Below are 144,179 nucleotides of genomic sequence, written 5' to 3' on the forward strand. Positions count from 1 at the left end.
GTACATATTTGTTTCATAAATTAAGTCTCTGAGCTCCCCTTTGCCTGGAGCTTCACACTCCTGGAACATTCAGACTATAAATATCAGGATGGATGAAGGAGAGACTGAGGCCCAGAGAGGGAAAATGACTTTCCCAAAGCTGCACAACAAGCTTTCAGCCCATTCAATGACATGGAGCAAGACCCTATGGTCCTTGCCCCTCCCCCAACTCCCTCTGCCTGCCGTTTGCCCATGGAAAACTTTAGTCAAAGAATAAGTTTAATCAGAGAAATGAGAACATACAAAAACAAAGGAAAACAGTCAAAAGAGACCGAATAATAATCATGTAGTCATGAAGCATCATCGAGGACCTTTAGTTCCTTCTCAAGGGCTATAGATAGTGTTCTGAGCCATATCCGGTGAGCTGTCTTGTAGATACTGAAACCCCCGGTGGAAGAAGTTAACTACGTGATGACCAGACTGTACCCACACCATAAGCTGCCACAATTCCAAGAACTGGCCTCAAAGAAATGGGAAAAAATAAACCGACCCTGGAACTGAAGATTAACTGCAGCTAAAACAATCAAGAAGACATCAGTCAGACTACCAGTGACCAACTGCAGATGACTGTCAAAGATGACTGTCTTGTTTCTGCCTGTAGCCCCCACCCCCACCACTGTCTATAAAAACTTTTGCCCACTGACTGTCCGTGGGGGGAAAAGTCAGCCTATGGACAGATGTCTGCCCTCCCCCTACCCAGTTGCCACATCTGAAACAAAGCAAACTTTCCTTTCTCCCAACCTGTCCTATTTATTGGCTTTTGAGCGGCAAGCCGCTGGACTCCCCCACTCTTTCAGTAACACCAGAACTGGAACCCAGGAACTGCTGCCTCTCAGCACAGGGCTTCTTCCAGATCTTGTTCACTCACATCCGCTGGGCATGTCCAAGGCTGCGGCACAGTGATTTTACGAGAGTGTAAAGACAATTTATTTTCCCCTAAAAATAACTGAAAAAATAAATGATTGAAAAAGATACCCAAATGTTTATAAATGTGCTAAAACCATGCTATCTGCTCATAAACTACAGAAGCGTACAGGGGAAGAAGGCTCCTGCCTGAGAGGCAGTGACAGGCCCATCCCGTGTGCCCTTGATGGAACCAGCTCCATCGGCACCTGCTAAACCCAGTAGGAAATTCCGTGCACATAGGCAGCAGGACTCCCAGAAAGTGAGTTTCAGATGCCTTCACTCTTCCAACTTAACATCAGCAAGGGCAGAAGACAAAAATCTATATTGTCCTATAAAAGTACCAACCTAGCATCTTTCACAGAAAATCACAAACTACTTTCATTTATCTAAGGAGGAAAGCTGGCTATGGCTCATGTAGAATTTGATGGGTTCTGACAAAGGAAAGAAAATGTGATATAGAACAAGAAGGAGAAAAAGCACATCATTTCTTGCAATACTAGTGTGTGTGACACAGAGACGAGCACTCTTAACTCATTTTCTAAATTCACCCATGAACCATGTGGAACAGGTATATAAAGCCCAGCTCTATACCTGCTCCACACCTATCTGCCAAATCAAACCCCGCTGTTTAGCTGTGGTGGTGGTGGTGGTTTAGTTGCTGAGTCAGATCTGACTCTTTCAGACCCCATGGACACAAACTTTGCTCTGCATGGGATTATCCAGGCAAGAATACTGGAACAGCTTTCCATCTTCTTCTCCAGGGGATCTACCCAACCCAGGGATTGAACCCGAGTCTCCTGCTTGGCAGGCAGATTCTTTACCTCTAAGTAACTGTGTGTGTTAGTTGCTCAGTCATGTACAACTCTTTGCGACTCCACGGACTATAGCCCGCCAGTCTCCTCAGTCCATGGAATTCTCCAGGCAAGAATACTGGAGTGGGTTGCCATTTCCTCCTCCAGGAATGGAAGGGATTCCTTCCCAGCCCAGGGATCGAACCCAGGTCTTCTGCACTGCAGGCGGACTCTTTACCCCTTGATTAGCTGGCCCTGTTCAATTCACTTGATGGCAGAGCAGAGCTGCTCTGTCCAGTGGCATCCTTCAGCCAACCATGAGAGTGTCTGTTTCAGCAGCCACCTGCTTGCTCAGCTCTTCATCCCAGAATCTGGGGGCAAACACGGAGCTCTCTCTCTCTCTCTCACGTAGTCTGGACATCTCTTCTCTGCCTCTCATCCTGGCTCGCCTTCATCTCCGTGCCCTCCTTTCTCTCCCGCCTTCCTCCTTCCCTTCCCGATGTTTATTTTCAGAACCTCAAAATTCTTCCCAAGCCTCTGACATTTACTCTTCAGAATTAGCAACTTTTCCATTTCTCTTGCCCAGAGCAAAACTGGTGGAAAAGGTTTCCCCCAGCATCTTACCTGCCCTTCTGGAGGCAAAGCTGGCTTATGTCAGCCCAGCGCCGATTGTGTGAACCAGCAATTATTAGGTACCCACTGTGCACCAAGTCTTTCTAATGAACTATCACATTCAATCCATTTAGTAAGCCTGTGGGGTTGGTGTTACCATCTACAGGATGAATGAACCAAAGCTTAGAGCAGTTAAATAGCAAGTCTAAGGGGGAAGGAGAGGAGGGAGGAGGAAGAGGAAAAGAGAGGAAGGAGGAGGAGTGACAGATCACTAGAACGAGCTAGTGCTCAGAGCTTTCTGTGTATCCTGCACTGCTCTAAGCGGGCATCTTACACACACGAATTCATTTATCCTCATAACAATGGCATGAGATACATCTCCAGTTTATAAATGAAGAAACTGAGGTGCTGAGAAGTTAAGTAACTTATTCAGAGCCATGGTCAAGCAAGATTTTGACCCAAAATCTTGGGTCAAAATCAGTAGCTCAGTCGTGTCTGACTCTTTGCAACCCCATGGACTATAGCCCACCAGGCTCCTCTGTCCATGGGATTCTCCAAGCAAGAATACTGGAGTGGGTTGCCATTTCCTCATCCAGGGGATCTTCCCAACCCAGGGACTGAATCTGAGTCTCTTATGTCTCCTGTATTGCAGGTGGATTCTTTATCATTGAGCCATCCGGAAAGCCCCTTTCTTTTTAGACCTAGCCTCGACTCAAAACCCATCACCAAAGGAATGAGAAATGAACCCACCCTGGAACTCAAGATCTCCATTCCACCACCCCAGGAGTCCCGACCAGTTCTCCAGACTGCAGCCAAATCACAGCACTTTGTTGGTTTTTTTTTTTCATTCATTCATGACCATTAATTGAGTATCTGGTATGTGCCAGGCTAAGTCCATTGGAGTTAAGGGCGCAGAGGTGAGCAAGACAGGCATGACTGGCCATGCCTGTGGAAGAGACAGATGTTACACAAGTAAAACTGCCCCCCACTAAACTTCCCACCTCTGAGAATTTGCTCTTGCTGTGCCCCTTGTCTAATCCATCCAGCTATTGATCTATCACCTATATCTGCAATTCTGGACATAAGACTGCAACTGGGGAAACTGAGACCAGGGCCAGAACAGAGCCACTGTCCAAGCCCTGGGTCCCGGTATCTCAGCAATGGCCCCACCGTCCTCCAGCCTGAAACCTGCACTTCATCCTTTGTGCTGTGCTGTGCTCAGTCATGTCCCACTCCTTGCAACCCCAGGGACTGTAGCTCACCAGGCTCCTCTGTCCATGGGACTCTCTGGACAAGAGTACTGGATTGGGTTGCCATGCCCTCCTCCAGGGGATCTTTCCAACCCAGGGATCAAACCCAGGCCTTCCACATTGCAGGTGGATTCTTTACCAACTAAGCCACCAGGGAAGCCTGTGAATACAGGTGTGGGTAGTCTATCCCTTCTCCAAGGGATCTTCCTGACCCAGGAATTGAACCAGGGTCTCCTGCATTGCAGGCGGATTCTTTACCAGCTGAACTACTAGGGAAGCCCAACGTACCATTCTTTATCCCTCCCCTTTCCTCACCCTCCCTTGAAATCAATCACCAAGACCTGTTGACTCTAAAACCTGAATTATCCTAAAAGCCACCTCCATCCCCTCTGCCTCAGCCTGTCCCCCCAACCCTTTCTCCCAGTACTCTGGGCCAGCCTCCCTCCTGGTCTTGCTGCTTCTTATCTCTCCTCCTCCAACCCAGCCCCACACTGAGAGCCAGAGGTCCCTTTCAAATGCACAAGTCTGCATGGTCCTTCTGCTCAAAAGCTTTCACTGGCCACCCAGTGGACTCAGCACACTTCCCAAATTCTCCCACATGGCACCCAGCCTACCCAGGACCCAGCTCCCCTTCACCTCTCTCCCCGTCACAGGATACACCCTAACCACATAACCTACTGAAGGTCCCCAGGGCTCAGTACTGTCCCTTGGGCCTCTGCATATGCTGTCTCCCCTGCCTGATGCGCTTTGCCCCTTCCCACTGGTTACTTCTTACTTTTTCTAAACCATGCACATCATCGCCTCCTCTGCCACATGTTCTCAGAGCTCTGATACTGCCTTCAGCAGGCAACTTTCCTCCGCATGGTGATTCAGAGCCCCAGCTCCTTCCATCTCAAGGCTCTATCCCTCCTCCAAGGCCTCAGACTGCTCTTTTTCCAGCCGGCAGAGGGGAAAGAGAGAGTGGGGAGGATACACCTGCTTCTGAATCACTTCAACCAGAAGTAACGTTCGCATCACTTCTCCTAACCCACTGGTGAGAGCTGGTCATGTGGCCCCAGCCTACATGCAGAAGGCCTGGGAAATGCAGCCCCAGGCGGCCCCTTCCCAGCCTCAAGCCCTCACCCGTCTCACCACCTTGTCATCATCTCTGTATTAGTTCGCTAGGGCTGCTGTAACAAGATGCAACCAACTGGGTGGCTTAAAATAGGATCTACTGTCTCAGTTCTAGAAGCCAGACGTCCATATCAAGGTGTCAGCAGGGCCATGCTCCCTTGAAGACTCTAGAGAGGGATTTGTTCCTGAGGCCTCCAATAGCTTCAGGCATGCCTTGGCTTACCGCCGTCTTCTCCCTGTGTCTCATGACATCGTCTTCTCCTGTGTCTGTGTCCAAATTGCCCCTTTATGTAAGGGCACCAGTTATACTGGACTAGAGCTCACCCTAAGAATCTCATTTTAACTTTCCCTCTGGAAAGATCCAATTTTCAAGAAAGGTGACATTCTGAGGAACTAAGGGTGTGACCCACATGTATCTTTGTGGTGTTGTTCAGTCGCTCAGTCGTGTCTGACTCTTTGTGACCCCATGGACTGCAGCATGCCAAGCTTCCCTGTCCTTCACTATCTCCCAGAGTTTGCTCAAACTCATGTCCACTGCGTCAGTGATGCCATCCAACCATCTCATCCTCTCCTGCCACCTTCTCCTTTAGCCTTAAGTCTTTCCCAGCATCAGGGTCTTTGCCAATGAGTCTTCTCTTCACATCTGGTGGCCAAAGTGTTGGAGCTTCAGCTTCAGTATCAGTCCTTCCAATGAATATTCACGGTTAATTTCCTTTAGGATTGGCTAATTTGATCTCCTTGCTATCCAGGGGACTTTGAAGGGTCTTTTTCAGCCCCACAGTTCAAAAGCATCAATTCTTTAGCACTCAGCCTTCTTTATGGTCCAATGTTCACATCCACACATCTTTTTGGAGCAACACAATTCAACTTATACCAATCATACATTCCAGTTCATTGGCAACTCCTGGGCCACTTTTTACCACCATCTTCACCTGGGGGCCTGCAGGCAGTCGGAGTAGGTGGTTAAGAGGCTTCAAGGCAGACAGAAGTGGACTCAAGCCCTTCTTTTCAAGGGAGCAAAGGTCAGGAAGAGACCAGCCCACTGAGAGGTGGGGAGGGGGAGCAGGAAGGTTCTGGGAAAGGACAGCTCCAAACGGCATTTCCAGCTGGTCTTTAATGCTGAGGCTTCTGAAATGTGATGCTCAAAAAGAAAACAGTCTCGATTGAAATGGAAATGCGCTGTGGTGGGTAAGAGGGGGAGAAAATGGAAACTGCACTTCCTTTCAAACATGTTGTATGTCACTCCCGAAAGGAGATCTCCTGGTAAAAGCTGCCCTGATGCTAACTGAGACGGTGGAGATGAGAGAGCACAGAGCCCTCATGGAAAGATGCGAACAGAAGCTGTGGCCGCTATCAGTCTTGTCCCCTCAGGACGCAGCCCAGAAAGGAGGGTCTGGCACTGATGAGGAGCCTGGAAGAAGCCGGGAGCCCCACTGGCATCGACTTGCTGATTGACTCTGGGGAGGTCAGGGCCTCCTCCCTCCCCACCCACTCCAGCAGCCGCAATCACCCCCAAACTCCCTCCCAGGTGAGAAAGTCAAAGGCCGTGGGCAGGCCACGTGACTGTGCAGGGGAAAACGAGGTGCTGGGGGGTGGGGGGCACTCAGATGCTCCATCTGCACAGGCCTTAGTTTCAGGTTCCCCACGTTCCTGCAGGAGTGGGGCCAGCCAGAGGCCCCAGGGCCCAGTGCCCACCCGACATTGCCACCCAGCAGGTGGCTTTCCTCCCGCAGAGATTCAGGACCCAGGGGCGAGGGCAGTCCCTTTCCACCTCTCAGGAGGTGTGGGACAGACGCTGGCATGTCTATGAGGTCATTCAGAGGGGGTCCGAGAAGAGAAGGTGGGGACATGGCAAGTCTGTGGGGTCGTTCAGAGGGGGACTGGGGGGAGAAGGTAGGGACCGGAGACCTACTGTCCTACAAGAGTCACCCTGGGCCGATCCTTCGAGTGGGGTGGCCCCTCTTGCCCTAACAGCCAACTGCACTGACCCCATTTTGCAGAAGAGGAAACCAAGGCTGGGGGATGTGGCCAAGTCACCCAGCAGGAGAGTGGTGGGAGCTGGGACTCAAATGCAGGCCTCTTAGCTCCAGAGCTGGTGCCTCACTCAGCCTCACACTGGAGCTCCTCACAAGTGGGCATCTCCCCTCCAGCCCCTGTGCTCCATCAGGACAGCAGCTCTGCTTCATTCAGCTCTGCATCCCTGCTGTGCTGGTTCCCAAACCTCAGGCCAAAGAACCCCGGCGGCAGCCTCCCCTGGGAAGCTCATTAAAGACTCAGGTCCCTGGGCCCCACTCACAGCTGCTGCAACAGCATCTCCAGCGCTGGGGGGTCCTGAACCTGAAGTTTCTAAAAGAACTTCCCTGGGGAGTTATGTCCAAGGAGCATTGCCCCAAACCCTAAGTGCTACTCTCTCTGTGTCTTTGGGCCTGAGGGGCAGGCACCGTGCTAAATGCTTTACATCTAGTGATTCAGCCAAACCTCACTGCAACTCTACGAGGCCTGCACTGCTAGGTCCCTATTCTATGTCCCTATAGAGCTTCCCAGGTGGTTCAGTGGTAAAAATCCACCTGCCAATGCAGGAGATGCAGGCTTGATCCCTGGGTCGGGAAGATTCCCTGGAGAAGGAAATGGCAAACCACTTAAGTTTTCTTTCCTGGACAATTCCATGGACAGAGGAGCCTGGTGGGCTACAGTCATGGGGTCACAAAAGAGTTGGACACGACTTAGCAACTAAACTATCGAGCCTAACTCATGACTATAGTGCTGGCATATAGTCATCATTCAAAGCACACCTGTTGATGGACTTGCTTCGTATAAACTCATTCAAGGCCCAGCAGAAATACGAAGTGGATCTAGTTCCCCTTTTACAGAAAGGGGGACTGAGACTCAGATAGGTTAAGTGATTGGAAGAGGCAGGGTCAGGACTGGCTGGCTCACAGGGCATTGTCCAGGGGAGGGGGCTGGGCGCTCCCCGTCCCCCTGCACATGGAGTGACAGCAAGGCCTCTGTCAACAGAGAGAACTGATCCCGTGTCCAGTGGCTTTGCTGAGGCCTAATGCTAGGAGGCGCCGGCTACCAGCTGGGCAAGGAGTCCAGTTGTATCCAGAGAGGCTATTTTCATGCCCCCTGTGTGCTCAGAAGCTGTGACTGTGCTCTTTGCTTCCATCATTGGTTCATCCACCTGAATGTCCCTAACCCAGGCTGGAAGCCCTTCCACTGGGGCCTGGGTCTCTGCCACAGGGTCTTCCTCCAGGACCGGCCTGGCCGTGCCTCCCACATCTCTAGGGAGGGGCACTGCCCACTACCCTGTGCCAGACAGCTCTCCTGATCAGAAAGTCCCTTCTCCTGAACTCTGTCTCCCAGGGGTTCCTCTTGAAGATCCCAGCTCCGCATCCAGGGGCAACACAGAGCAAGCGGAATCACCCACATAACAACCGTCGCACATCTACCACAGCAACAGCACTGGCAATGAGCTATTTACCGAGTGCTCGCTGCCTGCCGGGCACCACACACCACACAAAAGGGTTCACTCGGATAATCTCATCAAGCCCCTGACAACCTGTGGGGGTCGGGGGTGTTATTGTCCAATTGTGCACATGGGGAAACTGAGGCTCACTGAGGGAGAAAGGTTTGCCTAAAGTCATGGAACACAAGTTTCGATAATGAGTACCTGGCATTACCCTCTCCCCTCTCCCCCTCCCTTGGATCCTGCTGACAGCTTGCTGGGATCCCTTTCTGAATTCTCCTAAAATCCTAAAATAGCCCTTGGGCTGTGGAATCAACCGCATCTGTAACCTCATTCACTCCTGGATTCTCATCACGTGCAGTAATGAATTCCATTAGGATCCAAGCCGTTTTGATTGGAGCTTTATTGATTTGGAGCCTGAGCAACATTATAAACACAAAGTTCACAGTAACACAAAGTACTGACATGACTGTTAAAAGACGTTATCAGTGAAACAGGCACAGAGCCAGGGGACACCAGGGTTATTCTGAACTCTCACACCATGCCCCCTGCAGTCCGCACCCCCCCTCACAGCTCTCAGCATATTTTGTTCTGGACAACCCCACCCACCCTTCACAGGAGAGGCTCAGAGAGGTGAAGTCACTTGACTAAGATGACTCAGCTAGTGAGGGGCAAAGCCCAGAAGTGGACCCACGTTGTCTGGTACCAAACAGAGAACATTTCCCTGCACCACGGTCCACGAGTCGGCCAGTATCGCTGGTCCAATTAGATGAATCCAATCTAATTGTGTGGATTACATAATGACAATGCCGATTAAACTTGCTCATCAGACAAGCCACTGCTTCTCCCTTAAATAAGAGAAGGTGGAGAGAGAGAAATGACAGCAAACGCTTCTGGACAATAGTCCCAATGGTGTGGTGGGTCCTACTGAAGAGCCAGTAGTAAAATGGGGAAGGGCAGAGGATGATGGCCCCATTACTCCAACTATTAGCATAGCATCATCCATGGTCATGGACTGCAGGTCATAATACAGGTGAGGTGGGCTGAACTCCTACCCAAACTCCTAGCCAGCTTCAAGCCCACCCCATCCTTCTGTTCAAGATAGCACAGAACACAAAGGGAGAGGCAAGGGAGACAGGGTGATTCCATCCATGCACATGGTCAGAGCAGCCGCCAAGAAAAGGACGTTAACAGCCAAGATGTGTCCAGGGCCTGGGCCTCAACCCCAGGGGTGTGAATTGGGGTCATCACAGCATCCAAGGCTTCACTCTGGACTCTTTCTTCCCCTACGTGCTGCAGTGAATCTGGCTATGTCATGTCTAAATTCAAATGTGTGGGATCCCAAGGAACACAGCTGGTCAAAGACAGCAAAGAACTGTGGTGGCCTTAGCTCTCTCTAGAAGTGGAGAAGGGTCCACGAGGCTGCCTGACTTTAGGACCCATACTTCCCTGTTCAAATGTCCTCTAAAGGCTTCCTGAAGCCCTAACTGGAGAGACAGAACTTCTCAACACGACCTATATGGCCCTCCCCAGACTGGGCCCAATGTTGTTCCAGGCTCACTTTACCCCAGCCCCCTCACTTTATCTGCTCCAGTCACACTTGCCTCCTGGTCATGCTAACCTGCCCGCCCCAGGACCTTTGCACATGCTGTTCTCTTTGCCTAGAATGCCTTTTTTCTTCCCTCTTACGTGAGAAACACCCATTCATTACTTCCTCAAGACAGTCTTCCCTGACCCCTTACTTGAGCTATAAAACATGCAATAGACGATTGACTTTATATACTGTCTGCTCTCACTGCAGTCTAAGCTCCAGCAGGGTGGGAACTCTATCTGATTCTTCTCTCTATGGTGTCCCTACCCTCATAGCACAGATTCTATCACAGAGTGAGAAGCCAGTAAATATTGAGTAAGTGAATAAACAAGGAGTTTCAGCAGTGGTTACCACAGATGCATAAGGTTCTGTCAATGTAAACATTACCTAATTATCTAAATGTTCAGAGAGTCCCCCTAGTATGAGGCATCCCAGAGTTAAGAGATGATCCAGAGGACACTTTGAGAGATCCAAATTAAGGCAACAAAAAAACCCACATATCAATGTCAAGGTTGAGAAGGATGGAGTTGGAAAGCAGGTCTTGGGGGCAGGAGAGAAGGTGGAGAGGATAGAATGGACTCTTTCCCCTCACATAGTCAGCACTACCCCCCAACTTCCAGAAACACCCTCATCTACACACCTGAGTTGGGCAGGTCTGCCAGTGTCCCCCCCCACCCCCCCACCCCTGGCAGCCTATTCTCCCATTTTCCTTTAGCAACTGAACCTCAAATTTCAGCTTTGTCTGTGGCTGCTCAGAGAAATTTCCCAAGGCTAAGAAAACCTTCATCTCAGCCCACTTCTGCTGCCTTGACTTGGGCACAGCCAGCCCACAGAGCAAGGGGAAGGGAAGGAAGGAAAATTTATGGCACCACTGATGGGGATGACGGTTATGAATGGGTGGATGTCCAGCCACCCACCCATCACACCCGCTTACGGAGGCCTCGGGCAGGCGGGGCTTAGGGGCCAAGTCCTCCTCCCTGCAGGGCTCGCTCTGGCCCCCTTGCTCCGGCTCCCGCCCACCAGGCCTGGTGGAATCATCAAATAAATCCAACATTTAGAAAAGGGGGGCAGGGAGGGGGATCCTGCAGACACTTTCCTGAAATTCAGTGGTAATAAAAGAGAAAAATGGGCCAGCTCACTCTCGACAACCAGTGCCAGAGAAGTAATTATCCCACTTTCTGGTCTTCAGCGAGGATGCCAGTGGCAGAGGCACCTGCCCAGGTAATTCATCAGTCTCAGATTTATGGACTCCCCGGAAACCCAATGTACAAAGACGCCTCTCCAGTTCACTTGAAACAACGCTATTTAGATTTTGTCAAGATTATTGCTCTTCTCTGCCATCCCTGAGCAGGGAGGCAGGCGCCACGATGTACGGCACAAGTAAATATTGATTTCTAAGCACCAACCCTGAAGAAAAATCTCTACCAATGAGCCAGTTGTTGCCAGCTGCCCAAGCCCACCCTAGGGCCATGGTTTCCCCTGTGAGGCACTGAGCTGCAATCTCACGCCAGGCAGACAGAGAGCCCAGCTGATTGACCACAGGGCAAGAAGGCTGTGTTGTATAGAAGGTACCACAAGCCTCAGTTTCCTCATCTGTGAATGGGAATCACAGCATGGAATGATGAGGATTCTCATTTTCTCTATTGTTTTTAAAAAAAAAATGAGATGAGCAGATATTTCTTTTGTATGGAGAAAACTAAGCCCAACAAAACCGAAATAAAAGTGAGGGTGGGCAGGGAAGCCCTGGCGGCACACTGGTCAAGAATTTGTCTGGGTTGGGAAGATCCCCTGGAGAAGGGAATGGCAACCCATTCCAGTATCCTTGCCTGGAATATCCCATGGACACAGGAGCCCAGCGGGCTACAGTCCATGGGGTCACAGGAGTTGGCCACAACTTTGCAGCTGAGCTTGAGCATGAGTACACACCCCACTGATTTGCAGAGAGAGTTGAGTGAGGTGATACGAACCCCACAGGACAGGGCCGGCAGGTAATGAGTGCACAGAGCCTGTGACCACCAGGCCACTCTGATGCCTCGCAGATGCTGGTTGTGGCTGTTGAAAATCAGGGTTTTTGGCAGGATGATGCCTTGTGACACTGGTCCGGGAGGATGACCTCTCTGATTCACCCATTCACTCTCTGATTATTAGTGAAATAATAAAGACACTACTTTCCAGCCTAGAGGCAGGGGCAGACCTTCTCCTGCCATCTCCAGCCCCTGAAAACCCCTGTTTGAGTCACTGAGGGGTTGGTGACCTTAGATGTTAACCCTTCAGGAGGATAAGACATGACAGCAAGCGTCTCTTCACTTCTCTATGGTCCAATGCCTTCATTCACCCTTCATTCATGCATCCTTTCAAAAGCCCAGGAGCCCTTATTTAGCACATTAGAAGCTGTGCCCTGGTACCCCTGGTACACCAGCTCTAAGCCTGGTGGGTGAGGAACACACAAGAGCAGGCAAGTCTGGTGCAATGAGAGGTGCCGGCTGCAGAGATGTGTGGAGTCTAGGGAGCTCCAAGCAGGGCTTGTCTGAACCTGCCTGCGGAGGTCGGGCAAGCTCCACAGAGTGGCACTGATCTGGGAAGGAAGAGGGGGCGTTGTTAGGATGTCATGGTGGGAAAAGCACACCAGACAGAGGGAACAGCGCCTGCAGAGGCTCAGAGACTGGGAAGCGTTTGGCCTGTTCAAGGAAGAGCACGTGATCTGGAGTGGCTGGAGGATGGGGCGTGTGTTAAGTGGTGGAGCTGAAGTGAGAGACAAGGCTGGAGAGGCTGGGGCCTGGCAGGCAATGACGTCGCCTTTCAGAGCCTGTTTATTGCTCCTGTTGAGGGGGAGCTCAATCCCTGTCAAACCAATGCGGGGACCATCTCTCGAGTGCTTACTGTGTGCTTTGTACAGCTCAGCCCCTTTCAGGTCCTTTCTTGGGAAGTGCCATCTCCCTACCCTGGGATCTGCCTCCACTTGTGCTCCAGGCCTGATGGCACCCTAAGGATCTGAGAGTCTCCAGCTCGGCTCCACGCTCGGCCCCAAGCTCAGTGCCAGGCATGGGGGGGCGAGCACATGTGTCCTTGGGTGAGCAGTCTTGTTGGAAGAGCATCCTCCCACCGACCTGTTCTGTGGTCAACCCCACCCTGCCATCCCCCACCTAGGGAACCATCCCCACCTCTAGCCCTGCTCCTGGTTCCATCCCTGAGCCTGGGCTCCACATTTGCAGTCTACTTGCATCCCAAAAACCCTGTGAATGCCACACCCGTGCAGTCCACTTCCTGTGGCCCCCACCTTTCTACATGCTCTTGTCCAACAGGACAGCCTTGTCATTTACCTGGGGCCTCCAGGGCTAACTGTACTCTGAGTTGCAACCAGCTGGTGTCTGGGCTTTGGGAAACCTGGGTCTTCCAAAGTCAGGCTGGGGGACAGAGCGTGAAGCCCTCTTGATTTTCCGATTCTGCCTGGTCTCAGAATGAGGTCATTTCCAGGAAAAAGAAATTGAGACAATTAACAGCCAGAGTGGTGAAAATAAAACATGAACATATGGCCATTCACAATAGCATCATAAATAAGAAAATACTTAGGAATAAATTTAACAAATGAAGGGCACGGCTTGTGTGCTGAACACTATGAAACATGGCTGAGATCAATTAAAGAAGATCTAAATAAATGGATAGATATTTCATGTCCCTGGGCTAAAAGACTCCATATTGTTAAGTTGGCAATTTTCCCCAAATTGATCTACATATTAAATGCAATCCCTATTAAAAAAAAAACTTAGCAATTTTTTTTATAGAAATTGACAAACTGACTCTGAAATTTATATGGAAATTTTAAGGATGAAGAATAGAGCAAATAATTTTGAAAAAAAAACAAAATTGGAGGACCAATACTGCCTGACTCTGAAACATACTATCAAGCCACAGTAATCAAGATAGTGTGGCACTGATGCAAGAGAGGCACATAGTTCAAAAAAAAGAAATTGAAAGTCATAAAGAGAGCCGTGAAATTCATGGTGAATTGATTTTTAACAGAAGTACAAAGACAATTCAGTGTCTTGTTGAATTCTCAGGGCACGTTTGACCATCGGTTCAATCTTGTCAAGAAATGATGTTGGGACAGTGGGCTACCGACATGAACTTAAACCCTCACCTCATTCCATACACAAAAATTAACCCTAAATGGATCAAAGACTTAAATATAAAAGCTAAAACCATAAAACTCCCAGAAGAAAACAAAGGAATAGATCTTTATGACGTTGTATTAGGCAAAGAATTCTTTGCCTTTTTGGAAGAGACCAAGAAGAAGATCAGTAAAAGAAAAAAAATCAGCAAATTTCCTTTGTCAAAATTTTTAAAACTATTTCAAAGGACATCATTAAGGATATTAAAAACAAGCCCACAGATTGGGAGGAAATAGTTGTAAACAGCATACTGATTAAGGTATTATGCCCAAAATATATCAAGAATACCTCTAATTTAATAATAAGAAGATAAACAATCCAATTTTAAAATAGGCTAAAGACGGGTAGACATTCATGAAAGAAAATACATGAAGGGCTAATTAGCTCATAAAACATGATTAACATATTCAACTAATGAAATTAGTCAGGAGGTAAATGCAAACTAAAACCAGCAGTGAGATACCAATTCACAGCCACTTGAATGAATATACTTTTTTTAAAGGACAATATCAAATGTTGTTAAAGACGTGGAGAAACAGAAACCTTCTTACACTGCAGGTAGGAATGTAAAATGTACAGTTGCTTTGGGGAAAGAGTATGGCAGTTTCTTAAAAAGCTAAACACAAACTTATCATAACACCCAGCAATTCCATTCTCAGGAATCTCCCTAAGAGAGACAAAAAAAAACCTATGTTCACAAAAGAGGTTCATATGCAGATGTTTATAGCAGCATTATTCATGACAGCCAAAATGCAGAATAACCCGAGTGTCTATCAAGTTTGAGTGGATACATAAATGTGAGTATCCATCCAGCGGAATATCACTCAGCAAGAAAAGAGAAGAACAACTGACCTATCCTACTCATGGATGAACCTCAGATCTATTATGCAAATAAGCCAGCTACAAAAGACTATATACAGTAACAGTCCCTTTATATGGAGAGTCCACAAAAGGCAAACTTACAGTGACAAAATCAGACCGTGCATGCCTAGGACATTATGTGTCTTTGTAGGGGAGGGGAGAAGTGAGGATTAGCCGCTAACAAACATAAAGGAGCTCACTGTGATAGAAATGTTCAATAACTGGATTTTGGTGATGGTTACACAACTTGTGTGTGTGAAATATTTTTTGATATTATACATAAACTACACTAAAATGCCTTTCCTTAAATAAAAGAGAACATTTTAGATACAGCAAATTTTAATGAAATAAACATAGTTAAGATCAAAAAGATAAATTAGACACTGCCAGCTTATCTTCAGCCCTTGCCTTAAGCAGGCTAATCAAAACAACTTAAAATACACAAATGAGTCTTTCTCTGTTCTGTGAAGCAGTAAATGGATATCCTTGGTACTTAAATATATTAATATAACCTGTTATAGAGACCTGACTATAAAACCAGTCTCCTATAGGTTTTGAGATGGCATTCACCATCTCTGTAAAAGGTTGACCATTATCAGTCAAATTTAGTCATATGTTTACAAAGGGAAAACAGTGTTAAAATATCATTTTCTCTTTTAGTTTTTTGGCCACCTGCTGAATCAAAATTACTATCAAAATTCAAAAAGCTGATCATGATTTATCCACAAGCCAATCTTATTTAAATCAGGACTTTCCAACAGAAATATTCTATCAGCCTTTTTTTAATTTAAATTTATTTATTTTAATTAGAGGCTAATTACTTTACAATATATGATCTGAATTCTTGTATATGCAATCAATTTAGATACTGTACATATAAAAAGGTCATAGACATTTCTATTTTGTAATAAATAAGTAGCTGCCTTGACATAAGCTATTAAGTCTGAGAAACCTGTATCCAGGTTAAGAAGCAACAGTTAGAACTGGACATGGACCTGTATATTGTCACTCTGTTTATTTAACTTATATGCAGAGTACATCATATGAAATGCCTGGCTGGATGAATCACAAGCTGGAATCAAGATTGCTGGGAGAAATATCAACAACCTCAGGTGTGCAGATGATAACACTCTAATGGCAGAAAGTGAAGAGGAACTAAAGAGCCTCTTGATGAGGAAGAAAGAGAAGAGTGAAAAAGCTAGCTTAAAGCTCAGTGTTCAAAAAAATAAGATCATGTCATCCAGTCTCATTATTTCATGGCAAATAGATGGCAGAAAAATGGAAGCAGTGGCAGATTTTATTGTCTTGGGCTCCAAAATCACTATGGACAGTGGACAACAGCCACAAAATTTGAAGACACTTGCTCTGTGGAAGGAAAAATACGTCAAACCTAGACCAACCTAGATAGCATATTCAAAAGCAGAGACATTACTTTGCCAACAAAGGTTCGTCTAGTCAAGGCTATGGTTTTTCCTGTGGTCATGTATGGATGTGAAAGTTGGACTGTGAAGAAGGCTGAGCGCTGAAGAATTGATGCTTTTGAACTGTGGTGTTGGAGAAGACTCTTGAGAGTCCCTTGGACTGCAAGGAGATCCAACCAGTCCATTCTGAAGGAGATCATGCTTGGGATTTCTTTGGAGGGAATGATGCTGACACTGAAACTCCAATACTTTGGCCAACTGATGTGAAGAGCTGACTCATTTGAAAAGACCCTGATGCTGGGAAAGATTGAGGGCAGGAGGAGAAGGGGATAACAGAGGATGAGATGGTTGGATGGCATCACTGACACAATGGACATAGGTTTGGGTGGACTCTGGGAGTTGGTGATAGACAGGGAGGCCTGGCATGCTGTGGTTCATGGGGTCACAAAGAGTTGGACACAACTGAGCAATTGAACTGACTTAACTGAGACAGCATATTATAAAGCAGAGATATTACTTTGCCTACAAAGATCCATATAATCAAAGCTATGGTTTTTCCAGTAGGATGTGAGAGTTGAACCATAAATAAGACTAAGCGCTGAAGAACTGATGCTTGTGAGATCCACAAGATCTTGTGAGAAGACTCGTGTGAATCCTTTGGACAACAAGGAGATCAGACCAGTCAATCCTAAAGGAAATTAATGCTGAATATTCATTGGAAGTACTGATGCTAAAGCTGAAGTTCCAATACTTTGGCCACCTGATGTGAAGAGTCGATTCATTGGAAAAGACCCTGATGCTGGGAAACATTCAAGGCAGGAGGAGAAGAGGGTGGCAGAGGATGAGATGGTTGGATGGCATCACCAATTCCATGGACATGAGTTTAAGCAAACTCCAGGAGATGGAGTTTAAGCAAACTCCAGGAAAGCCTGGCCTGCTGCAGTCCATGGGGTCACAAAGAGTTGGAAACGACTTAACAGCTGATCAACAACAGAAATCAAGTTTGCTCTTCTGCCTTCTTAATGCCAGTAGTGAAGGTTATTTTTGTTCCAAGGATGTACTACATACGATTCTCTTACTCCGTCGATGTCTCTTCTTCCCAGTGATGCCTTTGTTCTTGTGAGCCTCTGCATAAGAGAGTCTAGGGGCCTGAACTGCATTTCACCCAAGCAGAGCATGGGGGTTTGGCCCAGTCCAGTGCTTATCCCTGTTTCCACAGTGTGGCACTGGGTACCCTTCTGAGAAATCATCTTGCCCTTCTCAACATCACCACTTTTAAATTGTTCCTCGGTCACGTGTGATACAAAATTTCCAGATACAAGTCAGCTGTCCACTCTCTCCACAACTTTTTAAGGATTTTTTTTTATGTGGACCATTTTAACGTCTTTATTAAATTTGTTACAATATTGTTTTGTGTTTTGGTGTTTTGGTCACAGGGAAGTGAGATCCTAGCTTCCCATCCAGGGATCGAACCTGGACCCTCTGCATTGGAAAGCAAAGGTTTAACCACTGAACCACCAGGGAAGTTCCAACAACTCTTGAAGCTTACTAAAACTCACAGATTCATACGTTTAAAGTGGATGAAGTTTATTATAAATTATACCTCAATAAAACTAGTTATTTTAAAAGTATAACTCCATGCAAATGCCCCCACAGGGCTGGTTAAATGAAGAAGATAATAGGTGATGAATACGGTCCTCTGCCAGCTCTCATTTTCTTCTGAGAAAAAAAGGCAGGAGCTGGAGAGCGGCCTTAGCATTTTAGACTAGTCATAGCAAGAACAACTCCCACAGCTCTTACAAGGAACACCCGACTCCAGCCTGGCCAGGCCTTGCCCTCTCCACCATCAGTTCCCACCCTGGTCCTACACCTTATGTCCTTCTCAGACACACTGGCCTTTTACGCTTCATATTGACATAGTCCTTCCCACCTCAGGGCCTTTGCATGTGCTATCACTCCTGCCAGAAACATATTTTGCTTTCAGCCTACTTAACTTCTACTCAATCTCGACCTCAGCTCCATTGTCTCTTCCTTGAAGAAGGCTTCCCTGATTTCCTAAGCTTGGTCAAATCCCTCTATGAATTGGTGTCATAGACCCTATGCCTTTCTCCCTATATAATTTACCATAGTAGCAACTTTTCATTTATTTGTAACATTATTGGATTCCTGTTAGACAGTTATCCTGAAAACAGAGACCATGTCTAATTTGCTCACCACCGTACCCCAAGGCTCACATAGCACCTGACACATAGCAGATGCTCAGTTAACTATTAAATGACATGCCAAAAGTTAAAATTCTAAAATTCTTAAGATCACGGGATTGCAGTATTTAAAAATTCTGTCATTTTTGAGATATAACATCTCATCACCTTATGTAATTATTATATTCCTTATTATTACATGCAACTATTATATTCATATGCCAGAGAACAAAAATTCTACAAAACAACTAGCAAAACTTGGCCCTGCAGTTTACAGTTTTATAAATTAAGGAGTTTTTCTTTTTCTCCTCTCTAGCCAGGCTGGACAAGAAAAAAGGAGAGAATGTATGAATTACCAATATCAGAAATGAAAGGATGGTCATCATTACTGATCCTATTCACATTAAAAGAATACTAAGGTAAGAAGAGAAGCGAAAAGCAAAGGAGAAAAGGAAAGATATAAGCATCTGAATGCAGAGTTCCAAAGAATAGCAAGAAGAGATAAGAAAGCCTTCTTCAGCGATCAATGCAAAGAAATAGAGGAAAACAACAGAATGGGAAAGATTAGAAATCTCTTCAAGAAAATTAGAGATACCAAGGGAACATTTCATGCAAAGATGGGCTCGATAAAGGACAGAAATGGTACAGACCTAACAGAAGCAGAAGATATTAAGAAGAGGTGGCAAGAATACACAAAAGAACTGTACAAAAAAGATCTTCACGACCAAGATAATCACGATGGTGTGATCACTCACCTAGAGCCAAACATCCTGGAATGTGAAGTCAAGTGGGCCTTAGAAAGCATCATTACGAAGAAAGCTAGTGGAGGTGATGGAATTCCAGTTGAGCTATTTCAAATCGTAAAAGATGATGCTGTGAAAGTGCTGCACTCAATATGCTAGCAAATTTGGAAAACTCAGCAGTGGCCACAGGATTGGAAAAGGTCGGTTTTCATTCCAATCCCAAAGAAAGGCAATGCCAAAGAATGCTCAAACTACTGCATGATTGCACTCATCTCACATGCTAGTAAAGTAATGCTCAAAATTCTCCAAGCCAGGCTTCAGCAATATGTGAACCATGAACTTCCAGATGTTCAAGATGGTTTTACAGAAGGCAGAGGAACCAGAGATCAAATTGCCAATATCCGCTGGATCATCGAAAAAGCAAGAGAGTTCCAGAAAAACATCTATTTCTGCTTTATTGACTATGCCAAAGCCTTTGACTGTGTGGATCACAGCAAACTGTGGAAAATTCTGAAAGAGATGGGAATACCATACCACCTGACCTGCCTCTTGAGAAATTTGTATGCAGGTCAGGAAGCAACAGTTAGAACTGGACATGGAACAACAGACTGGTTCCAAATAGGAAAAGGAGTATGTCAAGGCTGTATATTGTCACCCTGCTTATTAACTTACATGCAGAGTACATCATGAGAAACTCTGGACTGGAAGAAATGCAAGCTGGAATCAAGATTGCTGGGAGAAATATCAATAACCTCAGATATGCAGATGACACCACCCTTATGGCAGAAAGTGAAGAGGAACTCAAAAGCCTCTTGATGAAAGTGAAAGAGGAGAGTGAAAAAGTTGGCTTAAAGCTCAACATTCAGAAAACGAAGATCATGGCATCTGGCCCCATCACTTCATGGCAAATAGATGGGGAAACAGTGGAAACAGTGTCAGACTTTGTTTTTTTGGGCTCCAAAATCACTGCATATGGTGACTGCAGCCATGAAATTAAAAGACACTTACTCCTTGGAAGGAAAGTTATGACCAACCTAGATAGCATATTCAAAAGCAGAGACATTACTTTGCCAACAAAGATCTGTCTAGTCAAGGCTATGGTTTTTCCTGTGGTCATGTATGGATGTGAGAGTTGGACTGTGAAGAAGGCTGAGCGCCAAAGAATTGATGCTTTTGAACTGTGGTGTTAGAGAAGACTCTTGAGAGTCCCTTGGACTGCAAGGAGATCCAACCAGTCCATTCTGAAGGAGATCAACCCTGGGATTTCATTGGAAGGAATGATGCTAAAGCTGAAACTCCAGTACTTTGGCCACCTCACGCGAAGAGTTGACTCATTGGAAAAGACCCTGATGCTGGGAGGGATTGGGGGCAGGAGGAGAAGGGGACGACAGAGGATAAGATGGCTGGATGGCATCACTGACTTGATGGATGTGAGTCTCAGTGAACTCCGGGAGTTGGTGATGGACAGGGAGGCCTGGTGTGCTGCGATTCATGGGTTCACAGAGAGTCGGACACGAGTGAGTGACTGAACTGAACTGAACTGAAGGTAATAATAAGGAAACAATTCTGTTTGATAGAATTTGATAATTTAGCTGAAATGGACTCATTCCTTGAAAGACACACACTACCAACACTCACAGAAAGAAAAATGGGTAACCTGAATAGCCCTTCAACTATTAGAGAAATTGAATCAATAATTATTTTAAAAATCTTCTAAAAAAGCAAACAGTAGGCCAGGTTGTTTTCACTGGTGAATTCTACCAAATATTCAAGGAAGAAATATTACCAATTCTCTACAATCTCTTCCAAAAAAGAGAAACAGAGGGAACACATCTTAGTTCATCCTATGAAGTCAATAGCATGCAAACAACCAAAGACATTATAAAATATCTTCAGATCATTATCTCTTACAAACAAAAAATTATCGATAAAATATCAGCAAATCAAATCTAACAATGTATAACAAACATGTCAACCAAGTGGATTTTATTCCGGGTTCATGGGCTAGAAGATTTCATATTGTCAAGGATAGTTCAATATTTGAAAATGCAAGGATAGTTCAACATTTGAAAATCCGTCAGTATAATCAACCATAGCAAAAGGCTAAAGAAGAAAAATCATACAATCATATCAGTTGATGCAGTAAAAGCATTTGACAAAATCTAATGCTTATTCATCATCATCAAAAAAAAAGAAAACTCTCAGCAAACTAGGAATGGAAGAAAACGTCCTCAACACAATAAAGAACATCAACACAATACGTACATCCAATATCATACTTAATAGTAAGATTAAGATCAAGAATGGACTGCCCTTGTAGCTCAGCTGGTAAAGAATCCGCCTGCAATGCAGGAGACCCCAGTTTGATTCCTGGGTCAAGAAGACCCCCTGGAGAAGGGACGGGCTGCCCACCCCAGTATTCTTGGGCTTCTGGTAAAGAATCTGCCTGCAATGTGGGAGACCTGGATTTGATCCCTGGGTTGGGAAGATCCCTTGGAGAAGGGAACGGCCACCCACTCCAGTATTCTTGCCTAGAGAATTCCTTGGACTGTATATCCATAGGGTCACATAGAATTGGACACGGCTGAGCAACTTTGAAAAATTGAAAGGTCAAGAATAATGAAAGGATGTCTCTTTCTTATCACTCCTATTCAACGTTATACTGGAAATCCTAGCTAGGACAAAGAAACATGGAAAAGAAACTAAAAGTGGGGATATCATAAAGGAAGACATAAAGGTGTCTTTATTCATAGCTGGCATGGTTTTCTACAGGGAAAAAAAATTCAGCCAAGATAAACCCTCCTAGAACTCATGAAGACCATATGACACAAGGTTCATGTACAAAAGTCTATTGCTTTCCTGCACACCAGCAGGAATTTGAATTGTTTAAATACCACTTACAGTAGCACCAATAAACCAAAGAACTTATATATAAACATAACAAAATAGGATTAGTGTCTATATAGTAAAAACACTGGTAAAAGAAAATTTTAAAGGTCTAAGTAAAAGATACAGTCCTTGACATATAGACTCAAATCAATACCAATGAAAATCCCAGTAAGTTATTTCATGGATATTGGCAAACTGATTTTTGTGGAAAGGCAAAGGATCCAGAAGAGCCAACATAATGCCACAAAACACAACAAAGTTGGAGGACTCACATTATCCAATTTCAAGATTAACTATAAAGCTACAGTTTTCAAGATAATGAACGCTAGATGCTCAGATCAATGGGACAGAAAAGAGAACCCCAAAATAGACTCACATAAATACAATTAACTGAATTTTTACAAAGGGACATGACAAGTCAATGGAGAAATAATGGTGGTCACAACAAAAGGTGCTGGAGTAATTGTGTAGCTATTTGCAAAAAAAAAAAAAAGAGAGAGCCTAGGCATGGACCTTACGTTATCCTTCACAAAAATTAGCTCAAAATTGATCTTAGACCTAAATGTAAAATGCAAACTACAAAGTTTCTAGAAGGAAACATAGGAGGAAATCATGGTGACTTTGGCAACTACTCACTCTGCCATTCCTCAGCTATCCTTCGGTCTATAGTTAAACCCCTTCTGGCTACCCCTCCAGTCTGAGAGACGATGAGGATAAACACAGCCCGATGCTAGTCACACCAGTGAAAACAGAATTTACTCAGTAACTAGTGACACTAGGTTTGACTAGCTCAGCTGGAGTTTCATCACCTCCACTAGCTTTGCTCATCATGCTGCTTCCTAAGGCCCACTTGACTTCACACTCCAGGATGTCTGGATCTAGGTGAGTGATCACACCATCGTTGTTTATTTGGGTCATGAAGATCTTTTTTGTATAGTTCCTCTGTGTATTCTTGCCACCTCTTCTTAATATCTTCTGCTTCTGATTGGGCATTTTAAAGAGAGAATGATGAAGGAGGAGGGGAGATGGCAGGGGCTTGAGCAGAGTCAGGGAAGTGAAACATTACAGAAAGTAAGAAGGAAGATTGCTAAGTCACTTCAGTCGTGTCCGACTCTGTGTAACCCCATAGACGGCAGCCCACCAGGCTCCGCCGTCCCTGGGATTCTCCAGGCAAGAACACTTGGTCCATGTTTAAAAAAAAAGAAAAAAACCACCTGGGTTTTCTCAGTGGCACTCAATGAGTTAAGCTCCTGCCCTCCCCTGAAGGCTGAGAGACTGTAGCCATATCTTCAGGTGTTGGCTAGAAGAACAAATAATAACTGCTTCTGGCAGCCTGGAGTTTTGTCAAGCAGGCTTTTTAATAGGGGCTGTGGATATCCTAGGGACGTGGCCTTGAGCTGTTAGAAATATGTTAGTGTTTTGTTCAATTCTTTATAGGCTAAGGTTAGGCCTAGTAAGAGGAGGGCCCAGAGGAGCCAGGCTAGAGTTCAATCAAGGAAAGGATTTTTGTCAGAAGCCAGGGCCACGTCTTCATTCTGGGCTGCCAGTTCAACCTACTTATGATGTTTAGGGCTTTGCTAAATCTCCTGCGGCATCAGCTCCCCAGGTAAGTTCTTCTTAAAAGCCTTCTCTGTGAGAGAGTTGACAGTGCCAGTTTCCCTTGGAATATAGATCTTATTCATCTCTGTTCCCCTACAGTGCCAAGCGCAGCACCCAGCTCTTAGTAAGAACTTAGGAAAACATTGGTTGAATTGGACAGAACTTGAAACAGAAATTGAGCATGTTTTTAAGGGTTGCATTGAAGCATAAAAGAAATGGGTTTATAAATCAAAATCTTTTTCTGTAGGCCCCTGGTGAGTGCAGCATTTCAAGGAAGGCTTTGGCAAACCTTTTCTGTAAAGTGTAGAATTGCTTTCTATTGCAAACAGCTCTTCTTTGTAAGGCTGTTTCACACACACGCATGAGCTTGTGTGCACAAATTACAGAGGTAATATGTGATTTTGGGTAGAAGGAAAGAGAGAGAGAGAAGGAGTTAGGGAAGAAGAAAGGAAAGGAAGAAGGGAGGCAGGAAGCCAGGAAGGTAAGGCGAGAGGGGTGAACAAGCAGTTGGATATACAAGCCTGGAGTTCAGGAAAAGGTCCAGGCTGAAATGTACATTTGGGAGCTATCAGCATATGAAAGGCATATAAAGCCACAAGTTGGTGATGTGCCCAAGAGGGTGGGGGAGGATAAGGAGAAGAGAACATGGGGCAGAACCCTAGAATAACTCAAGGGTAATAGGTTGAGGAGCCAAGAAAGAACCAGCAAAGGAGACAGAGGAGAAGAATTCAGGGAGGTAGCAGTCAAGAGAGGGTGGGATCCCAGAACAGAGAGGAGAAAAGGTTTCAGAGAGGCATGAGCAACTATTCCAAAAACTGATAGTTCAAATGTCATCGAAACTTGACCATTGGGCTTATTAATTCATGGGTAATTGGTGACCTTGTCAAGAGCAGTTATGGTGGAGTGTGAGGGGCTGAAATCCATTTAGAGTGCAGTGAGAAGAAAATGAGAAGAGGGAAATCAAAGATAGTGAGAACAGTGACTCCTTTGTTTTTACTGTGAAGGGATGCAAAGGTAGCAGAAGAGATTTAATACTGATTTTATTTGGGGGGATTAGAGAATGGTGTGTTTGTACATAGGTGGCCCTAGTGGTAAAGATCCCACCTGCCAACGCAAGAGACAAGAGACTCAGGTTCACTCCCTGGGTGGGGAAGATCCCCTGGAGGAGGGCATAGCAACTCACTCCAGTATGCTTGCCTGGAGAAGCCCCATGGACAGAGGAGCCTGACGGGCTACAGTCCATGGGGTTGAAAAGAGTTGGACATGACTGAAGTGAATGAGCATGCACGTGTTTGTACACTAGTTGGAATGATCCAGGAGAGATGGGAACATTGATGATGTAGGCAAAATGGGAAGGGATCTCAGGCACAAATAGCCTTGAATAAGGGACATAGAGTTCATGTAACACACAGGCCTCAATGCATGAGGAATTTTCCTGAGAGTCTCCCACAGATATACACACAGCCAGATACTTATCTATGTACAAACCAAGACTATTAGAATCTTTATCATGCTGTTCACATTTTTCAGCATGCTACTTCCTTTATTCAAAAACACATCAAGAATATTCTCCTAAGTCAAAACCTAGAGGCCAAATTCAATCATTTTAATGGCTGCTCAGTATTCAATGTTATGGCTGTACCATAATTTAAGTAACCAATCTCCTACTGATGGACATTTAGATTTCTCCAATTTTGCTATTACAAATAACACCGTTGTGAAGACCCTTACATTGCTTTGTACTCTATACACTATTTCAGAATGAGCAACTCCTAGAAGTTAAATTTCTGAGACAAAGGATATGTGCATTTTGAATTTTGATAGACACTGACCAACTGTCCTCTGCTAAGGTTGTGTGCATATGTGTGTGCTAAGTCACTTCAGTTGTGTCTGACTCTTTGTAACCCCATGAACTGTAGCCCACCAGGCTCTCCTGTCCATTGGATTTTCTAGGCAAGAATACTGTAGTGAGTTGCCATGCCCTCCTCCAGGGGATCTTCCCAACCCAGGGATCAAACCCATGTCTCTTACATCTCCTGCATTTGACAGGATGGTTCTTTAACCACTAGAGCCACCTGGGAAGCCCCCTGCTAGGATTACCCCAGTGAATATCCCACCAGCAGAATGTGAAAGAGGGAATATTCCCTGGAAGGTCAGGGGCCTCTGGATTCTCCTGGTTGGCCACCAGCTGCCCAGATTGAAAGGTAGCCTGAAGCTCACATGGAACAGCCATGCTATGACCTCGAGGGCGTCCGCACACCCAAGGACTCTGAGGAGAGATAGAGGAGGAGGCTGGCCTGATGGCATTTTCAAGCTATTGGGTTTTCATCACGCCCCACCCCAACCCTCGCCCCATCCAGATGTCTCACTGGATGAAAAACACAACCCCTAACTTTCTGCATCTTCCTTGGTCAGATTTCCATTACCCTCTGGAAGGCCATTCCCAGCTGTAGGAGTGGCAAGGTGACAAGCTACCAGAAACTGGACTCCAGGCAACCTGACCACACCCTCTTCACCACTGACCAGCTGTGTGAGGGAGCCCAGAGCGCTGGGCCTCTCTGAACCTGGTTCTTATATCTATAAGTAGGGCGACAGTTCCAGGGACTCCAGTCTTGCTGGGATCTAGGAAGATAACAGTGACACAAACTCTTTGAAGGCTTCTGTCCTGAGACACAGAGAGCTGGCCTTGATCTCCGAATGGTGGGCAACTAACTTTGCACAACCCCTAACTGCTTTCTGACCGTGTTGTTTCATGTTTAAATACGAGGGTGGATACACCTTGCAAAGGGCTTCCCTTGTGGCTCAGCTGTTAAAGAATCCTCCTGCAATGCGGGAGACCTGGGTTCAATCCCTGGGTCGGGAAGATCCCCTGGAGAAGGGAAAGGCTACCCACTCCAGTATTCTGGCCTAGAGAGTTCCATGGACTAGTCCATGGGATCAAAGAGTCAGACACAACTGAATGACTTTCACTCACTCCCTCATTTAAGGGAGAGAGGTTGTTGGAGCATAAATGTGTATAACTTAAGAGGGTTGATGGTCCCCACGGAGGGTCATGAGAAGGGCAGCTGAGGGCTCAAGCAGTCAGCCAGATCAGTGGGTAGTGGGAGAGCATTAGCCTGGGATCCAGGAGCCTTTCTACCTGGTTCGCTCTGCCTGCCTTGCAATGCCCTGCCTCTCCTGGGTCTCAGTCTGCCTCCTATAAGATGCAGGGTTTTGGCTAGATGACCATGGATAGCCTCCCCAGCTCTCATACTCCAGAGTTAATTTGTCTGCTTTCACAGGGAGATAGGATCTGATGGCAGAGGTTGGGGTCAATTACTCAACAGGAGTGTGAAGATCCCCAGGATCCTCTGAGAGTCTCGAGCAGGGCCCAGCTGGGTGTATCTACTGAGACACCTGCTCATGTAGGAGAGAGGGTGGGAGGGACAGGCAGGTGATGAGGGACCCCCTTTTCCACTCAGCCAGGGAAGAGTGGACTCTGGCTCACGTAGCCTGTCCTATCTGTCTGAGTGAGAGCCAGGCTTGCCCTACAGAGCTTTCATTGTAATTCTGCAGCTCCTCTGAGCAGATGGACACCAGCGGAACAACCTCTCTCTGGGAAGACCTGAGTCTTCTGCTGATGAACTGTGGGACCCTGAGATGGTCACTTAAATTTTCTAGGTCTGTTGCCTTATCTCTGAACACAAGGATGTCAGACCAGGTGCTTTGGAAGATTCTTTCAACATGAAAAGATAGATTCTGGGTTTAGGATAATAGTAGTCACACTCTCATTAAACTGTTGGGGAAATGAAATAAGATCAGCCATACTTCACGTCTACTAGGCTTTTCTCCCCACTATTCCCTTGATTTTACACATTTGTTTTTCTTGCCCACCACCCTAAGGCCAGTAGAGGATATCTGTAAGCCATTGCCACCCGGTGCCCTGGCACCTTTTTACTAGTAAAACTGTAATCTCCCCCTGAGGATTTCTTCCTCCCCTAAGTCAGCCCATCTCTGGCTTAGGCTGAATCAACCCCACTTCTGGACTGCAGGATGAGTCTTCGTTGAATTAAGCCAATCACCACATTTCTCTTCACTGACCCAGATCAATTCAGGGATAAGTGTGTGGCCCTTGGAGCCAATAGAAATCGGCCCAGGACTTTTGACTAGTTGTTGAGGAAGCTCTCTCCTCTCTGCTGGACTTCAGTCTGGAGGGAAAACCATCTGGCCTCCAAGAAGGGGGATCTGAGCATGACTCTGCAGGAGGTAGAGATGCTAAAAGATGGAGGAGGTCCTGGTAGCATCATTTGAGCCCCTGCAACAAGGTCAAACTAAAGGCTCATCCCTGAGCTTGTCAGTAGCATAAAACCAATAAATCCCTTCTGAGCTCAAGCCAGGTTGCCCTGAGGTTCCTGTCACAGGAAATGAAAGAGCCTAATGGCTGCCTCCCTTCCAGCATCTAAGTCTCCAAGCTGAGACCAGCACAAAACTCTGTTGCGTCAGCTTCTCCCCCAGGGGTGTGAGTCAGGTTCATCTCCCGCTGCCCCTTCTTCTCTTTTCTTTCCTCCCACAGAGGAAGCTGAAGAAACCACCCTGTGATGGCATCTCCAAGGGCGAGGGCACATTATCCCCAGACTCTAATGAACCGAGCAGCCCTGTCACCGCCAGACCCACATCACGCAGTGACCGTGAGGGCTGCTGACTCTGCACTATGGCTTCCTGGTGCTGACGTGCCTTCTTCTGGCAGAAGGTGGATTTGAGCTGGGAAGCCACTGGTCATGTTTAAGGTGAAGGTGGGGGGAAGCATCTACACAGAACCCTCTAGAATCAAGGCTCTGGGAGAGGTCTTAGAAATGATCTTGTTCTGCAGAAGTACAGACAGGCCGAGTGACTGGCCCTAGGTCACACAGAACCCAGATCTCCCTGAGGTCCAGTTGTTCCCTTCACTCTGCCATGGCTCCCTCCCAGGATTAGACTCGTTTCTTGCCCAGGTCCTAAGCAACGGTCCCATAGAATCCCTGCTATCTCCAAGAATCTACACTACCCTGAATGCTCCCAGTTATGTGCCAGGTCTTCCCAGTTATCCCATTAACAGGCCCTGCATCAGTGGATGCAGAGGGGATATAGATGGATACCGCGGGGTATCCATTCCCAGGGCCTGTGGTGAATCTCTGAGCCCAGGCATCGCCCTTTTCTCTGCTATCAAGGGTGCTCTCTTCACCCAGATCTCTAGGCTCCACCTGCTCCCAGCCCTCATGGTGGGTGGTGCTCTGCCAGCTTTCAGGACACACCCTGCTCTGTTTTGTTTCTGGAAGGCCTGGACGGACCTTGCCGGCCATCTCTCACCGGCCCCCAGTTTCTCTAAATGCCGTCTCTTATCAGATCTGTTTGGGCTCCCTCTGAAACTCTCTTGTCTGTTAGAGCAAAGAAGTCTATTGCCCACTTCCCTGACTCTCCATGTCTGGTTCTCCTCAATGCAGATCCACCTTCTCATTGCCCAGTGGTGCCCAGAGCCTCCTCAGACAATCAGCAGTGGGAGAGGGGAGGCCCAGAAGCCAGGGCTCCCCATCCCCATCTCACCCAGCTCAGCAAGTCATCTGGCACCCACTTCAAGTCAACAGCCACTTATCGGAGCAGGTGCTGTGCACAGTACCATGCTGAGAGCTTCCCACAGCCCCTCTCCTGGGACCCTCACTAGCGCTCCGTGAAGGAGGGTTCATCAGCCCTCCTTCCAAGTGGAAAAACTAGGGACGTGCCCCAAGGTCACCTACCTGACCCTAAGACACCCTGAAGGGGATGCACACACATCCTCCCACTGCCCCCGTCTACAGAGATGTGGTTTTCTGTAACCTCCAGGTACAGTCTCCCTTCTTCTATAATTAGCTATTGTTTACCTGGAATCATTCCATAGATCCCACTGAGTAAATGGCAGAGATCAGAGTTGCCTCCTGGAACCCAAGGGCAGGACCACACAGTTGGCAGACCTCACAGCCCTGCTCCCAGGAGGTCCTTGTTTAACCACAGTCACCAGGGTGCTGGGTCTACAGGAGGCCTGCCCCGCTTTGAACTTTTCAGCAATCACAAGAGGACGTGTTATCAAAACCGGTTTGTGGAGGTTGAAAGGCTTTGGATGAAGATCTCAGTGGTGGGACGGCTGGACTCAGGCAAAAACGCAAGGCCATGAACTGTCTGGGTGAAACATGATGACTGTCATGAAATTTTAACTAAACCCTTACTGGCATGAATAATTGAGCACGAGAGTCAGGGTGGCTGACTTCCTCGGTCCTGCTCGCGAAGGAGAGCTGGGGCAGCCTCGGCTTCGGGAGCAGGCCCTGGGGGATCTGCTGACGCCCCAGGTACAAAGGGGGCCCGGTGGGACTTCACCCTCATGGGCCCCAGGAGCTTCCCCCTTATCCCTCCCCTCAGGGAAGTCATTTCTCCCCACTTCCTGTTCTGTTTGACCTGGCTGGAAGTGGCAGGGGAGAGGAGTAGATAGGAGAAGAGCCAGAAAAGCAAGAGGGCTTGAGGGCTGCGGGCTGGGTGGCAGTTGAACCTCAGGTATAAATCGTGATTCTCCAGCTTGCTGGATGTGCCATCTTTCTTTATTTATTCTTAATTGAAGGATAATGGCTTTACAAAACTGTGTTGGTTTCTGCCACACGTCAACATGAATCAGCCATAGGCATACACACATCCCCTACCTCTTGAACCTCCCTCCCACCTCCCACCTCATCCCAACCCCTCCAGGCAGTCAGAGAGCACCGATCTGAGCTCCGAGTCACACAGCAAGTTCCCCCTGGCCGCCCACTGTACATATGGCAGCGTATATGCGACTCTGTGTACATGCTACTCTCTCCATTCACCCCACCCTCTCCCTTCTCCGTGTCTGCATCTCCACTGCATGCGTGAGTGCGTGCTAAGTCCCTTCAGTCCTGTCTGACACTCTGCGACCCTATGGAGCATAGCCCTCCAGGCTCCTCTGTGCGTGGGATTCTCCAGGCAAGAATACTGGAGTGGGTTGCCATGTCCTCCTCCAGGGGATCTTCCTGACCCAGAGCTAGAACCCATATCTCCTGCATCTCCTGCATTAGCAGGCAGATTCTTTACCCACTGAGTCACCTGGGAAGCCCCCATCTCCATCGCCACCCTGCAGATAGGTTCCTCAGCACTTCCAGACTCCACATATATGTGGTATTCGTTTTTTTTTCTTTCCCTCTGACCCACCCCACCCTGTATAATAGGCTCTAGGTTCATCTAACTCATTAGAACTGACTCAAATACATTCCCTTTTAATGGCTGAGTAATACCCCACCACCCACGTGCACCACAGCCTCTCCATCCACTCATCTGTTGATGGACAGCCAGGCTGGCTCCATGTCCTAGCCACTGTAAACAGTGCTGCAATGAGTATTGAGGTCACTCTACCATCTTCAGCAACTCACTGTACCTCTTTGAGCTTCAGTTTCCTTATCTGAAAACTGAGGACTATAATTCCCACCATTTTATAAATGCTGATTATTTTCTCCTAGCCTATCCCCCACTGCTCAGCCCATAGCCCTGATAAGTTCCTCTCCCCCTTCCACCACCCCAGCAACCCTCAGCTTACAAACAGTATTGAGATGAACAGGGGGTCCACACTGGCCCAGCTATCAAATTTCCCCTCCTGGGAATCTCAGTTTGGAACATAGAGTCAGAGTCACCAAGCTCTGGTAGCAAGCTGGAAGTGCAAGGAGCTCAGGGCAGATAGAAGCTACCATTTTGGTGTGGTCACAGTGGCTCAGGGTGAGCAGAGATACCCCCCACCCACACACCCATGCTCATGAATGAGTACAATTGAAAACTGGAGAAATCTGAGCAAGATGGGTGGGTTGCATCAATGTCAGTCTCCTGATTATGATATTGTCTTGCAGCTTTACAAGATGTTACTATTAGGGAGAAATGGATAAAGGGCACACAAGATCTGTCTCATTCCTTTCTTTTTTTAAACTAAACTAAATGTCACTTCCTCCACAGGTTGAGAAGTGCTTTCCTGGCTGGGGGCTGTGGTAGAATCCGTCAGGCCTAAATGATGTGGGCAGGGCTCCCATTAGATCCAGTGGAAGAAGGGGCTTATCTGGGTGCCATCCGTTGCCAAGTGGGGCTAATAGAGAAACTGGGCCTGGGTCTCCTTCTTCTGTAGGGCAGGGGAGAGGCGTCTAAGACATCATGCTACCATGTTCCTCCAGTCCTGGGGTTCCTAACCCATCTGCCTTCCTCTGTCCACTTTTCATAGTGCTCTTTGGTTCTCTTGTTATTTCCAACAATGATAGTTACACCCTAGGGAGGAACAGGAAAAGATCACTGTATAATTTCCTATAACTTCATAGGGCTCTTCAATTATCCCCACCCCCTAAAAGGTTAATTTTTAAAATAAAATAAATATTTGCCAGAAAAAATAAATAAGGCTAACACTATCAATCTCACTGGATCATTGTAAGAATTAAGTAAATTAATATATGCAAGAACTTAGCACATGCTTGGCATGCAAGGGTGCATGACAGATATTCATTCTTCTCCAATAATTTAGGAATGTCATGTTCCTAATTTTTTTTTTTTGTAGCTCAGAGTATATTTTTTCCATAAAGCTTTGTTATAGACTGGGGTTAATCCAAAAGTCTTAATGGCTTCTATTACTGCTAAGCATGACAACCAAGGCTTCTTTGGGGAAATGTAGCCCAAACTCCTCCCTTCCCTGGGCCATACCCAAGACATGGGGGAAAAAATTTGCTTGGGTACCCAAAGCACAGAGAGCAAAGCAGAGTGAGACCAGGCTCTACAGTCATGAAAAGTCAGAGTCAGCGGAAACCAGGAGCCTGAACGCACCTCCCATTCAGGTCCCATTTAGAACGTCAGTGATGCCACCCACGGTTGATCGGCAGAGGGGCGGGGCTGGGGCAGGGACCTTTTGTGTGCCAGGTTGTGTGTGTAACCACCAGATCAGTTCTCACCACCACTCTCCAAGGACGGGACTGTGTGAAGCTGTTTTACAGCTCAAGGAACTCACATAGACTGAGAACCCCTCCTCCCCGGGGCCGCGGGGGAGTCTTGGGCTCACAGAGAAGCCTCCATCTGAGTATCACTTGTCCTGGTGCCCAGATCCCTCTTTCTAGGTCTGCACCGCATCCTCCCTTCTCCTCCTCCCCTGAGCCCTGGGCTGTCACTTCCTTAATGTGCCCGCTTTAATTATTACCTCCAAAGAAGACTTGATCCAGGAGGCACACCCAGAAGACCTGCTTCTGATAACTGAAGGCATCCTGCCTCCTTCGGATGCAAAGGGAGCCCCTGGAGTAACACACCGCTAGCCTCTGCCAGGGCTGAGCAAACCCTGACATGGTGCATCCCTACCCTGACCCCATCCTTACAGGCACTGGACCTGCGTGGGAAGGGAGCAGGGGCTGAAGCCCAGCTTTCTACAGAGCCAAGAGGTCAATCCAGGACTCTGTGCTGCACAGCCAAGAATGGGGTTGGTAGGGCTGGAGGGCACACAGCCAGCAGCAGCTCCAGGCTGTGCACTCCCAGTGAGCCCCTGAGACCCAGTCACACCTGGCCTGGCCAGACCCATCAAGGGACACTCCTGGGTGTTCAGGCATCCCTAGGGACCCTGCTCCTAACCAGGCACTACTCCTCGCTTTCCCCTCTGCCTTGGCTGTGGGATTCAGCTTTCCTAGGCCTGACTCCCAGCTTCCCCTTGGGCTCTGCTGGGGAACAGTCCTCCTGCCCCAAATCCAGGCTCTGTCTGGGATGGGAGCCATCCTCTGACTTGACCCTTCAGGATGCACCCCAAGACCAGCCTCGGGAGCCCAGCCAGCCTGTTCCCTGGGCCCCCACACCCCACACCCTGGCAGGAAGAGCTGGGCTCCCCTGCAGGCTCCCTGTAGGCAGCACCCGAGTGGGACACTGGGGTGAGCTTGTGGGCTTGGGGATCGATCACACTGCTAGGCGTTCTTCTGCTCCACCACTTCTTGTCTGTGTCATTCGGGCAGGTTACTAACCTCTCTGAATCCCAGCTCCCTCATCGTAAGATCCTTTTCCCTCTATAGACCTCAGCTTCCCCTCTGAAAAAAAAAAAAAAAAAAAAGCCACATGTCACTGGCTCATCCCTTTCTGTGTTTTTGACAGAGTGTGAGCTCCACAGGGCAGGGCCAAGCTCATCTTGCTCGCCATCATGTCCCGGTGACCAGCACGCAGTAGGCCCTCAGTAAGCACTTACCACATCAGTGTACAAATATGGTGTACACTTACCACCCTGCCACCCAGCATGTGCTCCGTGGACCAGCAGCATCACCTGGAGCACGTTAGAAGCGCAGCATCTCTGAGCCCACCCAGCCTCCTGCATCAGAATCACACCTGCACGACCCCAGGGCCAATGACCCGGGGAGACACACCACAGAAGGCCCAGCGGGACCCTCTCTCCGCCCACAGGGAGGGCCAGGTTTAGGTGGGATGCGTGCAGACCCAAGTGGCCTAGTGGCAGTGGGAGGCTGTCACTGGCAGGGGGCTGGGTTGGCCTCGGTTAAGTGAGGATGGAGTTTGCTGTTCAGAGTCCAGGTGCTCCATGCACAGGAATGTTTTCTTGTGATCATAGCAGACGCTCTGAGAGCCCCTCCTGTGTTCCCTGGGCACTCGCCCTCACACACCAAGGAAGGCAGTCGCCTGAGGACGCCTGCAACTCTGTGCCTCCTGTTTCCTCCACTAGAGCAAGTCCAACAACATTCACTCACAAAACAGAGTGTCCACTGTGTGCCGGGATCTTCCCCTGGCTTGGGGACACAGCTCTGAGCAGGCCAAGAAAAGGCCCGTCCTCGTGGAGCTGACGTTCGGTGGTGAAACGTGAACAGACGCAGCTGTATCCAGAGGCAGGTGCTGACACGAGCTAAGCCAACACAGGGCAGGGTGAGGGGACAGGGTGACAGCGTGCGGGTCAGAGGCCGACGTGCCCTCACTGTGCACAGGATGAGGAGGGGGCCAAGGCTCATCCCGCCTGAACCTCTGGCCCCACACAGAGCTGGGCATGGGCTGCCCTCGGACAACACCTGCTGACTGAGCATCCAGAGGGATGGAGCCCCCTCCCCACGCACTTCTGTGAGGGAGGGGTGGACAAGAGGGCTAATCTCTGTTCTCCCACCCTGATGCGAGGTCTCCACACCTCCACATTCCTGGAGAACTGGGGCCCCGGCACCCCCTTTTCCCAAGGTCTACAGGCTCTTTGCAACAGATGGGGGAAAGGGGTGAGGAGAGAGCAGAACGTCTCGTCTTTCTTTCCCAGGCAAAGCCATCACCCTCTGGAAGAGAGAAGAGTGATTCAGATACTCCCCCACCCCAGTGGGGACAGGCCTGCAGTGGGGACAGAGCAGGAAGTACTGTATCACAAGGCAGTGAAACTGATTCACGGTGTACATTCACCTCTCGAATGCAAATGCAGACATTTGGGGCAAGCCGCAAGAGTTCAGCCGCAAGTGGTCCACAGGCCCTCTCATCACGCTCCCCGTCTTGATGCCTGACAGCCCTTTATTCCCTGTATCGCGCGTTTCAAAAGCATTGTTTATCTCCATTTGATATAGTGAAATTCATTTAAGGTTCTCATGGTTATTTCATGTCTCCAAAGCATACTTTTCACAGGAAGATCAATTCCAAGAAAACACTTAAAGCCTGTGGAAGTTAGACCCATTAACAAATGCTAAGTGGCCAGTCACTGACGGAGGGGGCCTTTGACTAAGACCGAGAAGCGACAGCTCTGCTGGGAGCCCTTAAACAAGGTTCGGTAAGCCTTTTCTTTTCCCTCTGCCTGAAATTAAAGATCGTTTGGAGACCAAAGATTATCGGAAGGACAGATAGCCAGTCCGATGTGGTAAACAGGGGAGGGGCTCCCAGGTCTCTCCCTGGAAAGGGTCTGTGCTCTGCAAAGACAAAATATTTTGGTAATTGTGTGGATAGAGGGGGCCCTCGGAGTGTGAATCAATCATCTTCATGTGCAAGCGAGCAGTGGGAACAGGGAACCTGAATGTCACCTCGATGTCAGAGTTCACCGTGGTAAGGAAGGCCAGGTTGGGGGTTATGAATCAGCAGAGATCACTTCTGGAAGGAGAGAGAGGGCAGGGGGAGAGCCTAGAGAGGCAGACCACTAATTGTCAGAGATAAATGATGGGGTTCATTCCAAAGTGCTGAAAAGACGTAACAGCCAGACCTTCGTCTGATGAGAGATCCACTCAATAAAAATAAACCGTAACAATCATCAGCTTCCAGCCACTAGGATTGTATACACGCCTGACCCTTTTGGGGCTTTACACGTGTTTCTTCATTTTAATCTCATAATACTTTATTGGAACATCATTGACATAAAATAAATTACATGTATTTAAAATGTTTTGGTATACATTTATCATTGCAATCAAGATAATCAATGAACCCATCACCTCCCCAAAGTCTTCATGTGCTGCTTTATAATCCCTCTCTCATGTCCATCTCTGCCCTCCTCCGTCCCCATTACCTGGACAGCCAGGGATCTACTTTCTGCCACTATCAATAAGTTGGCATTTTCTAGCATTTTATGCAAATGAAATCATAGAGCAATGTGTTCCTTTATATCTGGCATCAGTGTAACTATTTTGAGATCCATCCATGTTGTTGCATGTATCAATAGTTATTTTATTGCTGAGTAGCATCACATGGACGGAGTAGCCTGGTAGGCTGCAGTCCATGGGGTCGCACAGAGTCGGACACGACTGAAGCGACTTAGCAGCAGCAGCATCACATTATATAGACAGGTCAAATTGGTTCATCCATTGACCTGCCAAAGGGCATTTGGGTTGTCTCTAGTTTGAGGCTGTTGTATTTAAAGTTCCTGTGGACTTTCAGGTTCCCACTGGGTGAATAACTGGGCGTGGACGAGCTAGACCGTACGGTAGATGTTTAGCTTTATAAGAAACTGCTGAACTGTCCTCCAAACTGCTTCTACCATTTTTTACATCCCACCAGCAATGTATGAGAGCTCTAGTTATTCCATACCCTGGAAAAAGCTTGGTATGATCCATCTTTTAAATTTTAGCCACTGTAATACCCCAGGTCTACAGAGGTGTTTCACTGTGGTTCTAATTTGAGCTTTCCTAATCACTCATAATGTTCAGCATTTTTTCACGCACTTATGTATTTGCCATTCATGGATCTTCTTTGATGAAGTATTCAACTCCTTTGCCTATTGCTTATTGGTTGTTTGAGAGTTCTTTACATATTCTAGATCTAAATATTTTATCATATACATGCTTTGCAAACATTTTCCTCAAGTTCATGACCTATATTTTAATTCTCTTATTATCTTTCAAAGAATAAATGTTTTCAGCTGTCATTAACTTCAATTTACCAGTGTTTTCTTATAAGGATCATGCTTTGGCAATCATATTTAAGAAAGCTTTGCTTAACCCAAGGTTGAAAAGATTTTCTCCTCTTCTTCTAGAAGTTATATCATTTTAGGATTTATACTTAGATTTGTGATCCATTTTGAATTAAGTTTTTAAGTGATGTAAGGTATGAACTCTTTTGCATAGGCATGAGCTAAGCAGACAGCAAGATCGGAAGCTCAGCAGAATCACTAATATCAAAGGAAGAAAAGAAAAAATGTCCTGTGTCCAACATGTGCCTTAAGAGAGACAATGAGTGTATGGGCAATGCTGGGGCAGAGATCTCATCATCCAGGGTAAAGTTGTCTCCAGGGGTTGAAGGCACCTCCAACAGTGAGGTCCTTGACTGGGAGCATGTCACCCCAGTGATGAGCTCTTGGAAGGAGTTGTCAGCTGGGATGTGGGACTGAAGTGACCTGTCCAGGTGGATACCACCCCCCTACAGGTTGATGTGGGTCTCAGCATTTGCTGTTCCTGCATGAAAACAATGGCTTACTTTGTGGATTTGAGCCCCCAGACTGTAAACTAATGAAAACACCTAGACTGGTAGTAAGAAGATCCAGTCAACAGAAGGACACACAACTTCATTTGAGAGTGTTTTTATTCTTATTCTTTGGTGGAAGTTTAAATAGTTCAAAGGGGCCCCATATCAGATGAGCAGCTGTCCAGCCTGTGGCATAACCTCTGGGTAATATGTCCCAGGAAAGTATGCACCTCCATCTGGCCTCCAGCCCTTAAGGAATAGGAGTAAGATCAAAACTTCATAAAGACAGGTTACAACCTGAGACAAGATAGAAACCTATCTAGGGGTCCATTGTTGGAATAGAATTTGAAAAGAAGTTGTTTGAGGTCATTACACCTCTCAATCAAACCAGTTATCTGGGACTCATCAGGAACAAGAAAGTCCTATTAAATACCTTTTGCAACACCCAGGATTGCACACTTTGAAAAGTAAAATACATGTCTTTGTTACTACAAGTATTATCTGTAATCCCAAAGAAAGTAAGGAGTGTTAAGTTAGGCCTTGCACCGTGGCCTTAGCATACAGACAGTCGTGTGATGTTGATTTATATTTTGGGTGTCTGTGAGGCAAAAGTTTCCGAGGGTCATGATTTTGGTTCTGTTTGTTTTTATTTAATTTTACCCTTGAAGCTCTCGCTTGCTCAGTCGTGCCTGACTTGTTGCAGCTCTATGGACTGTAGCCCGCCAGGCTCTTCTGTCCATGGGATTTTTCCAGCAAAAATATTGGAGAGTGGGTTGCCATTTCCTATTCCAAGGGATCTTCCTGACCCAGGGATCAAAACTGCATCCTGTGTGCCTCCTGCACAGCAGGTGAATTTTACCTTGAAGAGACCAATTTTTAGGCCATGGCCCAGCAATTTATATTAAATATGAAAGTGGGGGCCGCTTGTTGGCCAGGACACCCAGTGCAGAGATTGCCTGAAGTGTGGCTAAGTGTGCTGTTTCTTGGGTCCCCTCCTTTATCTGGATCTTCCTGGCTAAAGGATGGAAAAGAGCAACATTTTACCATACTTCTATCACCCATGATGTTTATCAGCACCATTCACATAATCAATGAACTTCCATTGCTGCTCACTCAGTGAATCCCACAGGGATTTCCAAGTAGCCAAAGAGTCTGTGGGAGGGGTAACATCCTCTCACACATGGCATTTGGCACAGGACTGACAGGGGAAGCCAACCCCTTCTGCCGGAGGAACATGCCAGAGGACCCAAATTTGGCTCCACCATGTCTCAAAGTCTTAAGCCTTAAGGAGGCTTCTGTCTCCATGCTCCAGTGTAATGCACGTCTGGGTACAGAGGGTCACAAGCTCAAGGTCTGTGAGAGTCTCCACTGTCCAGAGAGCCCAGCATGGAGCCAGTTATTTGCTGTTTTAATCATGTGTAGCTAAAGGCTGAGAGCATTTTCTTGCATTAGGAAGCTTTGGGCAAACATGGCTGTCATAAGTGGTCCAGGGATCCTTGGTGGAGGGCATGAGAAGAGGCTGAGAAGGCCTGGGAAGAGGCTGCCAAAGTCTAAGTGCTTGTTGATCCATTTTGGAAGTAAAATTTGCTGTCATCAGAACCCCAAAATGACTAAAAGAAGCTGGATTTAAACGCCCTTACTGTTAGTAGCTCAATTGTGCTGACTCTTTGCAACCCCACAGACTGTAGGCTTCCAAATTCCTCTGTCCATGGAATTCTCCAGGTAAGAATATGGAGTGGGTTGCCTTTCGCTTCTCCAGGGGATCTTCCCAACCCAAGGATTGCACCTGGGTCTCCTAAATTGCAGGTGGATTCTTTACTGTCTGAGCTACCAGAGAAGCCTTAGTAAGTGTCAAATAAGTCTCCTTGAAGGAGTATGTCATCAATATAATGGCAGCTCTTCTCCTGGAGAAGAGTAGATGTAGTGAAGATCTTGTCTGCATAGATTGTGACAGCTCGAGGGGCCATGTGCGTGGTCTAGAAAAGGTGTGTCTCTTCCAAGATAAAGGCAAACCACAGCTGAGAGTCTGGTGAAATTGGTGCTGAACAGAATGTATTAGCCAAATTTTTAGGAGGAAAATATTTACCGGCTGTTGATTGGATGTGCTAAGTCGCTTCAGTTGTGTCTGACTCTGTGATTCCATGGACTGTAGCCCACCAGGCTCCTCTGTCCATAGGATTCTCCAGGCAAGTATACTGGAGTGGGTTGCCATGTCCTCAGGGGATCTTCCCTACCCAGGGATCGAATCTGGGTCTCCTGTGTCTCCTGTATTGCAGGCATATTCTTTACCACTGAGCCAAAGGGAGTCAATAATTTTAATAATATTTGATACTGGGTATCAGATCAGATCAGATCAGTCGCTCAGTTGTGTCCGACTCTTTGCGACCCCATGAATCGCAGCACGCCAGGCCTCCCTGTCCATCACCAACTCCCGGAGTTCACTGAGACTCACATCCATCGAGTCAGTGATGCCATCCAGCCATCTCATGAGGGATCACAAAAAACTGTGGAAACTTCTTAAGATATGGGACTACCAGACTACCTTACCTGCCTCCTGAGAAACCTGTATGCAGGTCAAGAAGCAACAGTCAGAACCAGACATGGAAGAGCAGATTGGTTCCAAACTGGGAAAGGAGTACATCAAGGCTGTATATTGTCACCCGGCTTATTTAACTTATATGCAGAGCACATCACGTGAAATGCCGGGCTGGATGAAGCACAAGCTGGAATCAAGATTTCTGGGAGAAATATCAATAATCTCAGATATGCAGATGATACCATCATATTGGCAGAAAGCAAAGAAGAATTAAAGAGCTTTTTGATGAAAGTGAAAGAGGAGAGTGAAAAGGCTGGCTTAAAACTCAACATTCAAAGAAACGAAGATCATGTCATCGAGTCCTATCATTTCATAGCAAATGGAAGGGGAAAAAATGGAAACAGTGACAGACTTTATTTTCTTGGGCTCTAAAATCACTGCAGACAGTGACTGCTGCCATGAAATTAAAAGGTGCTTGCTTCTTGGAAGAAAAGCTATGACAAAGCTAGACAGCATATTAAAAAGCAGACACATCACTTTGCTGACAAAGATCCATCTACTCAAATCTATGTTTTTTCCACTAGTCATGTACAAATGTGAGAGTTGGACCATAAAGAAAGCTGAGCACCAAAGACTTGATGCTTTTGAACTATGGTGCTGGAAAAGACTCTTGAGAGTCCCTTGGACAGCAAGGAGATCAAACCAGTCAATCCTAGAGGAAATCAAACCTAAGTATTCATTGGAAGGACTGACACTGAAGCTGAAGTGCCTATACTTTGGCCACCTGATGCGAAGAGCTGACTCATTGGAAATGATGGCATCATTGACTCAATGGACATGAGTTTGAGCAAGCTCCGGGAGATGGTGATGGACAGGGAAGCCTGGCATGCTGCTGTCCATGGGTCGCAAAGAGTAGGACACTACCGAGGGACTGAACAACAACAACCAAGGAGGGTCCTAAAGGATGGAACCACAGCATTCAAGTTGCAACAATCCCCCATGACATGCCCCAGGCGAAATTGGGCTGCCAAATAGAGAAGTGGGATAATCACTTTTTATTAATTAAGATGTATGTAACACAATTTAATACTTGAAAGGGCCTGTATTAAATTACATTGGGCTATATTAACAGTTTTCACTGGGGAGGAGAGTGAGAAAGCCTGTGGGATCTCATTTTTTTTAATATAATTTCACTTGTGGGAGCCAAAGATTTAATTTTATTATTCACTGTGTCGGAGTGTCTATGCATAGCATGGAATTTCTTAGGACAATGGGTACTATGATGATGGGAAATTTAGGTAAGGTTACAGTGAAAGTGAAAAGTTGCTCAGTTGTGTCCGACTCTTTGAGACCCCATGGACTATACACTCCATGGAATTCTCCAGGCCAGAATACTAGAGTGGGTAGCCATTCCCTTCTCCAGGGGATCTTCCCAACACAGGGATCGAACTCAGGTCTCCCAAATTTCAGGTGGATTCTATACCAGCTGAGCCACAAGGGAAGCCCAAGAATATTGGAGTGGGTAGCCTATCCCTTCTCCAGTGGATCTCCCTGATCCAGGAATCAAACCAGGGTCTCCTGAATTGCAGGTGGATTCTTTACCAACTGAACTATCAGAGAAACCCTACAATTACAGTGAGACATGTCTATTTCTCCCTACTAGATATTTAGTTAATTTCCTAAGATTATGCTGGAGTGCCACGTTTAAATTTATTGTGACTCCCAGGTATAACTAATTTGAGCCCCAGTACTGATAAAGTGTTTTGTCAATCAGTGCATTTTGACAAACGCTAAAAATAAATAAATAAAGTTAATTTGGAATCTAGGTTATAGAGTCACAAAGTCAATCAGCACCTCTATTATCTTTCTGTTCTGTAAATTCTTTTAGTGTGTAAATATTGAATATATATTTGTTATATAATTATTATACATGTAATTTTAGTATATACATTTTAGAATTCCAACTAGATCAAATTATGGAATTTTATTTTAATTTCAGTTCAGTTCAGTTCAGTTCAGTTGCTCAGTCATGTCCAGTGCTTTGTGACCCCATAGACTGCAGCACACCAGGCCTCCTTGTCCATCACCAACTCCCAGAGTTTACTCAAACTCATGTCCATTGAGTTGGTGATGCCATCCAACCATCTCATCCTCTGTCGTCCCCTTCTCCTCCCGCCTTCAATCTTTCCTAGCATCAGGGTCTTTTCAAATGAGTCAGTTCTTCGCATCAGGTGGCCAAAGTATTGGAGTTTCAGCTTCAGCATCAGTCCTTCCAATGAATATTCAGAACTGGTTTATTGGAAATCTAACATTTATATACCAAAATTTATGACACACACATATGTATATACAAATATATATGAAAAAAGTGAAAGTGTTAGTTGCTCGATTGTGTCCAGCTCTTTGTGACCCCATGCCCACCAAGCCCCTCTGTTCGTGGAATTCTCCAGGCAAGAATACTGGAGTGGGTTGCTGTTTCCTTCTCCAGGGGATCTTCCTGACCCAGGGATCGAACCTAGGTCTCCTGCATTGCAGGCAGATTCTTTACCATCTGAGCCACTAGGGAAGCCCTAGATATATATATATATATAACTAGTATATTTTTATTATATGTATATTTTGCATAATTATGCATAGTGTGTAATTATGCATATTTATATGTGTATTTATATGTACATAAATTATATGTATGTTTTATGTATTATATTTTTGTATTATATGTATATCTTATGTTATATGTACATTTTAATTAGCTACTTTTTCCCCCTATATCTAGCAGGGAAATCTATATCTATTTTTTCCCTCTGTCTTAGGCTTTTAACCACATGTGCCCATGGTTTATAGTTTCTGTCTGATGATGAGCAGGAAAGAGGGTAAGAAGAGGGAGGGGCCTGCGGACCTTCCTCCAGACCTTTCTCTCTCTTGGTCTGAACCTGTCCTTTTGTCTCCTCTTCTCACTCCCTTAAATAAAGATTTTTTTTTTTTTTAACAAAATCTGCCTTGTACCTCTAGGGGTGTACTTTTTTTTTCCTTTTTTCTCTATCTGTCCCTGAGCATAGTTTTCCTTTTTCCCTTTTTCCTTAGGGTATTTGCCAGCCAGGCTGCAGGTGATCCCCAGTGGCCTCTGCTGTGAGCAGTGGCCTCCCTTTCTAGGGCATCCCACTCAAGCTGGGAGCGGGTGGGGCTTACAGCCAAGTGAGCGCCAGTGCCATCAGCTCTCTTCATCAAGTTCTTTTCCTTTGCATGTGGAACTGACTGATACTGACATGCAGCACTTCAGACAACCCTTGCACATTGATTAGATGCTTTACAGGTTATTTTTTTCTTAACTGAGCTATATAACCAGGGGGTTTGAGGGGATCCAGGACTGGATACTCCTCTCCTCTCCCTCTTGTATTAAACACTGAACCACTGGTCTCCAGGGAATGGCCCCCATGTCCACCATGCGGAGCAGAAGACAAGTGGCAACGGCAGCAAGCAGAGGACCGCAGAGAAGCGTGCAGCCTGAGCTGCAAGGTTTGCGGGCTGTCACGATACCGAAGGAGGAGGAGCAGGAACGCAAAGCACCCACAAACAGCCCTTGACATGTAGCAAATGTGCACTCCCCCACTTCTCAAAAAAAACAAGCGTAAATGTGACTGTGAAGCTCCACTGGAAAAGGGGAAATGGTTTATGGAGTGTCCCTAGGAGCACACCATGTCCTGGGCACTAGACTCATTCACTGAATGACTCAGATGACCCCACACCTGTAAGTCCTGACTGGTCAGCAGGTCATGGCAACAGGAGGGTGGTCACTCCTTGTCCCCTTCAGAGGGACCTCATGAGGAAATGGTAGTAGCTAATTATCTCCACACCCCCCCAGGTGTTCTGTCCCAAACACCTGAAACTCTAGCCCACTGGCAGCTCGGGGAGGACTCAAATTTTTGACCTCCACAACTTTCAGTTGGGAAATCACAGCTACACCCCACAGAAACAATGAGACTCAGCCGCCATCGAGCCCCATGCCCCCAACAGCCAGCTGTGCCTCTCCAGGCAGTGGCCTCTGTCTATGGGGTCTGCTTAGTAAGCAGAGAGCAGCCTGAAGGCACAGCATCTCCATGTAGAGTCAAACCACCCTGCTTGCTCTACCAGCTGTGTTACAATGAACCCAAGATTGAGCATCTTTTCACAGGTCTGTTGGCCAGAATAATAACACAAATGGATCTATACACAAAACAGTCTCACAGACGTAGAAACCAAAATTATGGTCACCAAAGGGGAAAAGGAGCGGGAGAGATAAATTCAGTTCAGTTCAGTTGCTCACTTGTGTCCGACTCTTTGCGACCCCATGAATCACAGCACGCCAGGCCTCCCTGTCCATCACCAACTCCCGGAGTTCACTCAGACTCACGTCCATCGAGTCAGTGATGCTATCCAGCCATCTCATCCTCTGTTGTCCACTTCTCTTCCTGCCCCCAATCCCTCTCAGCATCAGAGTCTTTTCCAATGAGTCAACTCTTCGCATGAGGTGGCCAAAGTACTGGAGTTTCAGCTTTAGCATCATTCCTTCCAAAGAAATCCCAGGGCTGATCTCCTTCAGAATGGACTGGTTAGATCTCCTTGCAGTCCAATTGGCAATTTGATCCCTGGTTCCTCTGCCTTTTCTAAAACCAGCTTGAACATCTGGAAGTTCACGGTTCATGTATTGGTGAAGTCTGGCTTGGAGAATTTTCAGCATTACTTTACCAGCGTGTGCTGCTGCTGCTGCTGCTAAGTTGCTTCAGTCGTATGTGAGATGAGTGCAATAGTGCAGTAGTTTGAGCATTCTTTGGCATTGCCTTTCTTTGGAATTGAAAGTAAAACTGACCTTTTCCAGTCCTGTGGCCACTGCTGAGTTTTCCAAATTTGCTGGCATGTTGAGTGCAGCACTTTCACAGCATCATCTTTCAGGATTTGAAATAGCTCAACTGGAATTCCATCACCTCCACTAGCTTTGTTCGTAGTGATGCTTTCTAAGGCCCACTTGACTTCACATTCCAGGATGTCTGGCTCTAGGTCAGTGATCACACCATCATGATTATCTGGGTCATGAAGATCTTTTTTGTACAGTTCTTCTATGTATTCCTGCCACCTCTTTTTAATATCTTCTGCTTCTGTTAGGTCCATACCATTTCTGTCCTTTATTGAGCCCATCTTTGCATGAAATGTTCCCTTGGTATCTCTAATTTTCTTGAAGAGATCTGTAGTCTTTCCCATTCTGTTGTTTTCCTCTATTTCTTTGCATTAATCGCTGAGGAAAGCTTTCTTATCTCTTCTTGCTGTTCTTTGGAACTCTGCATTCAGATGCTTATATCTTTCCTTTTCTCCTTTGTTTTTCGCTTCTCTTCTTTTCACAGCTATTTGTAAGGCCTCCCCAAACAGCCATTTTGCTTTTTTGCATTTCTTTTCCATGGGGATGGTCTTGATCCCTGTCTCCTGTACAATGTCACGAACCTCTGTCCATAGTTCATCAGGTACTCTATCAGATCTAGGCCCTTAAATCTATTTCTCACTTCCACTGTATAATCATAAGGGATTTGATTTAGGTCATACCTGAATGCTCTAGTGGTTTTCCCTACTTTCTTCAATTTCAGTCTGAATTTGGCAATAAGGAGTTCATGATCTGAGCCACAGTCAGCTCCTGGTCTTGTTTTTGTTGACTGTATAGAGCTTCTCCATCTTTGGCTGCAAATAATATAATCAATCTGATTTCAGTGTTGACCATCTGGTGATGTCCACGTGTAGAGTCTTCTCTTGTGTTGTTGGAGGAGGGTGTTTGCTATGACCAGTGCATTTTCTTGGCAAAACTCTATTAGTCTTTGCCCTGCTTCATTCTGTATTCCAAGGCCAAATTTGCCTGTTACTCCAGGTGTTTCTTGACTTCCTACTTTTGCATTCCAGTCCCCTATAATGAAAAGGACATCTTTTGGGGTGTTAGTTCTAAAAGGTCTTGTAGGTCTTCATAGAACTGTTCAACTTCAGCTTCTTCAGCGTTACTGGTTGGGGCATAGACTTGGATTACTATGATATTGAATGGTTTGCCTTGGAAATGAACAAAGATCATTCTGCCATTTTTGAGATTGCATCCAAGTACTGTATTTCAGACTCTTTTGTTGACCATGAAGGCTACTCCATTTCTTCTGAGGGATTCCTGCCAACAATAGTAGATATAATGGTCATCTGAGTTAAATTCACCCATTCCAGTCCATTTTAGTTCACTGATTCCTAGAATGTTGACATTCACTCTTGCCATCTCCTGATCACTTCCAATTTGCCTTGATTCATGGACTTGACATTCCAGGTTCCTATGCAATATTGCTCTTTACAGCATCAGACCTTGCTTCTATCACCAGTCACATCCACAGCTGGGTATTCTTTTTGCTTTGGCTCCATCCCTTCATTCTTTCTGGAGTTATTTCTCCACTGATCTCCAGTAGCATATTGGGCACCTACTGACCTGGGGAGTTCCTCTTTCAGTATCCTATCATTTTGCCTTTTCATATTGTTCATGGGGTTCTCAAGGCAAGAATACTGAAGCGGTTTGCCATTCCCTTCTCCAGTGGACCACATTCTGTCAGACCTCTCCACCATGACCCACCTGTCTTCGGTGGCCCCACGGGCATGGCTTAGTTTCATTGAGTTAGACAAGGCTGTGCTCTTAGTGTGATTAGATTGACTAGTTTTCTGTGAGTATGGTTTCAGTGTGTCTGCCCTCTGATGCCCTCTTGTAACACCTACCGTCTTACTTGGGTTTCTCTTACCTTGGACATGGGGTATCTCTTCACGGCTGCTCCAGCAAAGCACAGCCGCTGCTCCTTACCTTGGATGAGGGGTATCTCCTCACCGCCGCCCCTCCTGACCTTGAACGTGGAATAGCTCCTCTAGGCCCTCCTGTGCCCATACAGTCACCGCTCCTTAGACATGGGGTTGCTTCTCCAGGCCGCCACCCCTGGCCTCGGGCATGGGGTAGCTCTTCCTGGCTGCTCCTGCACTGTCGCAGCCTGGCACTCTCGGCCGCTGCCCCTGACCTCGGACGTGGGGTAACTCCTCTTGGCCACCGCCCCTCGGGCATGGGGTCCTCCCAGCTTCTGCCCCTGACCTCGGATGTGGGGTAGCTCCTCTCGGCCGTGCTGTGTGCGCCGTCGCAGCCACCCGTGCTGTGTGCGGGATAAATTAGGAGTATGGAATTAACAGATACAAACTACTATACATAAAGTAGATAAGCAACAAGGATATACTGTATAGCACAGGGAACTACATCCAATATCTTAAAATAATCTATAATGAAAAATAATCGTAATAATTATATACATATAGGTATATACATACATGTGTATATATATATATATATATACATACATTAAAAAGTAAATGTATTATATACATAAAACTGAATCACTTTGCTATACACCTGAAACTAACACACTCGGGTTTTGTTCTAACCAGGTTTGGTAAGATATGAGGGCAAACAATTGTTGTAAAGGAGGAAGTTTATAGGCAGAGATCCCTAGAGACAGGAGGCACAGTACAGCATACAGGGCCATGTGGGGAGGTGCCAAGATGAGGCGGGAGGCAGAAGGAGAAGAAGCCAAGGCCCAGAGCCCATCTGGGGGCTTTAATGGGAAAGAATGGGCAAGATACGGTAGAAACACTGAGGAAGCTTAGGATGGGATAATTTAAATAATTCAGGCAGCTCTGGGCAATAGCGGTGGTCCCTGGTTGCTTGTACCTGGCCCGGGGTGATTTAGGGCAGGAAGAATGTTGACATGGTGTGTGAGAGTTAGGTAGGGGTGCTTGGGGCTCTGGGTGGGTTGGTTGGTTTGTACACCAAAGTCATGCTCACAAGTGAGTCACTTGTTATTTCTAGGAATTAGCTATCCCTTCCTGGAGAACACCGGCCTCCAACACAGAGCATGAAGAAGATGGAAAATAAAAGTATATGGTCAATCTGCCAACCCACGTCTCAAAACAGCTTTGCATGCTTTCCCTTCCTCTTTTGAATTTCTATCTCCACCATGAAGATAGGGACAGGCCCACTGTCAGATGAGGCTATATGAAACAGAAACGAGCCATCCCAGCTGAGGCCTTGCTAAACCAGAGACCCTGCCCTAGCCAGTCCACAGCTGACGGCAGGTACATGAGTAAACTCAACCAAGATCAAGCAGACCCACTCCATCAAGAGGAGCATCCAGCTCACCTTCACATTCCTGAGCTAAATACATGCTCAGTATTTTAAGCCAGTAATTTCGGGAGTGGTTTGTCATGCAGCACTAGCTAACTAATCACCACATCTCTCACTCCAGAGCTATTGGATTTGGCAGCCTTGCCAGTGTTTACTCCACTGCCTGGATTCTTCTCAATCATCCCTTCACCATCATCTTTGTTCCTAAGACTCCACAGGTATTTCCCCTCTGCCTAAAGAAACTGTAATTGAACTGGTAGAATTCATTTCCCCCTTTCAGGGCACCCTTTGTTCAGCCACTCAACAGATACTTAAAATGTGCCGCTGCATATGCCAGGCACAGAATAGACAATGGGGAAGATGGTGATAGAACCTGCCACCAAAGAACTTATGGGAGATGTGAGCATCAGATAAATAAATGCAGAAACAATTACAGTGGAATTAAACATAGCATTTCACCCAGAATTTGTTCCATTTAGCATTATAAAATATCCCCAACCTGCAATTAAGTTGCAGCCATACACTCAGCCAGAATTCTCCGAGCCCATCTTGTGAAAGAGCAGATGTCCACAGTGAGGGGAACTCACACCCTTCTGCAAACAGCTGTGCTCACTCCGTGAGGGGGGACACCAGCCCCAGATCAGAGGAGTCCCAAGCAGCTGTAATGAAGGGATTGCAGGGTCTTGGATGATGGACTCTGGAGGGCTTTGAAGACAGACCAACAGAAGGGAAAGGTCAGGTGGGCTGGGAGAGGAAGCCTCCATCAGGGTCAGCCAGACTGACCCTCGGCCTCAGCTCTCCTATGCCCCCACTGGTGACCTTGGGAAACCCCTTAATCCCTCTGAGCCTCAGCTTCTGTAGCATCCTGTGAGGGTTGCATGAATATAATGCATGTGAAAGTTTGCACAGCATCGGCTCAGTTTTTAAACATGAGCTGGAACCAAACCACATCCACTGTGATGAGGAGACATCAGATCAGGACCCAGGGCTCCGATGCCTGAGCTCTTACCCTTCTGTCTCCCTTCTGCTATAAGGGAGAAGCTAAACCCAATGTGTCTCCCTTTGGACTCAACAATAAGTGACTTTACACTTGGTGCCTCCCTTGGCCATGTGCCCTTCACAGCATTCAAAGGTGTTGGGATTCATCACGGCCCTGCTCCCCAGGATGACCACAGATCCATGCCAATTCCTTTCCTGTTTCCCTCCCTCCCTTCCTCAAGATTCCACATCCATGGGACAATAGCTGAGTGGAATTTGCGGGGAGTTTCTATTGGCTAGTCAGGCTCCTCGAGGACCAGTGTGCATTCCCTATAATGACATTCATTAGTCTGTCTGACATCAATACTGTTCTCAGACTAATATGTTTAACTTAATGAGGCATTATTTTCAGTTAGAAAACTCCTGAAGAAGCATGTTTTCTTCTGATGAACTAAGCTGATGAATAGGTTAATACAGGCTTGAAAAGCTGACCAAGAAATTGAGTCTAACCAGCTCCTTTTTCTTCTTCAGGTGTAAAGTGAGCTTGAATTAATTTGAGTTAAACTTGTCATTTCTTAGAGGAAGAAGCAGGAAGAAAATCTCCACACTGGCTCTGTGATTTGTCTCCTATGTTGTTTCCCTCCTCCCATCCCCAGCCGCAGCTCTAAGACCAAGGACCAGCAAATGATGGAGTGGAGCAGGGGGCAGGTGGCATCTGAAACTGAGCAGTGGGAGGGGCCAGAGTGTGAATGGAGAGGTCTCATGTGGTGACAAAGCAGCAACCCACAGAGGATACAGATGGAGTCCAGCCAGCCTATCTTTGTCGTTGCCCGCTTTGCAGGATTCCCTGTGCCCAGCACCTAGTAGGTGCTCAATAGATATTTGTTGAATGAGTTCAGTAAATGATCAACTAGTGGCTCTCATCTATTCAAGGAATCATATGACCTCAAGGGAGAGAAGGTACTTGATGTCCCAGATACATCTGGTAGGTGAGTCAGTATTTATGATTCCTGGCCTAAAGGCCAAGTGTGACCCATACACCATTCTCCTTTGAGTAACTGACCAGAGGATTTCCCACACCACTCGTCCCATGAACAACTTAGAGTCACTGCCACCCATAAGATGTCAGCCAGTGTATATTACCCCTTCTCTCAGAAATAGGCTTCCAAGTCATCCTAATTCAATGCTGTATTTGCACAAAAGTCAAGTGGCAAAAGAAGGGACTCACCTTGCTGTGCCCACCCTGCCCACTCATTCTGGCCAAGTTCAGCCCTGTTTCCATTGCATTCAGAGTCAGGGATTGGAGTGTTTGCTGAGGAATGAATGAGGGTTTTATAGCAGACTGAGTTTATTTCAAACCTCACTTCTGTCCTCTCCCCAACTGAGAGAGCTTGGGCAAGTCCCTCCACCTCTCTGAGGCTGCATTTATGTAGTTGTAAAACGGTGATAATGTTGCATTCTTTCTTGTGTAACTAACATGAATTAAATGAAACCACATGTGCAACACAGTGAATACTCTGTAATTATAAAATTAAATTGGAAGGAGATGATTTCATCAGGTGCTTCCTAGGATCTTACCTTCCAGCCTCCTCAGTTCTACCTTCTTTGCTGCTGTTCTCCAGCCCAACTGATTCCAGGTTGTGAGTCTGAACCAGGGGGATCTCGTACCCTTCCTGGCCCATCTATTCCACGTCCCTGGTCTCCTACCCTCTTGGCTCTAGCTGCTTATACAGGGTCCTGACAGTTGGTCCATCTGAGGTCCTAGATAATAAGCTGGCCACAGCTTGTGAATGCTCCCATTTCTGTATCCAAGAATGCCTCTCCCCGCTCCCCCCTCATCATGTGGTGATATCAAGGCTGATGGAGAGAACTTGGGTTTGGCATCTTTTTTGCTGGCCCACCCAAATCTAAGGACATATACACTTTCAGTGCCAGATCAGTGAGAAAACAAAACTCCAGCACCATCCACCACTGCTGTCCTGTCTCTAAAGGCCTCTGTTCATACGTGGTTTCCAAGGTTTGACTGGGGAGGGCACCAGGAGCCTGGCACATCGGGAAGCCATGAGATGGTAGAAATAATGATTCTAAGGTGAATGGAATGGAACTTTCAAGCCCATGTGTCCTCGTCCCGTTGGCTGTGGGCCTGGCCCTCGCGGTCCTTCAGGACCTTGGAGAGTAGCCATGCTCACCTAAGTTCTAACCCCAGCTTCTGTATGTCTTTCATGACTCAAAGACTAGTAAATTAATATAGTGGAAAGGAATCTCGGAGACCATCTTAGTTTAACAATTTCTCTCTTCATTTTACAAACGAAGAGATGCCAGGAGTATTGAATTGAGTACTGATGCTGATGAAATGGTCACTGAACTAAAAGGCACATATCTTAGGTCAGTCTTGGGTCTCCTTGGGCAAAATAGTTCCCCTCCATGAGCCACAGTACTCCCAAATTCTGTGATTCTAGAATGCCTGGTTTGAGGTACAGTGCAGGTGCTGTTTCCGAGTTCCATAGTCCTAATTCTGTCCTCATGTGGGCAAGGACATCCAACAGGCTTGTGAGTCTGCTCACTGCCCACCATATTTTGTACTCCAAGTATTTTAACCCTTCTGTTCTCCTATATTGGAGAAGGCAATGGCACCCCACTCCAGTACCCTTGCCTGGAAAATCCCATGGACGGAGGAGCCTGGTAGGCTGCAGTCCATGGGGTCGCTAAGAGTTGGACATGACTGAGCGACTTCACTTTCACTTTTCACTTTCATGCATTGGAGAAGGAAATGGCAACCCACTCCAGTGTTCTTGCCTGGAGAATCCCAGGGACAGTGGAGCCTGGTGGGTTGCCGTCTATGGGGTTGCACAGAATCCGACACGACTGAAGTGACTTAGCAGCAGCAGCAGCAGCAACCTTTTAAAATAATTTGCTCTCTCCTGATTGAAAAATTAAATTCAAAGTTTGAAAGAAACTCAAATTCTCCCAAATCAAAGCCCTTCTTTTGTCATTTTTTATGGCATTTTAATTACATCAATAGCATGCAATGTTCACATAGGCAATAGATCAAATGTGCTTGCTTTGGAGTGAAGCTGACAGCCATTTCAGATCAGAAAATGTGGTTTTGGGTGGAATCTAAAAAGAAAATATGGTCCCAAGGCATATTAGCCTGCAACTTTTCAAAGGCATCATTCATGCTTGCTGGCTTTTGTTCTTTCTGAGAATATCAATCAGAAAATTCCCAGACGAGGTAGAACGTCTCCCTGGAGCATAGAATAGGAGCCACATTGAGCAAAGACTTTGATTCTGAGCAGAATTAGGAGCTGGACCACAGCTAGTTGGGTGACCTTGAACCCACTGCTCCACTTCTCCAGCATCACTTTCCCCAATGTGTAAAGCAAGGGGGTTGGACCCGTTGGTCTCTAACAATACTTCTGAGTCTGAAATTAAAAATAAGTCAAAGTGGGCTTCGCTGATTGCTCAATGGTAAAAAATCTGCCTGCCAAAGCAAAGACATGGGTTCAATCCCTGACCCAGGAAGACCCTACATGCTGTTGCTGTTGTTCAGTCACTGAATCGGGTTTGACTCTCTGTGATCTCATAGACTGCAGCACGTCAGGCTCACCTGTTTTCCACTGTCTCCCAGAGTTTGCTCAAATTCATGTGCATTGAGTCAGTGATATTATCTAACCATCTCATCCTCTGCCATCTCTGTCTCCTTTTGCCTTGAATTTCTCCCAGCATCAGGGTATTTTCCAATGAGTTGGTTCTTTGCATCAGGTAGCCAAAGTATTATAACTTCAGCATCAGTCCTTCCAATGAATATTCATGGTTGATTTCATTTAGGATTGACTGGTTTGGTCTCCCAGAAGTCCAAAGGATTCTCAAGAGTCTTCTCCAGCACCACAATTCAAAAGCATCAGTTCTTTGGTGCTTAGCCTTCTTTATGGTCTGACTCTCACATCCATACAAGACCACTGGAAAAACCATAGCTTTGACTATATGGACTTTTGTCAGCAAAGTGATGTCTCTGCTTTTCAACATGCTGACTAGGTTTGTCATAGCTTTCCTTCCAAGGAGTAAGAGTCTTTTAATTTCATGGCTGCAGTCTCCATCCACAGGGATTTTGGAGCCCAGGAAAATAAAATCTGTCACTGCTTCCACTTTTTCCCCTTCCATTTGCCATGGAAGTGATGGGACCAGATGTCATGATCTTAGATCTTTAATGTTGAGTTGCAAGTCAGCTTTTTCCCACATGTCTTAGAGCAAGTAAGCCCGTTTGCCACAACTATTGAGCCTGTGCAAGTACCTGCAGCAAGAGAGTAGGCCCCGCTCCCCGCAACTATAGAAAAACCCTCACAGCAAGGATGACCCAGCACAGACAAAAATAAATAAATAAAATTATTTTTTAAATGATTGGCTTGATTTTGATTTCTTTTAGAAAAAATAAGTCAAAGCAAAACTGAGATAAAGGAAGGTAAGTGAGCAGGTAGTGGAAAGGAGAGAAGTGGAATCCTGAAGGGTGATGCACAGAACCAAAGTAAGGGAAACACTACCCTTTGTGAGAATGAGATGACCAACCCTGAGATGGATGAAGCAGCAGGATTTGTTAAAGCCCTCACCTCCATTGTCTCACTCAATCCTCCCCATACTCCCAGGAGGCTGGTCTTTTTATCCCCACTTCATGATTGTGGCATCTGAGACTCAGAAAGGTGACAGGACTGGCCTGAGGTCACACTGCTGGAGAGTCAGAGGGGGAAGTGGAGGGAAAAGTGAGTTTAGCTGGCTGCAGCCCCCAGAGAGGGTCACAGAGATGAAACTCCCCAGGTGTTCCAGCTCCTTCCATCAGTCTGTGGATACATAACAGCCTACTGGACACCTACTTCTAGATGCACTGCTGGCAATTCCACGTGTTCTAATCACCAAAATCAGGGCTGTCATCTTCCAGTCACACAGCTGGACATGAATGCATTGGAATTTGAGCCCACATCTGACTGATTTTTAAAGTCCAGGTACTTTTTATCCTATAACAGCACCATCCTCAGTAAATCAAATGCCAAGTTCTATGATTTCTCTCCATGTGAAATTGCCTCCATCCATTTCTTCCTCTCTGATCTGACTACTCATCTTTGAGTTATAGCAAAAAAAAAAAAAAAAAAAGCCCATTCAATATCTTAGACACTACTCTGTGGACTGTGCAAGGGCAGGTTTATCAAAGACCCCCAGTGCTCACCAGGAGGCCTGACCCATGGGCCAGTTATCCCAGGAGGTGGGTCAGGATGCCTGGGAGCCCTGACTCCCAACAGAATCCCCAGGGTGGGAAAGACAGCCAGGCTGGGCCAGGTCCAGATAATGTCACCCAGAGTGGCTTGAGAATATGTCCACAGGACCAGTGCTGTAAGGAGTCAATGGCAGAACCAAGAAGGAGAAAGACCTTCACTGAAGCCCCAGGGAGGGGCAAGACTGGAAGGGAACACTGAGTAGCTGGGCCAAGGGGCCTGAGACATCACCAGGTGAGATCACGGGGAGGGTGAGTGATTCAAGGGAAAGTCTGTGGGGAAAGAATGGGTCCCACACACTGCTGGTGAGAATGAAAATTGTGATAACCACTTAGGAAAGCTACGCGATCGTATCTCCAATGGCTGAACATATAACATACAGTCATAGCTGGTCTCTTGGGAGGAAAGCTATTACAAACCTGGACAGTATACTAAAAAGCAAAGACGTCACTTTGCCGACAAAAGTCCATATCGTCAAAACTATGGTCTTTCCAGTAGTCATGTACAAATGTGAGAGTTGGACCATAAAGAAGGCTGAGCACCAAAGACTTGATGCTTTTGAACTGTGGTGCCAGAGAAGACTCTTGAGAATCCCTTGCACTGCAAGGAGATCAAACCAGTCAATCCTAAAGGAAATAAACCCTGAATATTCATTGGAAGGACTGGTGCTGAAGCTGAAGGTCCAATACTTTGGCCACATGATGCAAACAGCCAACTCATTGGAAATGACCTTGATGCTGCGAAAGATTGAAGGCAAAAGAAGAGGGCGGCAGAAGATGAGACTGCTGGATAGCACCACAGAGTCAATGGAAATGAACTTGAGCAAACTCTAGGAGATAGTGAGGGGCAGGGAGGCCTGGCACGCTGCAGTCCATTGGGGTCACGAAGAGTTAGACATGACTTAGTGACTGAACAGCAATAGCAAATACACATATACTATGTAGATATGTATCAATATATGTGTATACTGTTATGAAATATATATGAAATAGTTATGAAATAACTATATGAAATAGTTCACAAAATCCAGAAATTCCACTCATAAGTGTCCACCCAGCAGAAATTCATCCCTGTATTCCCAAAAAGACACATACAAGAATTTCATAGCAGCACTGTTCATAATAGCGCAAATCTAGGCAGTACTCCACCTTGTCTAGTGTTAGATGGGTAAATAAACAGTTACATATTCATAAAATATACAAATACCACACATCAACATGAGTGAACGATGAGCAACTCAGAACATAGAAACACGGATAAACCACACAAACATAATATTGAACAAAACCAACAAAAGACTCATAAAGGCACAAAACAGTGTAAATCCATTTGGATGAAGTTCTGGGACAGGCAAAGGCAATTCCCAGTCTAGGCTTGGAGGGACAGTAACAGGCTGGGCTACTGGTAACATTCTCTTGCTTGACCTGGTGCTTGTCTTACAAGTATATTTAATTTCTGAAAATTCTTCTGGCCATACATACACTTATGATTTGAGGACTTTGCTCTACCTAAATTTTACATTGTATTATCCTATAATGAAAAGTTGGCTTTAAAAAAATATAAGCCCCGGGCTTCCCTGGCGGCTCAGTGGTGAAAAAAACTGCCTGCCAAAGCAAGAGACACAGGTTTGATCCCTGGTCCGGGAATATCCCACATGCCACAGGGCAACTAAGCCCGTGGGCCACAGCTATTGAGTCTGTGCTCTAGAGCCCAGGAACCACAACCACTAAAGCCTACTTGCCCTAGAGCCTGTACTCCACAGTGAGAAGCCACTGCAAAGACAAGCCCACTCACCGTAACTAGAGAGTAGGCCCCACTCAACTAGAGAAAAGCCCAAGCAGCCATGAAGGACCAGCACATCCAAAAAAGAGGAATAAAATTGTAAATATATATATATATATATATGTCCCAAGGCCCCTTTTACTGAAATGCCTAGAAAATGCCAGGCATGTGGCATGGCTGCCATCGCATCTAAAGGATACATCCTACCCATTGCATATAGAAAAACCATTTACTGTTGAATGATGAATGAATAAAGGGGTGGGCAACTGCATGAACCACTGAATAAATGACTGAACCAAGGAATAATGGATAAATGAAAGAATGAAGTGATGAATAGAACACATCCATAAGTGAGCAGATGAATGAACCAACCAAGTAAAGCAAGGAAGAATGAACAGGTTGCTGGTTGACTGAGGAAGGAATTGGGTACGTAAATAACAAGGAAAGTAAAAAATGAATGAAAGCGCAATCAATGGAAGGAGGAATGAACAGCTAATAAATTAACACAGGCTGAGCGTGTGAATAAGTGACTAATTGAAGCAATGAATGTATGAAAAGTAGAACTAATGCAAAAGGTAAGTAAGAGCATATAAAAACATAAAAAACAAAAAGCAGATGAATAATTGCATTGGGCTAGTCAAAAAGCTCATTTGGAAGTTTCGATAAGATCTGCTGGAAACACCTGAATGAACTTTTTGGCTAATCCATAACATGGTATAGATAGATCAATGGTCTGATGGTGCATTCTGGCTGAGCAGGAAAGGGAAGTAACTCTGAGGAATGTCTCCACTCCATTTTTTTCATTTGTTTTGTGGCTGTGCTGGGTCTTCAGTGCTGCATGCGGGCTCTCTCTAGCTGCGATGCACAGGCTTCTTATCGCAGCAGCTTTTCTTGTTGAGGAGCACAGGCGTTAGTTCACGTGGGCTTCCATCATTGTGGCACACAGGCTTAGTTCCTCCTCGGCATGTGCGATCTTCCCAGACCAGGGATCAAGTCCGTGTCCCCCGCATTGGCAGGCAGATTCTTAACCACTGGACCACCTGGGAAATCTTCCACTCAATGTAGTAATAAAATACGATTGCAAATATCACTTGTGCCACTGTGCTGCTCGAACCCCAGGATTAACTCTGTGTTCAGTGGGAAGAGCTAAATAGCCTTAACTACACTGTTTTCCCAATTATGTTCAAGATAATTACTTATTATGTAGCAAACCCCCAGCATGATTTTAATAATCGCTATTTAAATAACGCATTTTCACTGTCTCCTTGTAAATAAGACTCTAGTAAGCATAATTACTGTCAGCATGGGAAAGTTTGCTGAGCAGCCTGGGAATGAGGAAGGGGGTTGGCATATCACCGTAATTATCCCAGGAGCCCCCGAGGCCAGGTGATGCTGGGGACAGAACTGGGAAACCTGGGTCCGGGACATCAGCTGAGTCCCTCCCCCATCTGGGCCCGGTCAGCGCCCCTGTGAAGTGAAAATGGTCTCCAAATGCCCAAACTCCCTGGTCTATCCAAGAGCTCTCACCCTAGACCCAGGTCAAGGTCAGAGTTAGTGACCCCCCAGCTGTGCCCACACAGCTCGGGCAGCCTCGTCATGGGGTAACGGGGTCTCCATTTATCCCCCATCAGACTGGGAGCAGGACCTATCTGGTCCTCCACATGCACTCAGCTCCCAGCGCAGGGCCTGCACACAGTAGCTGCTCAGGAAATGCTGGGGGAGGAGTCCATGGATCTCGCTGTGCAGTGTGGGTTTGAGACGCCGCTTCAGTCCCTTTCAGAACCACAGATGAGTTGATGAGTAGGTGACCTCACCACATCCTCCTGGAGCTTCCCACGGTGGCCCCATTGCTGCTGCTGTTCCAGGCATCACTCGTCCCCTGGACCCCACCTGTGTCTGCCCGTCTCAGCCCTTCCCCCTCTCCCGTAGGACCTGGTGGGCCTGAGAGTATGGAAACAAGTTGGTGCAACTGTGCACAAGGTGATTACCGACAGGCTCTGTTTTGGGGATGGGGCTCTGATCTGATCAAAGCGATGTTGTTCAGTCAATATGTCATGTCCGACTCTTTGCAACCCCGTGGACTGTAGCCCTCCAGGCTTCTCTGTCCTCCATTATCTCCCAAAGTTTGCTCAAATTCATGAGCACTGAGTCAGTGATGCTATCTAACCATCTCATCCTCTGATCAAAGGGCATGAGGGTTAATAAGTCTCCGGGCTTCCACATTGACCCTGACCTGGTGCCAGCATTGACAAGAGGTGGGGGAAGACCTGCCATGTCCCCCGTGAGCATCTGGAGAATGCTGGATGGAGGATCCAGTTCCCTGACAATGACCTTGACGCCACCCCTGCTGTCCATCATGTGGCTTGAATGCCATGGATCCAGGCTGTATCAGTGATTCTAAAATTTCTACTTGCTTCCAGAGAGAGGGAGAGTTGGAGGACAGTCCAAGAGGGAGACCAGGCTCATCTTCTTAAGTCTTCTACATTCTTCAAATTGTCCTTGATAGTGACAAATTGCTCTTAGAGGAAGAAGTTAAAAACAGAAAAGAGAAATAGATAGAGGTGATTTCTTTGAAATGAGATCAAGTGTCCTTCTACACAATCAGAGGTGGGAATTTAAAATACCCTTTCACACGATTAGAGTAGACTGTACAATAACTAAGCGACTGGAGATCCAGGTTGTTTTAGCGGTATAAGAATCCTGGATTCTCAGCTCAGAGGAGTCTGCCTCTCTACAGGCTGGGAAACAATCTTTACCCCACTCTCCATGTCACTGGGTCCCTTTCTGGTCTCCCTCTTAAGTGGACAAGGGGAACCAGGGTGAAATCTCCAGAGGGATACAGAGATGATTAAGGGGGAAAGAGTCAATTTGTCTCACTGGGGGAAGGAATGAAGATGGCACCAAGATATTTTTAATTGTCAAAATTAATTAATAGTAAATATCATGACTCACATGGATTGAGAGCATTCTATGTACCAAGCGATGTTCTCTGTGTTAACTTTATTTAATCCTCATGATAAGCTCATGAGGTTAAGTACCACTGCTATTCCCATTTTACACACGAGACAACTGAGATGCAGATGAGTTGAACTGAATATGGGAAAGGGAGGTAGGTGAGGTGAGCAGCACGAACCTGGGAGTCAGGCAGGTCAGAGCCCACATGTCTCCCCATTTTGCTCTTCATCACCTGTGTGGTCTTAATTAAGTAACTCCAGATCTCTGAGCCTCAGTTTCCTCCTCTGTGAAATGGGCAGATGGGGTATGACATCTGCAGGACCTGGAGTGTGGTAGGGGCTGTAGAGACGCCCATTTCTTCTGAAGCTGAAGTCAGTGCCAAGCCCCCACCAGTTGGATCTGGACACATTCATGGCTGGGCATGGTCTAAGGAGGAAGCTGGTCCCTTAGCAAGAGACGGACTGTCTGAGCTGTCTTCTGGGGATGGCCCCCAGCTCTATGGGTCAGGGATGGTCCAGGGCACATAATCCCAGCGTCGTTTCTGGGGGGAGACTCATCCCAGCAAAAGGCAGTGAACGTAACGTCTATTCTGAAAAGCTTTTCAGTCAAAGAGCTGAGTTTTCACAGTCAAGCCCGAGTCTGGGGTAAATGGAGTGGAACAGCTGGATTATGTGGTAGAGACAGTTAAGTTTTTAAGAAACCACCAGGCTGTTTTCCGTCGTCGCTGTAACATTTTATATTCCCACCAGCAATGATAAAAGCTCTGTTCTTCCACATCCTCACCAATACTTGTTATTTTCAGTCTTTTTAATTTTAGCCACTCTAGTGGGTGTGTAATGGCATCTCATGGTGGCTTTAATTTGCATTTCCTTGATGACTAACGATGTTGAGCATCTTTTCTTGTGCTTATTGGCCATTCATAGATCTTCTTCTTTGATTACTTTTTAATGAAAAACACATTTGCATCCAAACTGAAATTATATTGTCAGCAGTTAATTATCACTTGTCAAACAAGTGTGTGCCCAGATTGTGGATTTAATTTTCATATAGGTTTGCAAACGCCTCGTTCCTCATGTTTGACGAGGCCTCTATGAGCGGGAGACATTCATTGTTGGAAATGGTGCTTTTGTAAAGAACAGTTTTAAAAATAAAAAGGTTTCCTTGGTGTCTGAGTCAGGGCTCTTTGCAAGTAGCAGGAAACCATCCAATCTAGCTTAGATCAGAAGAAATGGTGTGTGGATGCAGTGTTTTACCAGGCGTGGGGTGGGGGGAGTGTCTCTCAGAAGGCCCTGCCTCACCAGAGCCAGAATCTGGGGCTGGAGCCCCCAAAGGAACCTGAGATAGCTGCTCACTGCCCACCCCGCCAAGGGGGGATGTTCATCTCTGCTTCTCTCTGGGTACCTGTTCATCCTTCTCTCTGCAGCTCATTTTTCTCACTGCCAGCATGACCTGCCTCCTCCTTTGTTAACACATATCCTTAGGTCACAGACCCCCAGAGACAGACCTGATGGGTGGGTCACCTCATCTCTTAGCTCTGAGACCCCTCAGCCTCTCAGATCTGTATGTGCCAGCAGGTTGGCCTGAATCACCTGTGAGTTGCCTGTCATCAACCGAATAGAGCTCTTTCCTCGCCTGGGCAATGGAAACAGCAGAGGACGCGTCTCTGACTCCAGCGGTGGGGCCAGGGGCTGGAGGAAGGGGGCTCGGGGAGGGGCTCGTCGGGGCTGGGAGCAGAATCCATTCCTGACTCCTGAGAGGTGAGGGTGCCAGCTCTACCCTCTTCACCCTCTCCATCCCAAGGAGGGTCGGGGAGCGGGGCAGACCCTCACAGTCCTCACTCCGCTCCACCTGGTGGGCTCGTCTTCCCCTGCAGACCAGGCTTCTCTCGCTACCTCTGCCTCTGACCCTGGACAAACGAACACACGTCTGTGTGTGACATGAACGTGTGCATGCAGGGTGGATGTGTATACGTGTACCTAGGGTGAATGTGGGCATGGCTCTATGTGCATCTGTGTCTATCTCTGCTTGTGTGTGTCCAAGTGTGTGCTGAGCATATGTGCACACCTGTCTACACATACAGAGGTTCTGGGTGGAGCCCACAAGGGTCTGACTCCAGGCCCCCGGGGACCCCTAGGCCAGTGCTCTCTCCACAACTCTTGCTGCACCACCCCTATTACAGAGGAGAGCTTAATGCAGCCCAGCTTCACCCCCACACAGACCACCCTTCTCTCCCTCTCCAGCTGTAATTGACATAAATGCTGTTCTAATGTCTAATCATTTTGTGCAATTTGCAAAACGGTTTCTTTGGTTCCTGCAAAAAGGGCTACCCAGTCAGCTCGGCTGTGCTTCTCCCTGGAGGATTTTTATGAAAATGATGTGGCAAAAGTGTTGTCTTAGAGTCAAGCAAAAAGAAGGAAAAAATAATCGAGCGTCCTCAGGGGGAGGGAGTGCGAGAGGAGACAGGCGGCCATGGAGCATGTGGTGATTACAGGGAAAAGATGGGAGCCTGTTATTTCAGCCAATCATTGCTTAACGAAGGGTTAGTTCCAGGCATGTACTCATAGGCCAGCCTCACCATCTCCTGGGATGGGAGTTTTTTTTCCTCCCTTTTGTCCATCCAGCCCCATGGCCCTCAGCCCTCACTACCTCCACCCAGGAACACAGGGCCAATACCCGTGTTTCCACCCAGTGGAAAACTCAGGGTCTGTGTACTATAAAACCAGATGTGTTTGGAAAGATCTGTACAGGCTAGGAGCAGAGATGCAGGTATGGGCCTTGCAGGTGGGAGAGACTGAAGTCAGAGTGACCACCCACATCTGACCCTGCTCAGTCATCCTATCCCTGGTCCCAGGTGGGACGCAGTTTCTCTCAAGACAGAGGGTAGATGGCCTTTCTTGCTTTTATTTTTATTTTCAGACTAGCATTTTCACATAGATAACTGTCACGCCTTTCATCCCAGTTTGATCGGCATCTAGGAATCTGGTATGAGTTCTTTCCTCTGCCCCATGGGAAGCAGCCAGCTCCCTCCACGGGTCCCTGAGATGCTAGGAATGAGCAGTGAGGCAGGTGAGTGAGGAGAGAGGCCTGAGCAGAACCCAGAGGCTCGCCCCACCCCACCCCACCCCAGCCCTGCCCCTGCCCCCTGCCTCCTCCCATCCTGGATAACGGTTGTCCTGGTAACAGGTAACCCGGACAACCTCTGCATCATCCCAGGTCCCTCACAGACCTGCTTCCCAAAGAGTGAGTAGAACAGGGCTTCACAACCCCGTTCTGCCCAAGAGGCGACTTGCCAGCCTGCATCATGGCCAGGGCATGAGCAGTGATGTTCCTGACCCCAGGGGAAGATGCTCTTTCCTTCACCAGCAGAGCTTCTGGGAGGGACATTCCTGGTGCTCCAATGGCCATGCCCAGTAAGGCAAGCCCGTGACCTGCTTACCCAGCACGAGCTGCTAACCAGTCTAGCTGCCGGCCTCTCCTGCAAACCTGCAGGGTGTGTCCCACAGGCTCACACCCCGTGAGCTGTCGTTCCTTCTAGCCTCCCTGGTGAAGATGCTCCAGGCAGAGGGAACAATATGCGCCAAGGCTTGGATGTTTGGGTGGCAGAAGAAAGACAAGCATGACTTGTCTTTCTTCTTGAACAGGGGGATCAGAGCTGGACACAGCCAGACTTCCCTGGGCCTTGGAGGCTGCATTAGGAATTCAGGACTTGAGTTGAAGTGCCACAGTAAGTCACTGAAGTTTATTAAAGTTGTATTTTTAAAGCTGCCTCTGGCTGCTTTGTGCTTAGAGGCGATGGTATAAGACCTTGGGGCCCAGGGCCACTGTGAGCGTGGGCTGTGTCCCCATGAAACAGGAGCTTCAGAGTGTGAAGCAGAGCAGGGATGGCCCCACCTTGAGTCTCACGGGGTCACCCAGCTCCTGCAGAGAGTGACGGGAGCAGGGCCAGGGCAGAGGCAGCGACCAGGCAGGAGCCCAGTGCCCCGGCCCAGGCGTGATGGTGGTGGGACCAGCATCAGAGCCTGCACAGCAGGAGAGGATCTCAGTTCTGGGGTTAAGTGACAGTCAAGCAAATGGGAATGATTCACTCCCTGTATGTTAGGCATTATCTGTTCTTAAAACGGCATATTACTTTAACATTTCCTTCCCTGTAGAAGGCCATTCTAACAAAACAGAAACATAGAGGAAGATTAAGAATGAAAATATTAATTGCATTATATTCATGGTTGTATAAAATGAAATCATCCAAATCACATAAATAGGATGTTAAATTATGAAACATTAATCAAATGGACTACTTTCAGGAAACTATGAGATGGGAAACTGGTCAAACATGAGTGTCAGACAGGCAAGACCCGAATCTGTGTGCGCGGCAGTGGAGAGCACAGCTGGGCTTCTCTAAGACCCAGGAGTGTCAGGCAGGCAAGACCCGAATCTGTGTGCGCGGCAGTGGAGGGCACAGCTGGGCTTCTCTAAGACCCAGGTGTGCGGAGCCCCTCCCCACGGCCCTGCAGTGAAGAAGCGGCATCCGCCACCCCCCCCAACCCACCTTCATGTCCATTTTCGTGAAATTTGCTTTCGCTAAGAAAGCATGAAGGGAGGTGGGGTGGTCCTTTCCAGAAAGGAGCACTCAAGGGTCAGAGTTCAACATTCGGATCTTCCCTGTCGCAGCTGAGAGGGAATGTTGCGTGATGTCACCATGCGAAGATGGTGACATCCTGAAACAGAGATGCCTCCATCAGGGAGGGTCCCAAGATGAGCCAAGCCCTCCCCGCTGACCACAGTGGACACATTACACGCGTTGTTTGGAGGGTTGCTTATTATTGTGTCATATCCGAGCTCACCCTGACAGTCACATGAAAGCAAAAATGTACATAGACGAACAAAAGAATGAAGAAGGATATCAACAATCAACTCTTTGCGACCCCATGGACTGTAGCCCACCAGGCTCCTCTGTCCATGGAATTCTCCAGGCAAGAATGCTGGAGTGGGTAGCCATTCCCTTCTCCAGGGGATCTTCCCAACCCAGGGATCAAACCCAAGTCTCCTGCATCACAGGCAGATTATTTACCTTCTGAGCCACCAGGGAAGTCCCTACCAATAATTTACCAGCCACCATCTTTGAGAAGTTGGTATCAGATGATTTATGTATTTACCACTTTTCACTTTCCAAATGCTTCACCATAAGTAGGCATCACTCTCCCTAAAGGGAAGGGTCAACATTATTACCAAGAGTGCTGGGCCCTGGTGAGGCCGTCCTGTCCCAGGCTGTATCTCAGGCTCCGGGCATGCAGAGCATCTGTCCTGCCCAATTAGCCCTTTATTACGGATTGTTTTATTCTCCAATTGCCCGCCCTGCATAATTTAGCACGCTTATATACTGTCTGTTCGCAAATGTTTAATTTAGTGTTTCTTGGCCTCAGTTTCTCATCTCCAACTGCAGTGGCAGCAGAAAGGGAGATCTTTAGAGGCCTCTCAATGCCAGCCCTCCCTTGGGGCCTGGAATAGTAAGAGCTGACTCTGTGCTAGACCCTGTGCTCAGCACTTTACGAGCATTAATTCACACAATTATTTCAACAATCCTGTCAGTGAGGCACTGTTGCTATCCCTCCATGTTAAAGATGAAGATACTCAAGCACAGAGAGCTTTAGATACTCATCCAAGATCACACAGCTCAGAAGTGCTGGAGCCAGGCCTTGAACCCTGGCAGTCTGTTCCCCAGTCCCTGCTGTCCTGCTCTGCTGACTGTTGACCTTTTCTGTGCCCAGACCTTGTGCCAGGGCTGAGCTTGACGCTCAAAGTCTAGACGGTTTGTCTATCAGCTTGTGGGCAGACTACAAGTCTTGACGCTTGTAGTCTGCCTACAAACTGATAAATGGTCATCATAATAATGGTGACAAGGCCAGTGACCATGCGTTCAGGGCTCACCATGCATCAGGCATTTAACACCGATTAGGGCACAAAGTCTTCACTACATCCTTACATCCTTCAACATCAGCGACCAGCACAGTCACCAAGATACACATGAGAATCCGAGACACAGAGAGCCCCAGGTTTACCCAGAATCCAGCCTCCAAGTGCTGCCTGGAAGTGTCCTGCAAGCCCAGGAACCTGCGTCCCACTGAGGTAGCCTCATCAAACCCTCACAGTAGTCAGATGTGGCCAGTATTATTGCACCCATTATACAGAGAGGAAAAGTGATGGGCCTCATGGAGGTTAAGCCACTTGGCCAAGTCACACAGCAAGTGAACACTGGCAACGGAATCTAATACAGTCCTGTTAGGATATGAGGCTGGTCTCATCTCATTGTTTCAGTGGTGAGAGGCCCAGGTGGAGGCAAAGCCCTCCAGGTGCAGGGGTAGCTGCCCACCTGCATGGTGTCAGGGCCAAAGAGATCACCAGCCGTGACACAACACAGGGGTAATATTGATAATAACAGATCCCATCACTGAGCTGCCGCCTGTGCTACCACATCCAACTCTGGCCCCCCAACCCATAAGGCAGATGCTTTTATCATCTTCAGCTCACATTTGAGGGGGCCAAGCTCAGAGAGGTTAAGTAATTTTCCTGAAGTCCTTGGCTAGAAACCAGGGTGGGCCAGAGCTTGTGATCTAACCAGTAAGCAACACTGCCTCCCTCCACCATGCTGGAGATAGGGACCATTAACAGGGACTGAGTCTCCACTTTTGGGGTTCAGAATCTTAATATAAAACCCTTCAGGAAAGGTCCCCAAGGCTCTATATTCAGATGTTGTCCTGAGAACAGGGAGGGGAAAGTCCCAGATGATCCAGGACAGCTCAAGAGGGGCAGGGAGCTAAAGGAAAGAGCTTCAGAAGAGATCTGAATTCAGGTCTTCCCATCCTCCTGGCCACCTAAATGTCTATCATCTATCCGCTCAGGACTGGAAATGCGCCTGCAAGACCACCCAGACCAGGGCTCTCATCCTGTGACCATTAGCAGCACCGGCTCTGCAATAAGCCTGATGCCCACCCACTCTCACCCACCCATTCTACAGATGGGGAAACAGAGGCTACAGGGGCTGAAGAAGGAAGTGTTGGTGTGAGGACTCAGTCCTGGCCTGTTGGGATCCACCCTCTGCTTCTCTCGGCTCCTGGGACATCACTCCAGTTGGTGCCTGACCACCATGGACTGTAATCATTTCTCTAACCCCTATGTCCCTAAGGAACCCCTGAGGCCAGGGACCCAGCCTTGCTCCTCTCTGTTCCCCTTGCCCTCAGGATGAGGGTCCCACCTGTGACCTAGAGACTTGAAGGTTTGCAAAAACCCAAGAGTAGGTGGAGGGACATCCTTCCTGGGTGGGCGGGGTCTCCCACCTACCAAGCTCCTACACACTCTAATCTCCCCGGAGCCAGCATGGCTCAGCCCTCACTTCTTTCAATTGTCAGCTGCTCAGCTCAAGGTCACCTGCTCAGCGAGGTCTTCCTGGGCCCCTGCTGCCCCCTCCCATCAGTCTCTCCTGCTGGCCACTTCCGGTCTCTGCACCCGGCACTGCTGTCTCCCCAAAGGGAACATCAGCTCATCCCAGTGCCCGGAACAGAGTCTGGCAGGTGGCAGGCACTCAGCACACTGTTGGGTGTGAGAGTGGTGGGTGAAGCCTCAGTTTCCCATTTGGAAAAGGGAAGTCCCCTCTCTGTGGTCTTCAGGGTCTCTCACACGTCTATCCCCCACAAGGTCTGTGTGTCTTAGAGCCAGGAGGACCAGAAAGACCGGAAATGGTGGGGATGGGCATAGGTCTGAGCAGGGGGCCAACAGGGTGACAGCCAAGGACCCCCCAACAGGGCTGGGTGGCAGTTTCATCTCACGCTTGGTGTCCAAGCTTGCATCACGGTGCTGGCCAGGAGCCTGGTGTGCAGTTATTACCTGTGATCTGCTGTAGGTGTGTAATTGTCAGATGGCTTTGTATATTTTGATAAATCTATAAATATGGATGGTAATTAACCGTCATTAGCATATGCTTATGTTCTGCATAAGCGTGCATTGTTTCCCCGAGAATGCAAGTTGCCGATTCACAACCAAGACATAGGGATCCCAGGTTCGTAGTCACGTGTCTCCATCACCCAGGACATGGAACATGTCCATTCATCGTCCTGGGGAGGAGGGGGCAGTGGGGACAGTGGGCAAGTTTCCCCACAGTTATGGAAGGTCCTGGAGCTCCAGGAGAGACAGAGAGAAGGGTCAGGAGAGAGGTCAACAGTAGCCACCAGCCTGAACCAGGTTGACAGAGAGGAGGGGCTTCCTGAGCATCTGCCTGTGGCTCCGCCCAGGGCCCTGCAGGGGGTCAGAGCTGGAGCCCCATCTGCCCTCACTCACCTGGGGTCACCCGTGAGTCTCAATTTCCTTGGCTTTAAAATGGAGATGAAAGCAGATCCTCTCTGGAGGAGTGGCTGTAAGGATTAAAGGAGCACGTGTGAGTGAAGGGCGCCCAGCACACACAGGAAGTGCTCACTTGTGTGAACTGATGCTCCTGCTGCTGTCATCCCAGGACTGAGACAGAGGAGGCACATGGGCCCATTTCACAGATGAGGCTAATCGCTGCGATGATTCCCAACTGCTGACATGTCTTTGGGCCAGGTGCTTGCACGCCTGACCCCATGTCCCCTTCACAAGCGCCCTACACAGCAGGTGCTATTCTGACTGCCCCCCTCCATGGTAGGGGGAGGGGAGGCTGTGCCTTGGGCGGGTCAAGTACCTCCTGGATCACACAGCCCACGGGGAGCAGAGGCTCAGAGCAGGGCTTTCTGCCTCAGGGCCCGGGCTGGGCCACCACCTCACACAGCCCAGGACACTCAGTCACGAGCACTGATGAGAAGGTGGTGGACACTCATGGCCACCCGCCCAGCACCCCACCACTCCTTCCTTCACTTGCAGAGCCCTGGATTTGTGCTGCAGCAACAGGCTCAGACCTGGTGGGCTTCCCCAGCCCAGAGATAAAGCCAAACTTGGCACCCCAGCCCCCTTCTCCAGTCACTGTTTTAGGGGTGAGAGTGTGACCCAGATCTGGCCATTGAGATATAAGGGAAAATCTGCTGGTAGAGGGACTGCTCCTGGGAAATATTTTTTCTGTCTCATTTCAATCCCTCCCTTCTTCTCAACTTGAATGTTTTAGTGTGAGACATGATGTGTGAAGCTCTGGTAGCCATCTTGCAATCATGAGGCAACAAGTGAGGAAGAAGTCAAGGATAATAACCAGCAAAGAGAAAAAGACCTTACTTTTTGGCATCACTGAGTATCTGACCCACCCCACAACTACCTCCCTCCAGACATCTTTCTATGGTCAATCATTATATCTTAATAACTTGAGCTGCTGTTGGATTTTCTGTTACTTGATACCCAACACATCCCAAATGATGGAAGCAGTCACCATGTGCCCAACTCTCGTCTCTCCTAACCCTCAACACACAGAGTCAGGGCTATTTGTCTACACCTCTGACTCCCATATCAGACCCAGGACCAAGATGGCCAAAGATGGTAAAGAAGAGAGAGAAAGTGCCTGGGTTTGTTGATATCTCTGAGCTTCTGACCACCCTGGAAACCCTTCCAACATCTGTTTTTATGAAATTATTTCATGTCTCGATAGCTTAGCTACTGTTGTTCAATTTTTTATTACTTGCTGTTCAGAAAATCTGAACTGATGGCAGCACCCCGCTATGCATCAAGCACCCAGCTATTTGTTTACAACTTTGTCTCCCTCACCAATCCCTGAACTCTTAGAGGGCAGAAGTTCTGTCTTGCTGATCTTTGTATCTCCCTGGCCCCAAGGGCCAACAGGGCATGACTCACAGTCAACCCAACTCCACAAGGAGTAACGTGAGTAAATGATGAGCGCACAGACAAACAAATGAGGGAGTAAATGGTGAGCAGGTGAGCATAATGGATGTGAAAATGCAGACTGTAAAGTGCTGCGCCCAAACGCAGGACTAAGATCTGAAAGGTGGGCAGAGACAGTGGCTGCAAGAGATACAGGTGCAATGAAAAGTCAGTGTTGCTTGTTCAGTCGTGTCTGACTCTTTATGACCCCACAGACTGTAGCCCACAGGGCTCCTCTGTCCGTGGAATTCTCCAGGCAAGAATACTGGAGTGGGTAGCCATTGCCTCCTCCAGGGGATCTTCCTGACCCAGGGATCGAACCTGGATCTCCCACGTTGCAGGCAGATTCTTTACCTTCTGAGTCACCAGAGTGCAGAGCAGGAACTGAAGGAAACGTGGCAGCCCCTTTGTTTCAGCAGGAATGAGGCCGATGTCCTTCCAGATGTCCCCCCGTCTCTCCATGCTGCTGGCACAGAGGTCAGGTGGGAAGCCCTGCCCACCCCCTGCACGATCACTCCCTTGGCTACTGGAGCCTCTAACAGCCAGCGCCTCCTTTCCCAAGCCGGAGAGACAGGCTTTGTGCTCTGCCATTTTCCCCCTAAAAAATTGTTTCCAGAAACCAAATGGCTATCATTACACCAGATGCAATTCTTCGCTGCGTTATTTTGTAAGAGACAGAGGACGGGGTGCTGGGAGAGGAGGTGGGGGGAGAAGTGAGGAAAAAAACCATTTAGGGTGAACAGACTCTAACATTTCAGCTCCGGGTTTTGCAGAGAAACTGGATTAAAGAATCAAATCAAATGAATTTTGCCATCAGAGTAAGAGATCTGTCTCCCCTAAAATGCTTTAATTTGACAGTTGGCTTCAAGGGGGCTGGCAGAATTCGTTTTGTGAGCAGACAAGATCAAAGAAGAAAGCAAAACACAGCCCGCCACGAGAACTCTGTTAACCGCTTGACATCATTGTGCTTCACCCAGAGTTGGATTTTTGGCAAAATGAGAAGTCATTTTCTTCCCACTGACGTCTGATATTTGTGGTGTCTGGAAAAGGTCCTGGGGCTGGCAGGGAGGATGCGGTTGGGGGAGCGGCGGGGCGCGGTCAGCAGACAGACAGGGGCCTCACTGTTCTGCCCTCCTGCCCTCAGAGTCACCTGGGGAAGCTGGCAAAGATGAGCCCTGAACAGTAATGGGCTCTAGGGCCCAACCAGTCTTTCTATGTCTGCGCTTCCTCTGGGCCTGTAGCCCATCGCATTGCCAGAGGATGGATTTGAGGCTGGACATTGACCCCTTGAGGCCCATCCTGGCTGCTCAAATCAACAGCCTCCCCCACCCATGATCTATGCACTCTCAGCATCACCCTGGATGCTGGTGGTTCTCCAGGTGGGGCCTGAACCCTACCCCCACCCCCACCACGGTGTCTCTAGCCCATAAATTAAATGGGCAATTTATGGGCCTGACACATAGTTTCATATTAGCTGCACCAAGATCAATTTTAATGCCTCCTCTAATATAATGGCCTTGAACATCTCCTACCCCTCCGATTTGAGTGCTTTCTTTTCATCGGTTCCCTGGCAGCCACGTCCTCCTCCCTACCTGGCACCCTCCTGGCCAACATACAGGTGACTGCATGTTCATTCATTCATTCATCAGTTATTATGGGACACACCAAGACGAATAAAACTTCCTTGCCCTCTGAAGGTTTATAATCTGTTTCTTTCTCTGACATAGCTGGTCCCAAAATCAGGGTGGCAGACCTCAAGAAGAACTGTGGGAGGAGGGACAGTGCAATGCAACAGATACAGACACGGACTCTGAGAAAGAAAGACCTGGGATTGCACCCCAGTTCCAGGGTCACCAGCTGTGTGTCCTCAGGCAAGTAACTTAACCTCCCTGAGCGCCACACCCCTCACCTGAAAAGTGGAGAGAACAGTATCTGCTCTGTCTGGGGGAGAGCCTGGCTCAAGATGAGTGCTCACTTCAGAGCAGCCTTTATTTTCTCGGAGACAGTCGGGCTTTAGGGAAAGAACCAGGCACACCCCGACTCCACTGCTTACAGCCTCATTTGACCTCTGAGCCTCAGTGTCCTCATCAGTGAAATGAGGAAACACAGCCTGATCTTTAGGAGGGCAGAGAGGGGACCTGAGACACCGATGGGAACTCAGGGGACATCGTTTCCAGCCAGGAGCCCCTGAGGCCACTGTCCCATGGGGGACAGTGGATGAGAGTTGCTCTGAGGAGGTGGTAGGGACAGGAGGGACACTTGGTCTCCCCAGAGGAACAAGGTCTCTGCTCAAGGCTCCCATCTGCCAGGCTCCAGAACCATCCATGGCTCCCAGCGCTGCCTGTTCAACCCACTTCCCCTGCCTCATCTCCCTCCAGACCTAAGCTTCAGGTCTCCAGACCACCCCCGATCCCCAATCCACCACACTGCATTCATGCTTCCCACCTTTACCCTCCTGACCCCTCTCCTGGAATGCCCCTCCCCCAGCCCCACCTTCTGAAACTCAAGTCCCCTTGAAGGCTCAGCTCAAGTGTGTCACCTCCTCCAGGAGGCCTCTGATTCCCTTTGCTGCCGTCCCTCCTCCATTCCCAGAAAACTCAGCTGATGTCCCTTCTACAGAGCTTGTTTTAGTCTCACCAGTAGACCACAAGCTACTGGAGGTGACAGGAAGTGTTTTCTTCTCTCCCTGATACCTGGTACATGGCCTGGCACCGAGTAACTCTCAAAGTAGTGTGGACTAATGATTGAGGGAGTTAATGAATGAATGAATATGACTAGCCTCCACTTATACAGGACCCAGGCACCAGGCTGACATTTTACAAGCATCGTTTCATTTAATCCTCCCTACAACCCCTTGTAGAGTGTACTGATACACTCTATTCTGTATGATACTGCCCATCATACAGATGGGCAAACTGAAGCCCAGGGGGTTGGGTCACTTACCAAGATCACATAGCGAGTAAGCTGAGGCAGTAGAACCTTCCTGCTCAGCTCCATCTGAAGTGTCTCAGTCTCCTGGTCGAGCTGATCTCACAATTCACAGTCATGTCCAGGGCTTCCCTGCTGACCGCTCCACCCACTGAAGGACCCAGGATGGCTGCTTTGGCTGAAAGTCATGATCACAAACATCCAGTCTCAGTCCTAGAGCAACAAAGCACAAAGAGTATGTCTAAGATGGTTTCTGCATCCATAGGAAACCCTCCCAGTCCCACCTGCAGCTCCCCAACTGTCCACAACAACAGTGGAGACCTCTCCCAAGCCCACATAGGCGGCTGGCAGTTCCCTCTCCTCAGGTCCAGGTGATCTATGGATCACAGGTACATGGGCTGTAAACTCAACATCTGGTGTGTGTCTGCATCAAGCGGGGGGCCACAGAGTCATTCAAACCCCTGAGATTCTCGGGAGGGGAGGAAATATCTCAGAGAAAAGCAAAGAGAGTGAAGAGGAAACAGATGTGTCAAGGAGATTAATCCAGCCCCCAGACATGAAAGAAACATGTTCAATTATATTCAATTATATTCTGTTGCTTTTCATTGAAATGTACATGTCGTACTTAGCTGCCTGCAAGCCTCGGATTACCCAGAGAGAAAGTGGAAGAAAGACAAGAGAAGAAAAACACAGACCAAAAAAAAAAAAAAAAAGATCCTGAAATTGGAATCACTAAGAGAGAAAAGAAAGCCAGACATCAGACGAAAACTGCTGCTTGGCACCCGGGCCCTCTCAGCACTGACTCCAGGTCCCTGCGGCCATAAAGTCCAGGGCCAGCCAGATATCCTGCTCACTGGCACCAAGGAGGAGTCCCAGGTGGGAGTCAGCAGACTCCACTTGCTTTGTGAGAAGCCTGAAGACTTCAGAGGCCACTGGCATGGTGAGAGGACAGGGAAAAGAGCAAGAAGAGATCACACTGGCAAAGCCCAGGGCAAAGGGAAACCCTCCCCGGGGGACTGTGCCCTCCTTCACAGGTCTGTTGAACCTGGGCTACTTCCTCCCATTCACCTAGAGCCAGACATCCTAGAGTGTGAAGTCAAGTGAGCCTTAGGAAGCCCTGTTGCCAATAAAACTAGTGGAGGTGATGGAATTCCAGCAGAGCTTTAAAATCCTAAAAGATGATGCTATTAAAGTGTTGCACTCAGTACATCAGCAAACTGGGAAAACCCAGCAGTGGCCATAGGACTGGAAAAGGTCAATCTTCATCCCAATTCCCAAGAAGGGGAGTACTAAAGTATCTTCAAGCTATCAGACAGTTGCACTCACTTCCCTTGCTAGTAAGTTTAGGCTCAAAATCTCTCAAGCTAGGCTTCAGCAGTACTTGAATCAAGAAATTCTGGGTTTAGAAGTACAAGCTGGGTTTAGAAAAGGCAGAAGAACCAGAGATCAAATTACCAACACTCTCTGGATCATAGAAAAAGCAAGGGAATTAAAGAAAAACATCTACTTCTGTTTCATTGACTATGCTAAAGCCTTTGACTGTGTGGATCATAACAAACTGGAAAACTCCTAAAGAGATGGGAATACAGGGCCATCTTACCTGTCTCCCAAGAAACCTGTATGCAGGTCAAGAAGCAACAGTTAGAATCTTACATGGAACAATTTTGAAATGACTGGTTCAAAATTTAGAAAGTAGTATGACAAGGCTGTATATTGTCACCCTGTTTATTTAACTTGTATGCAGAGCCCATCAAGCGAAATGCCGGGCTGGATGAGTTACAAGCTGGAATCAAGATTGCCAGGAGAAATATCAACAACCTCAGATATGCAGATGATACCACTCTAATGACAGAAACCGAAGAGGAGCTAAAGAGCCTCTTGATGAAAGTCAAAGAGGAGAGTACAAAAGCCAGCTTAAAACTCAGTATTAAAAAACTAAGATCATGGCCTCTGGTCCCATCACTTCATGGCAAATAGAAGTGGAAAAGGTGGAAGCAGTGACAGATTTCCTCTTCTTAGGCTCTAAAATCACTGTGGATGGTGACTGCAGCCATGAAATCAGAAGATGATTGCTTCTTGGAAGGAAAGCTGTGACTAACCTAGATTGTGTATTAGAAGCAAAGACATAACTTTGTCAGCAAACGTCTGTATAGTCAAGGTTATGGTCTTTCCAGTAATCAGGTACAGATGTGAGAGTTGGACCATAAAGAAGGCAGTCCAGAGAAGTCAAGTAACTGGAGTGGTAGAGCACCGAAGAATTGATGCTCTTGAACTGTGGTGCTGGAGAAGACTCTTAAGAGTCCCCTGAACAGCGAGGAGATCAAACCAGTCAATCCTAAAGGAAATCAACCCTGAATATTCACTGGAAGGACCGATGCTGAAGCTGAAGCTCCAATATTTTGGCCACCTGATGCGAAGAGCCAACTCATTGGAAAAGACCCTGATGCTGGGAAAGATTGAAGTCAGAAGGAGAAGAGGGTGACAGAGGATGAGACGGTTGGATGGCAGCACCAATTCCAATGGACATGAACTTAGGCAAACTCCGAAAGATGGTGAGAGACAGAGAGGCCTGGTGTGCTGTGGTCCACGGGGTCGCAAAGAGTCAGACACGATTTGGTGGCTGAACAACAACATCGAGTGAACAGTTAGACCCGTTTTAATTGTGACTTGCTTTGGCCAATGAGACATGAGAGACCATGGCATCTGCCACTTCCAGGAGGGAGCATTTAGAGCCAGCACACAATTTGCTCATGATCTCAGAAAGCCCACATGGAGGTAAAGCCACATCAGCCCAGGGTGACTGCAGAGAGAAGAGCCGGTCGCCTGCCCTGGGCATGGCAGCGCAGAGAGAGGGCCTCCTCTTGAGTTGGGGATCCTGCAGCCATCGGTTACTGCAGTGTGGCCCGGGCCCCTCAGGTCATGCCAGCACTGGAACCAGGTCACCCGAGAAGGTGCGCCCCTGCTCCAGGCCCCCATGGATGCTGGTCCCTGTGGAATAAGTCACTCCATGCCACCCATCACTGGTCTGGAGTGCCCTTCCTATATCCAGGAAGCCAGTTCCCTGGGCTCTGACTACCCAGACCTGGACCAGACAGGCACATCCCATAATAACATGCAGATCACCCGAGAACCTCTGGGCTCCAGGTTCCTCTCTGTTTATCATCCCTTCAACAAAGAAGCCCCTGGACAGAGTCTGTGCCAGGCCTGTGCCTGGTGCTGGGTTTATCCAGGGAGCAGCCCCTGCCCTCCCGGAGCTCACAGACTAGTGCAGAAGACAGCTGGTGCCAGTGAGCACCCAGAAAAGAACTGAGTGGAGCAGGGGGAACACTGGGGGTGGGCAGAGGAGGCCGGGGGAGGGGAACCAAGTCTGCAGGTGGGGTGGACTGGTCATAGTCGGATGATCATCTGAGACGCAGAGGTGAGAGAGACCAGCCAAGTGAAGGGAGGGCAGGAAAAGGCATTCCAGGTGGAAGAGCTGCATGTGCAAAGTTCCTGTGGCAGGAAGGGCCTTGGGGAGAAACAGCAGAGCAGAGGGAGGGGAGGGAGATAGAGAAGGGGGGACGGAGCCGGACCACACAGGCCTGCTGGCCACAGGGAGGAGCCTGCTCCTGATTCTTCTTCAAGGAGAAGCCACTGAAGGGGCCTGGAGGGGAGGGTCATGGTCAATTCACATCCAGAACATTCTCTGGGCCCAGGGTTTAGCACAGGGCTTGGGCATACAATGGTGCTCAATGAATGCTGTTGACAGCAGTGACACATGAGGGAAGTAAGGAGACTCTTTAGGGCACTGTTGACTCACCCTGGTCAGTCCACATGCTCCCAAAACTCAGCGAGGAGTCCACTTGAAGACAGGGATAAGCTGCTCCAGGGAGCAGCTGCTGCTGCCTGGAGCCGGGGCTTCTCAGATGTCATCTCACGTGTCAACTCACATGTCACCTCACATGTCAGCTCATGTCAGTTCACAGGTAATCTCACATGTCATCTCACGTCATCTCGTGTCAGCTCACATGTCATTTCACATGTGAGCTCACGTGTCTTCAGTGAGAACCCCACAAAGAGGTGCACAGACATCCAGTGCATTACTGATTGTTGTTTTTGCAACAAAATAGGTCCCAAATGGAAACACTCTAACCCTAAGACACACAAACAAGATTCTCATTAGAAAGGGCATCAAGACATATTCAATATGGAAATCAATGCACACTCGTGGAAAGAGTTACTAGCTGAATAATGTGGAAGGGCAAGTCAATAGAACTCAGTAAATGCAGAGGAAAGAAGCCACAACTCTCTCCCTGATTATAGGGTTGGAAACACTGAATTGATAAAACAATGACACTGAATTACGAGGAAACATGCAACTTCTTAACAGAAGAGATAGAAACCAGTTAATGTGATATCTGCTGAGAGAGCATCAAAGCCCATGGTCAGGTCTGAGCATTTTCTAAGCACATGAGTGAACCCCAGAGTCTGACCTGCATCCCAAAGTGAGCCCTGGGGCTGGGCCAGTGACCTGGCATCATCTTCTCTGAGCTGCGTCTCCCCAACACCTTCTCTGGACCACACACTGGTCTGTCATGTCCACCTCTCCACCCTCCGTGTGCAGTCCACCTCTTCCAGGAAGCCTTCCCTGATGACTTCAGACCCCAATCACCCCAACTCTGAACTCAGCCCATCCTTCCCCTATTAAACGTCAGGTGGTCCCAGCAGAATGTAAGATTAACAGATTACAGGGCACAAAGGCAGATGATAGTTTCAAGTTCTCTCTCCCATAGAAGGTGACCTCCTCTGGCATTTCTACAGCACTTTATAGTTAGCAGAACCCAGCCATACCCCTCATTGTAGTGGACGCTCAGAACCTCAAGCTGCAGGTAAGACTGAGCCTGGGGTCAGAATCTCTAGGTTCAAATCGTGCCTCCACCACTTCCTAGTTGACCTAGTTGAGCAACTTCTTTCCCATTTGATATTGTTTCCTCATCCATAAACTGGAGCTAACTAACAATGTTATCTCCTTTGTAGGACTGTTATAAGGTCTGTACATGTAAAGCATGTAGGACAGGGCTCGGCCTGTAAAGGTCTCTCCATCATGTCTGAGATCTTTATCATCCTTCCCATTTTACAGAGGAGCAAACTGAGGCACAGAGATGCTGAGGCATGTGTCCAGGATCACACAGATGACCGCTGTGAGAACCAGCTCTTTAACTCGGATCCAGAGTGTCTGGACCCCCATTCCATTTATCACGTACCAAGGGCTGCCCTGTTCCATCTACACCTTGCCTTGTCCCACAGCCATCCAGGTGAGGAAATTGAGACCCTGGGCGTGCATGAAAAGTCACTCAAGGTCCCACAGCCAGTAAGGGAAGAATTTCCCACAGTGCAAACCCAGGGCTCCCAGTTGCCACAGCAAAGGCTATTTCTTCCTCCGTTCCTTGTTCTGAGGCTGCAAGGGTGACCAACGGGCCCAGCTGAGGGGAGGGGGCTACAGGGACAGGCGGCCAGTTGGGGCCCATAGGGAGAGCAGCCTGGACAGCCAGCTCTCAGGGCTCCAGAGACTGAGTTCGGAACTTTGCCAAAAACTCTGCAGATTTCAATCCATTGCAAAGCCAGTTCTCCAAGAGCCCCAGGCAGGAGGCAGCAGGGTTTATGCCTGGGGTTTATGCCTCCTGTTCCTCTTCAGCAGAGATGCTCCAAGGAGCCAGCTATAAATCCTGGGAAGACGGATGTGTCATAAACTCATTATTGTTCCCTTCCCAGAGTCAGAGGTCATGTCATTAACTTCCTGCCTACTCTCCCATGCAGATCTGCAGTGAGGCTGCAAGCCTGTTTTAGGAACAGTAAATCCATCCCCCTCTACCCTTGGAAATCAATTGGAAACCTCATTGCTAAACTGACCCTTAACATAAAAGCTCTCAAACCACAGGCCTGTTCTGGGCCGGACCAGGCTTCCGAGGGATGTGCCCTGAGGAGACACCATCCCGGAGTCGGACCCAGGTTCTGTCCAGAGTCGGGAGCGCCACAGGGACTAGGCAGGCCAGGCCCTGTGTCAGGGACACAGTGAGCAACAGTGGGGAAACCCCAGCTGGGCCGGGCTCTGTGCTTAGCTCACTCTCTCCTCCCCCTTGGAGGCCCATCCCCTCCACAAGTCTCTGTCAAAGGGGAGAAGGTCCACTCAGAGATGGTAGGGGTCTTACCAGCTTCCCCTCAAGAGTCAGGCTGAGGATGGGGACCACGGCCTGGCCCTCGGTCCAGCCTCAGTCCAGGAGACAAGGCTTCCTCACTGCCTCGAACACGGAGTCACAAACCCAGGCTTCTCCTTAGAATATGCTGGCTCTGAATTAAACCAAGAGATTTGTTCCCATAACCTGCCCTTGCTATTTTTGAAGAAGAGAAAACTTTTCATGTGCATTTGAGTTCAGTCACTCAGTCATGTCCAACTCTTTGCGACCCCATGAACCACAGCACACACCAGGCTTCCCTGTCCATCACCAACTCCTGGAGTTGACTCAAACTCATGTCCATTGAGTCGGTGATGCCATCCAGACACCTCATCCTCTGTTGTCCCCTTCTCCTCCTGCCTTCAATCTTTCCCAGCATCAGGGTCTCTTCAAATGAGTCAGTTCTTCGCATCAGGTGGCCAAAGTATTGGAGTTTCAGCTTCAACATCAGTCCTTCCAATGAATATTCAGGACTGATTTCCTTTAGGATGGACTGGTTGGATCTCCTTGCAGTCCAAGGGACTCTCAAGAGTCTTCTCCAACACCACAGTTCAAAACCATCAATTCTTTAGCACTCAGCTTTCTTTATAGTCCAACTCTCACATCCATACATGACTACTAGAAAAACCATAGCTTTGACTAGATGGACCTTTGTTGGCAAAGGAATGTCTCTGCTTTTTAATATGCTGTCTAGGTTGGATATAACTTTTCTTCCAAGGAGTAAGCGTCTTTCAATTTCATGGTTGCAGTTACCATCTGCAGTGATTTTGGAGCCCCCTCAAATAAAGTCTGCCACTTTTTTCATTGTTTCCATATCTATTTGTCATGAAGTGATGGGACCAGATGCCATGATCTTAGTTTTCTGAACGTTGAGCTTTAAGCCAACTTTTTCACTCTCCTCTTTCACTTTCATCAAGAGGCTCTTTAGTTCTTCTTCGCTTTCTGCCATAAGGGTGGTATCATCTGCATATCTGAGGTTATTGATATTTCTCCCAGCAATCTTGATTCCAGCTTGTGCTTCATCCAGCCCAGCATTTCTCATGATGTACTCTGCATATAAGTTAAATAAGCACGGTGACAATATACAGCCTTGATGTATTCCTTTCCCTATTTGGATTTTTTTTTTTGAATCGCTATTTTTGAAGAAGAGGAAACTTTCACATGCAGGCAGAGAATTGACCGTCCTGTGTTCACAGAAATGAAGGACTATTTCTGTGAGTACTGCTAGGATTCGAGTCTCCTTTAGGGTTCATTCCCCGCCCCTCGCTTTGGTAATTTTAAATTTATCTTTTAAAAATTTTCTTACTGAGATTTTCAAGATCTGGGGATTTTGGGGTTTTTTTTTTTTTTTTGGTTTTTTTATTTGTTTGTTTTTAAATTCTCTTGGGTTCTTGTTGAAGAGAACAGGCCAACCATGTTTGCTGAGGGAAACGACTGGCTGATTCAGGTGGGTCAGATACAGAGAGATAGAATTTGGGAATAACCTTTGACCAGCTTCCTGCCTCAGCAGTATTCTTCACCACCAGTGGGGGCACTTTTAAAACAAAGTTGCAAATTCGTTGCTGTCTCTGCCCACAACCCTTTGATCAAGAGTGTATGGTGGAAGCCATATGACATCCAAGGCTAGATCCTAAAAGCTGCAGTGTGAGAAGTCCAACCACCCCCAAAAGCCACCATGCTGTGAGGAAGCCCAAGCCAAAGGGCTGGGCTTTGGTCAACATTCTCAGCAGAGTCCAGACTTCAAGGCTATCCCAGCTCAAGCATCAGACATGTGAGATGTGAGCATTCTCTGCCGCTGCTGCTGCTAAGTTGCTTCAGTCATGTCCGACTCTGTGTGACCCCATAGACAGCAGCCCACCAGGCTCCCCCGTCCCTGGGATTCTCCAGGCAAGAACACTGGAGTGGGTTGCCATTTCCTTCTCCAATGCATGAAAGTGAAAAGTGAAAGTGAAGTCACTCAGTTGTCTCTGACTCTTAGCGACCCCATGGACTGTAACCTACCAGGCTCCTCCGTCCGTGGGATTTTCCAGGCAAGAGTACTGGAGTGGGGTGCCATCGCCTTCTCCGAGCATTCTCTAGATGCTCTTAACACCCAGCTGTCCAGGTGACCCTACTCTATCTGAATCTTTCATGCTGAGGCCCAGACATTGTAGAATAAGGATCAGACCACCCCCACTGCCTGGAATGTTAGGTCCATGAGTCAAGGTAAATTGAATGTGGTCAAGCAGGAGTGGTCAAGCAAGAATGAATGTGGATATCTTAGGGTGCTGAAGCTTCAATAATTTGACCACCTGATGAGAAGAGCCAACTCATTGGAAAAGATCCTGATGCTGGGAAAGACTGAAGACAAAAGGAGAAGGGGGCAGCAGAGGACAAGGGGGTTAGAATCACCAACTCAATGGACATGAATTTGAGCAAACTCCAGGAGATAGTGGAGGACGGGGGAGTATTTTGTGCTGCAGTCCATGGAGTTGCAAAGAGTCAGACATGTCCTAGCGACTGAAAAACAACAACATCCCCAGTGCACCTTGTCCAAATTTTTGACTCTGATTGGCTTTTTTTTTTCATCTCTAATTTCTTTGGTATACTTTTTATAATTTTATTTCATTCAAGTGTAGTTGATTTGCAGTGTTGTGTTAATTTCTGATGTATAGCAAAGTGATTCAGTTATACATATCAATCAGTCTGTTCAGTCGCTCTGTTGTGTCCAACTCTTTGTGACCCCATGGACTGCAGCATGCCAGGCTTTCCTGTCCTTCACCAACCCCCAGATATAAACATTCTTTTTCATACAGACTCTGGTTGTTAATTCACATGACTAAATTTGGATGGGGTGGGGAGAACAGTAGAAGTTGCTATCTAACAGTGGATAATCAGATAATACGAAACAATATTCAAAGTGGTTTGACTCTGAGTCTCTATCTTAAACTCTCAGAAAGTTAATGTGTTTATCCTGGGAGAGGCCATCGGTGCTGAGTGTTTCAGATAGCCTTTGCTGTGTAACAAAGCAGCCCAAGCCTTGGAAACTGGCAGCAGCAGCAATCTATTGTTTACCACCCAGTGCCTGGCTAGGTGACATCGCTGCTGGTTTCACCTGGTCTTACCCCTGTACTGCATTCCATCTGGTCTGGAAAGTCCAACTTGGCCTCCTTCACCCTACCCCACCCCCACGCCAGTAGTTGGATGCTGGCCAGAGGGCTTCAGCTCCCCACACGCCCACGTATCCTCCAGCAGTCTCAGGGCAGCATTCCAAGAGGGTAAAAACAGACGGCTAGGCCCTGAGGTCTACTCTTAGAAGGCTATCACATCTCTTCATCTCAGGTCTAGGGTAAAAGCCAGCCCCAGGCTTGTGTAGACTCAAGGGGAGGAAAGGAAGACGCCATCTTATTCTTTAAGCTTTATTTATTTTACTTCTGGCTGTGCTGGGTCTTTGTTGCTGCACGCGGGCTTTCTCTAGTTGCAGCGAACAGGGGTACTCTTCACTGCAGTGCACGGGCTTCTCATGGCAGTGGCTTCTCTTGCTGCAGAGCATGGCCCCTAGAGCACAGGCTCAGTAGTTGGTGGGACACAGGCTTAGTTGCCCTGCAGCATATGGGATCTTCCTGGACCAGGGATGGAAGCCATGTTCCCTGCATTGACAGGTAGATTCTTAACCACCGGACCACCAGGGAAGCGCAGACTCCATCTCTTGATGGAGCCAGTGGCGGAGTCATGCTGCAAAGGTGCACAAACCAGGGGGGATGGGGAAACGGTGGCCATATTCCTACAACATGCCACACTGAGGAAGCTGTAGGCAAGCCAGCAGGAGAAGCCTGTGTGTTCTGTGTGGAGAAAAGAGGTCCAAGGGTGAGCCTAAGACCCCCAAGGGGCTCACTTAGTCCCACAGGCAGTGGCTCCCCACTGCACTCCCAAGAGGAAAGAGGTCCATGCTGTCCCTCCATGGTCCCTGTGGCCGCCCGGCCAGTCCTCCCCACCCCCTTTCAACCCAGTGTCAGCGAGTAGGGGTCAAACACTCCCCTCCCTGGTGTTATGTCTGTCGAGGCAGTCCAAGGGTAGGTTGGGAAAGTATTTCTGGATACAGCATTTGAGAAGGAAGTGAGTTTATTAAGAATGAAGAGTAGAGATAAAGTGGGCACTGTAAGCACAGTGGGCCGACAGCTCCTGACAGGCCAGGGAGAGTGGGCAGTTTTTGTGGGTTAATAGCCAATTTTTACAGCCTCAAGGCAAAGAAAACTCCTGCTGGAAGGTTGGCGTTAGGTGCTTGGTTGGGACACTATGCTTTAGTCACTTCAGTCCTGTCTGACTCTTTGCAACCCCATGGACTGTAGCCCACCAGGCTCCTCTGTCCATGGGGATTCTCCAGTCAAGAATACTGGAGCGGGTTGCCATACCCTCCTCCAGGGGATCTTCCCAAGACCGGGATCGAACCCAGGTCTCCTGCATTGCAGGCGGATTCTTTACCGTCTGAGCCACCAGGGAAACTGCTGGGGTGCTATAGGGTCTTTGCTAGAGTGGGCATCTTTGCCTAACTGGAAGTCAGGGAGCTTGTTAGTGAAGATCAGGTGGGCTTTAGGCAACGGTTACAAAGCGACTCAGTCATCTTCAGAGGTGACCTTGGTTCTGGGCTCTGCTTCTGTGGCCTTGGCACAAGGCCTCGTACCTGTGGCCTGGGGCAGGGCTCCACAATGTCTACATTTGTTTTCTATTCCAGCCCCACGGCATCCTGCCATGGATGAGTTTTCCTACATGCAGAGAGGCAGCCCGGCTGGGTACGTGGGGAGGTGCCCGTGACAAGGGGGCCTGGAGAGGCTTTGACTGCAGGCTGGGGGTGCTGAATGAGTCTCTAATAGAGGTGAGGGGAGGCTCATTCCAAGGGGCAACCCAGAAGGAAGGAAAGTGTTATTCACTCAGTTGTGTCTGACTCGTGACCCCATGGACTGCAGCCCACCAGGCTCCTCTGTCCATAGGATTCTTCAGGCAAGAATACTAGAGTGGGTTGTCATTCCCTTCTCCAAAGGATCTTTCCATCCCAAGGATCGAACCTGGGTTTCCTGCGTTGCAGTCAGATTCTTTACCAAATGAGCCACCAGGGAAGTCCCTTTAGGTAGTAGAGTAATATCAAATCTTGTTTTAATCACATAAATGTCCATTATACTTACCCCATTCTAAATAACCATCGAAAGAATTTTTTTTTTAATTCATTTGTGGTAACTCCTTTTTTGAAAGAAAAAAAATGTTTTTCTCATTGAAATAGTAGCTAGACCTCTTTTTTGTTGATATTCTTAATTTTTTTGTTGATATTCTTAATTGCCTTTATTAGCATCTGTAAAGCCCATTGAGAAGACCTCAGTGAAGCTTCCTAAACTGTTTTTTTTTTTTTTTTTTCATTCAAAAAAGTTCTTAGGTTAAAAGCAAAATGAAAAGCTGAGGGATGGCACGAGGTGAGGGCAGGTTGAGGAAGGGGCTGTCTGTGCTGCCCAGGAAGCTGCCCAAGGTAGGGTGAGAGACTCTTCCTCCCAGCCCCCACCTCGGGGATCTCCCACCAACAGTGTGTGGATAGGGGGTTCAGATCAGTCTTGCCTAAATCTTAAGGATCTGTGAGCTGGGGGACCAGGACTGGCCCAGCTTGGGTCAGACACCAAATTTAGAATAAATCCTAGTGGCCAGGGGAGGGGACAAGGTCAATTAAGACCAAGGGCACCCCTACTATCACCATCTGGAAAAGGATGAGAGCCAGATGGCTAGAGGAGGGAGAACTGGGCAAGTCCGAATCCTCAGGAGGAAGCAGATAAAAAAACTGAGGCTCGGAGCAGAGGAACTTCCCAAGGTCACCCAGCGACAAAGCAATCGAGCTGGGACCTGAACCAAACTCCAGAGCCTCTGCTCTAACCACTGAGCAGCAGAGTGTCAGGCTGCAGACTTAGCAGACTCCACAAAGCTGGAGAGCCTGCGGGACCCCCATAGCAGACAGAAGGGTCCTGCATCCCGGGACACCAGAGAAGGCAGGCGCTCTGTCCTGAGTGCCCCCAGCCCCTCTGGGAGGGCTCGGTTCTGTGAGCATGTCCAGGGTGTGGCGGCTGAAATGAGGGCGCATCTTGAAGCTTCCAGTCCTCACCACCACAGCCGATGCCAGTAAATTACTCCAAATAATGGGGCTGTTTGCTCAGGAAATCAAGGAGGCAGTAAACAGTTGCCAAAGTAATTAAACACAAGCGGTGAATGTGCCAGTCTTCTCAACGCCGCCAGGCGACTCCACTGCAGCCTCCCCTCCGCCAATTGAGATGAAGCCACTGTGCTCTTTGTCTGTTGAGCTGAGCAACGGAGAGCCAGGGAATCAAAGAAAATCCAGAGGGTATGGGGTAGTGGTCAGGTGCCTTGGGAACCACTGAATATAAAACCCTTGGTTTACAGATAGGGAAACTGAAGCCCAGAAGGGCATAGAGGCCTGCCCAAGGACAGCAGGCTAGAGGCTGAGGTAGGTTAGAAATGTTCCCAGCACATCTGGATACGTGCAGGGTCAAGTTCATGCGGATAGGATGGAGTCTGACAGATAATGAAATGAAACTGAGGCTCCGAGAGGGTAGGCAACTTGCCCAAGGATTCACAGTAAGCGGCAGAACTAGGAGTTGGACGCAGGTCTGTTTGGCATGGGGCTTCCCAGTGGCTCAGATGGTAAAGAATCCACCTGCAATGCAAGAGACCCCTGTTCGATCCCTGGGTGGGGAAGGCCCCCTGGAGAAGGAAATGGCAACCCACTCCAGTATGCTTGCCTGGGAAATCCCATGGACAAAGGAGTCTGGTAGTCTGCATTCCATGGGATGACAAAGAGTCAGACACAGCTGAGCGATTAACACTACTGCTACTACTGTTTGGCATCTTAATGGCACTCTGCTGCCTGCCTCTCCTCGACCTCTGGATCAAAAGGAGAGGGGTTGGGAGAGATCAGGGAGAGCAGATTTCCATTCCGAGCTGAGGGAGAGCAAGAGCAAAGGCACAGAGAGGGGACCCTGTTTGGTGTTCGTACCAGCTAGTCCTCTGGGTACAAGGCAAAGTCCCGCTCACCTTGCCATGAACAGTCCAGGGAATACACAGGCTCACATAACTGAGAGGTCCTGAGACACTCAGGGGTAAGACTGAATATCTCGCATTTGTCCAGCCAGACCCACCTCACCCTGCCTGGCACCCCAGAAGGATAACCTGGGTTGACTGCTGTTCCTCTGGCTTCTGCACTAGTGAAAGTGCAAGTCACTCCGTCGAGTCTGACTCTTTGCGACCCATGGACTATACAGTCCATGGAATTCTCCAGGACAGAATACCGCAGTGGGTAGCCTTTCCCTTCTCCAGGGGATCTTCCCAACTCAGGGATCGAACCCAGGTCTCCCACACTGTGGGCGGATTCTTTACCAGCTGAGCCACTAGGGAAGCACATCTCCACTAGGGGGCGCTCCAAAGGGAGGCTGGAGGCAGGGAGGCCAAGGTGTTCATTGCTGCACTTCCTATGCACGGCCACCAGGGCAGTGACTCACCGACGCACTCAGTTGTCCCAGGCAGACCTCTCCAAGCAGCCCCGTCTCCAAGTTCTGGCAACTGCTCAGTCCCCTTCACCCTTCTCAGACCCAAAAGTAGCAAAGTAGCCCCTCTGCTACTTGCCCCGGAGAGCTGATCTATCCTTTGTGGTGTCTCTCCAAACCGCTTTTTTGTTTTTTTTTTTTTTTTAGTTTTATTTATTTTTGGCCGGACTGGATCTTCACTGCTGCGTGTGGGCTTCCTCTAGTTGCGGTGAGTGGGGTCTACTCTCTACTTGCAATGTGCGGGCTTCTCATTGCAGTGGCATCTCTGGAGCACGAACTCTGGAACATGTGGACTCAGTAGTCGCTGTGCAGGGGCCTAGTTGCCCCATGGCATGTGGGATCTTCCCGGACCAGGGATTGAACCTGTGACCCCTGCGTTGGCACATGGATTCTTAACCACTGCATGCCCAGGGAAGTCCCCACACTGCTTTCACTCATGTAAATTCTCCATTTATTAAGTTTCCCTCAAGTTGCCCAATTTTGTTTCCCACTGAAGCCCAATCTCATAAAATTGGCTTCAGGTATGGCTTGAGCCAGTGGCTCAAATGAGGACAACAGAGACCCGGGCTCTGTCCATCTCCCCGCTCCTCCTTTTTTGATACTAGCTTCATCCTCAGGCTCTCCACAGTAGCCCCCTTACCTTCTTACCCCATCCCCCACTCTACCCCACTCTCACCTCCAATGATCCACATTCTTCCAGTCTCACTTCCCCACATCACATACTTCAAGGAAGAGACAGTCTCTTTGAGTAGCTAAATGGAAAAAACCTATTTGTTTCCCCAAAGCTGGAGCAAATCTCCATGTCTCATTACTTCTGATTATGTTCCCAACCAAGCCAGTAACTGTGGGTGGCTAACTGGCTGTAGCCAATCAAAGCCCACCCTGAAGCTGTGAGCAGGCCAGTCTCACCTAAACCACATTGTTGAGGATGAAAAAGGTGTCAGATCCAGGAGAGCCTGGACATGCTAGGTTGGGGGGAGGGCAGTCAGGAGGCAATAGTCCAGTGGGCACTGATAGGGCCTGGCCTAGCACAGAGCTGGAGGCAGTAAGAAGGAAGAGGTTGCAGGGAGAGATGTGCAGATGTCCATTCCTGCATCGCAAGGACCCGGGTGAGGAACTGAATTCCAGAGGAGGCATCTGGTCCCAGGTGGCTCAGAACCTAAACTCGCAGGCCTTCCCAGACTGTGTTGATGGATAAATAGCAGCTGTAGGAAGTGTGAATGCAGAGCCAGGGCGCAGCAGCCACCCACACCTGCAAGTCATGGAGACCAGGCCACAGATGGGGAAAAACTGAACCACCAGATGGACCCAAGACAGGGTAGGAGGCTCTAGCGGTGAAAAGCTGACAGTCAGGTACAGCGAAATACTGACAGTCATGTAAGACAGGCAAAAGTCCTGGACTCTGAAAATCTCACCAACCTTGACCCAGATCTTGGCCCTGCCACTCATTTTCTGTGAAGCCTTAGGCAAGTTACTGATCTCTCTGGATGTTGGGTTTCTGATCTATACAAAAGACGGTTTAGACTTGATTAGAGGGACCAGCTGCCCGAGTCAGATTCTGGGAGCAACGCGGGCTACAGCTCAAAAAATCGATCCCTGAGTCAAGGAAGAAGTTCTTCGCTGTAGCCACCACCCCGCCACCCCCTGAGCTATCAGAGAGGAAGCACAGCACTTAATTGGACTGTTGAGGTGCTTGAGACTACATGGGCCTCATTAGGTATTTTGGCAAGCCTTACGTGTAAGTTGACCAGAAAGCCTGTCAAAAGTATCTGGGGACTGGAAGAGCAGGTGGTGCTAGAGGCAGCATGACAGGATGTCTCAGCAGCCCTACCCTAGGGACCTGCAAACCCAAGGACCCTTGTTAACTCAGGTCAGGTTGCTGATTAGAGCCTCTGGCAAAGGGAAGTAGTCCTTCCTGCAGGTGCTCCGCAAGGAAGCAGGTACCCTGCCTCCCTGACCCAGCTACCTGGCTGCACTCCATCTGACAAAATAGCTTCCAGCCCGCTAGGGGGCACTGTGGAGACTACCGCAAGCATAGGACCTCCAGGGAAGACTACACTGTTATTCCCATCTTGGGTTGGGTCCACCCAGGGGTTGACCCAGAGTGTTGGAAAGACACAGCAATTCCAGCTTAATTAAATGAAAATGGAATATTCAAGAGGGAAGGCAGTCTGGTCCCACACAAGTGTTCCCTAAGCTGAATATAGTAGAGCCACAGCTTTAGAGGCCATTGTACTTCTCAGTCGCCCACAGGGCAGCCTCTGTGTACTCTAAGATACCAGTTTTTGTCCCAGGAAGTCCCGTAGGGTGCTTGGGTTTGATTTACTGACATCTCAGCCAATTGAGTACGACAGGGCTGTTTGCTGTCACCCTGTTTGTTTAATCTTTGAACTCATCATGAGAAATGCCTAGCTAGATGAATTACAAGCTGGAATCAAGATAGGCAGGAGAAACATCAACAACCTCAGGCATGCAGATGATACCACTCTAAAGGCAGAAAGTGAAGAGGAACCAAAGAGCCACTTGATGATTGTAAAGGAGGAGAGTGAAAGAGCCAGCTTAAAACTAAATATTGAAGAAAAAAAAAAACAAGATCATGGCATCCAATCCCATTCAGTTCAATTCAGTTCAGTCACTCAGTCGTGTCCGACTCTTTGCGACCCCATGAATCCCAGCACGCCAGGCTTGTCCATCACCAACTCCTGGAGTTCACTCAAACTCATGTCCATCGAGTCGGTGATGCCATCCAGCCATCTCATCCTCTGTCATCCCCTTCTTCTCCTGCCCCCAATCCCTCCCAACATCAGAGTCTTTTCCAATTAGTCAACTCTTCATATGAGGTAGCCAAAGTATTGGAGTTTCAGCCTCTGCATCAGTCCTTCCAATGAACACCCAGGACTGATTTCCTTTAGAATGGACTTGTTGGATCTCCTTGCAGTCCAAGGGACTCTCAAGAGTCTTCTCCAGCACCACAGTTCAAAAGCATCAATTCTTCGATTCTCAGCCTTCTTCACAGTCCAACTCTCACATCCATACATGACCACAGGAAAAACCATAGCCTTGACTAGACGGACTTTGTTGGCAAAGTAATGTCTCTGCTTTTTAATATGCTATCTAGGTTGGTCATAACTTTCCTTCCAAGGAGTAAGCGTCTTTTAATTTCATGGCTGCAGTCACCATCTGCAGTGATTTTGGAGCCCCCCAAAATAAAGTCTGCCACTGCTTCCACTGTTTCCCCATCTATTTCCCATGAAGTGATGGGACTGGATGCCATGATCTTAGTTTTCTGAATGTTGAGCTTTAAGACAACTTTTTCACTCTCTTCTTTCACTTTCATCAAGAGGCTCTTTAGTTCCTCTTTACTTTCTGCCATAAGGGTGGTTTCATCTGCGTATCTGAGGTTATTGATATTTCTCCCAGCAATCTTGATTCCAGCTTGTGCTTCATCCAGCCCAGCGTTTCTCATGATGTACTCTGCATATAAGTTAAATAAGCAGGGTGACAATATACAGCCTTGACATACTCCTTTTCCTATTTGGAACATGTCCAGTTCTAACTGTTGCTTCCTGACCTGCATGTAGGTTTCTTAAGAGGCAGGTCAGGTGGTCTGGTATTCCCGTCTCTTTCAGAATTTTCCACTACTTCACGACAAATAGAGGGGTAGAGAAGTGGAAGTACTGACAGATTTCCTCTTCTTGTGCTCTAAAATCACTGCAGATGGTAACTGCAGCCATGAAATCAGAAGACATTTGCTTCTTGGCAGGAAAACTATGACAAACCTAGACAGTGTGTTAAAAAGCAGAAACATTACTCTGCCGACAAAGGTCCATATAATCAAGGCTATGGTCTTCCCAGTGGTCATGTATGGTTGTGAGAGCTGGACCATAAAGAAGACAGAGCAGCAAAGAATTAATGCCTTTGAACTGTGGTGCTGGAGAAGACTCCTGAGAGTCCCTTGGACAGCAAGGAGATCAAATCAGTCAATCTTAAGGGAAATCAACCCTGAATACACATTGGAAAGACTGACGCTGAAGCTGAAACTCCAGTATTTTGGTCTTCTGATGCAAACAACTGACTCATTGAAAAAGTCCCTGATGCTGGGAAAGATTGAGGGCAGAAGGAGAAGAGGCCGTCAGAGGATGAGATGGCTGGATGGCATCACTGATGTAATAGACATGAACTTGGGAAAACTTTGGGAGATGGTAAGGGACAGAGAGGCCTGGCATGCTGCAGTCCATGGGGTCGCAAAGAGTCGGACATGACTGGATGACTGAACAACAACAACAGCCAACTGATGATGACTTGTTCACTGAGCAGCTGTCCAGCCCTAGCAACTCTGAAGCCCAAACTGAGAGCCACTCCCCTTTTCTTGGACAACACTCATAAGAACAAGATGTTGTATTTTCAGTAACTCCTGGGCTGTGGCTAATGGCCTAGGTATCTGGTCAAGTGCACAGGAGATGGTTGGATGGTATATTAAAGATACCCTGCTATGGAGCCACGAGCTCTGCAAAGCCATTGCCAGAGCCCAGCAGGACATTTATAAACCTGTGTTGATGCCATACTCACATGACAGTGGATGGAGCAACATGGCCCATCAACCTGACAGCCCAGGCAGCCAGCATCACTACTGGGATCCCTCACAGGACTGGACGCTGCCATCCTGCCACCGTAACCTGATGGCTCCAAACATGGGTCTCCATCTGCATGGGCAGGAGGCACTGTGGAACCTGCCGCCACTCTAGCTGCTCACTGTGCAGGAAGAGGACTGTCTTGTGTCGTGCTGTTGCGATGTTTGCTTCATGTTCGAAATGTGCTGGAGTCCTAGCCCTGGGTTTCTCTGTTTCACCACCACCCACCACACTGTAGCATCCACCTGAGTCCACCAGTCTGCCCTGTGGGACTTGGCGCTGGGGAATTAGTGCAACTTTGCTAACGCTCCTACTGTTTGCCATGTGGGATGATAGACAGTCTTGCTCAGATCTAAGTCTCAGGTCTACATCTGGCACCTGGGGAGTGGTGGCAGGGTTACTCTTTACCATTCTCTATGAGGTTGGGAATCTTCCCTGACAGGCCCCCAGGGCTGGGGAACAGACAAGTTGGTGGGGAAGGTGGCTCTCAACACAGAACAAGAGTTGCAGGAATTGTACTCTGGGCACCTTCAAGGATTCTTTCTCCACCCATCTCTCTTGTTTCTGCTGCATTCAGCAAAGTGGTCTCACTTCCTCCCATCAGACCCATAAGGATAAGTAAGGTGACCCCAAGCAGGGCTTTCAGTTCCATCATCCCAAAGATAGTTTCTCCCACTTGCTCCCGTGGAAAGTCTCAGGGAGGGCTCTGATTGGCCCATCTCTGAGTCAATCAGTAGGACCCAGAATATAGTATTCTGATTGGTCAAGCCCGAGTCACGTGTCTGTTGCTGAGCAGGGTGAAGTCAAGTTACGGAATTGCGTGTCCTCAGAATCACATGGGAGAAGGCAATGGCACCCCACTCCAGTACTCTTGCCTGGAGAATCCCATGGACAGAGGAGCCTGGTGGGCGACAGTCCATGGGGTCGCACAGAGTCAGGCGCGACTGGGCGACTTCGCTTTCACTTTTCACTTTCATGCATTGGAGAAGGAAATGGCAACCCACTCCAGTGTTCTTGCCTGGAGAATCCCAGGGATGGGGGAGCCTGGTGGGCTGCCATCTATGGGGTCGCACAGAGTCGGACACGACTGAAGTGACTTAGCAGCAGCAGCAGCAGAATCACATGGGTCTGATGGAGGTTCTTACAGAGTGAAAGAGATGCTATAGGCAGAAGAGGGGAGGGCGATACAAAGGCAAACATTCTACTCACCCCTCACACACTTACACTCTCAGAGTTTGTTCCTCTTCGCCCTTTAAGACTCAGCCCTGCCTTCACCTGTATCAGGAACCTCCCTGGCCCCCTTCAGACTGTCAGAAGGCCTCTTCTGTATCCCTGTAGCATCCTGCACTTGCCATCACATCCCCACCAGTTGGTGCAAGTGGATCTCCCTCCCCCCATATCCTCCCAACCACCTCCCAACCACAGGGACTCCTGGAGGGCAGGGTCCTGCACAACCACCCCTGGTGTAGCAAAGATATCAGAAGCAGCTATTGGGTGAGACTTTCTAAGACTCACTAGTAGAGTAGACAAATCCTCCCAATGACTGGTCAGTCTGGTCCAGTCAGTCTAAAACCCAGCCAGTTCCCAGGAAGGACAGGGAAGCAGAGTGTGTAGAGCTGGTTCTGCAGGTGACCCACGGGGCAGTTCTGGTCCCTCTACCCAAAAGGTGACATGGCCAGGAGCTCTGTGTCACCAGGAACTGTCCAAGAACTCGGCCACACACAGCAAACTACTAGACAAAGAAAGGTGTCCCTCCAGTGGTAAAGAATCTGCCTGCCGATGCAGGAGACAAAGGAGACATGGGTTCAATCCCTGGGTTGGGAAGATCCCCTAGAGAAGGAAATGGCGACCGACTCCAGTCCTTTTGCCTGGAGAATCCCATAGACAGAGCAGCCTGGCAGGTTACAGTCCATGGGGTCAGAAAGAGTTGGACACAACTGAGCACCACACACAGCCCTCTTGTCTCATGCTGGTTGTTTGCACAAACAGCCACCCAGGACCTGCAGCCCACATCTTTCCCAGCCTCCTGGGAACTCAGGCAAGAGCTAGCCAGGCAAAGTCTTCAATTCAGCAACTCCACATGTAGGTGTCAATATCAGAGACAAACTCCCACATGCACACAGGAAGGCATGAACAAGGAAGTTTGTTGCAGTCATTTTTATAGGAAAAAAAAACCCTAAGTATCCATAGGGGAATGATTTAGGAAGGGAACAAGGGAAGGAGGAGATCTAAATAATTGAACATGACCCATGCCTTGTGAAAAAGAATGAGGTAGCTCAGTTTGTGCTGACATGGAAAAATGTCATATATTTTAAATGCTAAAATGCCAGAGAACAAAACAGCACATATAGTATGATACCTTTAATGCTTAAAAAAATGCACAGAGCAAACACACATAGCTCAGTATACATTTATATGTTCAGAAATGCACATCTAAATAGTCTGTAAGGATTACTTACGACACTGATAACAGATTCTATATGGAAGAGATTGGAAAAAAATGGAGATGATTACAGAGAAGGATGAAACACAGGCACTTTTCTTTCATCTGAATTCGTCAACATAAAACAATAAGAAAATCTGTGCACAGCATTTGTGTAATTAAAAATAATTTTAAGTGAATGGGGGAAATGACAGGATAAGCTTATTGCAACATTGTTATAATAGCAGATAAGCCAAAAGCAACCTAGATATTCATGTATAGGGAACTAACTAAATAAATGATGGTGCCTATGGCAACAGAACGCCAGGCAGCCAGGGAAAGAATGGAGCAGGTCCATGTGGGAAGATATTCTCAAATGAAAAAGCAACTTGAAAGCAGTGTGTATTGTGGCTTTCTCATTTTTGTTATAGAAAGAAAATTTAGAAAGTACATTAAAATGTATGCCATATTATAAAGAGTGGAACTTTGGAGTCATACAGAGCTGGGTTGAACGCTCTGCTATGTCTTACTTGTAGAGTGGCTTGGGTAGATCACTCCACATCTCTGAACCTCAGCTTGGCCATCTCTTTCATGGAGGATTAATTGAAATAAAGTATCCAAAATGTTTGTCACAGCAGAGACAAGAGAGCAAATTCATAATTTTATTTTGTTGTTATCGTTGCAGTGTTTCATCTAGAAAGTATATTTGGGGCAAAGGGAATATAGTGATTTTGTTCAGTCAATCCTAAAGGAAATCAACCCTGATTATTCACTGAAATAATGAATAATTCTTATTCATTCCAACTGATGCTGAAGTTGAAGCTCCAGTACTTTGCCCACCTGATGCAAAGAGCCAGCTCATTGGAAAAGACCCTAATGCTGGGAAAGACTGAAGGCAGGAAGGCGAAAGGGATGACAGAGGATGAGATGGTCGGATGGCATCATTGATTCAATGGACACGAGTCTGAGCACACTCCAGGAGATAGGGACAGGGTGGCCTGGTGTGCTGCAGTCCATGGGGTTGCAGTTATACACAACTGAGCTAAATAATTCTTTTTTAAAGAACTTTATTGAGGTATAATTGAAATGCAATAAACTGAACATATGTAAAATATAAAATTGGATAAATCTTGACATATGTGCATATCCATGAAACCGTCACAACAATCGAGATAATGAATATATCCATCACCTCCAGCAGGTTCCTCACACCCTGTTGTAATCCACCCATGGTGGTTCTCAGTCCCAAGCAAGCACTGATTTGCTTTCTGACCCCGTTAGACTAGTTTGCATTTCCTAGAATTTAATGTAAGGAATTCACCCAATATGTGTGCTTCTTTATTTACTCCTTCCACTCAGCATAATTATGTGGTGATTTAGCCATGTTGATAAAGGTATCAAGAGTTCATTCCTTTTTACTACTGAGGCATATAACATTGTCAGATCTCTATAAATCTTTTGTTAGATTCATCGAGAAGTATTTCATATTTTTAAGCCATTGTAAATAGGGGATATGAATTCAAGTTTCTGATTGTTCATTGCTATTGAAATAATCTTTCTAAAATTTGTTAATATGGTGAATTACATTTATACTTCTATAATAGACATAGGGTTATTCAAGTTATCTATTTCTTCTTGACTGAGTTTTGGTAGTCTGTGTCTCTAAAGGAATTGGCTCATTTCATCTAACAAATTTATGTGCATAATTATTCATAGTATTTCCTTATTATACTTATGTCTATAGGCTTAACATTCCTGATTTTGATTTTTTCTGTTATCTCTCTCTCTCTCTGACCTAACTAGAAACTTGCCAATTTTATTTATTTTTTCTGAAAACCAGCTTTTTGTTTCCTTATTTCTATTAATTACCTGTTTTCTGTTTCATTCATTTATGCTTCAATTTTTATTATTTTCTTCCTTCTGCTTGCTTTAAGTTTAATGTATTCTTCTTCCTCTAATTTCTTAAGGTTATTTTTAAAGTGTTCTTTCTTTCTAATATATATATTCATGCTATAAATTTCCCTCCTAAACATTGCTTTAGCTTCATCTCACAAATTTTGATGTATTTTTATTCTTATTTAGTTCAAAATACATTTCAATTTTCCTTAAGATTTCTGCTCTTTTGATCCATGAGTTATTTAGAAGTATGTTGTTTAATTTTCATATTTGGAGAGTTTCTGAAAATCTTTCTGTTGTTGATTTCTAATTTAATTCCACTGAAGCCAGAGAACATACTTTCTATAATTTGTTCTTTTGAATTAGTTAAATTTTGTTTTTTGGTCCTAGACACCATCTTTCTTGGTGAATGTGTCACACGTACTTGAGAAGAACGTGTATTTTGCTGCTGTTGGGTGGAATATTCTATAAATGTCAATTCCTTAAGATAGTCAATAGTGTTGTTCAAATCGTCTATGTCTTTACTGGGCTGTGTCAATTGTGGATCAGTTTCACTTAACTTTCTTTTCTCCTCATTATCTGATCTCATTGTTTTCCTGCCCATTGGCATGCCATGTAGTTTCTGATTGGGTGCCAGACATTGTAAATTGTATCTTCTTGGATGCTGGACATTTCTGTATCTTTTTTTTTAAATACCTTCCCTCTCTTAATGAAGTACCATCCTCGATGCTGCAGGACTTCATGCTTTCTGAGGGTAACTGTTTTATTGGTTTGTTTGGCTTTTGCTCTGTAGGTTTTTTATTTTCCCCACTATGCGAAGCATGTGGTATCTTAGTTCTCCAACCAGGAGTCAAACCTACTTCCCTTGTATTGGAAGTAAGGGAGTCTTAAGTGCTAGACCACCAGGAAAGTCCCCATTTTTGTATCCTTGTGCATAATTCTGTGCTTTGTTCTAGGATACAGCTAAGTTACTTTGAAACAATTTGATCCTGTCAGTTCAGTTCAGTTCAGTGGCAACCCCATGAATTGCAGCACCCCAGGCCTCCCTGTCTATCACCAACTGCGGGAGTTCACTCAAACTCATGTCCATCGAGTCGGTGATGCCATCCAGCCATCTCATCCTCTGTTGTCCCCTTCTCCTCCTGCCCCCAATCCCTCCCAGCATCAGAGTCTTTTCCAATGAGTCAACTCTTCACATGAGGTGGCCAAAGTACTGGAGTTTCAGCTTTAGCATCATTCCTTCCAAAGAATACCCAGGACTGATCTCCTTTAGAATGGACTTGTTGGATGTCCTTGCAGTCCAAGGAACTCTCAAGAGTCTTCTCCAACACCACAGTTCAAAAGCATCAATTCTTTGGTGCTCAGCTTTCTTCACAGTCCAACTCTCATATCCATACATGACTACTGGAAAAAGCATAGCCTTGACTAGACGGACTTTGTTGGCAAAGTAATGTCTCTGCTTTTTAATATGCTATCTAGGTTGGTCATAACTTTCCTTCCAAGGAGTAAGCGTCTTTTAATTTCATGGCTGCAGTCACCATCTGCAGTGATTTTGGAGCCCAGAAAAATAAAGTCTGACACTGTTTCCACTGTTTCCCCATCTATTTGCCAGGAAGTGATGGGACCAGATGCCATGATCTTCGTTTTCTGAATGTTGAGCTTTAAGCCAACTTTTTCACTCTCCTTTTTCACTTTTATCAAGAGGCTTTTTAGTTCCTTTTCACTTTCTGCCATAAGGGTGGTGTCATCTGCATATCTGAAGTTATTGATATTTCTCCCGGCAATCTTGATTCCAGCTTGTGCTTCTTCCAGCCCAGTGTTTCTCATGATGTATTCTGCATATAAGTTAAATAAGCAGGGTGACAATATACAGCCTTGATGTACTCCTTTTCCTATTTGGAACCAGTCTTCAGGCCTTGCTTAATCTTTGTTAGAAAGTCCCAGAGGAGGGTTCAATCCAGGAGTAGCTCTTCCCCCATTCTACTTAGTGTCATGGTAGTCATGCTGCTGGGGCTAAGTCACCTCAGTCGTATCGGACTCTGTGCGACCCCATAGATGGCAGCCCACCAGGCTCCCCCATCCCTGGGATTCTCCAGGCAAGAACACTGGAGTGGGCTGCCATTTCCTTCTCCAATGCATGAAAGTGAAAAGTGAAAAGTGAAAGTGAAGTCCTCAGCCGTGTCTGACCCTCAGCAACCCCATGGACTGCAGCCTTCCAGGCTCCACCGTCCATGGGATTTTCCAGGCAAGAGTACTGGAGTGGGGTGCCATTGCCTTCTCTCATGGTGGTCATAAGGATTTCCAATTTGGCTGGTGGGAGCAGGTGCAATTCCCAGCCCTGTGTGAGTGTGTGGCACTGTTATCTGGATGAGATTTTCCCCCAAACCACAGGTGGATTCCTCACATGTTTGTCCTGATTAGAACTCAGTTGAAAACTCAAGAGGTCCCTCGGCAGATCTCTAAATACCTCCCTCTGTGCATCTCTCTCTTTTCCGATCCTCTGTCCATTGAACCCTCACCACGGTGGTCTCCACAGACCCTCAGCTTCATCTCCTTGTCTCAGAGGGTCCTCTGTGCCCTGTTCGGACTCCCCTACTCTGCATTACATCCAGCTGAAAACTCTCTCAAGGGAGTAAGCTAGTGCAGTTGCAGGGCTCAGTTCATTTGTTTCCTGCCTCTGAGATTACTGTTCCTCCTTGTCTGATATCTGGCATCCTGCTGAGGGCTGTTTTATATATTTTGCCCATTTTTTTTTTTGGTTCTTCTAGGTGGCAGGAAAAAAAAAATCCAATTCCTGTTACTCCATCTCAGCTAGAAGCAAGGTCCCTCTCTTGTATTCTTTATAAACTTTTATACTGTGTGAGTTTTTACAGCATGCTTGGATTATTCTCTATTAAGACATACAATTAATATTAAGATGAAGTGAGGGAATAACCCCAGCCCAGCAGTTGCCTGTGATGTGTCCCCTCTGCATGAACTCTATATCCCTGCATCACCCTGAAATGGGGATCCTGGGGCCAGCATGCCAGCCATGGCTGGCTCCAGCTTCTGGCAAATGTGCCTGCCCGTCTCCATTCTCATCTCAAGAAAATTGCTTTTAATTCTACAACAGTGATTGTGGGGAAGTAGACATGAAATGAGCCAGGTCCTGAGAGCATAGTGAGACAGGCTAAGATCATTCCTCCCTGGCAAGGGCCGCGAAGACAGGGACTAGTGTCCTCATACTGCTCACACATGCCCTGGGATTTAATATATGTTGGAAATCTCTCCAGCTGCCTGTGGTCAGGGCTCCAACCACATGAAATTATGCAGATAAAAACCCAAGCAAAGGGCGCTGAGACCTTGGCTCCCTGACATCTTGCCACTGGCTCGGCCAGAGCCCAGCTGGCACATTAAATTGCTGGAGTCAATAATGAGATGCTGCATTAATAAAACTGCATAAAAAAACTGAAATAAAGGGGCGAAGAGGGAGCAGGATTGGGAGCGGTGCAAAATGGGTTCTTCTTTGAGAGTCCCATGGTTCTGTCGCTGGTGCGTTTGGCCAGAAGGGGCACTGGGTAAGTCTGAGGAGGCTCTCCATCCGATTGTGAAGAAGGAAATTCAGGTGACTGGCAGCGTGGCCAGGCACTGACTCCACAGAACGCAGACAGCCGCTCTGTGGACTTTTGACCTGCAAGGCACAGGTCACTTTTGTAAAGGAGGAAGCCTCAGTGAGGTCAGCTGTGTGGCGAAGGCTAAAAAGGCCCAGTTCCACGCACTGAGTACCTACTGTGTGTCTGGCCAGTGTAGCCCCCAGGGACACAGCAGTGACAGGACAGGTGAGGCCCTTGTCCATGAACAACCATCAGGATAACAACAGCTACTACTAAAATAATAACATCGTCATTCCTTGGTTGCTTACTTCCTGCCCTGCTCTGTGCTAAGCACTCCACGTGCATTTTTTTTTTTTTTTTTTTCTCATTTAACCTTCGCAGACACCCTCTGAGGTAGAATTTTCTAGAAAAAGGAAGCTGAGTTTTGGAGCAGTTGAGATGCCACCCACTATGACATGCTTTGTATAGGGAGCTTCTGGGTTTGAACCCAGATCTCCTCTGTCCCCAGAGCCTGCTCCCAACCCCTGCAGGAGTGGCATCTCTCACTCTCTGGAACTGCTCTTGGGCCTAGGGACCTGAGTGCCAGTCCCAGCAGGGTGCTCTGTGGCACTGGGTGGGCCGTGAACCCTGGTATGATTGGGTAAGTCACCCTAGCCCTGACAACACACTGGACATTTTCTAACGGCTCATCGATTCAAGAGGAGGTTTTCTAGTTACTGTTTTTGACAAGCTTGTTTGTGTGTGCGCTCAGCCACTCAGTCATGCCCGGAGTCTTTGTGACCCTGTGGACTGTAGCCCACCAGGATTCTCTGTCCATGGAATTTTCCAGGCAAGAATACTGGAGTGGGTTGCCATTTCCTAGTCCAGGGGACCTTCACACCCACGTCTCTTGCATCTCCTGCATTGGCAGGTGGATTCTTTACCACTGTATCCTCTGAGAGCTGCTTCAGTTCAGTTCAGTTCAGTCGCTCAGTCATGTCCGACTCTTTGCGACCCCATGAATTGCAGCACGCCAGGCCTCCCTGTCCAAACGTGTCCAGTGCTGAGATTTCAACTCCCACGTCTCCTACCTTTCCTCTGACTCCTGAGCTAATCAGGCATAGAGGCCTGGAGTCTCTTGAGCAGGTCCATAGGTTGGGAGAGGGCCTGACAAGGGGCAGTGATGATTCTAGAGGGGTTCCCCTGGGGTTAGCTCTCTAACACCCAAGAGACTAAGCTCTGAGCTGGCAAGGTGCGGGTGAGAGAGGAAACTGAGGAAACCAGCTCCTGGTTTGGGACCTTAGGACTCAGTGTCCTCATCTGTAAAATGGGGATAATGAAGTTCAAACTGGAGTGTGATAAGATAATATGGGAAGAAACACGGAGCCCCAGGCAACAAGAGAAAAGCAACTACTCATATACAAAGCAAACCCTGTTTCCTTTGCATCATCAGCTGATTTTGCAGCAGAAACTTTATAGGCCGGAAGGGAGTGACAGGATAAAGTGCTGAAAGAAGAAAACTTAAAACCTAGAATACTCTACCCGGCAAGTTTGTTATTCAGAATTAAAGGATAGAGAGTTTCCCAGACAAGCAAAAGGAGTTCATCACTAATAAACCTACACAAGGCATGGTAAAGGGTCTTCTTTAGGTGGAAAAGAAAAGGGCACAATTTGAAACAAGAAAATATTGGGATGACAAAAAAGTTCATTTTTTTTTTTCCCATAAGATGGTACAGAAAACCTGAATGAACTTTTTGGCCAACCCAATCTATAAAAGAAACACGAAGCCCCATCTTCTTCGTGAAACAGATGCTTGGAAAATTTTAGGCTTTTTGTTGTTGTTGCTGTGCTCACATCTCCTCCCAGCAAAGATAAAGGCACTTGGAGAATTATTTGGAATTTTTTCGTGCAAGGGATAGAAAACCTAATCTGAGCTTACTTAGGAAAAAAAAAAAAGCATTTATTGGATGCAGTAACTGAAAAATGCACAGGGAGTTCCAGTTCCAGACCTGGCTTTATCCAGGGGATCCACATAAAGTCCCCAGGACCTGGTTTCTCTCTCTTCCATCCCTCACTTCCAGTTCCTCTGGTCTGGCTGCATCCTAAGACACACCCTTCACTGATGGCGACAAGACGGCTGCAGCAACGGTGCCTCTGTTCTGAAAGTCAAAAGAGTTTTTCTCTGGTAGACATCGCCTAGAGAAGTCCTAGAGTCACTTTGATTTCCTCTCTGATCTTTATGATTTCCTTTCTTCAGCCTCCTTTGAATGTAATTTGCTCTTCTTTCCCTAGTTCCCAAAGGTACCAGCATCAGTCACTGACTTGAGATCTTTCTGAGTTTGTATACATTTTTGGATGCTATTCATTTTCCTCGGTATACTGCTTTAGGGGCATCCCACAAATTTTAGTATGATGTGCTTTAATCTACATTCAGTGCAAAATGCTTTCTAATTTCACTTTTGATTTTCTCATTGGCCCATGGGTTATTTAGAAATGTTTTAAGAAGAAAAAAGAAAAGCAAGCTCATAGACACAGGGAATAGATTGGTGGTTACCAGAGATAGTGGTAGGAGTGAGTCAAACAGGTGAAGGGAGTCAAAAGGTACAAACTTCCAGTTATAAAATAAATAACTCATGGAAACACAATGTACAGCATGGCAAATACAGTTAATAAAACTGTATTACTTGACTTCCCTGGCAGTCCAGTGACCGGGACTTTGCCTTCCAGTGTGGGGGGTGGGTGGCGGGGAGAGGGGGTGGGTTCGATCCCTAGTCAGGGAACTAAGACCCCACATGTCTTGTAGCCAAAAAAACAAAACACAAAAAACAAGCAATATTGTAACAAACTCAATAAAGACTTTAAAATGGTCCACAACAAAAAAAATTTTTTTTAAATACTGTATTGCATATTGAAAGTTGCAGAGAAAGTAGATCTTAAAAATTCTCATTACAAGAAAAAAAAATCTGTAACTATGTATAATGATGGAAGTTAACTAAACTTCTTGTGGTGATCATTTTGTAATATATACAAATATCAAATAGTTATGTCATGCACCTGAAACAATGCAATGTACGCCAATTACACGTCCACTTTAAAAAACAAATGTGGTTTTTGGTGGGTTTTCCAGGGAATTTTCTAATTTAGTTCCATTGTGGTCAGAACATACTTTGCATAACTTAAATCTTTCAAAATTTATTGAGACTATTTAACAGCCCAGAATAAGATATATGTTGGTAAATATTCAATGTGCACTTGAAAATAATGTATATTTTGTGGGTGTTTTATGATTATCAATTAGGTCAAGCTAGTTAATTGGTTGCTATTGTTTAGTCACTAAGTCCTGTCTGACTCTTTTGTGACCCCTGGATTATAGCCCACCATGCTCCTCTGTCCATGGGATTTCCCAGGCAAGAATTACTGGAATGCGTTACCATTTCCTTCTCCAGGGGATCTTCCTGACCCAGGAATCCTCAAGTCTCCTGCACTGACAGGCATATTCTTTCCCACTGAGCCAATAAGGGAAGCCTACACTAGTTAATAGTGTCATTCAAGTCTTTTATAGCTTTTCAAAATTTCTGTCCACTTGCTTTATCTATCATTAAGAGAGTGATATCAAAATCTCTGACTATAATTGTGGATTTGCCTATTCCTCCTTGCAATCCTTTCAGTTTTTTTCTCATGTATTTTGAAACTCTGTTATTAAGGACATAAAAGCTTATGATTCTTAAGTCTTCTTTATCATCATGAAATGTCCTTCTTTATTGCCGATATAGTCTATGCTCTGAAATCTACTTTTTTTTAATGTAAATATGGCCACTGTGGATTTGTTTTGATTAGTATTAGCATGGCATGTATTTCCAGGCCCTTTTATGTTTAAGCTATTTGTTTCTTTATATTCAAAGTGCTGAACTGAACTGAACTGATTCAAAGTACATTTCTTTAAGTAGAGCAGTGTGATGAGATGATTGGATGGCATCACCAACTCGATGGACATGAGTTTGAGCAAGCTCCAGTAGTTGGTGATGGACAGGGAAGCCTGGCGTGCTGCAGTCCATGGGGTTGCAAAGAGTCAGACACGACTGAGCAACTGAACTGAACTGATTCAAAGTACACTTCTTTAAATTTATCTGTGTGTACATGTCAATCCCAAACTCCCAATTTATCCCTCCCCATTTTCTTCCCCCTTGGTAACCATAAGTTCAGTCTCTAAGTGTATGAGTCAGTTTCTATTTTCTAAATAAGCTCATTTGTATCAATTTTTTTGATTCCACATAGATGCAATATTAAATATTTGTCTTTCTCTGACTTACTTCACATAGTATGATAATCTCCAGGTCCATCCAAGTTGCTGCAAATGGCATTATTTCACCCTCTTTAATTGCTGAGTAATATTCCATTGCACATAGATGCAATGGATATATATATATATATATATGCCACATCTTTATTCATTCCTCTGTTCTTGGACATTTAGGTTGCTTCTATGACTTAACTATTGTAAACAGTGCCGTAATGAATATTGGGGGTGTAGGTATCCTTTCAGACCATGTTTTTCTCTGGATATATGCCCAGGAGTAGGATTGCAGTTTTTTAAGGAACTTCATACTGTTCTCTATAGTGGCTATACAAATTTACATTCCCACCAACAATGTAGGAGGGTTCCCTCTCTCCACACCCTCTCCAGCATTTATTGTGGCTTTTTTGATGACAGCCATTTCGACTGGTGTGAGGTGATGTCTCATTGTAGTTTTGATTTCCGTTTCTCTAATAATTAGCAATATTGAACATCTTTTCATGTGCCTCTTGGCCATCTGTATGTCTCCTTTGTAGAAATGTCTATTTAGGTCTTCTGTCCATTTTTTATTGGATTGTTTGTTTTTTTAACATTGAGATGCTTGCAAATTTTGGAGACTAATACCTCATTGGTCTCATCATTAGTGAATATTTTCTCTCATCCTGCAGGCTCTTTTCATTTTATTTGTGGTTTCCTTTGCTGTACAAAAACTTTTGAGTTTATTAGGTTCCATTTGTTTATTTTTGTTTTTATTTCTATTACTCTGAGAGATAGATGAAAAAAGATATTGCTGTGATTTATGTCAAAGAGTGTTCTGCCAATGTTTTCCTCTAAGAGTTTTATAGTATCCAGACCTTCATTTAGGTTTTTAATCAATTTTGAGTTTATTTTTGTGTATGGTGTGAAATGTTCTAGTTTCATTTTTTTGCATGGAGCTGTCCAGTTTTCCCAGCACCATTTATTGAAGAGACTGTCTTTTCTCCAATGCGTAGTCTTGCTTCCTTCGTCAAACATTGCTTGACCATAGGTGTGTGGAATTATGTCTGAGCTTTCTGTCTTGTTCCATTGATCTATACTTCTGTTTTTGTGCTAGTACCATACTGTTTTAATGACTATAGCTTTGTAGTATAGTATGAAGTCAGGGAGCCTGATTCCTCCAGCTCCATTTTTCTTTCTCAAGATTGCTTTGGCTATTCAGGGTCTCTCATGTCTCCACAAAATATCTATATTTAAAATAGATAACCAACAAAGACTTACTGTAATAAATAAAGTGTACTTCTTATAGGCAGCATACAGTTGAATCAATATGAAACCACCATGACAATCTTTACCTTTTGATTGAGGTGATTAGACCATTTATATTTAACATGATTATTGATATAATTAGGCTTAAGTCTCTTACTATGTTATTTGTTTTCTATTTTTCCAACTGTTTTTTCCTTTTGTCTCTTTTTCTGCCTTTTTTTTTGAATTGAGCTTTTTGTGATCCCATTTTATCTTATTTCTTGATGTATTAAGAGCCATCTCTTCATCATGCTAGCAGTTTGCTTTAGTGGTTTGAATATGTATAGAATACATATTCAACTGATCACAGTCTGTCTTCAAGCAATATCACACTATATCATGTACAGTATGAGAAGCTTATAACAATGTATTTTTTTTCACCCTTTCTGGCTTCTGTGCTATTTTTTCTGATACATTTTATCCTATGTGTGTTGTAAAGCCTACAAAACATTGTCATTACTTTTGCTATCAGTTCAGTTTAGTTCAGTCACTCAGTCATGTCCAACTTTTTGTGACCCCATGAATCGCAGCACGCCAGGCCTCCCTGTCCATCACCTAAAACCAGTCAATTATCTTTTGAAGAGATTTAAATAATAAGAAAAAAAGTCTTTCGTTATTTATCCGTGTATTCAGCCGTCTCCAGATGTCATCATTCTTTGTGTGGATTCCTGCTTCCATGTGATGTTGTTGTCCTTCTGCCTGAAGGACTCCCCTGAACATTTCTCACAGTATAAATCTGCTGGTGACAAGTTTTTCTGCTGGTGCTTGGGTATTTTGCACCCAGAAGCCCAATAGCACAATTTCCCAAGGTTGACAGTCTCCAGAAATTCAAAGTGAATCAACATTTCCTGTCAGTCTGAGGTAGGAGCGTGGAATGCTGCATATCAACACTCTAGGAGCACTACACCTTGGTCATACAAGTCCCTCTTTATGTTTAAGTCAGTAGGGGACCCTTAGAGCTGATGCTCTGGGAGGCAGATAGGGAGGGTGAGGAGAATACACTGTGTGCCAGGCACTGTGCTAAGTGTTACACACACCTCGTAAGGTGTAAGGAGGGTGAGATGAGCCCAGCACCTTATACATGTCATGTTTCAGCAACGGGTAGCCATTAGGATGAACTTCCTCAATCATGTTAACATCATGGAGCAGGCATTCTGATTCCTGGTCAGTAAGCCAGGCTTAGAGAATTGAATCAGTGAGAAAACTGGGATTCAAACCCAGATCTGTCTGTCTCCAAAGCCTGGGCTCTACACCTGCTGTATCCCAGCCTTCCCGGGCAAGGAGCTGGCAGGGACGGGGCAGGGCTGAGCTCCAGGCAATTGAGTCCACGGCCAGAGGAAGCACGGAAAAAAATGTCCGGGAAATGGGGCTGCTCTGAGCCAGATCTTGCTCAGGAATCAATCTGAAGGGTCCAGGCAGGGGTGAAAAGAGGCCCTGGCAACAGCAGCAGGGTGGCAGGGGGTTGAGGGGGTGGTACAGGGCAGGGAGGCACTCAAAGCTGGGTCTGGGACTGTTTGCACAGAAACCCAACACATTCCACCTAACCAGATTTGTACCCAGGACACGGAGAGCTTGGCAGCACATTTGATCTTTTTCTTCTAACAAATCAGTATGTTTTTGCCTCAGCTGAGCAGTGTGGAAAGTACAATGTGTGCAGCCATCAGAGGCATAAAAACTCAGCTCCAATTCTGCAGGTTTTATTGGTCCCACCCATGGTCGCCCAGGGCCACCCCACACACACACTCAGAGGTCACCCAGGGACTGGCTGTGTGCTCCCAAAACCCTGTGCTTCGATCCTCAAAACGATTAACATCTGTTTTCTCTTTATCCCTTTTTTTCCTTTCTTTTTCTCCTTTTCTCTCCTTTTTTCTTTCCCTCCTTTTCCCTCAGTGCTTGTCATCTTTGAGGACAGTGAGATCAGTACTTAATTCCTCATCACAGAGCTCAGAGATGAAAGTTTTCAGGAAGACAAAAAAAAAAAAGAAAAGGCACTAGTGGTGATTAACACTGCCCTGTTCTCTGGGAATTATTCCAGGGTGTATGTTTCTTTTTAAAGAGCTTTAGCATAGGAGACGCTGGGAGGCCAGCCCATGGATTAGCGGATACCCCATCAAGCAAAGCGAGAATTCAAAGGAAAAGAGGGTTGCCAAGCTATGACGACAGGAGAGAGTGAGCCTTGAGGAAGAATTAGAAAAACTCCAGGATTGGGGCTGGAGCTAGTCTGCCCCACCCCCAACACTACCAGGACAGCTGGATTCTTGGAGGCGGGCGCAGGAGGCAACAAGGGCAGCTGAATCACTTCTGCCAAGTTTGCAAGACTGTTTCTGTTGTAAACCCTGCCTAGTTTTCTTTCCCTGCCACCTCCCATTACTCTGTGTTACTTAAGATGGTCTACTCCAGCCTGGAAGGTGATGACAGAGGATTCCCATGGCCAGAGTGGAGCATACTTTGGGGAGAACCAGTAAATGAGGGCAAAACAGGCAGACCCAGGAGGAGCTGTTCCTGTCCTGGGAAGATACGATGCAGCCAGGGGAGAGGAAACAGATCCACCCAGGAGGCGGCAGATGGAGTAGGTGAGACTTGGTGACTGTAGCCATGCACCAAGCACTCAGTGAGGAACGGGTATGAAGGCAGCCCCCTTACTAAGCAGCAGGGCCACATCAAAAACTCGACTGTGCTCAAAAGATGATGTTCCTGAGGCAGATATGACAGATAGTGGTGGAGGCAGGGAACAGAGGAGCAGAGGTGTCTGCATTTACTATATCTCTCTTCTCCTGCACATTCCAGGCCAGGTCCTCTTTTTCATCCAACTCGCATGATTCACCCTGTCTCCTGACCCACAGTCCTGGCCTGGCAGATTGACCCTTCCCTAGCTGGTGGCCTGGTCTCTGGTCTTCAGTTTCCTCCTCTGCCAAGTCCCACCCTGTTGAGGCTGCAGTGAAATAAGAGCAGCCAAGGAAGCCGGGGGTGGCCCAGCCCCAAGGTGACAGAGGACCAGCGTCTATGTCCCTCTGTGCAATTGGTCCTTTCCACGCCCTTAGGTAACACTGTGTGTACTAAGTCGTTTCAGTTGTGTCCGACTCTGCGACCCTATGGACTGAAGCCCACCAGGCTCCTCTGTCCGTGGGATTCTCCAGGCAAGAATACTGGAGTGGGTTGCCCTGCCCTCCTCCAGGGGATCTTCCCAACCTAGGGATTTAACTACATCTCTTGTCTCCTGCATTGGCAGGTGGGTTCTTTACCACTAGTGCCGCCTGGAAAGCCCTATGTAGCAAAGCCTAGTACCAAGTGGCTCCTAGGTAACATTGGATTTTACCAAATTGGGGGAATAAGAGGGTCCGGCACAAACTAAGACCGTAATCAATAAGCGTGTCACATGAACACATTAGTTGATGGGTCTGAATTCTTGCTTTGACATTTAATAATTTCATGACCTCGGGCTAGAACATAGAGTCAGTCACTCTCTGGATTCCAAGCAAAAAAAAAAAGAATAAAATCTCAGTAAAAACAAATTCAGATTCAGGGGCAGCACACAGACACCCAGGACCCGGCACGTTTGGTTAAATTCTCTGCTGTCACCATCTTGAAAGTCTTCAGAACTTTAGCTTATGTTTTGTAAGTGACGTCTAATGGGACAGTGGAGTTCATGTGTGTGAGCTGAGGGTACATGCAATGTGTGTGTCCTCTGTTTATTGCCACCCGTTCACATACAATATCTATGATGCCCCTGTTAGCTCAGAATTCCAGGGATCCCTGTCAGGGGGAGATCACCTAGACTCCACATGAATGTAAGTCAAGAGTGTTACGTCTACAGCTGAGTACGGGGTGCCTGGGGGCCCCCAAAGGCCAGCTTCTCTTTTGAACCAGGACATTCTACAAGTGCAGAAAGAACTCGGTGTTATTCTAAGAAAGGTAAATGATCAGAGTACCTTTCTTTCCTACTTGTGTTACTTCCCTGTACTAGCCAACCACTGAAAATTATGACGGGAGGAAATGAAAAGATAAAACAGCTCCTGGTTCTTTTCCTTTCAGCCTTTCCTTTCTCACCAGTGAGCCAAAGGTAGAGCCTGTTGGTAGCAGGGAGGCATATCAAGAAGTGAAATAAAAGCTCCGGAGCTGGTTTTATGCAGTTTCCATTCTTCCGGGAAAAATGAAATACACACTCTGAAATGAGCTTTGAAATACAAATTGTGTAATTTCAGTGATTCCCTATACGAATGAAATGCTCTTCTATTTGCATTTAAAACTGGCATTGCACAATATAAAGAAGAACAGTAAAGTTCACGCTAATAATTTAAAATTCTAATTTTTCTTTACTTAGAACAATACTAACTAGGAAATAAAAAACACCATGACAAGAGAGAGAGAGTGTGGCACAAAGGATAAAGCTTCATATTTTCCAATGCTTAATGGCATTTTTTCCAACTTTCTGAACAAAGGCCCCCAAATGTTCATTTTTCACTGGGCCCACAGATCATGTAGCCGGTCCTGCAGGGAGAAGCCAGGCGTCAACAGTGCACTTTGCCTGGGCAGAGAGGCTGGGTTTCTGTTACATAACTTCTCAGCTAGTGGGATGTGCTAATTAAGGACAGGATTTTAGGAAATGTGAGTCCTGGAGGAAGTTTCTGATTGACTTTGCTCTGAAGGTAGGGAGAATGTGGGCGATGGGGAGCCTGCAGGGGAGAGGAGCCAGCCGTGAGCCTTCAGAGGCCCAGGTGAGAATGGGAAGAAGGGAGGCAGGAGGGAGGAGGAAGGGAGGAGGTGTTATCTGGGGAGTATGTACTGCTGTGACTGCCAGACAGCACTGCGCTTTCTGCACATGGCTGGTTTCATCCCACAGCCTCCTAGAGGGTGTGAGTTCACCCCTTTTACAGATGAGGACACTGAAGCTCTGAGTGGTCAGGAGACTTGTCCAAATGATGGAGGCGGGCCCTGTGCTCACCATGGGGATGGAGACAGCATTGGTCCCCCGCTAGTCCCCCAGTCCGTGGGAAATAGACGATGAGGATGCAGGGGGGAGTGCAGGTGATGTGGGAGCCAGAAGAGACCCTAACCAGCCTGGGGTGTCAGGGGCTCCCCGAGGAGGGGCTGTCTGCTCCGGGGTCTGAGGGTGAGCAGGGGTTCACCCTGCCAGGAGAAGGAAGTGGAGGAAGAGGAGGGAACAATCAGTTCAAAGACTGTCCTTGCTGAACAACTTTCATTCCCTCCCTAAAGAAGCACCTTAAACTCACTGTCCTGTTGGCACGGACACCCCAAAGGCCCCCAGACCTATGCCCCCTTCCCTGGGCAGCCCCTCCCCTTCCCCCGCCTCCCCACAGCAAAGGCAGCCCCTGCAGTCCCAGAGCAAGGCCTCCTGTGTGTCCCTGGGGAAGTTACTTGCCCTCTCTGAGCTTCATTTTCCCCATCAGTCAAGTGAGGGGCTTGGACAAGGAAAGAGAGTTCACCTGGATGAGCCCTGTTATGTGCTGAGCCCTGACTTCTCCTCTCTGAAGAGTCCTGGGCGCCAGGAGGACTGGTGCACTCTCATGAGTCCTGAAGCACAGACTCTGTTCCCTGTCCTCCCCGCCCCCTGCCTGACATCAACCATCACAAGGCAGAACAGCCATCCTCCACATCACCTGCATTGCAGCTCTAGGACCTGCTGTGGCTCCCACTGTTGGCTGCTTCAGGCCATCATGCCTCCCTACTCAGCAGCTCTACCACCCACCACTCCTCCCATCCCTCCCCTGCCAGGAAACTCAGAGCAAATTGGGTCTTCACTGTATGCCCAACACCCTCACTCCACCCCAACCCTGCCAGGGCTTTGCTGTATCCCCTCTCCTTTCCCCTCCTCCCTCTAATGAACTCCTATGCATTCTTCAAGACCCAGAATTTATCTCTCGGTGAAGCCCATTCCAGGCAGACTAATTGCTCTGTCAACATTGTCCCAGAGTAGCTGGTAGAGAACGTGTCTGGAGCCCAGGTGCTCTGCCATCACACCCGTATCATCTCCCTTAATCCTCAGCCCTACCCTGGAAGGCAGGATCATTGTTATCCCTGCTGTACAGATGACAAAACTGAGCTCAGAGATGCGTGTAACTTGCCTGAGGCCACATAGCCAAGAAGCAACGGCATCCCCGCCCTCCTCTCTGTGTGATTATCTGCATCCCAGGATGTGTCCCCAATGAGGTGCTCCTCCCTGTGTCCCCAGAAGCTGAGAAAGTGGACCTGGCAGGCTGGATGACGGTTTATTCAATGATCACCCCTGCCCCTGGATTCCCACTTCCAGCTGCCCCCTGCGGTGACCCTACCTCCATGCCCTTCCCAGTCCATCTGCCAGCCCATCCTCTGCAGTCCCCAGAGCCGGCTCTTCCAGGGACATGGCTTCCCCAGAAAGCCCTGTGGCCTCTCTCCCCAGCCGTTTGTTTGGAGATTGGCCCCCCAAGGAGGTGCACGTTCCCAGGGATCCAAGACCTGCCTCTCTCAGACCCTCCTCAAAGTGACCAGCCCCGGCTTCACAAAAAATGCTCAATGCTCAGCTGAACAGAACGTGGGTCAGTGACAAGTGCCACCGCTGGCATCTGGGTCCCAGCTCCCCTGATGCACACGTCCCTGTCCCTGTGTGCCACCACACAGGGCCAGAGAAAGAGCAAGGACCCGGGGATCAGCCAGGCCTGGGCTCCCATCCTCACCCAGACCTGCCACAGGTGAGCCCAGTGACCCAGGACAAGTCAACTCAGCACTCAGAGCCCAGACTGCCCTGCAGAAAAGTGGGAGCAGCAGTGCCCACGGGGGGCAGTGTGAGTGCTGAGGGGGTCAGCATGTGCCCAGCCCCCTGCACACAGTAGGTGCTCAGTAAACGTCAGCCCCCACCCCCTGCCCCGCAAAGGCGGGCTGCCTGTAAGTTGCATCCAATTCAGAGCTTTCAAAAGATCCCTTTATCCAGCAGCCTCCAAGCCATCCCCCAGCCCCAGGCCCTCCCTCCCAGGCCCCAGCTCAGCCTCCAGCCCACCTCAGCCCCACTGCGCTGAGCATAAGTCCTGTCCTTTCCACACAGCCACACAGTAGGTCCACCGTACAGGATACATCTTCCAGGCTGTTCAGATTTCAACTTTTCATTCCCCTCCCCCGAAGCAAAGGCTGTTTGGCAAAGGTCACACATAAAACACAGGGTACAGGAGTCGCAAAGAGTCGGACACGACTGAGCGACTTTCACTTTCACAGGACTGGAACAGGGGGGCCAGGACTCGATTAGGGAGTGGGTGCCATTCATTAAGGAAATCGCAGCTCTCCCAAGGAGCACGCGCTCTTCCGTGCTGCAAACCCAGAGAGAAGGCACTTTTCTCCGGAAGCCTCAGAAATGCGTGATGGGCAGAAATGCCCAGCTCCCCAGCTCCGAGCTGGGCAGCTGCTGCAGCAACACGGTGAGCTCCGCTGCGCCTGCTTCTTTGGGTCCCAAGCCCACCAGGCCCAGAGTGTTACCCCGAGGTACAATGAGGACCCTGCACCCTGAGAGGAAGGGACTTGCCCAGGATGGTGTAGGGCAGTGAGAGTTGAGGCTGGGATTGGAACCCCGGACTGCTGGCTCGGCTCGCGGGTCCCTGCTCCTCTCTGGACTCTGCTCCCTGGGAACGTGGGAGCCTTTGCGATGGAAAAATCTGAGCAGAAAAGTCAGCCCAGTCCAGGTGGACGCCCACCAGGCTTTGGGTTCAACCCACTCCTCTTGCATTTGCATATATTTGCATGCAGGGCTCAGAGGGCTTGGGTATAGGCCACAAAATCGATTAATTAGTGCAACCAACCAGTGGGCACAAAGCTGCAGGATACTCTTAACCAAGGTAAAAGGAGCACCAGATTTGAAAATGATCCATCTCATCACCTCCTGGGTCAGCAGAGCCAACCCTGAACTGGCTCAGCCTCCAACCATCAGCCCCTCCAGGTCAGAAGCGAGACCCTAGAGGGGAAGGGCCTTCCCTGCTCCATTTACTGGAAGAACAGATTAGGCATGGATGATGCAGATACAGACACAGATATATGTCTGTCTGATATAGATTAGACAGATCGATACATAGGAGATAGTCACAGCCACATAGAGACAAAACCGGGGTGCTGAGCAACAGGGTGGAGGGCAGCCTCTGCTCACTGCAGATGCCCTCGAGGCAGAACCTTGGTGCTCAGACCCCTCCCCAGAGGTGAAGGGCTTCCTGGGGCAGAGCAAGGGGGTGGTCTGGCCCAGGTCATCCAGAAACCCAGAGGGGCAGTGGGCACCCCTCCAGATGGGCTGCTCTGATCTGCCCTCCAGGTTTCACCCGTTAATACCCTGTCGCTGCATGACCAGAGAGGAGAGACGGGCAGGGAGCCTGGGGACGTGAGACCCAAATGGAGTCACCCCCCAGCTCCTTAAACTGCCCTGCCCCCTCACAGGGCTGGGGGCACCCTGACTGTTCACAGTGGAGGCTGGAGGCCAGGGTCACTGTGGGGCCAGGGACAGCGGCGGGGGGCGGGCGGGTGGGGGCGGGGAGCGGAGGGGCGGCGGGGGGGGGGGGGAGAGAGGGGGGGGGGGAGAGAGGAGGGGCGGGGGGGAGAGAGGAGGGGCGGGGGGGAGAGAGGAGGGGCGGGGGGGAGAGAGGAGGGGCCGGGGGGGGGGAGAGAGGAGGGGCGGGGGGGGGGAGAGGAGGGGCGGGGGGGGGGAGAGGAGGGGCGGGGGGGGGAGAGGAGGGGCGGGGGGCGGGCGGGGGTGGAGCCAGGCTGGAGGCACCAGTGAGTAAATGCGCGGAGGAGAAGCACGTGACCCGATGTGGGGCGTAAATCTGCGCTTTCTGCCTGGATGCACGGATCCAGTGCGGTCAATGGAGGGAAGGAGGGAGCAAGACTGGAGCACCAGAAGCAGACACAGGGAAGACTTCGGGCATGAGGAAGCAGAGATCTTCCCCGCATCGTCTCCTTTGGTTTGGCCACTGCCCTCTGGGGGAGCTCCATTAGGACCCTCCACGTGACTAAACGAGGGTAAGACTCAAAGCACAGAGAGGCTAAGTAACTTGCCTCATGTCACACAGCTCACGGGGTCAGCACTGAATCCCAGCCCAGAGACTCGGCCCCCACAACATACCTCTGGCTGCTTCCCCAGGGCCACCAGGCTCACTAGGAGACTTGGCCTCCTTTATAAACTTAATAAAATCCAGCTCTTTACGGCAGAATAAAACCTTGCCGGATCCTCCTAAATTGCTCCAGTGTTCCGGGCTGGGATTCACCATCAAAACAGCTCCATGTGTTGGGGCTGGGTGTTGGCTGGGAGCTCTTGTCTCTAAGGACGATCGTTCCTGACATGTTCCAGTTTGCTCAGCTTTCCTGGCCCTTCCGTGCGTTGGTTCCGAGTGGGTCGGGCAGTTGAACTCTGTCCCCAGGCTGAGGATGAAACGAGGATGGGGCATCTTCCCAGGACACCTCCTCCTGCCACAGCTCCCAGCACCCTCACTCCCCGCTCCAGGACAGGGGCATCCAGGGTCCTGCTGCCCCCAGACCATGCCTGCAGCTTCACCCCTACACCCCAAGCTCCAAGAACAGGTGCTGCTCCCCAAATATTCTTGACAGGGCTGTGGCTCCCAGGCCTTTGCACAGGCTGTTCCCTCTCTCAGGAATGCCATTCCATGTCTTTTCCACATGGAGGAATCCTGCTCATTCCCCAAGACCCAAAGCTTGGATGGAGAGCGTGGAGGGAGTTAACATATTTACCCTGTGCCAAGGGCCCGGAGAGGTGAGCACCCTCAGCAAGTCTCCCAGGTAACGATCACAGAGAGGGCTTCATTAGCCCATTTTACAGATGGAGAAACTGAGGCTCTGAGACACTAAGTAACTTATTCTAAATCACCCAGTGGTCAGTGGCAGGGCTGGGATAACTCTGACCGGGTCAGCTGACTCACAGACCAATCTTGCCCACCACCCCTGGCTCTGGGCATCCTCCTGACCCTGGGAAGGGCATCACTCCTTCCTTCATGCCTCCTGGAGCATTACTGAGCATCCTTTCCTTGTGGTCATTCACTGTCTGTCTGCCTGCATCACTGACTGGTCCCTCCTCAAGGAGAGGAGCAGACTGAACTCTTGTCACTTTGTGGATCGAGAAGAGCCAAGGGTCCCCATCCCATCCCCAAGTCCTGGTAGCCAGCTCTGCCCCAGAGGGAGACAGACCCCAAGAGGATCAAACTGTGCGTGCCTAGGGGAAGCCCTTGTGTTGGTGTCCAGTTCACTTTTTCACATGTTTGGCTCCTCATGAGCAGCTGGGGCGCACAGGCAAGAGGGGTGGGTGTCATGTGGGAGCAGCTTTAGGCTCAGCAGCAGCAGCCTGATGTGCCCAACCGAGGGACAGGCTCCTGATCCCTGCAAGAGGTCAAGTTATTACAGGAAAGGGAAGAGAGGGCTCCTGTATAACCAGCAGTTTTGGACGAGAGGGACTTCCTGTGCTAAGATTCTGCCTCCAGGGTGTCTATTTCAACGCCAGGTTCCTCCGGGTTGATTCTGTGATCCCAAGTGTTCAGTAAGTGAGGCTCCAGGTTTTCTCCAGGGACTCCTTAATTCTGTGGCTCTTGTCCCGTGAGTCCTCGAACGCTCCTGTGATTCCAGAATTCTAGGATTCTGTGAAAGGGACCAGATGCTCAGGTTCTGGGATTCAAAGACTGTGAAAGCGTCTGTGAGTCTGTGAAAGATGCTCTAATTCCAAGATCCCGTGCATTGCAGATGCCATGAAAGAGGCTGACAGATCTGAAAATCCTGGGCTGGGAGAGAAGGAAGGTTCCATAACCTTATGCTCCCTGGTTTCGGCATCTGCAGGGGGAGGACACGGGGAGCTCCTCTTGGCACTAACTAGCGGAGTCTCAGGAAACCCCCACGTGCATCTCCCCCTCCGCCCCCAAGCCCAAGATGCTGAGGGGGTGACACAGGTCCTGAAAGCCCAGGGACAGAGCCTGTGTGACCAGCACACCCATGGACGTGCCCCAGAGGAGCCCTTTGCTATTCTGTCCTTGTTTCCCTCTTGCATTAATTATGAGGAGCAGCCTTTGCTGAGTGGAATTTTCTGGTGCATCTCCCTTGGTATAAGCAGATTGGGGACAGGAAGCCAGGAGCACACTTCCTTTCAGTTCCGTTTGTGTTCCCCGACCCTCTTGCCCTCTCCGAGGAGCTCTTCTCCTCTAGTCCTTGTTCAGGCTGGGCACTTAGTGGGCTCTGAGCACTGACTGGACATCCTTCTGGGTCCACCTTGGTTTCTCTAGAAGGATCTGGATCCCGGGGAGGGAGGCATGGGAGAAGGCAGGGAGGGGCAGGAATTCTGGAGGCCGGGTCAGTCCACAGTAGGTCCTCCAGGACATCCCAGGAGGGCCCCCACCCACCCACCTTGACCTCAGCAGGCAGGTGGGGGGCCCAGGCACCTGCAGCACAGAGAGAACCCAGAGCCCAGAGCCCCACAGTCTTAGCCCTGGCGATTGGGACAAGCCGCTTCCCGGTCTGCATCTCAGGAGCCTTTCTGAGAATTTCCCCAGGGCTGGCTGGGTGCTTCTGTAGCCCTGAAACACTGTTCCTGTCCAGGCCACTCTGATCCCCACCGGCTCAGCCAGGGGGCATCCTTCAACCCAGACTTGGCCTCTGGGCAACACCTAGGCTATGACCCTTTCTTCTTCAAACACTCTCTCCTTTTGGGCCTGAGACTTCTCCTCCTTTCCCTCTAACCCCTCTGGCCACTCCCCAGCCTCCCTTGCTGCTTCTTCCTCCTGCCTCCTAAGCCTGGGGGTCCTGGGGCTCTGTCTTGGACCTTCCTCCTGAGATGCCCTCTCTATGCCTCTCTGGGGGGCTCTCCACCCCCTGAGGCTTCAGTCACCTATCTATTTGCTCATGACCTCAAGCCTCTACCTGCTGCTAGAACCTACCTCCCAATTGCCCCCTAGAAACCCACAGATGCCTCAAGTTTATGGACACAGCCATGCCCAGCATCTCCACCTACTTCAAACCTGCTCCTCTACCCAGGGACCTCCACTAGGGTCCCTGAATCAGCCACTCAGGCTGGAAGCCTGGGCACCCACCTTGACCCTCTTGCCCCTCACTGGGCTCTTTTCCTTCATCACTGAGACTGAGACCGAAGGCCCCACCTTCTCCAGCCTGAACTGCCGCCACCACTTTCCCACTGGCTTCTTCTCCCCTCAGCCCTCTCCACACCCCCACAGTGGCTGGAGGGACCTCAGACTCAGATCTGCTGGGGTTCCCCCACCCTTCTCATGCCCTGCACTCCTTAACTCCCCAGCACGGCTCCCACTGCTCCTGCCCTCACACCTTCCTTCCCCATCCCAACCACAGCAGCCATGTTTCTCCTCTTGGATCCATCCCAATACCCTATATACACCTCCTGGGGGAGCCTGGGAACTCCACCTGGACAGTCCCCCCTCACCTACTCCCCTTCACTGTGAACTCCTTCTGGTCCTGCAGGTTTCTGCTCAGATGCCACTTCCTCCAGGAAGGCGTCCCTAAATCTTTCAAGGGCCACCCTCACAGCAGCCTGTGCTCCCCCTCCACAGCCATCCTCATGCTTCCTGGTGATACGTGCTTAACATTGGTATTCTGCTCTAGTGAAGCACCATGAAGGCAAGACCTCGGCAATTTTGTTCAGAACTGTCTGCACCATGGCATCTAGTGCTTAGTACGTGCTCAGAACCATCTACTGGATGGATGGATGGATGGATGGTGGATCACAGTTGGATGACAGATGAATGGATATCCATTCATGGATGGGTAGTTAGATGATCATGCTAGGAATGACACATCCAACACTCTGAGTTGGTTCAGAACCCTCCAGGCTGCATCAGACTGTGCCTGCAAGAAACAGAACTTCACCTCATGCAAGCTAAGTGAGCTTCCTAGATGGCACAAGTGGTAAAGAACCCAGCTGCCAATGCAGGGGGTATAAGAGCCACGGGTTTGATCCCTGTGGTCAGGAGGATCCCCTGAAGAAGGAAATGACAAATCCCTCCAGCGTTCTTGCCTGGAGAATCCCATGGACAGAGGAACCCAATGGGCTACTGCCCACTGGGTCACAAAGAGCTGGACATGACTGAAGCGACTTAGCAAGCAAAACTATACCTTAGCATCAAATTGTGCCTGCCCAAACAACAGAAGTTTATCCTATGAGAAGACAAAATCTAGCACAAGAAGAAGCCCTACTGTTCTGGAGACCTGGCCAGCCCTTTTGCCTGCTCTTTACAGCCATGACCCTATGAGGTGGGTCTCTTGGTCTAAGGCTACAGTCAAGGATATGGTGGCTCCAAGCAGCCCAGTGGGAGGCCAAACTGGACGGACACCCAGCCTGCCTGGCCAAGAGCTGTGAACATGAGCAGGGTGCCCCTGGCAGGGGCTGCTCACATGGAGCTGTGCTGAGGGTTCTTCCCAGCTGAAAGCCATGGGTCGAGGCACCCAGAATAAGCTCCTGAGGCTTGCACAGTGACGCTAATACTACCAATAATACCAACACGCGCTGTTGCCGCAGCTCTGAGCAATGACTCAGTGCAGAGCTCCACCCGCCTCACCCGGTTTCACCCCGCCACAGCCCCCTGAGCTGCTAGGGCTCCTCCCCACATGACAGAGGAGGAAACTGAGGCTCACGAGGTGCAGCGAGCTGCCCAAGGTGCCCCGATCCCGCCACCGGCAGAGCCAGGCTGGACCCTGGGATCTCGTGGGCCTCCTCCGTGTCTCCCGAGCTCCAGCAGCTTCTCTGACCCTCCCTGGGGCTGCCGCCCCATCTCTACCTACACAATACTGGTTTTGATTCAGTCCATCCCTTTGACTTGAAATGGTCTCCGTTTTTCAATTTGCCTCACCCTAAGCAGTCACATCCATGAAATCAAGGGTTTAATGCATTAATTGCTTGTGGACTTTTTTCTGATACCCATTAAAATAAAAACATGACTGGTGAAAATATTGTTTGTCCACGCACCACCTTTGATCACCTCTCAGAAGCCCCTCCCTGGGACAACCAGGGCTGCTGCTGGAGAGGCCGGGAGGAGGGAAGAAGGTACCATCTGAGCAGTGAAGCCGACCTGCCCTCTCCCAGCCCAGCCCAGCCCAGGACAGCGGCAGTTCTTTCTCCTGGGGAGGCCCCACCTTCATCTGCTGCCCCAGGCTGGGCCTTGAAAAAGGGAAACACCAGGGCAGCTGGACAGGAGCCGCTGACCACCAGCCCCATGAGGGAAGATGGGACCCATGGGGATAAGGGGCCAAAAAGCTGTGATGGCCCCAGCGAACCTTTAGTTAAAGAGGGATGTGGAGTGCTCATCACATGCCCCTCGTCCCTCCCAAAGGAAGCCCCAGGCACTCAGGAGCAGAATTCCTGGCTTTGCGCCATCACAGGGAGAGAAGCCAAGAGGAGCCTTCTGTTCATGTGCAAAGGGTCCTGCCAGGAATGAAGACAGGAAACTGCAAAGGAATATCTGACAACAAGAAAAGGGAACAGAACTTTCCAGAAAGGCAGCCACATCTCCAACCAGCTGCAGCAACTGTGGCACGGTGAGGAATTGGCAGAAAACCTCCAGGCTAGCATGGGGACTGTGGGGATGGGGAAAGCGTGCTAAGACAGGGTGTCTGCTCTGGGATCCCGAGAGGAGGTGTGGTCAAGATGGAGGAAGTCCAGACATAGCTCCAGCAAGGGAGGGGACCCCAATTCAACTGCCCCCAAAAAGTCTGTGGAGGAATGAAGATTTTCCACTAGGAAAAAGAAGCATCAGGGGCCACTTGGGGCAGACAGGCCTGAGTTCAAGTCCCAGCTCCTCCTCTTACCCCTGCCGTGCCCTTCTGCTTGCTGAGCCTCATTTTTCTCCATCTGTAAAATGCAATGGGCTTCCCCGGTGGCTCAGACAGTAAAGAATCCTCCTGCAATGCAGGAGACCTGGGTTCAATCCCTTGATCAGGAAGATCCCCGGAAAAGGGAATGGCTACCCACTCCAGTACTCTTGCCTGGAGAATTCCATAGACAGAAAAGCCTGGTGGGCTATAGACCATGGAGTCACAAAGAGTCAGACATGACTGAGCGATTAACACACACACAAAATGGAATAGACTAGAACCTGTGTTCCAAAGTTATTGTGGGGAATAACAACGCTGAGTACACAGGAAGCAGTTAATGTGCATCAGCTATCACAATTTTTGTCTTATTGCATATTAACTATTCGTCCACCTGAAGGGCTATGGGGAACCAGGGTGACAGATATGTTACATACAGTCCCAGATATCATTCATTTACTCAACAGATGTATTTACTGAGCACCTGTTTTGAGCCAGATTCTGTACTGGGTGCCAGGTGAGGGTACAGGGCAGAGCTGGACCCACCTGGGAAGCAGAGTTGAGGTTGAACTGGGAATGCCCTCCTAGTGGGACACCTAGAAAGGGCTGATGCTGACGCTGAAGTTTCAGGGACAGTCATGATGAAAAATGCCTACTTTGTGCTGAACACCAGCTGAGGCCCATTCCACAATAGCATCTCACCAAGCCATCAGCAGAAACAGCCAAGGAAGCAGGAAGCATTAGAAAAGTATCTAGAAACCCCCTTCTAGAGGGATGGGAAGTCTCAGAGAGACTAGTAAGTGTCTCCTGTACCAGGCGCCAGAGCTGGTCTCCCATCCAGTCCTGGACAGAAGCAGGGTCTTTGAAATGTAGGTTCTAGGGCCCCTACCTGCTTGAAGAGTCTATTGGATGGAGGCAGAAAGGAAGTACAAATAGCAGGAAATTTGGCCTCGCTTCCAATTCCAGCTCCAACTCAAGTGCCTTGAGCAAAACCTGCACGACTGAGTCTCCATTTAACACCTGCAAAATCTTCCCTGCTCCCCTTCCCTAACGCAGCGCCATGCACACATCTGTCTGTAAAATGGGTCTGTAAAATAACCACTGTGAAGTTAGAAAACTCAGATAAAGCTTTCAAGAAATGGTGGCTCAATAGAGGACCAAAGCTGCCCAGACCCAACCTCAGATATTGCATCCCTGTGAGCAGGGCAGCCCCTCCCCCGGCCAACACACCTGATGCCAACATACCAGGTGCCAATGACCAAGCCTCCCGGTCACAAGGCAGCTCTGAAAAGGGGGGAGGTGGGTCCTCCTGGCACAGCAGGCCCCTCCCCATGTCTATCTTCTCCCATATCATTCTATTTGCAACTGGGACAAATACAATATTGGAATTTTCATCTCATTTTTCACAGACCTTTTTAGCCAGGACATAGTCATGCAACTGAAAAAGAGATTCAAAACCATCCTCTTAGCGGGATTTCACCATCTTCCCTCCCTTGTATATCTAATAATGAGTTGTCATTGCAGAGGTAGACCCTTTATTGAAATCTGATAACTAATTCAATATGGGGCAAAGCTGTTCCCAAGACCTGAAATATAAGAAGTGTATATGAACTAGCTTAATTCATTATCTATATAAAAAATCAAGAAAACAAAAATATTGGCTAGAGAGCAACTTGCCAATAGACAGTGGCTGCCCCGAGGAGATGCTGGTTTTCTTTTTTTCTGGGACTTGTTTATAACCTTCTGTTAATCAAATCTGGATCTGAGAGGACATGGGAATTACCTGGAGAGGGTGGATGGAACGAGGCCCTGGAGCAGACGTGGGGAGAATCGGGATGAGTTCACAGCAGGAGTTTGGGTGTGAAAGACCTCAAGGTGCCCACCCCCATCTTCCCCAGAGCCTGAAAAGATGGTCCTTTTACACTTGGCCCCTCCCAGGGAAGAACCTGGTACCCAGGAGGGCAGCCGTGTGGGTGAGGCTGTGCCACGCAGGGATCCAGGGTAGGCTGGTGTCCTAGAAGCTGGGTAAGATGGGGACCTGTGGGCAAGTGGCTTATGGAGGGGGTCTCTCAGGAGGGGTGAGAAGGAAGCAGGGCCAGGCTGCAGGCTCAGCTCCAGCCTGGCCTCAGCCTGAACCCACAGGGAGCCCTGGAGGGTGTACAACACTGCATGGCGGTGCCCGTCGGGCAATAAGCTGGGCCTTTTGTAACTGTGTTAGGTGACTACTAACTGGAAGTCACCAAGGCAGAGACTGTAAGCTGGGCCTTTTCAGGATAGGCTGGCAGTCAGCTCCCTCCAGCGGAGGCTAACACTCATCTCCATCAGAGTGTGGGTGCGCTGGCCCAGTAACAAGCATGGGGGTGAGGCCACTGCTTCCGTGCCTGTTGTGGGTTGAATCATGTCCTGTGTTGGAGTCCTAACCCCAAGTAGCTCAGAGTGTGACCTCATTACACAGGTTACAGGTTAAAATGAGGTCTTTCGGTGGGCCCTAATTCAGTATTCACAGCAGACAGTGACTGCAGCCATGAAATTAGAAGGCTATTGCTTCTTGGAAGGAAAGCAATGATAAACCTAGACAGTATATTAAAAAGCAGAAAACATTTTGCTGAACAAATGTCTGTATAGTCAAGACTATGGTCTTTTCAGTAGTCAAGTATAGATGTGAGAGTTGGACCATAAAGAAGGCAGAGTGTTGAAGAACTGATGCTTTTGAACTGTGGTGCTGGAGAAGACTTGAAAGTCCTTCAGACAGCAAGATCAAACCAGTCAATTCTAAAGGAAATCAAGCCTGAATATTCATTGGAAGGACTGCTGCGAAGCTGAAGCTCCAATACTTTGGCTACCTGATATGAAGAGCTGACTCATTGGAAAAGACCCTGATGCTGGGAAAGATTGAAGTCAGAAGGAGAAGAGGGTGACAGAGGATGATATGGTTGGATGGCATCACCAATTCAATTGACATGAACTTGGGCAAACTCTGGGAGATGGTGAGGGACAGGAAGGCCTGGTGAGCTGCAGCCCATTGAGTGGCAAACAGCTGGACATGACTTGGCAACTGAACAACAGTTCAATATCACTAAGATCCTAACAAAAGCAGGAGATTTGGACAGAGATGTACATACAGGGAGAAGGACATGTGAAGATGAAGGCAGAGATCAGAGTGATGCTTCTTCACACCAAGGAATGCCAAAGACTGCCAGCAACCCACCAGCATTGCGGAGAGATGCTTTCTCATAGCTCTTGATGGAATCAACCATGCCAGCACCTTGATCTTGGACTTCTAGTATCTGGAACTGTGAGAAAACAGATTCTGTTGTTTAAGGCAGGGGTCCCCCGCCTCCAGGATCTAACGCCTGATGATCTGAGGTGGAACTGATGTAATAATAATAGAAATAAAGTGCACAATGAACGAAACGTGCTCGAATCATCGCAAAATCATCCCCTTCCCCAGTTCATGGGAACACCGTCTTCCTTGAAACCAGTCCCTGGTACCAGAAAGGCTGGGAACTGCTGGTTTAAGGCACCAACCCTGTTACGGCAGCCTTAGGAGTGTAAGACAAGGCCCAACTCTGACCCCAGTCATCGGTAACCTCTGGTGACTCTACCCACCCAGTATCCTGGCCTTGCCTCTAACAACTTCCTAGTTTTCCTCAAGGAACCTCTGGGCAGCCCTCTTCAGGGTCCTCTAGAACCACTCCTTCCCCAGATTAAGGGATGGGCGAAACTCTGGGCCTGACCAACCAGAATCCTGTATCTGCCTGGCCATAGATATTGGTTCAGGAATGAGCACACAACTGAATCTGATCCAAAGAGGCTGAATTCTGGAACTTTCTCTGGACCTGGAGACAGCAGGGTGTGAGCATGGTCCCAGCTATGGGACCACCTGGAGGAAAAGGCCTGCAGGAATGTGAGGCCTCCATGAGCGATTCAGCCAGGAATGGAGCCCTCATGACATCATTTATTTAATTATTAGGCTTTTGTCTCCCCCATCATCCTAATTTCTGTGTATGTGTATACATTACATCAAATATATGGCTGTTTCAGATCAATTTTGGAACATAATTTTTAAAAAACTACAAAAAATGGGCTGATTCAGACTGTAATTCAGGGTGATCTTGAATTGGGAAGTAAGACTGTGTTATTAAACAAAAATTAGAGTGATCATTATTGAAGGTGAATTATATACTATATATGTCAAGCATTAATGCATTTGTTTTACATGCATTACCTTAAGCCCCACAGTCACCCCTCTGAAGTAGGACCTGTTAATCCTCCATTTTTTCAGTTAAAGGAACTTGTGTTACTTTTAACCAGACATTTCTATACCCTGGTACCAAAGGCAAAGCTAACACACAAGAAGAAAACTATAGACCAATATGCCTGATTTATTTCTCCTGCTATAATTTTAGATTTGCCTATTTCCCCTTTCAACTTTATCAGTTGATGTTTTTTGACATTCTGTTGTTTGGTGCATACATATTTAGGGCTCTTATGTCATCTTGGCGGATTGGTTCTTTTATCTGTGCAATGTCCCTCTTTCTTCCTCTCTCCAGTAATTTTCTTTGTTCTGAATTCTGTCTTATCTGGTCTTAATATGTCCACTCCTGTTTTTTTTCTTAATTACCAAGAGAATTTAATGGAATCTCTAGTCACCACCTGATGCAAAGAGCAGACTCATTAAAAAGACTGATTCTGGGAAAGATTGAGGGCAGGAGGAGAAGGGGACAACAGAGGAGATGGTTGGATGACATCACCAACTCAGTGGACGTAAGTTTGAACAAACTCTAGCAGATGGTGAAGGACAGGGAAGCCTGGAGTGCTGTAGCCCATGGGGTCACAAACAGCTGGACACGACCGAGCGACTGGACAGCAACTACTACAGTCCAAGAGCAGAGATAGAGGAAACCCAGCCTAAGCTTCCAAATTCTGGGAGCCACCTCCAGGCTGGGTCCTGCTTCCAGGGGAAGGGTGATGTCCCCACCTTAGTCCCAGGGCTGAGGGAGCTCAGCGCAGCTGCTCAGACTAGAGCCCAGCCCACAGCAGGGCTGAAGGCTTGGGGGCTGACACTGCTGACTGATGGGGACCCAGTGCTGAGGATGGGACATCTCAGTCACCAGTCAGTGAGGCTCCTGAGAGAAGGGCTGGGTGATGCCTGTCCATATTCACTGTTTTGTTCCAGGTGAGGAAACTGAGACCCAGCAGAGGGTGTGGAAGGGGCAGCCCAGCCTGATGCCCAGGAGTTGGGGTGCGGCTAGGACTCAGCCCAGGACCCTGGCCTGGCCTGCCATGGGAGCCCATTCCCCTTCCCACCAAGAAGGGTAGTCAGCTGGTGGGCTATGGGGGTTGGGGGGTGGTTAGCATTGCTCTGTCTGACAACTTGTTGGGGAACGAAGCAGTTCAGTCTGCGTGGTATGCAGGGCTACAAAGCCTGGCAGCATCAAAAAGCCTGGGAGCTGGTATTTCAGGTAGGAGAGGGACTTGTCCCAACCCAAGATCAGGCCATTGATGCTGGTGACTCAGACCTGGGGGTGGATGGGAGTCATAAAGAGAAATTTCACCAGCAGCTCAGCTGACCTCATGGACCAGTCAGCCTTGTAGAATTCCCAGAAATTGTCCCACAACTTCCAGTGGTTCTCAGCCATCATCTGACCCTTCAAGAAAAACCAGACACCCAGCACAAGAGAGGCATCAACTAGTTGACAAGGACTTTTCTGAAGATGTTTAGGAGGCCAAAGAAGTTGAACACAGTGAACAACTGGTCCAGTTCAGTTCAGTTGCTCAGTCATGTCCGACACTTTGTGACCCCATGGATGGCAGCACACCAGGCCTCCCTGTCCATCACCTACATCCAGAGTTTACTCAAACTCATGTCCATTGAGTCAGTGATGCCATTCAACCATCTCATCCTCTGTCATCCCCTTCTCCTCCCACCTTCAATCTTTCCCAGCATTAGGGTATTTTTAAATGAGTCAGTTCTTCGCCTCAGGTGGCCAAAGTGTTGGAGTTTCAGCTGCAGCATCAGTCCTTCCAATGAATATTCAGGACTGATTTCATTTAGGATAGATTGGTTGGTTCTCCTTGCAGTCCAAGGGACTCTCAAGAGTCTTCTCCAACACCACAGTTCAAAAGCATCAATTCTTCAGCAGTCAGCTTTCTGTATATTCCAACTCTCACATGCATACATGGCCACTGGAAAAACCATAGCCTTGACTAGACGGACCTTTGTTGGCAAAGCAATGTCTCTGCTTTTTAATATGCTATCTAGGTTGGTCATAACTTTTCTTTCAAGGAACAACTGTCTTTTAATTTCATGGCTGCAGTCACCATCTGCAGTGATTTTGGACCCCCCAAAATTAAGTCTGTCACTGTTTTCACTGTTTCCCCATCTATTTGCCATGAAGTGATGGGACCACATGCCATGATCTTAGTTTTCTGAATGTTGAGTTTTAAGCCACTTTTTCACTCTCCTCTTTCACTTTCATCAAGAGGCTTTTTAGTTCTTCTTCATTTTCTACCATAAGGGAGGTGTCATCTGCATATCTGAGGTTATTGATATTTTTCCCGGCAATCTTGATTCCAGCTGGTGTTTCATCCAGCCCAGCATTTGTCATGATGTACTCTGCATATATGTTAAATAAGCAGGGTGACAGTATACAGCCTTGACGTACTCCTTTTCCTATTTGGAACCAGTCTGTTGTTCCATGTCCAGTTCTAACTGCTGCTTCCTGACCTGAATACAGGTTTCTCAAGAGGCAGTCAGGTGGTCTGGTATTCCCATCTCTTTCAGAATTTTCCACAGTTTATTGTGATCCACACAGTCAAAGGCTTTGGCATAGTCAATAAAAGCAGAAATAGATGTTTTCTGGAACTCTCTTGCTTTTTTGATGAGCAAACAGATGTTGGCAATTTGATCTCTGGTTCCTCTACCTTTGATAAATCCAACTTGAACATCTAGAAGTTCACAGTTCACATACTGTTGAAGCCTGGTTTGGAGAATTTTGAGTATTACTTTACTAGCGTGTGAGATGAGTGCAATTGTGTGGTAGTTTGAGCATTCTTTGGCATTGCCTTTCTTTGGGATTGGAAAGAAAACTGACCTTTTCCAGTCCTGTGGCCACTGCTGAGTTTTCCAAATTTGCTGGCATATTGAGTGCAGCACTTTCATGGCATCATCTTTTAGGATTTGAAATAGCTCAACTGGAATGCCATCACCTCCACTAGCTTTGTTCGTAGTGATGCTTTCTAAGGCCCACTTGACTTCACATCCCAGGATGTCTGGCTCTAGGTGAGTGATCACACCATCATGATTATCTGGGTCATGAAGATCTTTTTTGTACAGCTCTTCTGTGTATTCTTGCCACCTCTTCTTAATATCTTCTGCTTCTGTTAGGTCCATACCATTTCTGTCCTTTATGGTGCCCATCTTTGCATGAAATGTTCCCTTGGTATCTCTAATTTTCTTGAAGAGATCTCTAGTCTTTCCCATTCTGTTGTTTTCCTCTATTTCTTTGCGTTGATCACTGAAGAAGGCTTTCTTATCTCTCCTTGCTATTTTTTGGAGTTCTGCATTCAAATGGGTATATCTTTCTTTTTCTCTTTTGCCTTTCATTTCTTGTCTTTTCACAGATATTTGTAAGGCCTCCTCAGACAACCATTTTGCTTTTTTGCATTTCTTTTTTGGGGGGATAGTCTTGATCCCTGCCTCCTCTACAATGTCATGAACCTCTGTCTGTAGTTCATCAGGCACTCTGTCTATCAAATCCAATCCCTTGAATCTATTTATCACTTCCACTGTATAATCCCCTGTAAGGGAGTTGATTTAGGTCATACCTGAATGGTCTAGTGGTTTTCCCTACTTTCTTCAATTTAAGTCTGAATTTGGCAATAAGGAGTTCATGATCTGAGCCATAGTCAGTTCCCGGTCTTGTTTTTGCTGACTGTATAGAGCTTCTCTATCTTTGGCTCCAAAGAATATAATCAATCTGATTTCGATATTGACCATCTGGTGATGTCCATTTGTAGAGTCTTTTCTTGTGTTGTTGGAAGAGGGTGTTTGCTATGACCAGTGCATTCTCTTGGCAAAACTCAATTAGCCCTTGCCCTGCTTCATTCTGTACTCCGAGGCCAAATTTGCCTGTTACTCCAGGTACGTCTTGACTTCCTACTTTAGCATTCCAGGCACCTATAATGAAAAGGACATCTTTTGGGGGTGTTAGTGCTAGACGGTCTTGTAGGTTTTCATAGAACTGTTCAACTTCAGCTTCTTCAGCATTACTGGTCGGGACATAGACTTGGATTACTGTGATATTGAATGGCTTGCCTTGGAAACGACCAGAGATCATTCTGTCATTTTTGAAATTGCATCCAAGTACTGCATTTCAGACTCTTTTGTTGACTATGATGGCTACTCCATTTCCTCTAAGGGATTCTTGCCCACAGTAGTAGATATAATGGTCATCTGAGTTAAATTCACCCATTCCAGTCCATTTTAATTTGCTATTTCCCCCTCAGTCAGTCTCTTCCATCAGGAAGCTTCCATAAGCCTCTTATCCTTCTCCATCAGAGGGCAGACAGACTGAAAACCACAATCACAGAAAACTAACCAATCTGATCACATGGACCACAGCCTTGTCTAACATTGAAACTATGACCCATGCTTTGTAGGGTGACCCAAGATAAATGGGTCATGGTGAAGAGTTCTGACAAAACGTGGTCCACTGGAGAAGGGAATGGCAAACCACTTCAGTATTCTTGCCTTGAGAATCCCATGAACAATATGAAAAGGCAAAAAGATAGGACACTGAAAGATAAAGTCCCCAGATCGGTGGGTGCCCACTATGCTACCGGCAATCAGTGGAGAAATAACTCCAGAAAGACTGAAGAGATGGAGCCAAAGCAAAAACAACACCCAGTTGTGGATGTGACTGGTGGTGGAAGTAAAGTCCGATGCTGTAAAGAGCGAGTGGTCCAGGCAGAGGTAACAGCAATGTATGAAGGGGCCCGTGCTCTGGGCCACCATAAACATGCCTGATGAGCATCTTAGGGCAAACTTCTGTCACACCAGGCACGAATATCTCAGGACTGGTATGTATTGTCCCCAGCCTCCATGAAAGTGCAGCAGCCCAGATTATTGGTGATGAATAGTGCATGGTCTTGGAATAGGGCTGCCCTACAGGGGCAGCCTACAGGCCACACAGCCAGTTTCAGCCATCACAGACCACCACCTGCCCCTGATTTTTTTTTTTTTTTTTTTGGCAGTGTTGTGTCTTCATTCCTGCACACTGGCTTTCTCTGATTGTGGCAAGCTGTGGCTACTCTTCATTGCAGTATGCAGGCTTCTCATTGCATTGGCTTCTCTTGTTGCAGAGCACAGGCTTCAGTACTTGTGGCTGGTGGGCTTAGTGGCCCAGAAGCATGAAGTTGCCCGGAATCTCCCTGGACCAGGGATTGAACCCATGCCCCCTGCATTGACAGGCAGATTCTTAACCACTGCACCACCAGGGAAGTCCCTCCCTCTGTGTGTTTCGTTTTGTTTGCTTTTAAGATTTTAATTTTTAGAGAAGTTTTAGGATTAAAGCAAAATTGAGAGGAAGGCACAGAATTTCCTATAAACCCACCACCCCTGCACATGCATAGCCTTCTCCATTATGAAGGTCACTCACCAGAATAGCACTTTTTTTTCCACCAAAAATGAACCAATATTCACAAATCTTTATCACCCAGAGTCCATAGTTAGGTTCACTCTTGGTGTTATACTTTCAACGGGTTTGAACAAATATATAATTACATGCAGGGCTTGCCGGGTGGTGCTCCAGCAAAGAGTCTGCCCGCCCGTGCAGGAGACACAAGAGACCTGGGTTCGACCCCTGGTTCAGGAAGCTCTCCCAGAGAAGGAAATGGCAACCCACTCCAGTACTCTTGCCTGGAAAATCCCATGGACAGAGGAGCCCAGTGTTACTTGTACTGGGTTATTTAACAGTCCATTGGGTTGCAAAGATCTGACTTCGCATGACTGAGCATTCACTTTTTTTTTTTTTAATGCTAATTATGCTTATTTTTATTTTTTTTCCTAATTTTATTTTATTTTTAAACTTTACATAATTGTATTAGTTTTGCCAAATATCAAAATGAATCCGCCACAGGTATACATGTGTTCCCTATCCCGAACCCTCCTCCCTCCTCCCTCCCCATACCATCCCTCTGGGCCATCCCAGTGCACCAGCCCCAAGCATCCAGCATCGTGCATCGAACCTGGACTGGCAACTCGTTTCCTACATGATATTTTACATGTTTCATTGCCATTCTCCCAAATCTTCCCACCCTCTCCCTCTCCCACAGAGTCCATAAGACTGTTCTATACATCAGTGTCTCTTTTGCTGTCTCGTACACCGGGTTATTGTTACCATCTTTCTAAATTCCATATATATGCATTAGTATACTGTATTGATGTTTTTCCTTCTGGCTTACTTCACTCTGTATAATAGGCTCCAGTTTCATCCACCTCATTAGAACTGATTCAAATGTATTCTTTTTAATGGCTGAGTAATACTCCATTGTGTATATGTACCACAGCTTTCTTATCCATTCATCTGCTGATGGACATCTAGGTTGCTTCCATGTCTTGGCTATTATAAACAGTGCTGCGATGAACATTGGGGTACACGTGTCTCTTTCCCTTCTGGTTTCCTCAGTGTGTATGCCCAGCAGTGGGGTTGCTGGATCATAAGGCAGTTCTATTTCCAGTTTTTTAAGGAATCTCCACACTGTTCTCCATAGTGGCTGTACTAGTTTGCATTCCCACCAACAGTGTAAGAGGGTTCCCTTTTCTCCACACCCTCTCCAGCATTTATTATTTGTAGACTTTTGGATCGCAGCCATTCTGACTGGTGTGAAATGGTACCTCATAGTGGTTTTGATTTGCATTTCTCTGATAATGAGTGATGTTGAGCATCTTTTCATGTGTTTGTTAGCCATCTGTAGGTCTTCTTTGGAGAAATGTCTATTTAGTTCTTTGGCCCATTTTTTGATTGGGCCATTTATTTTTCTGGAGTTGAGCTGTAGGAGTTGCTTGTGTATTTTTGAGATTAGTTGTCAGTTGCTTCATTTGCTATTATTTTCTCCCATTCTGAAGGCTGTCTTTTCACCTTGCTAATAGTTTCCTTTTTTACTTTTTATAATGACTTGTATCTGCCATCATGGCATCATACAGAGTAGTCTCACTGCCTGAAAAAGCCTCCAGCCACTGGTGTTTAGTCAACACTTCCACAGTCTTTTTCCATGTCTTTTTCCAAAGTATCTGTCTTATGATCTCACCCTATCCATGTTGCTGTTTGAAGGGAGTTGCTTTACATAGCATGTTGCTGGGTCAGGTGTTCCTTGGAGCCTCTGGTTTATTTTGGTTTTGGTCTACTCTGCCAATCGCTGCCTTTTAATCAGTGTATTTAGTCCATTTAGATTTGGTGATATGTTAGGGCTTAAGGCTGCCATGTTATCTTTTATTTTCTGTTTGTTTTCCTGGTTTCCTATTCTCTGTATCTCCCTTCCTGTGGGTTACCTGAACCTGTTTTAGGATTCTATATTGATTTATTTAGTGTTTTTGAGTCTACTACTTTGTATAGTTTTCTTAGTGTTTGTTCTAAGTATTATGAGATATGTTATGAGAGATGTATATAACTTTGTACTCTACTGGTATTGATGTTTTACCACTGACAGTTAAGTGTAGACACCTTACTTCTACTGAGGTCTCTTTACCCTTCACACGTTATAAATATCATAGTATTAAATACTTCCCTTACAAATATTGAATACCACAGTAGACGGTTTTTAACTTTTGCTTCTGCCACAAAATACGATGTAAGAAACTCATGAGAGAAAGGATTGAATATTCTATTTACCCCATCCATCCTGATAATCTTCATTCCTTTTTGAAGTCCCGAGCCTCCTTCTGCTACCATTTTCTTTCTGTTTAAACAATTCCTTTTAGCCATTTTCTTAGGACACATTGGGCTTCCCTGGCATCCAGTCTCAATCGCTTCATGGCACATAGATGGGGAAAAAGTGGAAACAGTGACAGACTTTATTTTCTTGGGCTCCAAAATCACTGCAGACGGTGACTACAGCCATGAAATTAAAAGACGCTTGCTCCTTGGAAGGAGAGCTATGACAAAACTAGACAGAGATTTAAAAAGCAGAGACATCACTTTGCTGACAAAGGTTTGTCTAGTCAAAGCTATGGTTTTTCCAGCAGTCATGTATGGATGTGAGAGTTGGATCATAAAGAAGGCTGAAAAAATTGATGCTTTCGAATTGTGGTGCTGGAGAAGACTGGAGAGTCCCTTGAACTGCAAGGAGATCAAACCAGTCCATCCTAAAGGAAATCAACCATGAATACTCATTGGAGGGACTGATACTGAAGCTGAAGTTCAAATACTTTGGCCACCTGATGTGAACAGCTGACCCACTGGAAAAGACCCTGATGCTGGGAAAGACTGAGGTCAGGAGGAGAAGGAGGTGACAGAGGATGAGATGGTTGGATGGCATCACTGACTCAATGGACATGAGTTTGAGCAAACTCCAAGAGATAATAGAGGACAGGGAAGACTGGTGTGCTGCACTCTATGGGGTCACAGATTCAGACACAGCTTAGTGTCTGAACAACAACAAGGACACAATTGCTAGCAGTAAATTCTCTTAGCTCTTCTTCATCTGAAATGTCTTTACTTTCCCCTAATTCTTGAAGGATATTTTCACCAGACATAGAATTCATGGATGACAGTTCTTTTCTTTCTGTTTCTGAAAAACTTTTGCACCACTTAATTTGAGTCTCCACAGTTTTAAAAGAAATAGCCACTGTCATTCAACCTAATGTAACTTATAAGTAACAGTTTCTTTCTGGATGCTTTTAAGATTTTTTTCACTGTGTCTTTAGTTTTTGAACATTTAATTATGATGTGACTTGGCATCAATTTCTCCGAGCTTATCCTTTTTGGGATTGGCTCAGCTTCTTGAATCTGTAGGTATATGTGTTTCATTAAATTGGGGGCAGTTTTAGCCATTATTAGCCATTATCAAATACATTTTTAGTGCCACTCTTTCTCCTTCTGAAACTAATGATATCACTGCTAGTTCTTTTGCTATTGTTCCTCTGGTCTTTGAAACTTTGGTTTGGGTTTTGTTTTGTTTTGTTTTGTTTCAGTCTGTATTCTCCCTATTGTTCAGATTGGGTAAACTTGCTGATCTGGCCTCACGTTCACTGATTCTATCCTCTATCATCTTTACTGTATATTGTCACCTTTACTTTGTTACACCTTTACTGTATATTATACTTTGTTACACCTTTACTGTATACACTTTACTGTATATTGTCAGGCTGTATATTGTCACCCTGCTTATGTAACTTATATGCAGAGTACATCGTGCAAAATGCCGGCTGGATGAAGCACAAGCTGGAATCAAGATTGCTGGGAGAAATATCAATAACCTCAGATAAGCAGATGACGCCACCCTTATGGTAGAAAGCAAAGAGAAACTGAAGAGTCTCTTGATATAAATGAAAGAGGAGAGTGAAAAAGCTGGCTTGAAACTCAACATTCAAAGAACGAAGATCATGGCATCCGGTCCAATCACTTCATGGCAAACAGATGGGGAGACAACAGAAAACAGTGACAGGCTTTTTCTTCTTGGGCTCCAAAATCACTGCAGATGGTGACTGCAGCCATGAAATTAAAAGACGCTTGCTCCTTGGAAGAAAAGCTAAGACCAACCTAGACAGCTTATTAAAAAGCAGAGACAGGCTACTCAAGTGAGGGATATAAGTAGAGATTCCTGAGGTGGGAAATATCAGACTTGAGTTATCTCAGTTCACATCTCTGTTGAAACAATAAGAGAGTTAACTAACTTTCTCCCTGTTTCCCTTTCCTCCATTCATTCACGATATTCACATGCTCCTATTAAAAAAAAAAAAGCAGAGACATTACTTTGCCAACAAAGATCCGTCTAGCCAAATCTATGGTTTCTCCAGTAGTCATATATGGATGTGAAAGCTAGACCATAAAGAAAGCTGAGCACTGAAGAATTGATGCTTTTGAACTGTGGTGTTGGAGAAGACTCTTGAGAGTCCCTTGGACTGCAAGGAGATCAAGTCAGTCAATCCTAAAGGAAATCAACCCTAAGTATTCATTGGAAGGACTGATGCTGAAGCTAAAGCTCCAATACTTTGGCCACCTGATGGAAAGAACTGACTCATTGGAAAAGACCCTGATGCTGGGAAAGATTGAAGGCAGGAGGAGAAGGGGACGACAGAGGATGAGATGGTTGGACGGCATCACCGACTCTATGGACATGAGTTTGAGCAAGCTCCAGAGTTGGTGATGGACAGGGAAGCCTAATGTGCTGCAGTCCATGGGGTTGCAAAGAGTCGGACACAGTTGAGCAACTGAACTGAACTGAACTGATCATCTTTATTGTCAATGTCAAGCCATTCATTGAGTTTTCATTTTGGTCATTGTATATTTTAGTACCATAATTTCCATGTGATTCTTTTTTATAACATATTTCTTCACTGGGATGTTTTTCATGTTTCCAGATAATTCATAATTGCTTGCTCAATCATTTTGGGGATGCCTGCTTTAAAGTCCTTGTCAGATTACTCCAACACTTGATTCACCCCAATGTTGGCATCTGTTGATTATCTTTTTCATTCAAGTTGTGATTTCCCTGGTTCTTGTTGTGACCAGTAAATTTTTTTGTATCCTGGACATTTTGGATATTATAAGACTCTGGATTCTATTTAATCTTTTTTTTTTTTTTTTTGGCAGCAGTTATTGCAAGAGGCCAAATTGGGGTGTGTGCGCAGCTCTCCCTAGCATGCCTGCAAAAATAGGACACCAACTCTACTCTCTTGTTGCTGCTGAATTGGGAGGCTAAGCTCAGCTTCCCACTGTGCCCTACTGGCACCGGGGACAGGGGAAGCCAAGGCCTGACTCACAGCACTTTGTTGTTGCAGGTGGAGGCAGGAGCTGAGCTTCCCACTGGGGCTTGCTGACACCAAGGGAGGGGAAGGAGGGAAGCAGAGTGCCCACTAGCCCTGCCACCACCACCTCATTCTGCCTCATTGATGCCAGGTGGGGCACAGACTCTTCTCTTTGGGTCGCACTGGTGCCAGAGAGATGGTGGATGGGGCCGTTGAGTTTGAATAGCTGTATGTTCTATCACCATAAGTCCCATGCTGCCAGTCGGAAGTGGAGGCTTAGCTCATGGCTAGACCCATCTGACACTTCTCTGGCAGGGGACTCAGGGCATCTCTGCTTGTTTGCAAAGTGGGTCATGTTGGGGAGGGGGTTGAGGGGTAGTGAGGACATCAGCTTCCTGCTCAATCTCACCGAAAATGCAGAGTGGGGGTTGGCAGAAGAGTAGCTTTTCTGTTGCTTTTTGATTAGAGTAACGCGGATTTTGACAAAAAGGTTTTCTGTTATGAAGCCACTCCCTTCTCAGTCCTTCGGCTAGAGTGGCAGTTTTCTCTTGGAGCTTTTCTAGTCTGTGTCTGTTTGTGGCTCTGGGTTGGAGGCTTCGGCAGCCCTCTGTTGGGATATATGAGAGGCAGCAGGGAAACAGTCAAGCTCTGAAATTCCCAAGGCAGGCTATCTTCTTCTTTCCATCTTTTAAAGTCTTCCCATGCCTGTTAGGTTATGTCCAGGGTTATTAGTTGTAAGCGGGAAGACCTGGGAAGCCTGGGGCTACTTCATCTTGGAAGAAACGGAAGTTCCATCCTTGAGATATGTGTTGTCACACTTAGACAGGATCACAGAAGATCTCCCAAAGCCCTACAATAGGTTAGCCCCCTTACATGTTTCCATGGCAACCCATGGGCTTCCTGTGTGGCACCATCAATTGCCTGTGTGCATATATATGTGTGTGGTGGAGGTGGGGGGGAGTCTTCAACTAATATCCATTCCCATTCTTCCACTTTATCAATAGAGCCCACACAGGTCCAAGGACAGGGACAGGTCCTGCTCATTGCGGTGTCCTCTGTGCAGAGAACAGAGCCTGAAAGGGAAATAGAGAGATGCACTGAAACACAGAGATTCAGGTGACAGGGACTCCCTTAGATAGAAGCTCAGAAAAGGCCTCTATGAGGTGGTGACATTTATGCGAAGATCAGAAATACACAACACAGCCATGCAAGTGAAACCCTGAGCTTCCCCATTGACAAAGCCTTGTGGTAGGAATGAGTTTGACATACTCCCAGAGCAGCAAAGAGGCCAATGGCTGTAAACTGACCTAAGGAAACAGATCATGTAGGTCTTTGGAGGCCAGTAGAGGAGGAGGAGGAGAGGTCATTAAAGGATCAGAGGAGGGATAAGGGGTCACGACTTGACTTGGGTCTCAGGGGTGAGCTCCTCTGTATATTGTGATCTACAGGAACATAACAGGCACCCAGAGCAGAGGCTGCTGAAACCCTGGATAAGAGATGGGATGCAAGAGGTGGGGGTGAGCTAAGGTAAGAGAGGAAGCTCCAGGGTGGCTGGATCTGTGAATGAACAACTTTCATTCACATGTGAGGCACGTGAGGGATGAAAATGGGACAGAGTACGGAAAGCATCAGACATATGGTAGGCGCCTCTCATGAAAAGCTGGTTTCTATTCCTCTCAGCTCAAGGCTTTCACCCCACCCCAGGGGTCTCTGCAGCCACCAGAGTCTATGCAGGCAACTCCAGCTCTGAAGATGTTGGCAGCTGGCTCCTACAGAAGCCAATGTTATTTCTGCACCTTTGGTCTGTGACTTGTGGTGGCAAGTGCCACTTGGAGCCCAATCGTTCCATCCCCTTGCATTCCAACACTGGGGACCCCTCCCCAGGAGCACCTCCCCCAGTGTCTCACCTGCTCAATCCAGCCCACCTCACCAGTCAACCTGCCAGAAATCTGGCACATCATCCAGGTGCTGCGACCAGGATCTTAGTTTGAATGTAACATGGCATCTCATGGGTTTTGAAGCCTGCTCTGAGTCTGGGAATCTCCACTGAGAATCATAGAGGCAACGAGTATGAGCACTGGGGCCCCAGGCATCACACACTCCAGCCCCTGCAACTTACATATGGGGAAGTTGAGTCTCACGAGGGCAAAGTTCCTGAGGCTTAGTCGTTAAGAATACTCTAGGGTCAGGTAGATTTGGGATTCACATTCTCACTCTGCCACTTCATTGTTGAGATCTTGGGCAAGAGACTTTCCTTCTCTCTTGGTTTCCTCATCTGTAAAATGTGATAATACTCATAGCCAGCACTCACTCTGTGCCAGGCACTATTTCAAGCCATACATATACATGATCTCCTCTTTCAGTCCTGAGCAAGTCCATGAGGCAGGTCCCCGGCTTACTCACTACATCCTGCATGAGGAAAGTGAGGCACAGCAAGCTTACGGAATGTCATGAAGAGTTACTCAGCCAGGAAATGCAGTTCAGTTCAGTCCATCACTCAGTCGTGTCTGACTCTTTGCCACCCCATGGACTGCAGCATGCGAGGCCTCCCTCTCCATCACCAACTCCCAGAGTTTATGCAAACAAACGTCCATTGAGTCTGCGATGCCATCCAACCATCTCATCCTCTGTTGTTCCCTTCTCCTCCTGCCTTCAATCTTTCCCAGCATCAGGGTCTTTTCAAATGAGTCAGTTCTTTCCATCAGGTGGCCAAAGTATTAGAGCTTCAGCTTCAGCATCAGTCTTTCCAATGAGTATTCAGGACTGATTTCCTTTAGGGTGGACTGGTTGGATCTCCTTGTAGTCCAAGGGACTCTCAAGAGCCTTCTCCAACACCACAGTTCAAAAGCATCAATTCTTTGGTGCTCAGCCTTCTTTATGGTCCAGCTCTCATATCCATACATGACTACTGGAGAAACCACAGCTTGGACTAGACAGACCTTTGCAGAGTGATGGAGCCAGGTTCAAATCCAGCAGGCCTGGCCTTCAGGTCTGTGCTCCCAGCCCTGATGCTCTCCTATCTCCAGTACATCCTTGAAGATGGCCTTGAAGGTTACTTGACAAATGCCTGTAAAGGCTGAGCACAGTCCCCAGCACACAGCACTCAATAAATGCTGGCTGAGGGTCCAGAAAAACATCTATTTCTGCTTTATTGACTATGCCAAAGCCTTTGACTGTGTAGATCACAATAAACTATGGAAAATTCTGAAAGAGATGGGAATACCAGACCACCTGACCTGCCTCTTGAGAAACCTATATGCAGGTCAGGAAGCAACAGTTAGAACTGGACATGGAACAACAGACTGGTTCCAAATAGGAAAAGGAGTACGTCAAGGCTGTATATTGTCACCCTGCTTATTTAACTTATATGCAGAATACATCATGAGAAATGCTGAGCTGGAAGCAGCACAAGCTGGAATCAAGATTGCTGGGAGAAATATCAATAACCTCAGATATGCAGATGACACCACCCTTATGGCAGAAAGTGAAGAGGAACTAAAAAGCCTCTTGATGAAAGTGAAAAAGGAGAGTGAAAAAGTTGGCTTAAAGCTCAACATTCAGAAAACGAAGATCATGGCATCTGGTCCCATCACTTCATGGGAAATAGATGGGGAAACAGTGGAAACAGTGTCAGACTTTATTTTGGGGGGCTCCAAAATCACTGCAGATGGTGATTGCTGCCATGAAATTAAAAGACGCTTACTCCTTGGAAGGAAAGTTATGACCAACCTAGATAGCATATTCAAAAACAGAGACATTACTTTGTCAACAAAGGTCCATCTAGTCAAGGCTATGGTTTTTCCAGTAGTCATTTTTGGATGTGAGAGTTAGACTGTGAAGGAAGCTGAGCACTGAAGAATTGATGCTTTTGAACTGTGGTGTTGGAGAAGACTCTTGAGAGTTCCTTGGACTGCAAGGAGATCCATCCAGTCCATCCTAAAGGAGATCAGTCCTGGGTGTTCATTGGAAGGACTGACTGATGCTGAGGCTGAAACTCCAGTACTTTGGCCACCTTATGCGAAGAGTTGACTCATTGGAAAAGACTCTGATGCTGGGAGGGATTGAGGGCAGGAGGAGAAGGGGACGACAGAGGATGAGATGGCTGGATGGCATCACCGACTCGATGGACATGAGTTTGAGTTAACTATGGGAGTTGGTGATGGACAGGGAGGCCTGGTGCGCTGTGATTCATGGGGTTGCAAAGAGTCGGACATGACTGAACGACTGAACTGAACTGAACTGAGGGTCAGTCACCTGCCCTGCACAGTGGTGAGACAGGGAAAGCTGACCCAAACAGAGCTGGGAAGGGCTTCCACTCCCCTGGTAAGGATGGAGGTGTGATCTGCAGAAGAGAGCTGACTGTAGAAACTCAAGGGCCACGGGAGCCCAAGGTGGGGCTTTGGAGACAGAGGAGGGAAGAGCATGTGGAAAGGCCTGGTGGTGAGGAGGGAAGGCCTGGCCCGGGGTCCAGAGAGGAGCAAGGTGAGCCATCGCAGGCCTCACGGAGTCCAGGAAGGAGCACAGTGAGACCTGAGGCCTTTTCAGACTCTGGGGGAGAAGGGATTAGATGGGGAGAGGGAGCCTAGAGCCAGGGGAGGCTGGTGAGCAGCTGCTGGGTGGGGGCTGGGCTCATGGGCAGGTCCTCACTTCCCTACATTTCAGGGGCAGGAGACTTTCACAAGAAGAGTAGGGATGTCCCTCACTCCCCTCTGCTGATTGCTCGGGACTGGGGACAGCGATTTCCCAGACTCTGGAGCTGCCAGGCTGTGGTGAGCCAGTCTCCCCTCTTCCCCATCTTGCCCACACTCCATCTCCTCTCCCTCCAAGGCTGTTCCAGGCTGATCCAGTGCATTAAAAGGCTGAAACAGCCTCACTACTGAAGCCTCTGGCTCATTATCAGGCAGCTAGAGAGGCTAGGGGACCACCAGGGAGGGACTGGACAGGTTGGGGAAGGGAGGCAGCAGAGCCTGGGTGATGATAACCATTTGCATGCACTTTCTGCTGAGTTCTGTGTATTCCGATCAGTACTCAGACATCCTGGGCTTCCCTGGTGGCTCAGTGGTAAAGAATCTGTCTGCAGTGCAGCAGACACCAGTTCGATCACTGGATGGGGAATATCACCTGGAGAAGAAAATGGCAACCCACTCCAGTATTCTTGCCTGGGAAATTCCATGGAGAGAGGAGCCTGGCAGGCTACAGTCCATGGGGTCACAAAAGAGCTGGACACAACTTGGCAACTTAACAACAACAACACAGACATCCTAGGCTTTTTTTTAATCACTGACAATCCCATTGGATCTGCACCACCTGTGTCTCTGTGCTGTTATTACAATGGGCCCTGTTTCAGTCTGCAGTGGGGGGTACAGAGAGGGGCGATGACTTCCTCAAGGTCACACAGTTGCAGGTAGCAAGCCCGGCCCCCATACCAGCAGCCCACATGGATGGAGCTCCTCTCGTGTGCCCAGCTATTACCCACAGTACAGGTGGGATGCTGGCAACCCTACCAGGCAGGCAGCGTTATCATCTCATTTTACAGACAAAGACACCAAGGCACAGAGAGGTCAAGGTACTTGCCTGAAGTCACACAGCTCCATGTTCTTACCCTCAAACCCTGTTCCTTCTGCACTGAGATGCAGTTGGGGCCTTGTGGGGAAAGGACCAAGCCTCACAGGGTGCCAAGCGATGGCATCTTCCTCCTTCTCACATCGCCCCCCACCAAGAGTTCTAGGATCAATGAGGGCCAGGGTATGGAATTCACAGTGCCCTGGAGGCTGGCACAGACCCACAGTGAGCCCTTCAGAGGCACTAAGGAAGAGGCCCCTTCTCTGATCCAGAGCCCCCTACTCAGGCCAGCTCACTCTTGCTCTCCCTCAGTCTCCCACTCAAGACTCAGAATGGCTGAAAGACATCTGTGATCCCAGGTGGGCAGGAAGCCCATGGTCTCCTCCTTCTCCTCCAAGGCCATGGGTATCTGATGATGACGGTCATATCATCCCTGGAGAATATCCAGCTGGGAGAGGGGACTGGCCAGGCCCACCCAGAGCACCCCAACTCAGACACCAGATAGAGATGGAAGGCCTATTTATACCAGTTTTTCTCCTGGAGGATCCAGCCCGGGGAAACATGGGGTGGGCTTTCCAGAAGCTAGAGCAGCCAGTCAGAGAGGACACTGTCTCTGGAATGGGAAGAATATGGCTCCTTATCCCCTCCTTTAGCTTCCACGGGAACTGATGGCATCATGGGGGCGTTCTCTGCCAGGAAGGAGGTGTTGAAGGGTCACGGGTATGTATGAGAGTAGAGTCAGGGGGATGGAGGAGGTGTATGTGCAGATGGGAGTGCTATGCACATGGGGATGGGAGAATGGGTGAGTGTGTGACCATGTTGAGTGTTTGCCAGTGTCCCTGTGAGACAGGATGTGACCGGGAACAGGAGGAGGCAGGAAACCCAAACTTCTTTCTTTGACAACTCAGGAGCCTGTAAGCAGGAATCAGGAGTATGGTAAGGACCAGAGAGGACTTTATTGAGAGAGGCAGCATGCAAGCAGCTGGTGAAATATCTGGGAGTTTGTCTCCAGACGATCTTGCTGTGTGACCTTGAAATGGGCGCATCCCTTCACCTCTCTGAGCTCTCCTTTCTTATCTGCATAATGGGGATCATGCTAGACCAAGATGTGCTTTGTTCCTGCTAACATGGATTATTATCTCCTCTGGGACATGGGGCCAGGAGAGGCCTGACCTCAGGCTGGGGAAATGGAGGCTGAGAGAAGCCTGTGTTTACAACAGGCTAGTGGCAGACAATGAACGGGCCTGTGACTAGGGCACTGGGGCAATTCCCTGCAACTTAAAAGCTTGAAAGAAACAGTTAGGGAGCAGGACACAGGTATTTCTTCTTCTCAGAGCACGCAGGAAGTGGCTGAATGCATTTAAATTTGTCAGCATTCATTAATTTAACTATCAGCTTTGTTCTATGGCAGATTTAGAGGAGCTCACAACAAAAGGCTATTCGGTACAGTGATAAAAATAGATAGAAACACACAGGTCGGGACCAGAAGACACAAGCCTCCCACCAGCACCTGGATGACAGGCTCAAGGCCACAGGGGATCTCAGAGCATCTGGGGAAAGGTGACAGGGGGAAAAGGGCAGAGGCATCCGTCCCATCCCATTTCTAGTTTTTCTGTTCTTTACTTCAAAAGCCAGTGTTGTAGCTTTCGAGTCATTTTGCCTGGGCCTCTGAAAGAGACACAGTTTCGATCTCTGGGTCAGGAAGATCTCCTGGAGAAGGAAGTGGCAACCACTCCAGTATTCTTGCCTGGAGAATCCCATGGACAGAGGAACCTGGTGGGCTACAGTCCATGGGGTCGCAAAGAGTCAAGACACAACTGAGCGCCTGAACATACAGAGCACTGAAAGAGCTATGGCCGTGAGCGTCCCGCCGGGGCCAAAAGCCAGGGTCAGGGGCGGCGTTTGAAGCCTCGGCCATTGCCCCTGAGGATAGTTCCAGCGGGGGAGAGGAGAGGGGGAGGAAAACCTGCCCGTCCCCTTGCACCCGCCCCCAGAGCCCCCTGCACGCCTCCCTTACGGGCCTCCCCACACCCTCACCCTCGGAAGTAGGGCTCTGTGATGCTTTGGGATGAAGGAACCAGACGAGGGAGGGCCTTGTGACTATAGTACAGAGTGCGGGCTTTCTTCTAGGTTTCCTGGGAATGCAGGGAGGGGTTTTAAGCAAGGAAAGAGGGATAGGATCTGGGTTTATCATTACAAAAATAACTTCTATAACAAGAGGTGGGACCAGGACTGACCAGGTCGGCCTCATCTCCAAACTCACAGCCAGCGCACGTGATAGGCTGCCCTCGTCACCCACCCCACCTTCTGTGACCAGCTTAGGGCCCTGGACCCCTACTCTGTCCCTGGAACGGGAGACGTGCTGTGTGACCACAAGTGTTTCTCCCGCCCTGGCTGGGCCTCTGTCTTCCCCTCCCCTCTCCTTGCCTTCCCCTCCCTGCTGACGGGGTGACGTGGGCGCGGGTGAGTGGAGGACCCTGGAGCGGGCCTGGAAGGGGCTTCAGGAGGGGCTGGCTCTGGGGTCAGGGTCCTGGGCCTGGTCTGGACTCTCGCTGACCCCCTGTGAGCCTCGGGCTGACATGACTCTCGGGGACCTGCTCCTCACCGGGGAGGTGGGATCAGACCTGCCCCACGACCCCACTGCCGGTGCCTCGAGGTCCCATCAGGTCTCTCGGCCCAGCTGTGCTCTGGGTGCTCACGAGGGGGCCACATGGCTCCTTTAGTGGACCCCACACCCAGGGGCAGTCCGCGTGGCTGAGGGGGGCCCCCCTGGCGTCCAGCCCCCCTCCCCTTCCTGGCCGCTCATTTCTTCCCAGCTTGCAGAGGGCTGTCCCCTCAGGGGCAGGGGAGCCTGTGGGGGGGCAGAGGGGTGGCCTGGGGACTGCGGGGGGTGGTCTGCAAGGGTGAATGCACGGTTACCTCGAGTGTGTGAGTGCAGGCATCTGTATGTGAGTGTGTCTGTGAATATATGTCTGTGTATGTATCTGTGTGTGCCAGTGTGTATGTTCGAGTACAGGTGTCTGAGTGTCTGCATGTAGGTCTGTGTAAGTGCATGAGTGTGTCCTTGTGTTTCTATGTGAGTGTGTGTATCCATGAGTATGTCTGCATGTGTATTTCTCTTTGTGAACACATGTGTGTAAAAGCTCTGCTTCCCTCCCAGCCCTTTCCCCACCTCCTTCTCACTCCAGCAGTGGGCTTGGGGAAGGTTCTGGAAGGAGCCGGGCCAGCCCTTGGGTCAGAGAAGGCTCTCTGACCCCTTGGTCCCAGGCCAGCCCGGTCCCCAGCAGAGAAAGCACCAGGCCCCTCCCGCTGGTGGTGCTGCCCTGGGCCCCGCCTCGTGCACGAACCGTGGCCCACCTGTGTGTTCTCTTTGCACACTGCCAGGAGAAACCACTATGCCTACTCCCACTACCTGTAAGTAGCGCCCCTGCCCGAGGGCCCCGCCCCTCTTGGGGAGCCCCCGCCCGCCCCCCACCCCGCCTCTGCCCTGCCTGGGGCAGCGCCTCCTCCACGGCCAGCCTGCCTCTGAGCTTCCCTCCTCTGCTGTCTCTCCTCTCCCTGCCGTCCTCCTGTGTGGAGGTCAGGAGCACTCTCTCTGTGCTCAGAGTCTCAGGTTCAGAACCAGCTTCCTGAGCCGCCCCAGACAAGTCACTGGACCTCCTGGAACCTCCTGTCCTCTTGATCGCCCCATTTCACTGATGAGGAAACTGAGGCTCAGGGACGTTAAGGACTTGTCAGAAGTCACAGGACATGCAGAGACGGGGTTGCAGCCCAGGCCCCACTCTAACTCCACGGCCTGCCGATGCTGCTCTGTTTTCCGCCTCTGGGATCTCTGACCCTGCACGCCTTCCAGATCATTCCCCTGCACCCGTGCTTGTCCCTCCTTGCAGAGCAGGCCCAGGTGGCCCCGGGCCAGCCCAGAGGACGGTGGTCTCTCACCTCCTCCCTGGACCCTCTTCTTGCATCGACATCACCCACCATCACACTACCTTCTCCAGCAACCACACCCCCATCAATTCACATGGAGCCTCCAGGTCAGCAGTTCCAGAAGCTGCTGACAAGGCAGCTCACCCAACCCCTCTACTTCATAGCTAATTTTGAACCTAAATGCAGAACTTTTCCAAGTGTCCATATTACACGCCATCTGCCTGATCGCACCCTGAGGTCGGCTGGAGGCCACAATACAAAGTGTCCCTCCTGGCTCTGTCTGTGGATCTGGTTGGTTGGTGTTTGAAGTTCTTCTGCCAAGTAGAGCAGGAGGCCTGGGCGGGAACAGAGCCCTGTGGTTCACCGCTGCAGACTGCCTCCTAGGCCAGGATCCTCTCGGCATGGGTCCTCCCGGGCTCCAGGGTCCAGCCAGCCTGACGGGCTGTCCTCTGTCCGAGGCCCTCTGTCTGTCGTCCCTGTGGTCGCTGGTGTCTGACCTGTCCCCCCACCCCCGTCTCCTTCCCCACCTCTCTCCTTGTCATTATGCCTTTTTTCCCTCCTCTCCCTTCTCTGTATCCTCCTAATTCTCTTGTCCCACCCCCATCTCCCTCTTCACCTCCCTTCCTCCTCCACATTCTCCCTTATGTTGATGCTCAAGGTCACAGCCACAAGACTTCTCATTACCAGCCCCCAAAGGGGTCTTTGGCTCTTCTCTGGACCACAGTGAGTAGGATGCCCAGAACCCAGCAAGAGGAGCAGTCAGAGGCCATCCTGTCCTTCCCTTGCCTCAGGCACCTCTTGAGTTAGGACAAGAAGATTTGAGTTGTCCCAGTCTACGAATATCAACTCACCAGCCTCTTCATCCCTATGAGTGATCAGTGTTTCTGACCCCCCACAACCCGGAAGTCCTCTCTCAAGTCTACCCCACAGCCTTCCTGCTATAGGACTAAGCAGGGGAACAGCTCTCTCATCTCAAGCCTTCCCTGTGATTGGGTCCCAGTTCTTCTCCAGTCTCGGCATGGGTCCCTAGTCCTT

The sequence above is a fragment of the Bos indicus x Bos taurus genome, chromosome 2 (assembly GCF_003369695.1).
Source record: "Bos indicus x Bos taurus breed Angus x Brahman F1 hybrid chromosome 2, Bos_hybrid_MaternalHap_v2.0, whole genome shotgun sequence".
NCBI classification, from domain to species: domain Eukaryota; kingdom Metazoa; phylum Chordata; class Mammalia; order Artiodactyla; family Bovidae; genus Bos; species Bos indicus x Bos taurus.